At 43.2% G+C, this 144179-nt stretch overlaps 1 long non-coding RNA gene across 2 annotated transcripts; it reads left to right on the plus strand.

Annotated features, from left to right (window-relative positions):
- The first annotated feature begins 28355 nt into the window (after positions 1-28355).
- LOC146805782 (uncharacterized) lies at positions 28356-113082 on the plus strand. 2 transcript variants are annotated; one of them, XR_014967508.1, is made up of 3 exons: positions 28356-28547; positions 106100-106255; positions 112995-113082. It is a non-coding gene; the product is annotated as an uncharacterized LOC146805782 (long non-coding RNA). The 2 variants fall into 2 exon arrangements; XR_014967509.1 differs by lacking the exon at positions 112995-113082 and adding an exon at positions 112269-112389.
- The last annotated feature ends 31097 nt before the right edge of the window (positions 113083-144179 follow it).

Raw genomic sequence — 144179 nt, forward strand, 5'->3', positions numbered from 1 at the left:
AACAGCAATACCAGAAAAGCATTCGTGTGCAAATGAAAAACAAAATGCTTTATTCAGCATAAAAAGGAGTGTATTTGAAATGTACTCTATATACAAGGCCCATAGGCCAGTCCATATGCGAATTCCGGGGGGGGGGGGGCACATTGGGATGCGTCTCCCCTAGCTTGCCTGCACAGTTCAGAGTTCTTTTCAATCCACAGGGGGGGGCATCATGTGGGGGGGAAGGACCAGGCACCGCAGGGACAGGAGGGGCAAGGGTAGGTGTTGTGGGTGCAGGGACGGACGACTCCACCACAGGGGGTGGGGCAGCACCAAAGGTGGTGGTTAGGATGGCGCTGCACACAGTTGCAAGGTCTGCCAGCGTCTCCCCTGCACCTGAAGGAACCACAGGCCGCAAGGAGGGGGGGGGTCGGAGGGATGGGTTGCAGCGCTACTGGGGGAGGGTGTGGACAGGGTGGGGGACTCAACTCCCCTGCCTGGGGACTTCCTCGACCGCTTGCGGGGTGGTGTCACACTGGGGCTGAGGGACAGACTGGCCATGAAGGACTCTTTGTCCGACTGTTGGGCAGGGGAGCTAAGGAGAGTGGTTTTGGAGGAAGTGGGTTGTGAGGACTACGGACTCCCACTGTGGCTGCGTGGCTGCCGTTTGCCCCCCGACCCAGTGGTTGTGCCTACTTCCCCCTGTGTGTGCGTGACTAGAGGTGTGCGCTTGGCCTTCCCTGTTGGTGTGCTGCCTGTGTCTGGTGGGGTGTGTGCATGGGGATGTCTGGGTGTGCTTGGGACAGGCATGGGAGTGGGAAGAGTGGATGGGGCAGGGGTAGGGGGGACAGAGACCCACTGCTGCCGTCAGTGACGAGTCCATGGACCTCAGCAACATCTGTTGGTCAGACATCGCTGATGACATGCCCTCCATGTACGACAACATCTGTGTCAGCAGTCTGGTGTGGCCATGGAGGACATTAAGCAGCGATGTCTGGCCAACCTGCAACTGCCACAGGATGTCCACAGACTCGGCATTGACGGCAGCAGGGGAGACAGGGGCAGGGGGTGCGGTGCCTGGCATGAAGGAGACATGTGGTTGCCTAGCACGGACAGAAGGGACCCGAGCAAGTGGGAGGGCGGTGATGGGAATGGAGGGGGCGGCGAGAGATGTACTGCTGCTTTCAGCTGTGGGAGCAGCCTCCGCCCCCTCTGGGAGCTCAGCCTCGGAACCATCAGCGTCATAGTCGGTGTTGGGACTGGACAGGTCCTCCGCCTGACTCCCCTCGCCCTCCGTGCCACTTGCTGCGCCAGACTCTCCAGCACTGGTGGCACCGGTGCTGGATCCCTCCTCCACGTCCGTGCCGGTGTCTCCCTCGGTGTCCCCCGACGATGCTGTGGGCAAGGTGAAGAGACAGGAAATAATCAGACACCTGTATACATATGACACATGAGTCCAAACTACATAGGTCACAGTGCATAGCATGAAAAGCATCATGAGTAACATCTACAATACTACGCACATATGTAGGCCCTGCACTACACAGTTGGTTGACCCACCATGCCACTTTGATACAATGGAGAACATGACACAACAGCAAAGAACTTGATATCAAATTATACAGAGAAGCTAGTGTCTCTGGCCAGTCGAGCACAGCATCTGGACCACACACCGTTGCCAAAAACTGGTTGAGCAGGAACCATGTCTTTTAACTTTTGACACATGCTGCAAAGCACAAACATTAAACCCTGCACAACATGACTGGGTCAATACTTGTTGAGTGTCTGTTCCGACTATCATCACACACAGGCCAGACCTGGCAAGGAGACATAAGCTTTCGACATGTAGGCCTTGCCCGCACAAACCCCCCCCTACCTGAGACAATGTGATTGAGACAGAGGAAGGACTTACACCTCTTAATCAGGGATCACAAAAATGGGCTCCATTAAATCCTAATTGCACTCTAACTACCCCTCGTGGGGCGGACCACACATAATATTGACAAACAACCATCATCAGATAGTTGTACACAGACACACAGGCACTGGCCAGTGTGAGGATGCAGAAGCCACATTGGGTCACCCTGTACAGTGTACACATGTAGCACACTTTACGTAAATACAAATGTGGCCAGGGTACAATGCCACAGAGGCCAACCTATGCTGAAGACACTGAGAATGTCCACAGTGTTGGATGATACACATGATTCCTAGGAAAAGGTGTCTCAGGGGACTGTAGTAGCCACACTGCTCCATGGTCCTGGATAGATCTGACTGCAACAGGAGCAACCGTCCCTGCACTATGCATATCTCCCCCTCATGCACATCATGTCTGAGGCCACAACATCGGTCATGCATGCTGCAAGGCAGTTCATTTTAAGCCTCACACTCCTATGTTGAGACTCTGCATCAGTGCCAACAATCATGGACCTCAAAATGACTGAACTGGACAGGGCACAGGCAAGGTCCCAACACACGTCACAGACCACCCCCACACATGATGCTGCAAGCATTGGGCACTTGGATTACCTGCCAGCTTAGATTACCTTGTGCAAGAGTGACTACACATAGACCACGGAACACATGTCAAGGAGGGGAAGGGAGGAAGAACAGGACCGGTTGACTTTGGGGAACAGGATATGCACTGCACATATAAACCCTGGCAGTGTATGCAGGCGACTGAGCACTTCCAAAAGCTGGTGACACACAACAAACACACATGTACCTACCCCCTTCCTGCTGCTGCTTCTCCTGTAGCCGCCTATCCATGTCAGGGAAGACCACCGCCAGGACACGCTTTATTTGGTGGGTCAGGCGCCGGCGCCCGCCGTGTTTGCGTGGGGGTGAGTCGTCCAGCAGGACCCGGGCGATCCTCCTGGTCCAGCACCGGATATCCTGCCAGCGTTTCCTCACCTGGGCCAGGCGCCGACTGCGACCCTCCACCGACCTCACGGCCCTGACGGCCCGCTTCCAAATCTCCCCCTTGGCGTAGGTGGCTACCTGTGAGGATGACAAAGTGAGACAACATCAATACACCTGCTCCATGTCACAGAGACACACATTAGAACAATTGGGCTTGTTTGAACAGGGCATAGTATGCAGCAAACTCATTGCACCTTTGTCATAGGGACATAATCCTCTGGGGAAGGCCAAATGCACTACGTGGCATTTAAAGTACACAGGTGGCATGCGGGGTGCGACAGAATCAATGATCATGGCTCACACTGTGCATCACAAGCAACACCAGGATAATGGACAGCACCTCAAAGCAGTCACATGCCCCAGGCCACTGACGCAACCTCAGCGGAGTACACAGACACACACAGGCACAGGACAATCACCTGCCATTGGCAACTGCGGGTACAAACATCACTCTGCACATGTGCCACTTGACTGGGGGGAGTCACAGGTGTGGGCCTAGCTCAGCACGTCAGACACACAGCACGAATCCCTGCTCACATCAGATGGGTAGGGCATATGCATCCTCCATGCAGCTGGGGTGCAACACTCCACATAGACACTCACCCACATGACAGGGGACTTACACACACACCAATGTCCAGGGGCCGTACACATCATTTGGACACTATCACCACAGGTACACTCAACTCACACACATCTGTGGGTACAGTCACCTGTCACACTGGGGGGATCACAGAATCACATCAGGACTATGGAAACAACATTCCAAAGGAGATTAGCCAGGCTGAATGTGGCATGCACCATGCAGTGATTGTCACAGTAAGCACAATGCAAGTGAGGAGTGCAGATATGAACCACATCAGGCTCTGCATGGGAGACATAAGGCATTCCCCCCCCTGGGACCCACCATGAACAACATTGCATGTCTGTCACACCTGAACACAATGCCAGAAGTAACAGACACAAAAAAGGGGCACCGTCACAGCTAGTGGAATCAGCACTCACCTGCTCCCCTGGTCTCCCATATAGGCAGAGGTACTGTGGGAGGATGACGTCCTGCAACGTCTCATTCTCCTCTTGGGTGAAAGGCTGGGCCCTCGCCACAGACCTGGACATGGTCCCAGAGGAATCACGAGCAGCAGCAGTGGTGTGGAATGAAAGGTTGTGCAGGCAAGTGCTCTCTCATGGGTCCTGGCTGCCTTATATCTCCCTTGCTGGGCTGTTTCATTTACAGGAGTACAGAGTGATTGGTCAATCTCATCTGCATTCTACGTTTCCTCCAATCCCTTTAAACCTACCCCAGTGAGGGCCTTTGCATGGTTCAAAATTTGAGCACGATGTCAAGTCAACAACCACTTTGCAACATAGTATATTGTCTCCAACCGACTTTTGCTGGCCACCTGATGCAAAATTTTGAACTGGAAACTCGGTCTGCATGACGACCAGCATGCATTTAGGCCCTTATACTTGTCCCTCATGTGTCCCCTATGTAATTTCACTATCCACACACCGGTACGGTGCGTTCCATACGTACCCCTAGGGCACCACTACTCCAGTGATACGGTTCGTACATGCGTGTGTAGGGCCCGTATCACTTTGGTAGTGTTGCCGTAGGCGTATGCCATAGAGATAGGGCTCATACCCGCGTATGTATGGCCCGTATCTCTATGGCGTACGCCTACGGCAACACTACCCTAGTGCTACGGGCCCTACACACGTGGGTACGGCCCGTAGCACTGGGGTAGTGTTGGCATAGGCGTACGCCATAGAGATACGGGCCGTACATGCGCGGGTACGAGCCCTATCTCTATGGCGTATGCCTACGGCAACACTACCATAGTGCTACGGGCTGTACCGGCGCGGGTACGGCCCGTAGCACTATGGTAGTGTTGGCGTAGGCGTATGCCATAGAGATAGGGCTCGTACCCGCATATGTACGGCCCATATCTCTATGGCGTACGCCTACGGCAACACTACCATAGTGCTACGGGCCGTACCCGCACGGGTACGGCCCGTAGCACTATGGTAGTGTTGCCGTAGGCGTACGCCATAGTGCCACGGGCCGTACATACGTGGGTACGAGCCGTATCTCTATGGCATACGCCTACGCCAACACTACCATGGGGATAGGTCCAGTGTGTACACGTACGTGTGTACGGTCCTTGCACACACGCGTACTCCTACCCAAACCCCATATTGTGATACGACCGTAAACACGCCCTCAGAGCGTGTGTACGGTGCGTTTCACAGCTTACACTGGTGATAGGAGGCGCACAGGAAAGGAATGGAGGTGTATGACTCGCACAAGGATGGACATCAAGTCATTGTCAGTGTAGTGCATCATGTGTAGGGCCTAGGTGTGTCAGGCAGTGAGCTGGCACATGCCTCCTCATGTTTTAACCCAATAGTAGTGTGATGACCTGTGTACACATGTCATGTGTGATGGGGCACCATGTGGCACACTTCCCCTTCACACCTTTTACATGTGTGCATGTATTTCAAACTTTTCAAGCACTGCATCACTGGCATGGCACAGTCCCCAACACCCGCAAATGTCCCCTGATGCCAGGTACACGGATGATGACACCTGACATCTCACTACCAGCATGCCACGAAGTGACTATGTCATGTGTGTGTCATGTGTTCCCATGATCTTGCTGTTGGTGTTCCGTCAACGGCATCTGCTCTAGCTGCATCCAACATGTATCTGTGTGTAGATGCCCATGTCACACTATTACGCACACCAGGACACATTTGGAATAACATGTGACGTGTGTCTATATGCATCTAACAGGGACTTGCGAGCTTAGGACATATCTGCGTAGTCTCAATGTCTGTGTGATCATATTTGACATGTACCCCTTCATGGCAAGGTGTGTGGTCTGTCCTTTTTCCATGACATGTGACCTGTGCGTCTAGCTTGCCGGCAGATATCTGTATGAGATGACATCCTTCAAATGCACATATGTGGATGTATGTCACTCCTGTAATGTGTCTGGCTGTTCACTCACACTGGCCCACAGCTACTTTCATGGCATGTCATGTAGACCTTGATAATCCATGTTTTTAGCAGGCTCTTGGTAGGAGTATCACCTGGCTGGCATACATGTGCAGGATGTATTGCACAGACCAGACTCTGTATGTGGCATATGTGTATTAGCTGTTGAACATGTGCTCAGTTCATTGACATTGGTGTAGTAATGTACTCAATCTTCGGTATTCCTTCCAATTTTTTGCAGGGCACCGCCTCTCCCCTGACCAATGCCAGACTTGGCTGCCATGAGGGAACGTGACTGCATACGCCGTTACGGATTCCCCCAACGGTTAATTGTGGACCTGACAAACAGGCTGGCACCACACCTCCAACCGCGACACAGTTATCCGACTGCACTGACCCCCAAGATGAAGGTGATGTCAGCCCTACATTTCTTTGCCACCGGTACATTTCAATTGACCATAGCTGATGTGGGTGGCATGTCTCAGACCATGTTCAGCCGTGTCCTGCATGATGTTTTAGAAGCCATGTTGGAGCACCTGGATGAATTCATCCATTTCCAACTCTTGAGCAGTTGACAGGTATCAAGGGTGAGTTCCATGCCCTGGGAGGGAATGCCCCATGTAATTGGGTCCATTGATGGGACACATGTGGCTTTGGTACCACCACAGGCACAGGAGGTAGCCTTCTGTAACCGTAAACATTACCACTCCATTAATGCCCTTGTGGTGTGTCTTGCTAACATGGTGATTTCCCATGTCTGTGCACGTTTTCCAGGGTCAGCACATGATGCCTACATCATGAGGCGTAGCAGGGTGCCAGAAATGATGCTGCAGCTGCACAACGAACGAGCATGTCTTGTTGGTGAGTAGACTCTGTCCAGTATTCAGCGTTATCTTAGTATGTGACAGCATCTCCTGACCCATTCTTTACATGATGTTTCCATGTAGGGGACTCTGGCTATCCCAACATGCCATGGCTGGTGACGCCTCTCCGCAACCCGAGAACAGCTGCAGATCACCGTTACAACAACGCCCATCGGCAGACCAGGCGAGTGATTGAGAGGACGTTTGGCCTCCTGAAGAGCCGATTCCGGTGTCTCCACAAGACCGGCGGGTCCCTCCCATATGCACCGGTGAAGGTCTGCAAAATCTTCCTCGTGGGCTGCATGCTGCATAACATGGCAGTGGAGAAAGCTGTGCCACTCATCCTGGATCCCGATGAGCAGGAACATCCACCCGTGGAGGACGACGGCCTTGGTCATGAGGCAAGTGAGGAGGAGGAGGAGGAGGAGGAGGAGGACATCCGGAGTCAGCTCATACGCAACTTCTTCTCATAATGGTGAGTCCCTGGGTCTGAGTGTGCACGCTTTGAGCCTTGTGTGGCATGTGTTGCAATGTGTGTGTCCAGCTGACTGTATGCTAAGTGACTTTGAGGTGTGTGCTGATGTGTCACTCGAGTGCTGATGTCATTCCACACATTTTAGCTGACACACTCAATTGACAACTGGCATGGTGTCAACCTTATTCATGTAGAGTACATGACCATGCATGCGGATGACTATGTTTTTCCTGGCTTCTTGTGTGTCTCTCATCCCCAGGTATTTGCGCATGCTGTCTGCTCGTGGCATCATTGTGCTCCTGCTATTCCTCATGAGTAATGCAACGTGTGCTGAATCAGCGTTACATGCACGGACATGGTGAAAATTCTCCTTTAGGTAAGGATTGCAGCAAGGCTTTTTGGGTGTGGTAGTTGTTTGTAATGTGTGGGCACTGCTCCTGTGCAGGTTATGTTACTATGCATACATGTCGACTCACCATGGGGCACATGACATGTGGCATGACTCACATGAATTGATAGTCACACTTCGTGACAGTCATCTGTTATGGGATTGTGGTTTGTGATGAAGGCATCAATGTGTGTACAACTTCCCTCTGAAACATACGGGAGGCTATGGGTGGACATATTGTGGGACATCCCCATATGATGCTCAATGGGGAATTGCAGCCTCTCCGTGTGCAGCAGGGGATGTTTGGCTCAACCCCTTCACTTGTGTGCCAGTACAATGGATTTACAGCATCTGTGGTGCAAAGGGGGTGTCGGGTGTAGGTCCCACATGTTAATCCAATAGACCTGTGAGTCTGTTAATGTTGATGCTTTTGCATAGGTGTGAGCATGAGTAATAAAGGTGTTCCTCAGCCTCCAAGGTGCCTCATCTCTGTCAATGCAGTTCTCTTGCCACTGTGCATGTGGCATCTCTGGCATGGTTGTCAAGGATTGTGCATATGAGTCTATGTGTAGATTAGCAACCTGCATGCTGTTCTTCATGTATTTGATTCTCTATTGTGCATGATGTCCATGGCTGTGTATGTGTTTTGGCATGTTAGTCCCCCCCACGGGCCGTCAACACCTTCTGGGGTGTGTTTCCTGTGCACAGCTTGGCCTTCAGTTTCATGATCCGGTGTCAGTCATCTTTGGTGATTGTGCATCCTTTGTCTCTGTGTGTGCCATTGCAAACCGGTAACTCCTTCCTTGACATACACCTGTTGCAGTAGTCCTTTCTGACATCCTAGTCTTTGTGTGGATATTGTGGCATAATTCCCAGGACATGCCACCTGCTGTTGCAGCCACTGCAGCAAGGGCACACGTAGTTTCCAGATTTGGCAACACACACACATCAAAGGTGCTCCTCCCTACCTCCCTCAACACATTAATTTGGCTGTCTTCGGCTTGTCTGTGCCACAGTTGGCCTCGTGGTGTGGTCCCGAACCCTCTCATCCGACCCGACGGGGGCAGCCCCCACCCTTCGGGGTCCCTCCGGATTGTACTTTGCTACCCGCACCAGCCTACGCGACACGGCTCGCCCCGGCCTCAGCCCCAGCGAAGCCCCGACATCGAGGCACCAAGATCCGGCCAGGGGGTACCAAGTGGCCACTCCACTGATCCCGGAGGAGGGGAGTTTCGATGGGACCCCCAACCGTCCCTCAACGCCTGGCTTCAATTGCCCTCCGGCCCTCCTGGGCACTGGTGCCTCTCCAGCTGGGTGTCTGGCCTCTCCTATCCCGGCCCCTCCGCCCCCAGGCGCAAGGGTCCGGACATCAAAGGGCTCCAGACCTATATCTGGGGCAACCTCAAGCCAGGACGGCAGTTGTATCCTGGAGTCAAGAGCCCTGCTGATCGGATCGCGGCTGACCCTACGGAGAAAGACTCACTACTTGGACCTTGGACCTCTGAGCCCTGCTGACTGCGTCGCGGCTCCCCCCTTTTTGCTGAGAAGAGGATCCTCCCAGAACACCGGAGCCCTGCTGACCTCGTCGCGGCTCGACCTCGCAGAAGTAAACCATCGGAGCCCTGCTGACCTCGTTGCGGCTCGACCTCGCAGAAGTAAGACCATCGGAGCCCTGCTGAAACTCGGCGCGGCTCGACCTCACCGCCCCAATCCCCTGAACCGAGTGGACGAAGTCCCGGTTCCCGGACCCCCCCGGCTCGAGGATTGAGAGCTAGGCGCAGGGTGTCCAGTACCAGGCTAAGACTGAGACTGTCCCGCTACCCCATTCCCACCAGACTCTGAGACTATCTTGGATCCCTCGATCCACCTGTAAATATTGCCACGGAAACCTGCCTTGATAACCGATAAAATCTTATAAGAATAAATACCCTGGTGGTGTCCCTTTGTGGTGGTGGGGTTGCTTGGCTGATACGATCATAGGAGAAGGACCTCGCCCAGGAGGCTTCTCAGCGGCGCTCGGCTACTCGCCTATGGAACGGCGGCTCTCGGGGTGGTCGGTCCGACACCATTGGGCTCCCGGAGGGCGCCCTTCTAACAAGGATGAATTTGAAAAACCTGGCTTTTCCCACAATAATTTTGGCTTAGCTTGTTTACTGTCTGAACTCTTTTAGCACTGGGAAGCCCTTGGGCAGCCATGCACTCTATAAATCCAATAAATAGAAATAGAATAGGTGGCATGCGTGGAGCATGCCAGACAAAAAATGGGAAGCAAAAAAGCACAGTTGGGAGTAGATAAAAACTTAAGATAGAGGTATGCAGGTCTTATCTGTATAAATTGTTCAGGAATCAAAAGGGGCCTTAGGATTTTGTGGTGAAAAGTAAAAAACTTCAGACAAATGAGTACTATATGCACAGGTTAGATGATTTGAACCATACCCCTTTCGGAAATACGAGCTGATGGAATATATCCAGCCTCAGATATGTCAAGAGGCGATGGTGCTGTTTAGGCATGTCCAGGAGGAGGTAATGCTTAACCTCACTCACTGATTTAACATTACATACCTGTGCATAGACTGATTCAGTAATTCAGAAGTCTCCCATTTGGTGGCCACCCTCTGGGAGAAAGCCTGTTTGGCCCAAGCAAGATAATGATATATTCTTATCTCTTCCCCTTTTTTTCACACAGGGCTTTTTGGAAACACTGACAATAAGTACTGAGCATCTTTTTAAGTTAAGACTATGTTGTTGTTGCGCCTTTGTACAAATGGGTGGGGGGACTTGTGTTAGGTCTAATTATTTTTGGGGTAAACTTTATGACTTTCTACACTCATTTGAGTGTTGTGATATGTACATATTGATGTTATTTACGGTGACGTAATTTTCACTCAAGCCTTGTTACCTCCCCTATTTATAACCGGTTTCTCCCAGGTGTAACATAGTATATATACAAGCAGAATCCAGGTCGCTGATATTGAAAGCTGCTCACCAAAAATATAGAGTTTGGGTAATTTATCACCCTTAGCCCACTTGGGCTTGTTTTTAGGAACTCATGAACTGCAGGGAATTACCAACTTATGTCCTGGCAGGCGACACAGATCTTCAGTTTGCATGTACATTAAATGTGGAACTGCAAAGGATCCATACTGATTCTGATGGCTTATATGTCTATTTGACTGGATGCAAAGTACAGTACAGTTTATTTATTGCAATGATGCATTAACATATATGTATTATTTTGATTCCCAACACCGGTGTTGTCAGGGGTGGTTTTCAGTATTAAATCATGATTACGTTCCCAACTTTTACCAGGCATCAAACAATGTACAAACCGCTATTTAGGAGATTTGATCATACTGTGGCCAACAGGGAAAATGGCACACATTTGTACAATCAAAGATTGTTAGATTTGTCATATAGCTGCTGTTTGATAAGTCTTTGTAATCCTTACAGCGCGGTTTATAAGTATGAGCACATCACAGAATGACCGTCACAGTATATTTGTTATGTATTAGCCATTTCCACAGTAGCCCTTCTTTCATGTTGATCACTTAAGTGGGATATGGGGGCCTGTATCACCTGTGAACAAGGCAGTTTGTACACCGAAACGCATTGGGTGGTTCTACTTCCCTGAATGACATGTTTGATTAAAGTATTGCATCAATCAACTTTGGAGTGTACATTTTCCATTTATTGGAGTGGAAAGGTGCTGTTGGAAGGTGTCAAGTTCTAACATATGCACCACTGTCAGGTTTTGTGAGCATGTTGTGGAGTGAGTGTATATATATCAGTGATGTCATTTGAGATATCATCAGTGATGTCACTGACCATGTCATAAGTGATGTAATATGTGAGGTCATCATAAGCAGTGCATTGTGGGGGCGCAAGTTATAGTTAACTCAGCTAACTATAACGGCTGAATTTCTCTGGTTTTGTGTGAGTAAAATTTGACTCTACCAGTAACATCTGTGCAATCTTTGTTTTTTTGTGTGAATTTCTAAGTTTTTTCAAATTCTATTTTCTAACTATAATATCCCTGTAACCTTTTTTTAGTGAATTTCTAAAGTTTTTTTGAATTCTATTTGCTAAGTATAACATCCCTCTTACCTTTGTTTTTTTTAGTGAATGTCTAAGGTTTTTAAAATATTTGCTAATTATAACGTCAGTGTAACCTTTGTTTTTTTAATGAATTTCTAAAGTTTTTTAATTCTATTTGCGAACTAAAACATCCCTGTAACCTTTATATTTTTTTGTGAATTTCTAAGGCTTATTAACTAGCAGTCACATTAGTAGAGTGGTGGAGAAAAGAGGCTGGACTTCCAAACAGCTCTCAGGAATTCCGTTGCATAGGACTTACAGAAGGTACGAGGAGGGCTTCTTGGCCCCCAAGGTCCCTCACAGGTAAAGTGGACTTCACCCCCCAACCAGTAGTGTTCCAGGAGACGCGTTTGCAGAATGGTGGAGAAAGGGGGGCATGGCCTCTAAAGACCTCTTAGCAATCCCAATGTGTCGGAGGTAAGTGTCAGTACCATGCACCTGAAATTTGGCTTCCACAGTAGCAGCAGAACTTTTCCCAAATCCCAAACTCCACTGCAAGCTAATTATATAATCCACCTACAGTAGAGAGGGGGAAAGGGGATTGGGAATGACAATAGAGAGTTTCCCACTGCTGTGCCTATTCCTCACTGGATACCAAGCGAGGGTCTTCTCGAGCATCTGCAAGCACAAACACAGAATTACTACTTCACACTTTGTCCCACCTCCCATCCATGCTTAATCGCCAATCTCTCTCACTATGCATTTACAATTACCTGTATTGTTCAGAGGATTAGCTGCTCTCTTAAATGTTTACATGACATTTGTACATGTTGAACTTGTATAATATATTTTAGTTCTTTTTTTGTCCTTTCTTTATAGAAGCGGATTGCTGAACTGCAGTTGCAATACTGCTGGTGGTAAGTACAAATATATATATATATATATCTACTGTGAAATACAATGCTTAATAAATTTGTATATCAGATGAAGAAGGCAATTCTAACTGCTTATTTCAATGCAGAGTTCCACAATAAACTGTTGATTCAGCTCTATAGTTCTTAAAAATTTTCTCTGCAAATTTTGAGTTAATAGTCTCTTGTATACCTCTATACAACTGCCAGAAACAATAAGGAATATCAGTCCTGGAAATAATCAACTACTCAACTTACTTGAATAGTCTTCGCTTCTTCAAACTTATCTCCAAAATGAATTTACCCCACTGAGAGAGTAGAAATTATGTTGAGTTAATAAATACCTGAACTTGAGAGACTCAGGAAATCTCTCTATGGGGTGCTGTAGACTAAAATACTAAGAGATAGTCAGGCGGAGCAATGTTAAAGAAACGCTACTCCTCTAATGAGTTTCCTGACAGAAAAATCATGCGCGAAGGCAAAAATGCTGCTTCTGTACAGGATTCGACAGTTGAAGTGCGCCGAGCGCATAGAGGGCGAGCGCGTTAACAGGAACGCTTCTCCAGTGGCTGAAGACTAGAAAGCTCACCAAGGAGAGAAAATCAATTAGCCGCCATCTTGGAATGCCGCCGGGGACCTACATGAATCTGCTTGCATAACTTCTGCAGAAGCCTCTGTGAAGGGAATCGATACAGCCTGCCAGGTAAGTAACTAGGAAACCTCTTTAGCCTTAGACCATTACAGGAATGGAATCATATAGATTTGGACCGGAACCAAACAGTCCTGACAGTACCCCCCACCAAAGCCCCCTCTCCTCCCTCCTTAGGCTTCTTTGGATGTGTTTTATGAAACTTGCGAACCAGTCTAGGGGCATGAATATTAGAACTGTGTTCCCATGATCTTTCCTCTGGGCCACAGCCTTTCCAATCTATCAAATAAAATAACCTTCCCTTCCTTCCTTTAGAATCTAAGATGCGTTTTTTTCTTCAAATTCTTCTGACTGTAACTGACCTTGGGCCGGTGGCAGATCTTTTCTAAAATCTGGTGGATTTCTTTTAATCAATGATACATGGAACACAGGACATATTCTTAACTTACTGGGGAAGTTTACCTTTACACTGACGGGGTTTACCATCTTTTCAACCAGAAAAAGGCAGATAAATTGAGGCTGGAATTTCCTGTTCCCTTTTAAGTGCATATTGCGCGTGGAAATCCAAACCTTATCTCCTGGCTCATAAACTGAATTTCCTCTACTCTTTTTGTCGGTCTGCTTCTTGAAGGAACCTTTTGCTTTCGCCAGATTACTGGTGGCTACCTGGTAGCCTTTTACAAATCTCTAACTACAACCTCCACAAGTTTTCCCACTAACATATTTGGATGCCTGCCAGAATTCAAAAAGAATGGGGACTAACCGGTGGAAGAATGTACTGCATTGTTATAGGCGAATTCTTCTGCCCAGATCAAGGTTGGACAATGCCCTTCTTGATCCATCAGATACAGGTGCCATTATTGCTCCAGATCTTGATTCACTCTCTCGGTTTGACCGTCAGTCTCAGGGTGGAAACCAGTAGACAACCGAGAATCAACTCCCAATCTCTTAAAAAATGCCCTCCAAAAATGGGAGATAAACTCTGGACCTCGATCGAAAATAACCACCTTGGGGATCCCATGTGCCTTTACAATGTGTTGGTTGAATAATATGGCCAACTGTGCAGAATTGGGAATGGATTTTAACGGGACAAAATGACTCATTTTGGAAAAATGATCAACCACAACTCATATGGTAGAATAACACTGACTGGAGGGCAGTTCAACAATGAAATCCATGGAGATTGTAGGCCATGGATAAGAAGCTACGGGCAAAGGCATAAGTAAATCTTTTGAAGCCTGCCTGATGACCTTCCCCTTGACACATTGCTCACAAGATGCCACATATTGTCTCACCTGAGCTTCAACATCCGCCACCAAAATTCTCGTCTTACCAGCTCCAGTGTCTTTTTCACACCTTTGGGACCAGCCAACAGATTATCATGACAACGTTGAATGACTTATTCACGTAATTCTTCGCTTGGAACATAAAGGTTTCCTTGATAATGGCGTTCCCATTTTTAATTTCTCTTCCAGAACCCTTCTTGACCCAATCCAACATCTCCTCTTCTGAAAAGGAATTCTTGAGTCTGTCTTCCAAGTGAGTGTACGAGATGGTTCCAATAATCAGTTCTTCCTTAGAGAATTCTTTAACTTCGCCTGTATTTAAATAAGACAAAGCATCTGCCTTCCCGGCTTGTACGTTAAAACTAAATTATAGTCTGCGAAGAAGAGGGACCATCTCAATTGTCTGGGGGGGAGAGTTCGAGCCGACTTCAGAAACTGCCAATTTCTATGGTCAGTGGTCTCGTTTTTAGCTCCCCATAAATAATGCCTCCATTCCTGGAAAGCATCCTTTACTGCTAACAATTCTTTGTCTGCTATTGAATAGTTTTTTTCAGCAGCCGTTAATTTTCGAGATCGAAAAACCACCGGGTGAAGTTGACCAGTTTTCTTGTGTCTTTGCGACAGGATTCCTCAGATGGCCAAATTGGATACATCTGCTTTAACAAAGAAGGGTTCTTCAGAATTTGGATGCAAAAGAACTGGGGTTTTAGTTAAGGTTTCTTTCAGTACCTGGAAAGCCTCTTCAGTTTCAGTACTCTAAACAAACTTCTCTTTCTTCTTCAGAAGACGGGTCAATGGACTAACATTTTCAGAAATATTGAGGATAAAGCGCCTGTAATAATTGGTGAATCCGATAAGGCTTTGTATTTCTTTTACATTTTGAGGAGAGGGCCAATGTTTGATCGCTCTCATCCTTTGCTTCATCCATAGCTATGCCATCTAGAGACAAGATGAAACCCAAAAATTCTACTTGAAATGTATGAAAAACACACTTCTCTAGCTTAAAGTAAAGTTGATTGTCAAGCAATTTCTCCAAAATCGCACGCTCATGCAGAACATGTTCCTCCATGTTTGCAGAGAATATGAAAATATCATTGATATATACAACTGTGAAGTGATCCACAAGCTCTCTGAGAAAGTCATTGATAAAGTGCTGGAAGGCTGCAGGAGTGTTGCACAAGCCAAAAGGCATGACCTGATATTCAAAAAGACCAAATCGAGTTCAGAATGCAGTCTTCCACTTGTCGCCCTCCGCCATTCTCTCCAAGTGGTAGGCCCCTCTCAAATCCAATTTGGTGTATATATGGACTTCCTTTACCTAATCCAAGAGTTAGGAAATCAGGGGGTAACGGTTTATCTTGGTGACTAGGTTCAAGGCTCGATAATCAATAAACACTCTGAGTTTCCCATCCTCTTGGGGATGAAAAAACAGCGGTGAGGAGACTGGAGACTGAGAAGGTCTAATGAATCCGTTGGCTAGCTACTGGTCCAAGTATTCTTTCAAATGGCGATTCTCAGCTTCAGAAAGGGCATAAATTCTGCTGCATGGTAACGAAGCACCTGGTTCAGAATCGATCTTGCAATCATACTCCTAATGCGGAGGTAATCTCTTGGCCTCTTGCTCCTCAAAAACAGAAGCCAAATCGTGATATTCACTGGGGAACTCTTGGACTTCTACTGTACCAATCACACGAGACTGCTCGGCTAACAAAGACAATGAGATTGGATGATGATCGGTGATACACGAGTTATAGCACTGATGTTTACAGTATTCAGAGTTCAACTCCACAGTTCTTCTGGCCCAATCTATCTTCGGGTTGTGTTCGGTAAGCCACGGCAAACCAAGGATGAGCTGAAATTGAGGGGCATCGATAAGGCTGAATCTCAGCAAACTTTGGTGTTGGCCTGGTGCAATCAATAAAATCTCCTCTGTGTTGTAGGTAATGGGTCCCGAAGATAGATTGGTTCCATCAACTGCTCGGACTGGTTAAGGCTTTTCCTTCCTAATAAAGTGAATACCAAGCAACTTGGCAAATTTTGTATCACAAAAATTTCAGGTTGCCCCAGAATCAATCATAACAGAGACCTCATCCACTTCAGTCATTCCAAACTTGATTAAGCTGGAAATGATTAAATGAGGGGCAGAGGATTGTAATGTAATTGTGACTAGTTGTGTATCTGGAGTTGCCTTATCTGAAGCGCCCATCAGAGCAACTCCTCTTACTGGTGGGGCCTGTCTTTTACCCAAGAATTATTCTTTGGCTACTTAGGACACTCTTTGACAAAGTGCCCAGGGGTTTCCACAGAACATACACAAGTTTCCAATTCTTTGTTTTTCTCTCTCTTACTTGGTTAATAGACCTCACACTGTGCCAATTTGCATAGGCTCTTCACCTGACGTGACTTCACTGGTTTTCACCGTGTCGGACTTGATTCTATCGAAGCGAGGACGAAAATGTCGAACATCATTCTGAGCTCGCTCTTTCTCTTGTTTTGAGGTTGATCAATTTGTAACACCAAATCGATTAATTCTGAAACATCAGTGGGTCTTTTGGGAATGTGAGCCAGGACATCCTTTAATTCATCTTTGAGTCCTCTATAGTAAATGGCTGCTCTCTTGGTTTCAGGCCAATTGGTTTAAATAATTAACTTATTAAATAGCGCTAGATACGAGATCAGCTCACGATTCCCCTGCTTGAGATCCAAGAGCTCGTTATCAGTAGACTGTAAAATGGTTCGCCGATCAAAGATACGAAGAAATTCAACTTTAAATTCCTGAAAATCATATAGGATATGATCATTACAATTTACCAAGGGCATAGACCAGGCTACGGCATCTCCGCTCAGGTGGGACAATATAAAGGCCACCTTGGATTGATCTTCCTTAAAAATGATGGGCCTACATAAAAAATGCAATGAGCATTGCGTGAGAAACATTTGAGCCTCATGGGGGTCACCATTAAATCTTTCTGGGCCTGTGAGAGGAATTGTGGGGAAAAAAGCATGAACCACCTGTGTAATCAACTCAGTGGCTGAAGGGGATGGAGAGAATCACTGGGGTTTTTGTTCCTTGGACATGGGCTTGGACCCACCCACCAACTCAGCTACTTTCTGTCGGAGATACCTGGTTTTCTGACTTGACTTCCTAATCTTGTCTCTAAGTGTCTTGTTTTCCTCCATGTTCTCACATAGTTGTTTCTGTAACCCTTCCAAAACCGTTGCTAATGCCTTAACATCTATCCCTTCAGCCATTCTGCCCTGGTGAAATTTTTTGGTAAATGGCACTTCAATCTGTCAGTATCACGCACCTGAAACTTGACTTACACAGGAGCAGAAGAACTTTACCCAAATCCCAAACTCCACTGCAAGCTAATTATATAATCCACCTACAGTAGAGAGGGGTAAAGGGGATTGTGAATGATAATAGAGAGACTGCCACTGCTGTGCCTCTTCCTCAGGAGAGAACACAGGTGCAGCGACGTGGTCTGCGAGCTGTTTTCAGAGTCCACGAAAGAATACGGGACTCTTTTGTGTCTCTACCCGTGACACAGGGCAATTTGGAAAGCCCGATGTCTATGCCATATCCCAGCCGCCTAAAGAGCCCACGAGAGCAGACTCCGGAACTGGAGTCGAATGTCAAGCCCACTTAATAAATCTTAAAAATACATCCAAGAGCCTGTGAAGTGAAAGCCCACGGACATTTCCATGCAGTGGGTTTTCCCATTAAAGGCACTATGTGAAATTTATACATAGAATTAAGCTGAGCCCCCACTTGGACAGATTGCCTTACTACAAAGAGCGACGGCTGTGCTCCTTGATAGGACTACTAATTTGGATTCCTAGTGAACCACATTGGTGGATGCTCCATACCCATTTATTTCCAGTCCTGAAGAAGATCCTCATTTGATGCTCCATTAAAGCACAACATTTAGTAGGTTTGAAACGTCGACGCTTAATTAGAAGTAGTACATTCCACAGTGACCTTATAAATTGTATAACTAAATTACAGGTCAATGTGTGAATATATGTATTTTTCACTCTATTTTTTAAAAATGTTTCCTCATTATTTGTTTTTGTATTTAATGTAAGTGTCATGATGTTTGTACGTTATATACACAATAATGCACTGTGTCACACATCTTTCACCCTAATTGTTATGTGTAGTACTTGACTTTCCATGAGTTAATCCTTTGATTTGGCCTATTAAATTATTGTAAGTTACAATTAATTTGTGCTAGTATATTATCACCATGTTTTTAGCCAATTTTTGAAGAAACATTTGTGATATCCCAAGTGAGTAAAGGGATAATTAACCTTAAAGGTATATTTGATGTTAAGTAAACTTGTGGCAGAACCACTGTTCTCTTCACGATATTGTCCCCAGGTTCTGCACGATACTGGGTATCCCCATTTATTAATACTGTCTTCTTCACTGGATACCAAGCGAGGGTCTTCTAGAGTAACCCCACCCGCCTGCACTCCCCCCTATTAACAATTCATTAAAACTTAAAGAAAAAGTAAAGAAAGACCATAGACATCTCCCAGCTCATCCTGCTCAAGGATGTAAAACACCTCTCAACACCTAAGCCTTTTTCCCACTGTCTGACTGCAATCCATATCGCATCACAGGAAATCAATCAGTATTGAGGTGAACACTGGACCATGGCAGAAAGCCCCCTTTCGGTTTAGGCAGGAAAATGGCAACTATGCAGAAGTGTAATTTTCAAAATAATGATATAATATCTAACTGAACCAATAAGTTGGATTTGAAATTACTATTAAAATGGGGCATTGACTAATTTTTCTAGCTGCTCCCAAACTGAGATTAATCACTAAGGGTCAGATGTATGTAAAAAGCTTTTTGCGATTCTCAAATGGAGAATTTGACCAAATCGCTATTTGGTAATCGCAAAATACTATGTATGTAGGAATCTCAAAATATTTTGTGATTCCTTAATATTAGCTAATAGAAATTTGGTAAATAGTGAATCATTATTAGGTAATATGACTCCTTTCATTCCTATTGTACAAAAGGGCCATAGGTGCGAATGGTTTTGCATTAGCAAAGTTGTGATTACCTAATTGGTAATCGCAAATTAAAAAATGCAAAGCCAAGGGTGCCCGGGGGCCTAAGGCCCCCTGAAGCACCCCCAAAATTCAAATTGTGCACATGTAAAGAGCACACATGCCCTGGGTGCAAATGGGTGCTACATGGCACTTTGAAAAATGCATTTTTGTGCATTTTCAAAATTTGTACATGGTTACCATTAACAGACAGTCATGTATTATGTACAATGGAACAATAAAGAAAAGATAAAAACATTTTGTTGTTAATTTTAGCACTGTCAAACACTCTTCATAGGGTCACTTGGCGTAGAGTGGCAATTGGGCCCCAACCATAGTGGTTGACGTTATTCATCATCAGTGTCCTGGGCTAATCTTACTATGGCTCTGCAAACTGGTAAGTTACAACCCTTTTTGCACTTGACTCTCATGGAGGTGCTAATCACACAGCAGTATGAAATATGATACAATCCGGGGTGGGGGGGAGTCTCAGTTACAGAGTTGTGTAACCCCTGCAGGATCTAATGAAATGCAGATTCTCTAGAGTACCACTCACCCCTCTCTTTCTTGTGTGTGACTCAGGTAATGATATGGGCACGAGCATAAGCTAAGGATAGGTGCAAATCACTAGTGATTACCACAGAGGTTGGTGTCTAGGTTAGTCAAATAGTCTTTTAGCCAACAAGGTAATGTTGGCAGAAAGTAGAGTTAGGTAAAGTCTCTCAGTTCATTCAGAGAGAGTATGCGATACTGGTGAGTTTGATGTTCATGCCAACGTGATTACCTTCTACACATTCTCGAGATTCAGACCTAGCAACATGCCTGTCTAGCTGCTTTCCAGATCACAGGTGCTAGACAATATGCTTGGCGGGCTTGTGGCCAGTCATGGCCTTTGGGCTAATGCAGCAGGGCACTCATCTTCTGCAGCAGTAGCCCTTGGGGCAATATAGGTGGCACTCACACTGACAAGAAATAACAAATGGTGCACTGCCACCACCACTTTACCTAATGGACTCATGGCAAGAATGGTAGACCATTGCCTGGATCAATGACTTAATATCATTGAAAACAATAATGATCCATAAAAATATTAGTAAAATATTGTCTACAAAAATATTGTCATCCGATACTTAATTAACAACAACATAAATATGGATGATCAAAATCTTGCCATTAAAAATATCTATTTCTACTAATATCAATACCACAAATAGTGTAAACAAAAATGTTTTTAACCATAAATAAATAAATAAAAGCTCAAAAATATCGATACACAATATCGACTAAACTAATATTGCAAAATATAAAGCCAAATATTACAAAATAATAAAATAACTTTAGGTTCCCAAGAGTTTCTCTAAGTTGGGGACCCTAAAGCCATGTTCCTGTGATGATTTTTCAGACAAAAGATTTGCTGCACTTTATGGTCTTTTGCGGTTTTTATAGTGATTTACGGTCTAAATATATCTTACCTCTTTAAAAGAAATTGTTATTTTGCACAAATACGACCTGCCCTGAAATATCTGAAAATGCTGTCAATACCCCTGATATGTTATGGGGTTGCAAGTTTTTTTCGCAGGGGCTGTACGCAGTAGAAAGACCTTTGATTAGCCATGGAAATGTGTTGGGTTTTGCCGTCCTGAAGGAAGAAATGCTTTTAAACTTGTATGATGATCTTTTTTAACTTAGTATTGATTGTGTATAATATTCATGTTTATCAAGGTATTTGCTGATGCTATAGGTTTTATCACGATACACTAAATATATAAGGGCTAAGTAACAGTTTTAAAATAACTGTATATGTAATGTAGCTCTGCTCTTTTTATCATTTTGTATTCGAACTATACTTGGCTGGGCAGGCTGAACAGTTCAGGACTCAGACGTCAACCCAAATTCCAAATACCATGGTAAAATGTCTACGACAGCACCATAGCTTATATTTATCTTTGTGAGTTTTATAGAGCGCATAGCTGCCCGAGGGCTTCCCAGCGCTATGGATCAGGAGTGAGCATGATCCAAGGCTCAACCTGGGAATAGCCAGGTTTTAAGTTTCTTTCTGAAGGCCATCTCATCTATGATGAGTCTTAAATCTGCGGGCATAGAGTTCCATAGTTTCGGCACTAAATGTGTAAATGATCTTCCTCCCATCTAGATCTCCTAATCCTGGTGGTTTTGCCCAGGTGCACTGAGGAGGATTGTAGGGCTCTTTCTGGTGTATAGGGTGTGATCAGGGTCCTTAGTAAGGTTGGTTCTTTTCCATTTAGGGCCCTGTGTGCTATGAACAACATTTTAAACTTGATCCTGGCCTGCACTGGCAGCCAATGAAGTGATTTCAGAGCCTTTCATGCTGATTCCTGTCTCGGTGTGTTTCTAAGTACTCTGGCTGCCGCATTTTGAACTACCTGTCGGCTATTCACCACGTATTTGGGTGAACCCAGGAAGAGAGAGTTTCCGTAATTGAGGTGCGAGACCACCAGAGCCTGTACCACAGTTCTCTGGGCCTCCTCTGGAATGGGGTCCATGACTTTTCAGAGCATCCTCAGGATTCCAAAACAGGCGGCTGCTAGTTCCCTGGCTTGGGACTCCATTGTGAGGTTGCAGTCTAGCCACACTCCTAGGCTTTTTATGGAGTTCTTATGCCCAGGGGGATGTCCTAGTTCTTTTGGCCAGTTCATAGTGATTTGTGGTGTTAACTTGTTGCCTAGGAACATTAGTTCTGTTTTGTCCGCGTTAAGTTTTAACTTGCTGCGTGTCATCCATCTGGCTACCTTTTCCATGCAGGGAGACACTTAGTTGAGTTTAGAGTCGGGGTCCTCTTTTACTGAGACTATCAGTTGGGTGTCATCTGCATAGGTTCTGGTTGACAACCCAAATTCCTGGACAATTTTGGCCAGAGGTTGCAGGTACAGGTTGAACAGTGTGGTGCTGAGGGAGGAGCCCTGTGGCACCCCACACGTGACCTTGAAGTTGTCAGAGAAGTGTCCGCCTTCTGTGATTTGGAAGGATCTGTCTTTCAGGAATGCCACTATCCACCTTAACGTGAGGCCTTGGATCCCTGCTCTCTCTAGCCTGAGAGAGAGTGTCTCGTGATCCGCCGTGTCAAATGCTGCGCTCAGGTCGAGCAGCAGGATGGCGGCAGCACCCCTTTAGTCAAGAATTCTCTTCAGTTTTTCTGTGACAAGCAGTAGGGCAGATTCGGTGCTGTGCGCTGGTCTGAAGCCCATTTGGGACTGGAGAAGAATCTCATTCTCCTCTAAGAACTGGGACAGCGTGTGGTTAACATGTTTTTCAGCCATCTTTCCTAAAATGGGAAGGAGTGATATTGGGCGGAAATTCCCTAGATCCTTTAGATGTAGTTGTGGCTTTTGGAGCAAAGGGCGGACTATGGCATGTTTCCAGGATTTCAGCATTATCTCCTGTGTGAGGGAAAGGTTAAGTAACTGTGGCTGTTGTCAGGATGGTATCTCCCCCCGTAACAGGATGTGGGGGGGAATGGGATCTAAAGGGGACCCTGATTTAATGCCTTGTAAGATCTTGGTTGTATTGTCTATGTTCATTTCTGGAAAAGCCTTTAGTGTGGGTCTCGATGTGGGCTCAGCAACTGACTTGAGGGTCTGGGTTGTACTCATTCTCTATCATGGAATTAGAAATGTTTTCCATCTTGTTTTTTAAAAAAGCTGCCATTTTGTTGCTGTCAGACAAGTGAAGACACTCTTACCTGTAGGGTGTCTTGATGAAGTATGCAGAGACGTTATGTGCCGGACTTCCCAAATCCCTACCGAACAACCAGTGTTTTTAGTAAATACCACTAGGTTACACGATAAAGCTAGGGAGGGGGGAAGGATCCGGGACTATACTGAATTCCTGTTGTCGACCTGCGAGGCAACAAGAGTGAAGGAGTATTTAGTAGAGAATTCTTAAACACAGACGTATTTCTAAACTACAATATCTTCCGACTTTATTCTGAGCAAATTGAGTTTTACAGTCTCCTACCTGCGAACTACAGGTGTTTTGCTTCACGTCTGTGTTGTTGAGTGATGATCGAGAGGCTTTGGTTTTCAGCTGGTAGTGCGCTAGAAAACTTGACAGCTGCTGAATGGATGTTGATATGACAAACGCAGACTTGCCCTGTAGTGATAAAGCAAATAAATAAGTACTGTCTCCTCTTACAATCCCCTTAAATGATTCATTAACTTTTTATCGTGTTTAAATTTGTTTTTTACCACTACATATTTTTGTTCAGCAACTCTCTCTTCTCACCACTTTGCGCTAAAAGATATTACAAAATAAAGTATACAAAACACTCACAAAACCACAAATATTATCAGGGAAGAGTCTCTTGATCTTAAAGTCCAAAGTCTGTAATTATGTAGAAATTCTTCGCCGTCTCTCCTTTGTATTGGAAGCAATATGAATTTCTCAAAAAATTGTTTCTTAATTCAAATTAACCAAAATGACGCTGCAGCTTTCTTGCGTTGGACGTCATGTAATAACTAAAAAGTACTTAGCTTTCTTCTTTTCTTTTGCAGGGATGTTCCAAGGTTCTTCTCAGGAAACCAAGCAGAATGAGTTACCAGGTAAGTTTCTTCCGGAATCAGGTGTTGACTCTGGAAGCAGCGGAAGGCTAAGTGTCTTCTAGAAGTTGGGTGTGGCTATTTATAGAGTGCCACATCCAAAATGGCCGCCTAACGTCAGGATGTGACTTGCGTTTCAAACGCACACTGCCGGCAATGTCCTAGCGTCTTTTCCCCTGCTCGCGAACCAAAGAAGTTTGTTCTTTTCTTTGCGAGCAGTTTCTTCAAACGAAACTCCATCTATAAACGGCATTGAATTCCTGCAAGCCTTTTCTTTTGCAGGATATACAATGAACATCACAATGATGTTAAAAGCACATCAAATACTTATATCCTTCAATACAATGATTTCAAAAGGTCGCATTGAACAACAATATCTGTCAAACCTCTGCATATTTATTCAGGCAGTACTATGAATCGCAATTAAGCAAATGCTTTAGTTTTCAACATTATTTAATACATGGAGTGCTGGTGCACGGGATAGGGGTGGGTTTTTATAGGAAGCAATTATAGTTGTACTGCAGCCAAACCTTACGCTGGTAGTGAGTGTGTGGTTGTGGTTTCATGATAGTTGCATCTCTTCTAAGAAAAGGAGTTTGGGGAGGCCTCCGGCTCTTTTGATGTGAGGGATTTCACCTTAAAAAGTTCTCTGGAAGGGGAAACAACCTTTACAACGCAGTCATTACATCGCACTACCTTTACATAGCAGTCACGCCCGCGCATGCGCATTTGTCAGGAAAATTGAAAACCAGGAAGAGGGAGCCCCGGGAGACGCCGCGCGTCAGGTAAGTGCCTTTAATTTGCTTTATTACCAATTAATTTTAGCTTTTAAAAGTAGGGCGGGCGGGAGGCGGGTGATGGGCGGCAGGCAGCTACGCTTCGCCCTCGCGTGTGCGTAGGCGCTGCCTGCTTCGCCTACTTCGAAAACTGCGAAGCAGGCAGCACTACGTACACTACGTGGGCGAAGCGTAGTGTCGCGCCCAGGGTTATTGACGCAGCATTGTGCAGATAGGGCACCCCAGAGCCTTGCTGGAGCTGCGTCGCGCTTGCGACGCAACTCCAGCAATGCGCCACTTTTACGGCACAGATGTGTGACGCATCTGTGCCGTTTTTGCCCCATGGTGCGCCGCATTATAAATGCGGCGCATCCATGATGGCGGAGCTGGGGCGCAAAATAACTGGCGCATCCCTGCTGATATGCAGGGATGCGTCAGTTATTATAAATCTGCCCCACTGTGTAAAGTACTTCTGCAGCAGACTAGAAATAATAAAGTGAAAACACAACAAAAAAAAAAATCCCATATCAATTCAGAAAAATAGAGTAAGTTTTTTAAAATAAAATGAGATCAAAACAACAAAAATCCAGTAAGTTGAATCGGAGATATGAATTTTTAAAGTTTGAATCAAAAATAGCACCAAAAAGCACAAAGCACCAACTGTAGTTTTCTGCTCACTCTACACCGGGTCAAAGTCAAACATTACCCTGATAGAGAGCAGATCGGATACAGGGACCAGGTTCGACCTGATGGAAAGATTTCCTTTGGACTTTTCTAGAGAAAAAGTGGTTGTTGATGAGTCATGGGGGGCAAGCCGCAAGTTGGACCTCAAGAGGGGCTTTATGACAGTGAGTTCCTGAAGTGCTGGGTTCCTGGTATGAATGGCAATGAAGGTGGGAAAGTTTGAAGGGGGCAAAGTCTGGAGTCAGCTCATGTGGAATGAGAACACTTGTGCAGACCCTGCGGTAAAGTGCAAACCTCTTTGAGCAAGTGCCGTTTTGAACCGAGCTTACACCATATGGACTACAACTCGTGGAGTGTGCAGGTCCTATATTTTTGCCCTGAAGAAGCCCGCATGGGTGAAACACATTGGCTGTTGTATGTGAACAAAGAATAAAAGGATCTACAACACTTTAAAGTGAAAGACTCGACATTTCTGTCATCGTCTTTGTACATTATTTGTGGGATTCACACCCTATGAACTCGTGTTCTCATGACAATGCCTCTCCCATTCGTTGTATTGCTAAGCACAGATTTTTAGGTTATGTGTTTTAAAGCCATGCCTCTTTGAGAGACCCCCTGTTTTTGTATCCAACTGAGAGCCCTGCATTTGATTGTATTTACAGCATCCGGTAAATATCGGGTGCATTAAATATCTCATCCGCCATTAAATTTCAGTTTAAACCTTCCAAGAGAAATGCTTATGGCATTTGCAGTACCATCCTGATTTTAGTGCAGTAAACACCAATATCCACTTGTTATTCCACAGAAACTCAGAATAGGAGATATTTATAGCACCTAATAAATCATGTACCCCAGCATAGCCTAATTTAACAGGTGAGTTTAAAAGCATTCCAAAATAACTTAGGGCCTCATTTGCGAGTCCCCTGTAACACTTTGGTACCACTGGAGTGTCGCTTTTTTATCGCTCCGTGCGACGCTCCCGAGGCGCAATGTGCCGCAGCATATTTACAAGACAACGCAAGGCCACTTTATGTCTCTTTTCATGGACTTGTAAATATGTGCCCTTTTCACGCAGTACAATGCATTTACGTGAAAGGAATCAGAAACCTGGGAATGCGTTTGATTCTAACGCCACCTGATGGGAAGCGTTAAGGAGGTGCAATGAGGAGAAATACTTTTATTTCTCTTAGCTTTTCCCTTTTTCTATGCATGCTGCAGAAAGCAGCACTCATAGAAAGTGGAAATGCCTTTAATGATTGTTTTTGTGCAAGAAGGTGTCCTTCCCTGCACAAAAGCAATCATCCCCGCAGCGCAGGGACCCTCGCAAAATGAAGCAGGGTGCTTGCACCGGCGCATGGAAGCACAGGGATGTGTCGTATTTTTATAAATACGACGCATCCCTGTGCTTTGAAAATGATGCAGCTTGGTGCAGCAAAATGACTTGTGGCGCTGTGTCATTTTCTTGTAAATGAGCCCTTGGAATCAGGGCCTAAGTATGTAAAATATGTCAGTTTCATTATGTCCTTTTACCAGGCAGGAGCTGCTGGTGCATTTACAACCATCCAAATCTGACAAACCACAGAAGCTTCTTGAATCTGAAATGCCGGAGACAAGAGGTGTTTTTACTGTTATTATTCTTTGATGCCATATGCTTTGCTTTGCTGTTTGAACCCCATGTGTCATTCTCCTGCATATTGGTAATGCGTTCTCCTGTTTAAATACCACACTTCATTTGAAATAAAATAACCTCAAACCATATGAAAAATGCATCACTTTGTGCAGGTTCAAAGTCACCAAACTTGACACAAACCAGCTCAAAGTTTTGATTTGTTATTTAATGTATAGTCCAAATGTATATTTACACTGGAAAGTTGTGTTAAAGTGAACCAAAGTGGCCCTATGCACTACCTTGCATCAAGGATGCTTAGCACCAAAACAATACGCCTTCTTGAGGTTGGAGTCAAATAGATTTTTTTTTTGCTCCAAACTTTTCATGACACAGCATTTATACAGCACACATGCAAAGAGGGGAAAGTCCAGAGGGTTGTCTAGGAATTATAATTTGTAATGAAAGGATGACTTTTGCACTATGCTCTGTGCCGTGTTGATTCAAATGTTAGTAAATCTGTCCCTCGGTCTCATGTGCTTGCTATCTCACGCCTCGGCTTCGCTAAGCCGTTCCCCAGGCACTGCGCAACCTGGCTGCCCTCGCGTCCTTCTTAATTGTTTGTGCTTCTCCTCGCTGGCGGTCTGAATTACAGCGCCGAGATGCACTGTGCAGGTTGCTGCACGCGCTGCACCTTATTTTAGTCATTCGCGTTGCTTGACGCGTGTCTTTTCTTAATCTAGCATGAAGTGCGCCACCTTGTGGAAGAGCCACATATGATCATAAACCGATCGATTTCTAGTGCATTTTAGTGCGAATATAAAGTATCCGATGCTCTTTTATACTATGAGCTATTATATATTGTTAAAGATGTATTAGTGTACCAATCAGTATTGTTTTTTTTTTTTAATGCGCTCCCTAAATGATTCCGCCTCTACATGATCTGACGTCCTACAACTCACCCGGTCCACCTTAAATGAAGAACACTAAAAGGGAAAAAAAACAGCGGTCAGTAAATTGTAGAGCTATTCCCCCAACTTATCCTACACTGCCATCTAGCGTCTATCGAGCAGTGCCTACCGAAGAATTTGACAAGGTTGTTGCATTATCCGAGCTGTTGCTTAGAAATGAATGAAAGCGACCAACAAGTGTTCCGTCTCCATTGACAATTTACTGCACAAAAGTAGGTGCCTAAATTTCAATTTTGGGGTGAAATCCCTGAACTAAAGACTTGTGGAAGACTGAGTCCACTGACTTTTCCAAAGCGAAAACGGTTTTGCCAGCTGAGCCGGAGCTGCACCCGCCGCCCACCCCACAGGGCCTTGAGACCCTCATGGGTGAGTAGTGCGCTCTAACCACCCTGATTGATTGATTGATTGATTGATTGATTGATTGATTGATTGCCAGCGGGAAGGCTATATCGCGTTACCAAAGTTCTCCCGCCTTTGGAACTAGGGAGTCAGGTTCTAGTCCCAGCGTCGGTTCGGCATCCTGTGATTCTGGGCAAAACAGTTGATCTTCCGGTGCCTGAAAACAACATGAATTTGACCTTGTGCAACTTAATCTGTGCTCTTGTCACGTGCTCCGATGCTCTTGGGCCAAGTAGGCGCTATATCACACTGCAAAAACAAAAAAGTAGAAGGAAATAGAAGACGCAAAACGTTAATCCATATATGCGCAAAATATTCCAAAAATATTATTGTTGCATGCAAACAAAAGGAGCAAATACAAGTCGTGAGAATAAAGACATTCCTCTTAACTTACAAGTAAGCCTTTCTATGCCCCAGGAGAAGCAGCGAATGCACGCTACCTCTTTTTGGAAATGAATCAACAGTTTCAATGTTCTGAGCAGCTCTTTTAATAAACTATTCGGATAAAATGCCCCCAGCGTCACTAACATTCGTGCTTCGATTAATCAATTTAACTAACGGCCATTGTCTTTGAATTCTAAAAATTGCATTAAAAAAACTGCAGGTGGCGCCAAAGATATACAACACTGTGCTTTGTCATCGAACGGGACTATCCTGAATCTTACCACCAGGTGTCAGGATTCTGAACGAGCAAAAATATAACTAGGAATAGAAAATGGTAAAGAATGCATACGTTTCTTCGGTACCGATATTTAAGCTTGTCTGATTCACTATTTTCACAAATAGTGTCGTCTATCGCACTTTTTCTGTAGATCCTTGTCTCACCATAGAACACTCTCTCTCTGGAGAGAGAGAGGGACGGAGAGCAAGAGAAAAAAACATGATGGGGACCCGTGTGGTATGGTCCAATATTTCATTAAAGGTTTCTGGTGACATAGTTAACTAGAAATTGGAGTACAAGCGGTTTGTAAATGTCACCAGAACCGTAAGATAGCAATAAAGCACCACGGGGCATATTATCAACGGCCAGCGATAATAATCGCTGGCCGTACATAGCGTTAGAAATATTATCGCCGGCTATCGCTGAATATTATCGCCATGATAACGCTATATTTACAACGCATAGCGCTATGGCGATAATATTTCAGCGATAGCGGTGTTTTCAATGGAAAACAGCGGTAACATTGCTGATAGGACCCTGTGGTCCTATCAGCATAATCCATCTCCCATTAAAAGTATGCCTTAGTCAGGAATTTAACAGACGTTAAGGGGCATATCAACAACAACCGGCGATAATTATCTCTAAGCGCACTTAGCGCTAGGATAATTATCGCCGGCTAGCGTGAATTTTTATCGCTGAGATAGCGTGCTATTAGCAACGCTTATCTCAATAGCGTTAAAAATCCTCACACTAACAGGCTAACGTGAGATTATCGCTGGAAACCCAGCGATAATCTCACGTTACCTTGTTGATAGGGACAGGCAAACTTAGCCATGATATCCACCTTCCATAGGATATCATGGCTAAGTCAGAAAAATACCAGATGTAAAAAAGCAGCGTTAACCGCGGTTAGCGCTGCTTTTTTTGTCTCTAACAGGGTTAGCGACATTCTTGATAATAGGAGAAATGTCGCTTAGCGACATTTCTCCTATTATTTTACTCTGGAACGCCCCCTTTGCATCTCATTAGAGATGCAAGGGGAAGCGTAGAGTAAAAGGGTGCTAACATGCAAATTTGCATGTTAGCACCCTGTTGTTGATAGGGCTTTTAAAGCCAAAAAAGCAGAGATAAAACCCTTGTTGATATGCCCCCACATTCCTGAGTTAAGGCTGAGGTAGCGCGATTTTTTTTATCGCCGCACCTCCTTGTTAATATCGCGAAGCTGCCTTTGCGATATTAACATGTGTTGTTTTCACAGCCACGCCTTCTTAGCATTTCTTTAGCGATGCGAGGCGAGGCTGTGAAAAAACGGGCTCTACATCAAGGAAACACGCGCTAGCGTGTCCTTGATGATATTGCGATATAATTATCGCCGCTTTTCGCCCAAAAACGGACAATAAAGTGGCGATAATTATATCGCCAGCCCTTGCTAATATGCCCAATTATTACGTCCCATTATGCACGTTTTATTTAACATATTTATTGAGGGGCAGTTAGCTTAAAAATGCTGGGACTTATTTACAAGTCCCTTGCGCCACTTTTGCGTAATGCTCAACATTGGAAAAGTGACGTACGGGTGGCGAAAGGGGCTTGTAAATAAGCCCCGCTGTTTTCTTCATTGTTTGGAATAAAGAGCATTGATCAAAATTACAATGTTTAGGTCTCGATGTTTCTTTCATAAATAAAATGTTGAGAAAACAATAAACAATGCAGAGGCCCAATGGATTTATGTCGTTTAATGGCACTCACCGCATAATTATGCGTTTACCACAATTGCTTTATAATTTGCAGATTTCTCCCAAAATGTTTTTTTCTTGCTCCACGTAATGAAATTACTATTGACAGAGAATGTACTACATTATATTCCTTTTTTTCAGCATGATTGAGATAACTGTTCTTCATAATTTTGGCTTTGATGCTGTATATTGCTAGTTGTCCTGACATTAATAACGTTTTGGAGAGCAGTTTCGGCAATGCGCAGCGGGGGTTATGGGCAGCAATGGCTTTATGCCAATGTCGCACGCCTCATGCAGGCTGTTCAGTGAAATTGCAAAGGATGCAGACAGTGCTAGTGATTACATGGATTTTCAAGAAAAAAAGTAATGCGATAAAAGCCAAACTGGAAAGGGGAGTGACAAATAATTGCAGGCTAGGAGGCTGTTGCCAACAGCATAACAAAACAATAACTGGGTAGATTTACAAGGAACTGACGCATCTGCATAGATGCGTCAGCTTCCTTGCACCAGCGTTATATGTCCCTGCGCCACCATGGATGCGCTGTATTTACAATACAGTGCTCCATGGCACAAGGATTAGCAGATGCGTCAGAAATTCTGATGCATCTGTTGTCCTAAAAGTCATGCATTGCTGAAGTTGTGTCGTAAGCACAGCGCAACTCCAGCAATGTATTTTGAGGCCTATACTTATTGTAGTGCCTAACTCCTTTACGCCTGCTTCAAGAAGGCGTAAAGTTTTGACGCAGTGGCGTCCTAAAAGTGGATTTCACTGCGTTACTTTTACGAGGCCTTCCTGCGGAGGAACGCCCACCCTGCATATATCATACCTGACGCAGGTATAATGTGACGCAGGGCTTTACAACGTGACGCATCTCCCTAAATGCGTCATGTTGTCAATAGGCTGCATTGGTTGCGCCACCGTTGCGTCAAAAAAAGTGACGCAATGGCGGCGCAAGGGGCTTGTAAATCTGCCCCAACATATTTATCTATATTGCAAACGTCCATTAAGTAAGTGGTGATGCCCAACCCAATCAAGATATAAAATGGCTTGCAGCACTTATTCCTAAGGTCACCCTCAATTCAAATTCACAAAAACTTTGGGCCTAATTTACAAGGCCCCACCGGCACTTTTGCGCCGCTGGAGTGTCACCTTTTTGATGCCCCTGTGGCGCAATGTGCCGCAGCATATTTATAAGGCCACGCAAAGCCACTTTGCGTGGCTTTTCATGGCCTTGTAAATATGTGCCACTTTCACACAGAACATGGGTGCGGCTGTGGGTACTACCATGCAACACCCATCAAATCTGAAGCATTCCCAGATTTACAAGGAATTGTAAACCTGGGAGTGCGTCAGACTCTAACGCCAACCCAGGGGTGGCATTAGGGAGGCGCAACGAGGAAACATATCCTTATTTCTCCAAATGTTTTCCTCTTTCCATGTTGTAGGCAGCCTTGCAACATGACATAAGACTGCCTGCGTTGGTGCTAGGCTGATTTTTTAGCACTGGTGCAGGGGTCAGTACAGGAATGCACCCTATTCTTGTAAATACAGGACATTTCTGTACTTATAGAATGATGCAGCGGGGCACTGCAAAATTGCTTGCGGTACAGCGCTGCACCATTTTATTGTAAATGAGGCCCTTTATTTCGTCTAGTTAAGACTAGACCATAAAAGTGCAATAAAATATATTAAAATGGAATGATATCGGAAAAAAGGAAAACAGTACGCATAGTTATAATTAATACAATTAAAAACAAATGCATGATTTGGCCGCTCCGGGTTTCAACCAACATCAGGATTAAAATAATTTAATAATGAGGTCAAACTCAAATTCCATAATACACATCATTGGCACGTTGGCACGTGCAAATTGTAATCCAAGCAAGGGCTGGACAATGAGGTCTGATTTAGATCACCTGTGACAGACCACACCCAAACTGCAGCACAGGCACCTACTGACCAATCAAACACTGATACAGACTATAAGAAGGCTGCAAACAATACAAACAACTTTCCCAAAATGTCTGCTTAGGACTTTGTAGCACTGTAAAAGAAGTGTTGGGAGATGAAGTACACTTACATGCCAACCGCTCAAGCGACTTGAATTTAGTTAGCTGGATGGAATTTACATTCATCTAACTTTTCATGATAATTACTGGATTCCCACCACTATGGTGACCCCCCCCCCCCTTCGGGTAGAGCAGTGTTCTGTTCAAAGTCAGCATTTACCCAAGTCACCAAAATGTCCAGATCTCTCTTTTCCAGGAGGTGGAACATGTCGTAAAAACATGCACTATCATAGAACATGCGTTAATGCAAGGCACCTTCAGGACTTTTGCATTTGCCATTCTTATTGGATTCTTATATATGCCACTCTATTTAAAGATGTTCATGATATGATTTTGAAAGGGAATCAAATCCTGGCTCCAGATTTCCAGTCCCAGTGACCCTGATTGAAAACGTGGAATCCATTGCTCCCTTCCAGGTTAGCCAAGCCCTCAACCCTCTAGTCAGATCATGATTCAACTTCTGGAGAAGCACAGCCTGCTGAGTCAGACGTGGCTCAGATAATAATGACAAGGCATGACTAATTTTACGCAGGGGCGGCTCCTCCATTTCAGCGGAGGAGCGTCGTCACACAAGCCACAGAGCTGAAAAACAAAATGATAATAAAGTTTATCTGTTACCGTTTTATTTTTCAGCAACCCGTCCCAAACTAAGTGTCAGGACGTGGCAGGGCCAGTGCTGCTGAGTGGCAGCCGCAGGGAGCTGTGTGCTTTAAAATCTGAATGTCTCTTTGGCCGGCCATCTTGGGCCGGCCAGCCAGACATGCGTACTTTGAAATTCTCAAACCTAGCTGTCTTAGGGGCATATTAACAACGGCCAGTGATAATTACTGCTGTCCGTGTTTAGTGTGCAGAAAATTAACGCCGCCTCTCGCCGGATTCCAACGCCCGGTGAGCGCACTATCAGCAACGCGCATCGCAGAGGTGATAGAAATCCAGGCGATATCGGCGTTAAGGGGCAATATCGCAGGATTACCTGCGATAAAAAAAAGAGTTAGACAAAAACATTGCTGATAGGGAGATGTGGACTCAGCATAATAATCCATCTCCCATTATAAACATAGCCAAGCCAGAAAATTGGCAGGCGAAAGAAACCTGCGATATAGCCGGTTAGCGCTAGTTTAAATGTCGCTAGGCCGGTTAGCGATTTGATTGATGATAGGGAGAATGCCTGTTAGCAATTATTATCGCTGTAGTTCACACGGGAATGCCTACCTCGCATCTCATTAGCGATGAGAGGTGAGGCAATAAGATTATGGGCGCTAAGGCATGGATTCACGCGTTAGCGTGTCCATGATGATAGGGCGTTAACATTATCACCGCTTTTCGCCCGAAAAGCGGCGATGATGTTAACGCCAGCCCTTGATGATTTGCCCCTTAGATAGCTGAGTTAGAGAAAGCGCAGGCCTCCAGTGTTCTTAGGAGCGCTGAAAGAGCCTGCAATATCCAACCCTGGCACTGCTTTTATGCTGTGAGAGCAATGCCAGGATTGGGTAGTGCAGTTTCCTGGTCCGGAGCTTCCAGGAGGAGACAACTGAGGGAGGATAAGGTTGCACAGCAAGTTAGAGAGGTAGGTCAATTAATGAAAATACAAATTGAGTGCCCCCCACCCCACAAACCTTGGTACAAGCCACCCCCCACTGAATTTCAGATGACTTTGAGCTGTTGTTGTTCTCAGTGCTTAAAGCCCCAATATCATTGGTGATCTTAATTTGAACTCATTTTCCTCCTTACTTTTTTGGTAAAGCATTAGACTCGGGTAGAGCGCTAGTGGCTTTGCAACCATTCGTGCCTGCTATTACAGCCCGCACATCACAAGAAGGATCAGTCACATCTTCACCTCTATTGTTATTATCATCATCATTATTATTAGTATTAGTATTAGTAGTTGTAGCAATAGTAGTAGTAGTAGTAGAAGTAGTAGTAATAGTAAGAGTAACAATAATAAACATTTCTTAGTCTAATATAGTAGCGCTATGTAACAAAGTACAATATTCTATACAAAAAAGATCAGCTATCTGTATAGCCCCTATAAAAGTAATAGGGACTCCTTTAGAAATGATGATCAAAGGAGGGCTATGCAGAAGATAAATAGCTTCGGAACATGAATTCCTTGAGTTCCTGATGATTTGGGAGAAGGCCAGTGTGTTGTTTTTCATCTGGAAACGTTATCTGGCTGAGATGGTCAGTTTCTGGGCCAGTTACTTAGGAGCTCTGGAATGTATGCCTTTTTATAAAATTCGGCCTACTCCGTACTGGCTTCTAATAACTAACCAGCTGAATGAGATCAGCTGCGAAGTAATGTGGTTGAATTTTTATCTTTCTCATGAGTCAGTCTGATTTAGGAGTAAGGCAAGGATGCGTGATGGCCCTGCTCTTGTTCCTCATTTATATTACTGAAGCACATCTGACCAAAATGGGAAAAGATCTGCCTATGATAAAGTCCAGAGGTCTGCCAGTCCTTTTATATGCAGATGATGCAGTCTTAATAGCAAAAACTGCTAATGTCCTACTGCTTCTTTTAGGCAAATTGTATACTTTTATGGGTAACCTGGATCTTAAACCTAACCTACAGAAGTCTTTTACAAATAGTATTGGCCCCCCAAAAATGTTAAAAACAAAGGGACTAATTACGACTTTAGCGCCACCCCACTAGCGCCCCGCTCCAAGACTGCCAAAGTGACCGCTGCTCGCTCGCCAGATTAGGGGTTATTTCGTGCTCTGGTGAGTGAACGGCTTAGTGGTCCAGCGGCAGTGCAGTAGAAGGGCTTATACGCATGCCTTCGAACTGCACCGCTGCAGGACTGCCAATGCACGTTCGTGCACAGTGCAGTTCCTGCCGTTCATGAACAGGGGTGCATGTACACAGGGGTGGCACAACATGTGCCCCCCTGCATGCACCCTAAGCACAGGGGCAAGAGGGGTTGCTGTAGGACCCCCTTTGTTTCCTCACCGCCAGCAGTTCCATGGCGTGAGAACCGCCATGAGGCTGCTGGCGGGGAGAAAACCCGTAATATGCTTGACAGTGCCGCAGTGGCACCAACAAGCATTTTGTAGCCCCCAAGACCACCCCACCAGCACCATGGATCACATTTCCCTGGCAGTTGCGGCAGTCCCATGGAGGTCCGACTGCTGTACTCGTAATACAGCAGTTGGACCACTTGTGGGGCGGTCCCGACCCCCACCGCAAGTTATTCAGTCCTATGGACTGCCAAACTCATAATAAGGCCCTAAAACATTTTATTGGGGGGACAGAAATCCTGACAGTAAAGTCATTCACATATCTAGGCCTGCCATTTAACCAAAATATATCCTATATATATAATATGTACATTTCTAGGGCTGCTCTGACACAAAGAGTTGTTGATTTGTTTTTCTTATTTGTCAGAAGGTCAGACAAAAAACAATCAGAGAAAAGATCGATCTATATAAGAGTAACTGTATTTCTGTGACAAGAGTGTGAGGCTAGGAAGGTCAGGGCTGGACTGTTCCCATGAGGCACAGGGTCAAGACTGATTTGCATATAGCTGTGTCTGAACTGGGGTGACGAAGTGAGCTAAAGAACGATTATGGATTCAACCCAGATTTGTGACTGGGGGTGAGTGTCTGAAAAGTTTCAGTGCTACCTCCATCATCTCCTTGTGTTTGCTTTGTTCACCCTAAGTTGGCAGGGTATGCCCAGACGTGGGTCCCTTGCTCACTTTGCCACTGGATTCAAGCTAGCCTGGCTGATGAGGGCTGTTGGCCTGAAACCGGTCCCAGGATGCTTGTTTCTGGTCCAGAGAAGACATGGCTCGGCAGTTCGGGCTGGACTGTTCCCATGAGGCACAGAGTCAAGACTGATTTTCTTGTAGCTGTGTCTGAACTGGGATGGCGAAGTGAGCTAAAGAATGATGATGGATTCAACCCAGATCTGTGACAGGGTGTGAGTGTCTGAAAAGTTTCAGCACTCCATCCATCATCTCCTTGTGTTTGCTTAGTTCGCCCTAAGTTGACAGGGTATGCCCAGACATGGGTCCCTTGCTCACTTTTCCACTGGATTCAAAATAGCCTGGCTGATCAGGGTTGTTAGCCCAAAACCGGTCCCAGGATGCTTGTTTTCGGTCCAGGGAAGACATGGCTTGACAGTTTGGTCTGGGCTGTTCCCATGAGGCACAGGGTCAAAACTAATTTGCATACAGCTGTGTCTGAACTGGGATGGCGAAGTGAGCTAAAGAACAATGATGGATTCAACCCAGATCTGTGACTGGGGGTGAGTGTCTGAAAAGTTTCAGCACTCCATCCATCATCTCCTTGTGTTTGCTTAGTTCGCCCTAAGTTGACAGGGTATGCCCAGACGTGGGTCCCTTGCTCACTTTGCCACTGGATTCAAGCGAGCCTGGCTGATGAGGGTTGTTAGTCCAAAACCGGTCCCAGGATGCTTGTTTCCGATCCAGGGAATACATGGCTTGACTGTTTGGGCTGGACTGTTCCCATGAGGCACAGGGTCAAGACTGATTTGCATACAGCTGTGTCTGAACTGGGGTGGCGAAGTGAGCTAAAGAATGATGATGGATTCAACCCAGATCTGTGACTGGGGGTGAGTGTCTGAAAAGTTTCAGCACTCCATCCATCATCTCCTTGTGTTTGCTTAGTTCGCCCTAAGTTGACAGGGTATGCCCAGACGTGGGTCCCTTGCTCACTTTGGCACTGGATTCAAGCTAGCCTGGCTGATGAGGGTTGTTAGTCCAAAACCGGTCCCAGGATGCTTGTTTCCGATCCAGGGAAGACATGGCTTGACTGTTTGGGTGGACTGTTCCCATGAGGCACAGGGTCAAGACTGATTTGCATACAGCTGTGTCTGAACTGGGGTGGCGAAGTGAGCTAAAGAATGATGATGGATTCAACCCAGATCTGTGACTGGGGGTGAGTGTCTGGAAAGTTTCAGCGCTCCCTCCATCATCTCCTTGTGTTTGCTTTGTTCGCCCTAAGTTGGCAGGGTATTCCCAGACGTGGGTCTGTTGCTCACTTTGCCACAGGATTCATGCTAGCCTGGCTGATGAGGGATGTTAGCCCGAAACTGGTCCCAGAATGCTTGTTTCCGGTCCAGGGAAGACATGGCTTGGCAGTTCGGGCTAGACTGTTCCCATGAGGCACAGGGTCAAGACTGATTTGCATACAGCTGTGTCTGAACTGGGATGATGAAGTGAGCTAAAGAATGATGATGGATTCAACCCAGATCTGTGATAGGGGGTGAGTGTCTGAAAAGTTTCAGCGCTCCGTCCATCATCTCCTTGTGTTTGCTTTATACCTTTATGTCAGCCTAACAAATCATGTTGTCCAGTGGAAGCAGTGAAAGAAGTGGACACAGAGGCTGTTCCTAAGATGACCACTGTTGGCATTAAATTGGAGTCTGAGTCCAAGTGTCACATGGCTCCATCTGGTGGCCAAGCTGCCTCCTTTGTGTTGGAAATGTTGTCATTTTAGGAAACTTCCCGAATGACTCATGGTGGACTCTGTGGTGATTGTCCCAATACTAATGGGAGTGCAGCACCTCACCTCCCTTGCTTTTGTCCAAGGAAAGAAGAAAGGGGTATTGAAATGAAATCTCAGGCCTCCCAGATTAACATAATGGCAAAAATAGGGTGGCAGAAATTGGAATTTAGGCTGGTGATTATGGTTGACTTGGGGCCTCTCTAGTTGGGCAACACAATGGTAATCCCGAGGCCACTAAGGAGACCGACAACATGCCCTTTTCTTCTCTTTCAAATCATTTATTTGAATAACGATGTTATGTAATTCATAGTGCAAATGCAACTGTAACTTAGAATCCTCTTCCTATTTTTCAGATCTTTAAAAAAGTGTCTCCCCTTACTTCTGTGGTTGTGTGCCTCCAATATGATCCTTCTAGTACTAATTTACCAAGAGCTTATCAAGGTGGCGGCTTTTCTCCTTTTCTCATGTTTCTCCCCCATGGGCACAATAGGGCAAAACTCCAGAAGGGGAAAAGTAAAAGAACTCAGGGCATTATGAAATGTACCTCTAAAAAGCTTAGGTTTTCTAATGTTTTTCTAATGTTCTACAAGAGTTCGCCCCCATCATTGAGCTTCATAAAGTGGAAAGGCCGAAGAAAGCCATCCTTCATTTAAGTTGGGAGCCCTCCTCCCCATAAGCAACTAGAATGCCCTCCTCCCCTAATATACTAGTAGTACCAATTATAGATGGCCACTGGCTGGAAAAGGGGCTCATGGATATGGGGGCAACTGTCCATAGTAACTGGGGTGATAGGAACATGGGTTTAGTGGAGGATGATGCTGGGGATGGGAATGTTGATTTGGTGAGCAGCAATAAAAAAGGTTGTGGATTACCCCAAAAGGATGAGTGGGTCATTAAACGCTTTCTCCTAGCTCCCCCTTGCGTGGAATCTAAATTACTCATGGCTCCCAAATTTGTGAGGACCCTTTATGGGAAGGCTCCTGCTTTTTTCTATCAAGGCATATTAATAAGTCTGTTGTAGGAACTGGTTCCAGCCATCTCTCTAACACCTTGACTTTTTTCCCTTGTTGGATAGGGAATTGGGCCCACTGAATAGAGGTTTTATGTCGCAGATCCTATTATAAAATGGGGTCCTGGGTCTGCTGTCAAGTAGAGATATTAATCGAGCACATTTGGATCCCCTTGCCCATTTCTGAGTTCTAGGGTCACATTTAGCTCTGGAATTGTTGTGACGCTAATCCCGTCTAATGTGGACCATTTCTGAAAAAAAGGTATCAGTGATGTTCCATTTGAAGTGACCATAGACCCTAAGAGTGATAGCTTTAAATTGGGCACCCAGGAGTCCATTCAGGATTCATGTAGTAGAAGGGGGTTTGCAAATCTGAAGGATATTACAATCTCAATTTGTAAAGATACGGGGAGGAGAGTGATAAACATTGTGGGATATGAGGACCAGTGTGTCAGAGATTCTGGGAAGGGAGATGAGTTATCCCCCTGGAGTTGGGTAGCAGGTGTATTGAATGCTTAAAAAACCCACAAAACATCCAATCTTGCAGAGGTAGCCCCCTGGGTAAAATTCTTTCCTGGAATATGGCGGCTTTGGAAGTCTAACTTCAAGCTAAGCTTTTTAATGTGGTTTTGTTCATTGATAATTTGTTTACAGGAAACCTGGATATGGTCTGATTTTAAATATGAGAATTCTTTTGTATGTTCTCATGCAGCAAAACCCATGGTAAAAAGTCATGCTAATGGAGGCATAGCTATCTTACTTAGTAGTAGTATAAATTTGAATCCTAAGATGTTTGTCCATTCCTCAAAAATTTGCATCTGCTTAAAGTTAGCCCTGTGCAATGTAACTGGAAGACCATATACAGCTTTTCTTTTCGTAAATGGTTATATTCCCTCTGGCATGTCGTCTGGCTCGTTAATTGAGTCTATGTCCTTTTTTGTACATAATATTAGTGTCTTGGAAGAATACACATTTATAATCATTGTGGGAGACTTCAATGCCAAAATCTTGACCTGTTCTTCTTTGACATTCGGAAACACACAGAGTTGGATGAGGTATGGAGAATATCAGAGGTTCTTTTACCTAGTCAATTTAGATCACATAGGTGGGGTCTATGCTTCCTGGATTGTCTGAGATCCAATGACCTCATCACTTTAAATGTCAGGCTCACAACCTCTTTCTCTTTTCATTCTTCTTATGGGCAATCATCAATTGATTATATGGTGGTATCCTAACAAATGTTCAGTGCTTGTTCTCAACTTGAGGTACTGAGGATGGATTTAAGTGATCACATTATATTCTCTCAATGGCTTTGATTTAGAGCTTAAGACGCTTAAGTCCTGGAATTCTAGGAATAAAACTATTGCCTACAATAAAACAAATGGGCATACATTTTGGTCAAATAATAATATGGTGAATTTGGCGCTCTTGTTAAAGTTGTGAGTTTAGGACCTTCAGCAGCTTCACTAGAGAACCCTATTGCCTGATTTGAAAAGCAGCTGTCCCTGTTTCGATCATGTGTAAGTCAACATAGAATTACTAGTGTTATCCCCTTGGTGTTTACCCCTTGGGTGGTTAAAAAGATAAACTGCAATTTACATTCCCTAGTAAGGAAACAATTTAAGCAGCCATCGTTACTGAGGCAAAGGGAAATCAATTGGTTGAAGCAGGTGAGAACTAGATTTAAGGTGTCTGAATGAAGAAGGGAGGAGGACCAGAAATGGATTAAGGTGAGAGAAGTCGCTCTTTCTGGTGTCTTGCGTAAATATTGGTCTTTAATAGCCAAATACTTTGATTCCAGAATTAAGGCTGAGGCCATTCCTATATCCGACGCAGAGTGTTCTCAATATATCTCACAGTTATATGCTGCTAATTCCAGCTGTAGGACTTTGCTTGAGTTCAACCATGAGCCTCCCTTATTGAATGTATATGGCCCGCCTTCTTGTGAGGACGTATAGAGTTTTATTAAAGGAGCAGGGTACTCTGTGGCAATGAGCTTGGATGAACTCCCAACTTATCTAATCAAACAAGAAGTCACTGCATGGGTTCTTTTTCTGTGTACGTTTTTTAAATATTGTTAACAGCATGGGGTCATTTCGTCTTCCTGGAAAGGAAGTGTTTTTGTGCCTTTACATAAAAAGGGTCCACAAACCGCTCCTGCAAGTTTCAGGAAGATTGCATTATTGGATGCGGTTGGGAAATTGTTAACCAAGAGTATTCTTCTTCACCTTCAGGATTGGGCATTTGGTATCAACTTAGGGCCAGATGTATCAACAATGCATTTTGCGATTCTAAAATAGTGAATTTTAGCGATTTGCTATTTTAGAATCTAGACCTAGAGGCCTATAGGAATGAATGGGAATGCATTCGCAATTTGCAATTGCCAAATAGGTATTTGCAAATTGCGAATACAATTGCAATGGTGCCAGGGGGCCATAAGGGCACCCTGATGCACCCCCAAAAAAGGTAAGTGTGAATATGTGGCACACACACATGCCCTAAGGGCATGTGTATGCGCCAAAAGGCACTTAGGAAAATGTTATTTTGTGCATTTTTCGATGGAATTTCAAATTACCAACAACTTGAAGTTGGTGGTAATTTGCGATTCCTTAAAGCAAAGTCGCATTATGAGAATGCTTTTTGCATTGCATTTAGGGAATCGCAAAGTGCGATTCCCTAACTGCATTTGCAAATTAGGCAATCACAAAAATTACGATTACCTATTTTGGGAATGCCTTTTGGGTTGATACATCCCAAAAGTCTTTTTACCTTTCGCAAACCTCTGATATATCTGGCCCCTAGTTTCTGTTGAGCAGGCCGGTTTCCGTGAGAACTGTGGAACCTTAGATAACATTGCGGCCCTTGAAACACTGATTGAAAAGTATCCTGTGGGTAAGGGAATGGTGTTATATTCTGCCTTCATCGATTTCTCCACAGCATTTGATAGGGTTGACCGTGGGACGCTGTGGAGGAAATTGGTTACACTGGGGATCCTGGCTCACCTGCTTAGGTTGATCATTGCTCTGCACTCTTCAACATGGTCTCAGGTACTGATGGGAGAGAACCTGGGTCTGGCCAAGTAAAATAAAAACGCATAATGGTTTGAAGCAAGGGTGCTTACTTGTTCCCCTCCATTTCTCCCTTTACACTCATAATTTTCCTCACAGAGTTGGACAGCCTAAATGGGACCCACCTAAATTAGGATTGATGAGTGTTGGTTGTCTGCTCTACTCTGATGATGTTGTTCTGCTGGACTTAACCCCAATAGGTTTACAGACTAGTCTCTTTGAGCTGGGAAACTATGCTGATGAACACTTTTTAAACATCTTTAAGTCCTGGGGGTGCATAGTTAGGAAGGTTTTGCACTGGTTCCTGGGGAATGATTGGTTGGAAGTTGTGAAGTTGTACCCATATCTTGGTAGATTTGTTTTTTTTAGTAACTGCATAAATAAGGCAGCGCAGAAGTAAGGCATTCGCTCAAGCTTCAGCCATTCGCAAACTATATAAATGTTGTGGGCAAAGGCCTTTTGCCCATGTTTTGGAAGTTTAGAAGATTAAAATTCAGCCTTCATTTAGCTGTGACTGTGAAGTAATGGAAGAGTGGTCTTGGTCTTTTTTCGAGAAGGTTGAAGGGTGTATTTGGTGCCAAATCTGTTAATGGAATATTTCAGCTGTACATTCGACCTTCTGGTTTTGGGCTCCCTTCTACATATGTGCTTGCCATGGCAGCTATTTTAAGGTGGGGGAATAACATACTGAATTCGGCTTCTATCTGGGCTGCATTAAAATCTGATTTTTTTTATAGCTTGAAGGAAAGAAGCTCTGTCTTCTCAAATTATATGAAAGCTTTGGATGTGTTTGAAATTGGTCAAAGTTAGGTGGTACGCCTCCCAAAACTTCTCTTGAAAAATCTGACTAAAAATCATTCTATGAAGTAAGGTGGAAAAGGGGCATGGTACTATGTGCTCAGCATGACTAGAATGAAATCGTAGTGGAGAGCAGCACTAGTAAAAAAACAAAAGTGTATGTTCTATGGAACCTTCCCCATGGTGTGCGTAGAACTATTTTGTTATTTAGGCTGAATATGCTTCCCTTGCAAATTATTACTGGATCTTGGGAAGTATTACCTGGGGAGGAGAGGCTTTGTGATCTTTGCTGGAATTATGTCCAAGATTTAAACCAGGTGATATGTGGTTGCCATTTCCTACATTCATTGCGACGTCAATTGCTAAGACCACTGTTTATGAAATACAAAATAACTTGGGTCGTGTAGGACCGGAAATGCCTCTTTGCACCTCCATCATAAATTGTTTGTTCAAAAATGTTAACATTCTTTAAGTATTTCTTAAATATTTTTAGATATGTTTGTATTTTGTAATTGTTATACTAACTGTATCCGGCTTTGCGCTTGTGGAATACAGCATTTTAGGCCTTCATTATTTTGTATAGTATAAATAGAAGTACCTTACTAGTATTATTCTTTATAGCTGAATGTATTGCATAAATAGAAGTACTATATTAGTGTTGTACTACAAAACATTTTCCTCCTTTTATTTGCTGCAACATTTAGCTTGTATAGTTGTCCTGCACTGTCAAAGAATAGTATTATAATGCTTAATCTGATTCAATGGTGCATTTGCAATTTTCCTGTTCCTAGGCCTTATATCTAAAGTACAGTATGGTTGCACATTGAATGGTCTTCCTCTTGTATTTTATAATTCTGTATATTTTACATTGTATGAGTTGCCTTTTTTAAGACCTTTTTATATTTTTGTGGGCCTCTTTAAGTCCCAAATCATAACAAAAATACTTGACTTGGCTACTTGACTAACTAGACTACGTTTTAACTTACTGCAATTTCTAGTTGCCTTTCCTAGAAATGTAGCCTGGGGATCTTTATTGCTGAGGTGCACATGCAATAATATTGCACCACAAAGCACAACACGCTTTATTGTGTTTTGCACCTAGTACACCCATTACCAACTCTCAAACGGAGGCTTTTGCACGTTTGCAAAAACTGAAGAATATGGAGATATTTGAGGCTTTGGGAAATTATGTCAATCTTGCCTTGAGTGTAAGAAATGGATGCCCCTCAGTATAATCCCCCCTATTTCACTTAGGTTTGTTGATCTTTGTGTAGAGTCACCTCTGTGTTTTTGATGGGGTTTTAACCAGGTTTGATGATGTATAACAGTGCAGGTTGTCTTAATCATGAAGTGTCTTCCTTTTATTGTATTTTATTATATGTTTTATGGATATTTATTGCTCTATGTTGTGCATTTACTATTTGCTTCTGTATTGAATGAATGATTTAATCTTGTGTGTAATTTTATTGCCTGGTGACCGAATAAAGTTTATTGACTGACTGAGTCAGGTTGCTGCATGTGGTACTGCATTGGGAGGAGCTTTAAGGATTTTTAGAATTTCACAAAGCAGGGAATAACAGCTATTCAGTCTTGGAAGCTCTAAAGTCTGAGTTAGATGTTTGAAGTCTTCTTCTAGGATGAGGTGTTTAATTCCTTTTATTCGTTTCAGTTGATATTGTGCTTGATGAGCTAGTTTATTTATTTGTGATTGTAGCTTAAGTTGTACAAAACCCAGTGATTTAGCAAAATGTACAGTTTCCAGATTGAGGTCAAGAATGTGCAAATTGTTAAGCTATTGCCGTACCAGAATGTTACAGTGTTGTGCACATTCCATTTTGAGATGTTTAGTTTGATAAGGTGATATTTCATGCATGCTGGCCCTTCTTTGAGTGGAACAGCTAGGGCTGTGATGTAATTTGACGGAGAGATCTTCATGTACAGCTGAGAATCATAAGCAAAGAAGTAACATGATTTTTTTTATTTTTAAGTAGTGAGGCACATTAATGAGTTAGAAAAGTAAACAGCTATTTTTATGACTTCACCTATGTTTCAAAGACAAAACATGAACCAAATGAATAATGTGTCTACTATGGCCATTCTTTCTTACAGTATTTAGTAATGTCTGATGGCTTACTGCATCAAATACAGTGGAACGGTTGAGAAAATGAGGAAGCAAGAATCCCCATAATCAAGTGTCTTTGCTGCATCATTGAGCAGTTTTTAGTGTGACTGATTTCATTCTGCATCTTTCTCTAGGGGCAGATAAACATTGATCCAGATGTTTGTTGTCAATGATGAGCTGTTTGATCTGCTTAGCTATCCAAGTTTCTAATATTAGTGCAAGAAATCATAGGTTCAAGATTGGGAGAAAGTTGTCAATGTCCCTGGTGTCTATTCTAGTTTTCTTAAGCTCAAGAGTACTCGGTTCAATTTTGAGGTAGTCATAGACTTCTCCTTGACTTAGAGATACATTGATCAGGTTGGTGCTTTCTGATGGTAAGGATTGACTGATGTCCTTTAAGATTAATCAAAGAATGGATTCTGAGAAGTTACAACAGCTAAACCTTTGCAATGGTCTGTAGGATTTCCATTTCTGATAGTTCTCAGTTCTTAGTTTGAAAGTTCTTTGCATCTCGCCATGAACTTGCTGACAATCAACATATGGGTGGGTACAGTGTGTTATTTTACTAACTTATAAGCCTCCTTATGTGTTTTTGCAATGGTTGATGGGTTGTTTTCTGATTGTTTGGTTTTGTTCCTATTTGTGCTGACATTCTTAGGATGTTAATTTTTCATTGAAATCTTTCTAGAACCATTGGGCAGATTGTTTATTGTTCAGTCTCTTTTTGGGTTGCAAGAGTGTCAATGATGTTTGCCTTGGTATCAGCGGAATGTGTAGAGATTATGCTGACATCTTGATCTGTGGAAATTGTAGTGTGGCAAAGACGGAGTGCTCAATGCTGCCATGGTTGATTTTTTTGAGATTCTAACCCATTGTTTGGGTCTTCAAGGTTGCCCTCACATATAGTGATATTGAATGAGGAAAGGGTGAGGGGGATTTGGAAATGAAATGGCATGGGATGTTCTGTCTTTAATATTCCACGATCTGTTATGATGAAGTGTAGCATGGAGCATTTCATGTATGTAGTATGTGATGAGTATGGCATAGTGGTAGTCGGTCATGTTCTTTAACACTGAGGATGTGTGGGACTGCTGTATCATTCTCAACCACCAGCGCAAGTTCAACTAATCTAAGAATATGCTGTTCTTTGGAGAGAACAATTTATTGCTTATGAATGTAGTGAGTCGGTAAACATAGGTTGGGTTTTTTCCCAGTGGGTGACATTTGAAGTGAAGTTTGATAGTGTTAGATTACTTATACTTTATTTTTACTGGTAGGCTTTGGAATGAAGGGAATTGTTTGTTTTTCCTGTTCTTGCATAATGTTGTCTATATAAATCACTGCTAACCCATCACCATTTCTATATATTTAGGGCCTCATCTAAGTGGATTTGGCTAAGGGCAACACAGCAAGTCACCTAACTGCGATGCCCTACATCAAAGTGAAAGGGCAGGACTGCACCATATATATATATATATATATATATATATTACCTGCTGGCGGTCGCCAGTAGGTAGTTATAGTTAGGACCCCTTTTCCATAGGAAATCCGCAACATTCTATTTTGAATAACTTTGGCGCCGGTTGACGAATCCTCGCGAATTTTTCAAAATAGGTGGGGCGCTACGCTCCGCTCCTACCCTGAAAGTCTCGGGGGGATTCGTCAAGCGGGGGCTGAGATAAAAGGGGGGTCCCAAAACGCGTTTTTCCCATGCATTTTTCCATAGGACCTTTAGACAGGGCTACAGCCCGAACGGCTGAACAGAATTACTAGAAATTTGGCAGAGAGGTAGTCCCTAGGTCAAGGAAGTGCCTTTTGTAGGTTTGGTGTAAATCTGTTCAGTAGATTCTGAGAAAATAGCCTTTAAATCAATATATATATCTGAGCCAGCTTACGGTGCGCGTACCGTAAGCTTACCGTACGCGTACGGTGGCGTGCGCGAGCGCGATTCTGATTGGCTGTTAGATCTTAGTAAACATTCGAATCGGCCGAAACCAGGAAGCGGCGGCCGCCATTTCGTGTGTTTCACTCAGAAAAAAAAGAGTGATATCTTGAAAAGGGGGCAAGGAGGAGAGTTACAGACCCCCTTACATTTGTGAGGGGGTCAAAGAAGGACTGTAAAGTACAAAGAAAACATTTATTGATTTTAAAAAAAATCACGGGGTACGTGTACGGTAAGCTTACGGTAAGCGTACGGAAGAAAAAATAAATAAAAAAAGAAATGAAATGCAGATTTAAGAGTTTAGATATTAGGGAGCTCTAAAAAGAGCCTTGTGTTTATGAAGTCATTTTTTAAGTGGTACCTACAAGTAAGTACCGATGCAGAGTCTAAGGTTCAAGAGGAAGACTCTGTTCCCTTCATCATTGAAGTGCACACCATCTCCTCTATAAATGTCTTGCATGTCATAACGCAAGTTGTTGTGGTAAATGGCACCCATACCATAGTCACGGAGGAAAGCAGAAACAGATTTGTTGACGTGCTTTCTTGCTTTGTCAATTTGCGGACAGAAATGATTGGACCAGTTCCATTTTTGCCTTTGGCATATGTTGGAAAACACAAAGGCAGTTTTAGGGAAAAGTGAAAACAGTTGTGCAAAGGTGTCCTTCATAAGCATTTCCAGACCTACCCCAGTCAAAGTGCCTAGGTCATTGCCACCACAGTGCACTATTATGAGGTCAGGGTGTTGGATTTGCATGAAGGATTTCACCAATGGCATCAATTGGTGCCACTTTAACCCTCTCTGACCAATCCATTTAATGTCTACATTTGGCAAAGCAAGGTCTCTCACCATACCTGTTTTCTCTGCAAACTTTTCACTCCAGAAGACATAGCTGTGCCCTACAATCCACACTGTGAACATCTTCAAAGGAGAACTGGATGCACTCAGGAGGTGTCTTTCAGTAGAACGGCAATATGAAAAGAAAGACAGTTTGGAAATGGAGGCATACATATTTTTTTCAAAACAAAAAGAACTGATTGGCTGTTTCATACCATTCTAGAATAAAAACTAGGCTGTATGTGTAAATTAATAGAAGCATGTTTTGTATTGGTACAAAAAAATGTGTTACCAAAGAACAGTACTATGGATTTGCTGTTAGGTTTGAAAAGTCAAGCACTCTTGCTCTGTGGAATTGAAACATTGTGTGGCGAACTTCTGACCTAACTCCACACAGCAGTGTTCCATGAGCTGTTGCTATGGTAGCAGGCAGAAGTCAAGTTGGGGGAAGGGTACTAGGCAGAAGTCAAGTTGGGGGAAGGGTACTTTTGGAAAAGGGTTGGTTTTCAACCAATAGAAATGTGTGATTACATTTGAAAAAAAGGGGGAAGCACTGAGATTTGAAACTTACATGTATATGTGTGGAAAAATAGAGGGAAAGTTTGCCATTATCTGGTTCTGCTGAGAGGTGTAGAGAACAGAGATCCTGGCTCTGATAATCTGCTGTTTGAGTGCCACATTTCTTTCACAACTAACTAATTTTAAAGGTGAGTTTAGAGTTAGAGAGGGGATGTATATGGTAAATTAAGAAATGAATAATAGAATTGGAATTCCTTTTGTAGAAGTTGTGTTTATTATTTTCTGTTTTGGGAGAAATTTAAATGTGAGGAACATGTAAAATAATATAGACTATTTTTTCATGATAAATTAAGGTGTACTGGTAAAAATAAGGAATACTTTAAGGGTTTGAGGTTGCAGTCAGTAATGCAAATACATTCAGCATCACTAAGGCTGGTTGCCCTTGCTGGAGTGTAGGCAGTCACCGAGGATACAAAAATCAAAAAAGTGGATTCATAATGTGTCAGTCTGTAAAAGTGATTTTCACTTGCCAAAAAAAAGAGCAGTAAGTGTGCATTTAAATTGGAAAAGAAATTTCGTTTTGGGACTAATGTGAAAACATGACTCTGTGTGCAAATAGGAATTACAGGCAGAGATTTATTGCATTTTGCTCTGGTGATTTCACAGTAGCATTAGTAGGAAAAAGGGGGAGCGATTTTTTGGGGGAAGAAGCAGACTCTTAGCACACACCCAGCTGCTTGCCATGTATAATCATGCACAGTATTTACAAGCGAGTGGGGTTTTCAGGTTGCAGTCAGTAATGCAAATACATTCAGCATCACTAAGGCTGGTTGCCCTTGCTGGAGTGTAGGCAGTCACCGAGGATACAAAAATCTAAAAAGTGGATTCATAATGTGTCAGTCTGTAAAAGTGATTTTAACTTGCCAAAAAAAAAGAGCAGTAAGTGTGCATTCAAATTGGCAAAGAAATTTCGTTTTGGGACTAATGTGAAAACATGACTCTGTGTGGAAATAGGAATTACAGGCAGAGATTTATTGCGTTTTGCTCTGGTGATTTCACAGTTGCATTAGTAGGAAAAAGGGGGAGCGATTTTTTGGGGGAAGAAGCAGACTCTTAGCACACACCCAGCTCCTTTCCATGTATTATCATGCACAGTATTTAGAAGCGAGTGGGGTTTTCAGGTTTCAGTCTGTAATGCAAATACATTCAGCATCACTAAGGCTGGTTGCCCTTGCTGGAGTGTCGGCAGTCACCGAGGATACACATGGTGGTGGTCTGAAAAAGCAGTCTGGACATGTGCAATTAAAAAAATCTAAAAAGTGGATTCATAATGTGTCAGTCTGTAAAAGTGATTTTCACTTGCCAAAAAAAAAGAGCAGTAAGTGTGCATTTAAATTGGCAAAGAAATTTCGTTTTGGGACTAATGTGAAAACATGACTCTGTGTGCAAATAGGAATTACAGGCAGAGATTTATTGCGTTTTGCTCTGGTGATTTCACAGTTGCATTAGTAGGAAAAAGGGGGAGCGATTTTTTGGTGCAGAAGCAGATTCTTAGCACACACCCAGCTGCTTGCCATATATAATCATGCACAGTATTTAGAAGCGAGTGGGGTTTTCAGGTTTCAGTCTGTAATGCAAATACATTCAGCATCACTAAGGCTGGTTGCCCTTGCTGGAGTGTAGGCAGTCACCCAGGATACACATGGTGGTGGTCTGAAAAAGCAGTCTGGACATGTGCAATTAAAAAAATCTAAAAAGTGGATTCATAGTGTGTCAGTCTGTAAAAGTGATTTTCACTTGCCAAAAAAAAGAGCAGTAAGTGTGCATTTAAATTGGCAAAGAAATTTCGTTTTGGGACTAATGTGAAAACATGACTCTGTGTGCAAATAGGAATTACAGGCAGAGATTTATTGCGTTTTGCTCTGGTGATTTCACAGTTGCATTAGTAGGAAAAAGGGGGAGCGATTTTTTGGTGCAGAAGCAGACTCTTAGCACACACCCAGCTGCTTGCCATATATAATCATGCACAGTATTTAGAAGCGAGTGGGGTTTTCAGGTTTCAGTCTGTAATGCAAATACATTCAGCATCACTAAGGCTGGTTGCCCTTGCTGGAGTGTAGGCAGTCACCCAGGATACACATGGTGGTGGTCTGAAAAAGCAGTCTGGACATGTGCAATTAAAAAAATCTAAAAAGTGGATTCATAATGTGTCAGTCTGTAAAAGTGATTTTCACTTGCCAAAAAAAAAGAGCAGTAAGTGTGCATTTAAATTGGCAAAGAAATTTCGTTTTGGGACTAATGTGAAAACATGACTCTGTGTGCAAATAGGAATTACAGGCAGAGATTTATTGCGTTTTGCTCTGGTGATTTCACAGTAGCATTAGTAGGAAAAAGGGGGAGCGATTTTTTGGGGGAAGAAGCAGACTCTTAGCACACACCCAGCTCCTTTCCATGTATAATCATGCACAGTATTTAGAAGCGAGTGGGGTTTTTAGGTTTCAGTCTGTAATGCAAATACATTCAGCATTACTAAGGCTGGTTGCCCTTGCTGGAGTGTAGGCAGTCACCGAGGATACACATGGTGGTGGTCTGAAAAAGCAGTCTGGACATGGGCTTTTTAAAAAAACTGAAAAGTGGTTTCATAATGTGTCAGTCTGTAAAAGTGATTTTCACTTGCCAAAAAAAAAGAGCAGTAAGTGTGCAATCAAATTGGCAAAGAAATTTCGTTTTGGGACTAATGTGAAAACATGACTCTGTGTGCAAATAGGAATTACAGGCAGAGATTTATTGCGTTTTGCTCTGGTGATTTCACAGTTGCATTAGTAGGAAAAAGGGGGAGCGATTTTTTGGTGCAGAAGCAGACTCTTAGCACACACCCAGCTGCTTGCCATGTATAATCATGCACAGTATTTACAAGCGAGTGGGGTTTTCAGGTTTCAGTCTGTAATGCAAATACATTCAGCATCACTAAGGCTGGTTGCCCTTGCTGGAGTGTAGGCAGTCACTGAGGATACACATGGTGGTGGTCTGAAAAAGCAGTCTGGTCATGGGCTTTTTAAAAAAACTGAAAAGTGGTTTCATAATGTGTTAGTCTGTAAAAGTGATTTTAACTTGCGAAAAAAAAGAGCAGTAAGTGTGCATTCAAATTGGCAAAGAAATTTCGTTTTGGGACTAATGTGAAAACATGACTCTGTGTGGAAATAGGAATTACAGGCAGAGATTTATTGCGTTTTGCTCTGGTGATTTCACAGTTGCATTAATAGGAAAAAGGGGGAGCGATTTTTGGGGGGAAGAAGCAGACTCTTAGCACACACCCAGCTCCTTTCCATGTATAATCATGCACAGTATTTAGAAGCGAGTGGGGTTTTCAGGTTTCAGTCTGTAATGCAAATACATTCAGCATCACTAAGGCTGGTTGCCCTTGCTGGAGTGTAGGTAGTCACCGAGGATACACATGGTGGTGGTCTGAAAAAGCAGTCTGGACATGGGCTTTTTAAAAAAACTGAAAAGTGGTTTCATAATGTGTCAGTCTGTAAAAGTGATTTTCACTTGCCAAAAAAAAAGAGCAGTAAGTGTGCAATCAAATTGGCAAAGAAATTTTGTTTTGGGACTAATGTGAAAACATGACTCTGTGTTCAAATAGGAATTACAGGCAGAGATTTATTGCGTTTTGTCTGGTGATTTCACAGTTGCATTAGTAGGAAAAAGGGGGAGCGATTTTTTGGTGCACAAGCAGACTCTTAGCACACACCCAGCTGCTTGCCATGTATAATCATGCACAGTATTTACAAGCGAGTGGGGTTTTCAGGTTTCAGTCTGTAATGCAAATACATTCAGCATCACTAAGGCTGGTTGCCCTTGCTGGAGTGTAGGCAGTCACCCAGGATACACATGGTGGTGGTCTGAAAAAGCAGTCTGGTCATGGGCTTTTTAAAAAAACTGAAAAGTGGTTTCATAATGTGTCAGTCTGTAAAAGTGATTTTAACTTGCCAAAAAAAAAGAGCAGTAAGTGTGCAATCAAATTGGCAAAGAAATTTCGTTTTGGGACTAATGTGAAAACATGACTCTGTGTGCAAATAAGAATTACAGGCAGAGATTTATTGCGTTTTGCTCTGGTGATTTCACAGTTGCATTAGTAGGAAAAAGGGGGAGCGATTTTTTGGGGGAAGAAGCAGACTCTTAGCACACACCCAGCTGCTTGCCATGTGGAATCATGCACAGTATTTACAAGCGAGTGGGGTTTTCAGGTTTCAGTCTGTAATGCAAATACATGCAGCATCACTAAGGCTGGTTGCCATTGCTGGAGTGTAGGTAGTCACCGAGGATACACATGGGGGTGGTCTGAAAAAGCAGTCTGGACATGGGCTTTTTAAAAAAACTGAAAAGTGGTTTCATAATGTGTCAGTCTGTAAAAGTGATTTTCACTTGCCAAAAAAAAAGAGCAGTAAGTGTGCAATCAAATTGGCAAAGAAATTTTGTTTTGGGACTAATGTGAAAACATGACTCTGTGTGCAAATAGGAATTACAGGCAGAGATTGATTGCGTTTTGTCTGGTGATTTCACAGTTGCATTAGTAGGAAAAAGGGGGAGCGATTTTTTGGTGCACAAGCAGACTCTTAGCACACACCCAGCTGCTTGCCATGTATAATCATGCACAGTATTTACAAGCGAGTGGGGTTTTCAGGTTTCAGTCTGTAATGCAAATACATTCAGCATCACTAAGGCTGGTTGCCCTTGCTGGAGTGTAGGCAGTCACCCAGGATACACATGGTGGTGGTCTGAAAAAGCAGTCTGGTCATGGGCTTTTTAAAAAAACTGAAAAGTGGTTTCATAATGTGTCAGTCTGTAAAAGTGATTTTAACTTGCCAAAAAAAAAGAGCAGTAAGTGTGCAATCAAATTGGCAAAGAAATTTCGTTTTGGGACTAATGTGAAAACATGACTCTGTGTGCAAATAAGAATTACAGGCAGAGATTTATTGCGTTTTGCTCTGGTGATTTCACAGTTGCATTAGTAGGAAAAAGGTGGAGCGATTTTTTGGGGGAAGAAGCAGACTCTTAGCACACACCCAGCTGCTTGCCATGTGGAATCATGCACAGTATTTACAAGCGAGTGGGGTTTTCAGGTTTCAGTCTGTAATGCAAATACATGCAGCATCACTAAGGCTGGTTGCCCTTGCTGGAGTGTAGGCAGTCACCCAGGATACACATGGTGGTGGTCTGAAAAAGCAGTCTGGTCATGAGCTTTTTAAAAAAACTGAAAAGTGGTTTCATAATGTGTCAGTCTGTAAAAGTGATTTTAACTTGCCAAAAAAAAAGAGCAGTAAGTGTGCATTCAAATTGGCAAAGAAATTACGTTTTGTGACTATTGTGAAAAGAAATGTAGGAATATATTTAAATAAAAAAAAGGAATTTTTTTTTAGTTTTTTTCAGGTATTGCTGAAGAGCAGTGGACAAAATTTAAGATGCCTACAAAATCCAGAGTTCAAAAAACGCACAAAAAAACCTTTATTTGAAGACAACTAGAGGACCAAAGTTAGTAGAAGATGCTCATGTTGGGAAAAAGAAAAAATCTTCTGGTAAGCAGACAAAACAATTTCTAAAAAATATATTCAAAAGAATGAAAAATGTACAAAATGTCTGTACTCGAAAGGACGTTTTGAACAAAAAAGGAGAGGAAAAAATTGACAATTTAGTTAATGCAAATATACCTTCAGCAACTGAAAAGATTTATAGAAATAGAAAAACTGCGTTTAAAGAGATACGTAGAAAAATGTTTCAGAGAAGAGTTATGTCCAATTTGATGAAGGATGTGAAGAAATATAAGAAAAAGACAAAGTTTTATAAAAGAAAAAAAGAAATAGAAGCCATTGCAGCAAAGGCATTAGAATTAAAAAGGAAACTATTCATTTTAATTTTGAATAGGATGCGTACATTAGACAAAATGGTTAATGTACTGAAATCACATAGCAAAAGGAAAAGAGTAGTGAACAGAACAAACTTTTGTAAAGTGTTTTTAGGAAAGTGGATGCATAGTTCAAGTAGTGAACCTTTTTTTAATGAAGAGAGCTATTTTCAAAGTAATAGTTTGCTGCATGCAGTTGACACCAGAGGTCGTTCTTACGAAGTAAAAAATGGTTGCATAATGGAGAAGGAGATAATGGTTCCAAGAGATGAGGTACAAGTGATGGCAGATGAGGCTATGGGGAGACGTCCTAAAGCCCCAGTGTACACTTGGAATTGTAGTAGTATTTGCACTGTGCGTCAGGAATCTATTGACAAATTTCGAGAGTTTCTAAGAGAATATAGTAAAAAAAGTATAAAACAGAAGATTAAGGTGCTTCAAAGTCTGGATCCATGCAGAGTGAGAGAGAATACTGGTTTGCAGGGTCATTCTCTGGCTTGTCTATCTAGAAAAGTGTGCAATAGTGTTTTCCATCATTTTAGGATGCTGGCTGTTCATCATACTGAAATGAGAAAGTTTGTGAGACGGTTGTATTTTGCCAAAAGTCCAGCAATAAAGTTAAATGAATTGAATAGGGCTCTGTTCCGAGGAACGGTATCAGATGTAGAGAAGGTTGTTGATGAAATTCAGTTTTGTTACTTTGGTCCTGAACAAAACAGTGCAGAGAAGGACACAGTAAATGAGGAAGAAGTGGAAGAGAATGTAGAATCCTCTGTAAGTAACACATTTAATGATCACATAACAAAATTTGCAATAGTCTCTAATGAAAGACCAAATTTTACTTGTATTTGTTGCCGCAGAACTCATTATAGAAAACAAACTAGGAATGTTGATCTCTACAGAAAGAGTGAAAATGAAGATAATTATAAGTGGAAGGATTTTGCCACATATATATTTCTAGAAAATTGTTTTGATTTGGGTGAAGATCAGCGTATTTGTAAATACTGTTACAACAAGTTAGAGGAAAATAGAATGCCGACCAGAGCTGTACATAATAATTTAGAATTGGATGCTATTCCTGCTGAACTTTCTGAATTAAATACATATGAGTCTATACTCATTCAATGTGTTCATCCGTTCCAGACCATAGTACGTATGGAGCCCAAAACTGGTAAATTACCTCCTTCAGATTTACTGAGAGGTTTAAAAGGAAGAGTGGTGTATTTGCCCTTGGATTTGAAAAAAAATATGGAAACTATTGATGTGGATACTTTGGAAACTGAACCATTAGTTATTCTGGTTAATGGTGTACCTACAAAGAATAAGAAGATTTGGCAGGAGCTGGTAGATGTGCGGAAAGTACAAAGAGCAAATTTGTATTTGAAAAGGAATAACAAATGGTATGAATCAATTTATATAGAAGAAGAAGAAGAAGAAGAAGAAGATTTACAAGAAGACACAGAAACACCAACTGGACAAATTGAAAAAGTGGACAAGTCAAAGGAAGAAGAAATTTATGAACATTTTAGCATACATCCTCTTCATTCAAAAGAAGTTATGGGAGATAATATTGATCTCTTTCAGATGAAGAAAGCAAAAGGAACTCCCGTGAGTGTATGGGAGGAGAGCTTGGAAGCTCGATGTTTTCCCCAGCTGTTTCCTAAAGGAAAAGGAGGACGATACGATGAACGTCCAGAACAGATTCCAGCTTCTGAGTATCGGACTACAAGACTATATGCTGAAGATCCCAGATTTCGACAAAGTATTCCTTATTTGTTCCATCTTTTATTTGAAAGCGACTTGTCTGCACTGTCTTATGCAGTAAATCACATTTTAAAAAGTGGAGTACATTTACAAAATGTGTCTGCTAAGGATTTTATGGAGAAAGTGCAGCACCGAGATGATCATTTGGAAACACAACTGATCAATCTGATGGCTTGTCAGCGTGGGACAAATGAATATTGGTACCGACGCCATGGTGAACTAAAATGCATGTTACGCAATTTAGGAACACCAACATGGTTCGTTACCCTAAGCTGTGCGGAGTACGCTTGGGATGATTTACTGGATTTTCTACGAGAGGCAAATTCAAACATTAAAAACATCGAATACAAGACAGCAGGAGAACTGTGCTCATTGGATCCGGTTAATGTTTGCAGATATTTCAATCATAGATTTGAGGCTATGATGTCCTTCATCTGCAATAAAAAAAAATCCACCTCTTGGAGAAGTAGTAGATTTCTTTTGGAGAAAAGAGTACCAGGCAAGAGGTGCTCCTCATATTCATATGCTGTTGTGGATCAAGGATGCCCCAAAATTTGGAACAGATACTGATGAAGCAGTGTTATCTTTCATTGAAGAATATGCAACATGTGCTATACCAAAAAGCACAGAAGAGAAAAAGTTAAAGGAGCAAGTTTTACGTTTCCAAAGTCATCGGTGTGGAAAATACTGTCGACGGAAATACAAGAGCAAAGATAAATACTACACTAAATGTCGATTTGGATTTCCTAGACCTGTTCTTTCAAATGGAAGAGTCAACAGTTTTATGTCAGCTGTGAGACATACTATCACAAGAAAATCACCTAAGAATACCTACAACCTAAAAAGAAAAGAAGAATCAAAAAATATAAATGACTACAACCCAGTCATTTTATCCATGTGGAACGCTAACATGGATATACAGTATGTATCTGACAATTCCATTGCTGTTGCTCGATATGTAACGTCTTACATTACGGAATCAGAAAAAACAGAATTGAAGGAAATGTGGGAAGAGATTTCTCACGAGAAGACTGTCAGTAAGAAGCTGTACAGTTTCAGTTTGAAGATGTTATCGCATCGAGAAATTGGATCCTACGAATGTTCAGATAGGTTATCTTCTGCAAGTCTCTACTCGAAGTCAAGAAGAATAATTTAGGCAAGTTTAGGCCTTGCAGCAATGAGAAATCGGGTACTGAAATCTGTAGGAGAAATTGAATATTTGGCCGAGAATGACCCAGAAAGTACAGATATTTTGAAATCAAACATGTTGGACACATATTATCCCAAGAGAAGTCAACATCTGGAGAACATGTGTCTCTATGAAGTGCTGCAGAACTACATTTATTCACGGAAAGCCGCAGAAGACATCAACAATGGAAAATATAAAGTCGTTGGTGAGGAAGGATGTTTGGTGAAGCAAACAAAAGGAAGTTTGATAAATCACAGGAAGCTGAGTTGCGACACTACTGACAAGAAGGAATTTTACTACTTGGCTCTTTTACAGTTGTTTAAACCATGGCGTACAGAGGATGAACTACTGGGAGAATTTCAAAGCTATGAAGATTCTTTTAATGCTTGCAAAGACAGCATACAATGCAGTACATTCTCAAGTTATCTGCAAATGTTAAATGAAGAAATTGAACAGGAAACTACAATTGCAGCAGAAATAGCTAGAGACAGTTCTCAGGACAGCCAAAGTTCAGGAACACTCAGTCAAGATCCCCTAGGACAACCAATCGTTGAAAATGAAGCATCAATAGCCATGAATGAAGTGGAAACGGCTATGAATCAAGCTCAAGAAGAATTTATAGACTTAGAAAATTTGGAAAGACAACTGAATCAAGAGCAGCAACAAATTTATGAAGAGATCAGAAACAAAATTGATCACGGATTTCTACATGAAAAAAAAGAGGGCTCATGCACATCATTTCATCCAATCAGGATGTATGTAAGCGGACAAGCTGGAACTGGAAAAAGTTTCCTTATAAAAGTCATCAGAAGCTACCTACAGCAAAAAACAGATTCTACTTTGTCTTGTGTGGTTACTGCTCCAACTGGGTTAGCAGCATATAACATAAAAGGAATCACTTTACATCGTTTGCTAATGTTACCAGTGGAGCATGAGAACAAAATACAATACAACAAGCTAACTGGAGAAGCATCCTTGGAAGTTTCAAGAATATTGAAGAAGATGCAAGTTCTCATTATTGATGAGGTGAGCATGGTATCAAACTTAATGCTTGCCTTTGTGCATTTAAGAATGCAGCAAATTTTGAAGACAGACTATGACATGTTATTTGGTGGAAAACACGTCATAGTTTTTGGAGATCTTTTGCAACTTACTCCAGTTAAAGGACAACCAGTGTTTAATACTGTCACACATGAAGACACGAAGAAGTCCTTGGGAAGCATTGGGAATACAAATATTTGGTCCTTCTTTGAGTACAAGGAACTTACTACTAATATGAGGCAAGCAAGCGATGAAGAATATGGAAGTATTCTGAAAGATATCAGAATTGTACTACTCACAGAAGTTGGCAAAAAAGCATTACAGAGTCGGCTGCTACATAATTTATTTCCAAAGGAAGAAATAGTTGCAGAGAAAATATACAAGAACATTGCAGAAAACAAAAGTGTCATCTGCTTAATGCCAACTCTACGTGAATGCTCAATATTTAATGAGGAGCATTTGAAATTGGAAAAGGAAGAGATCAGGAAATTGGAAGCAGTGGACAAAATTGAGGATGGAAGAATTACTGTCACAGTAACAGGCAAACTGAAAAAATAAATTGGACTCACTAGAGAAGAACATCTCCAAAACAGCTGGATTAGAAAAAAATCTATATGTTTGCATGAACTGTAGAGTATTTTTAAGAAGAAATTTGGATGTTGAAAAAGGTTTAGTTAATGGAGCTATGGGAAGAGTTGTGGGTTTTATTAATTATCAGAAAAAAGATGGAATTGAATGTTTAAAAATAAAATTTGATCAGATAGAAGAAGTTAAAGATATTTGTCGTTGTACAGTTCGTTTCATGCTTGTGAAAGACTTATATGTACGTAGGAAGCAGTTTCCGTTTTCTCTAGCATATGCTGTAACTATTCACAAGTCTCAAGGATTGACTGTAGATTGTGCATTTGTGAACATTGGTTCAACTGTGTTCAAAGAAGGTATGGCATATGTTGCTTTGTCACGAGTGAAAACATTATCAGGTTTATTCATGATAGACTTTGATGATTCAAAAGTTAGTGCTGATACAAACTGTGTAAAGGAGTATAATAGATTAAGAAGAAGCTATGCTCCTCATTTAGGTCAGTATCCTGTGTTGGAGAAACGTGTAGTTTCTCGTAAAAGAAAAAATGAGAATATCTGTAATGAAGATGTAGAGAAGAGGAAAAAAAAGAGGAGTGATGTAATTGCAAGCAAAAAGAAAAAGGAAAATGAAGAACAGGTTGTAGGATGTCATTTTGAAAATAGCTCTGGTGTCAACTGCTACGCAAATGTAGTGCTGAATGTTGCATTTCATCTGGAAAGTTTGCAAGAGCAGATAATAGTAAATCAGGGAAAAAGATTCTGTTCTGAGCTGAGTCTCCTTTTTCAAAAGCTGAGTAAAGATAAAACTCAAATAGAAAGTGCTACTGAAATTAGAAAACTTTTAGATATATGTTCAGGACGAACACAGTTTTCTCAAAATGAACAGCAAGATGCACACGAATTTTTGATGTATTTTCTTCAAGTACTGGAAGTAGAAGAAGTTGCAATTGATATTTTATTTGGTCTCTCTTATAAATGGGAACATAGTTGTGAAAACTGTTATAATATATGTGGCTCTAATGTTGATAATGAAAGGTTTATTTATTTGACATTGCCAGAGAGTAAAACAGTCACTTTTGCAAAATTAGTTAAAGATGCTAATCATAGCATGAAATGCAGTGAGTGTAAATCTGACATGTTTTCAACATTAATTTTAAAGGAATACGGACAGTATGTAATTTTAATGATGCAACGATGTAGAGCTGATGGTTCAAAATTGGATACTTTAATAAAGAAGTTTACAGGACAGCAATTATCAATTTCAGGAAAAACTTTTGTAACTGTTGCAATAATTTTCCATGATGGACCTACTGCTACTTCTGGACATTACACAGTTTATCTTAAATGTGAAAAAGGCTGGACACTGTGTAATGATTCCCAATTGATTTTCAAACAACGTTTGCCTTTTGATTTAGCAAATTCCTATCTAATCTTCCTGAAACCTAAATTTTAGAGAGACTTGGCAAGATCTGGACAAAATAATTTTACCATTTTACTGGATTACCATTGGAATTTTCTAAAAAAAAGATTTTTTAAATTATCATTTGGCCTAATGGAAAGATAACCAATTGTAATGTGGACTTTTTAAATTTTTAATGAAACTTTCAAAAACCAATAATTTAGAGATAATCGGTAACATCTGCACAATTTAAATTTTGGAATGTTATTGGAGTGCCATTGGAAATCTTTTCAAAAATGATTTTAAAAATTACTATTTGGCCATGCGGAAAAGTAACCAATTCTATTGTGGACTTAATAAATTATTCAAAAAATTTTCGTTACAGAGAATCGGTGAGATCTGGACAAATTAAACTTTAGAATTTTATTGGATTACCGTTGGAAATTTAATCCAAAAAAAAATTTAAAATTACTATTTGGCCTAAAGGAAATGGAATCAGATGTATTGTGGAGTTATTTGAGATATAATATTGTGATTATACTTCTGAAACAAACATATCAGACGGTATTTTAAAGAAATAAGTATTGGTATTAGATGATATTTTTTTAGAATATTATGCATTTCTATAATGTTAAGTTTAAGTAAAAAGAGATTCTGGGCTTTTTTAATACAATCTTTGAGATTGTTATTTTTTTTTGCCCGCTGTAAAATGATGAATGCAATTGCTTTCACAATTTATAGTGAAATGCAATATATTCTGAAAACAGCAAAAATAAGGCAAAAATATTTTTTGAAAAATATGTAAATATGTGTACTGTATTATAAAATGTTTTAAAAATATTAATACTTTTTTCTTTTTTTTCAGATTGATATAGAAAATTTTCGAAAACGAGAACCATTTTTAAAGCAATTTTTTTTTAAAACAAATGAATAAATATTTTTTTGAGTGGGTAAAAAAAAAAAAAAAGTTTTTAAAAACATATATAAAAAATAGATGAAAGGTAAGGTTGGCTCTTAAAAGAGCCGTTGTGTTCATGCAGGGACAGAGGAAAGAAAGATTGGGAATATTAGACGGTACGACAAGTGTGCTGATCTATTTTACTGTTTACTAGGGAAACACTGGTCTCCCTATAAGTAAGTAGATCGTGACAATGGGCGCACCGTACTTCAACCCTCGCAAACCAAGGGTTAATTTCCAGAGGGCCAGCAAAAGGAGATGCTCCCCCCACAGATGAAGGGCTCACCTGACCTGCAGAAGAAGGAGTCAGCCCTGCAGATGATGGTCCAGGCTGAGCTGCTGTGGATGTGCTTGGTTGACTTTCTGAAGAGTTACCTCCAAAAAGTCGAGCATGTGTCCTTCTGTGTACATCCTTGAGGTGTCTCTTCATGGTATGATTCCCAAAGGAATACTTCCTGTCAGGATTACCTCTTGAAAGTACACGCTTACACAGCCTACAAGTTACTAAGGGTGCATTTACCTTTTGCTGGCCTTCAGGAAAAGTAAAATAATCCCATACATAAGAAGTCTTTTGTTTCCTCGCTCTCTGCCTCAAGGTAGTGCTGCTAGTGCTAGCCTCACTCTCAGAAGAGCTCTGCTGGTCTGCCATCGTATCACAAAGACAACCCAGCTCCTTCTCCTAAGGGATCACAAGCAGAAATGAGAGGAATGGGTGTGGTGTAGGAGAGATCTAGAACTGAAAGTAGTTTCAACCAATCAAAAGTTGTGTTTCATGATCACATGACCTACCGTACGCTTACGGTACGCTTATGGTACGCTTACGGCAAAAGTGCGCATGTGCGTAAAAAAGACACGCGCTTGCGCGCATGCGCATAACAGTCACTACCCGACACTTCCGCGTAACGTTCGCGTGTAGCGTACGCGCGTACGCGTCCCACGCGGAGTACGCGCGGCTACGCAAATTGCGTAACTATACGCAAACAGCGTAGATAAATTACGGGCGTTGCGTAAACCATACGCTTATCGTAAGCTTACGGTACGCGTACTAAAAAAAAAAGAAAAAATGAACTGCAAAAAATTATAACATGTTTATTTTATGAAATATATTTAAAAAAACATATTAAAGAATTTTAATAATTTAACCATAGTCTTTATAAAAGGTAAGAACATTAAATTAAAAATATGTTTAAAAAAATAGAAGAAAAAAAAAATTAGCATTTAAAAAACCTTGCTAATTCAATGAAAAAACCATAGGTTTCAGACACGTTATAGTTAGGAATTAGCATTTAAAAAACCTTAGAAATTCAATGAAAAAACCAAAGGTTTCACACACGTTATAGTTAGCTGGACATTTTACTCGTAAAAAACCATTGAAATTCCCCCGTTATAGTTAGTTAAGCTAACTATAACTCGCGCGCCCGCAATGCACTGCTGATGACGTCACATATTACATCACTCATGACATGGTCAGTGACATCACTCATGACATCACTCATGACATCTCAAATGACATCACTGATGACATCACTGATGACATCATCCTTGTGATAGAGTGGCAGACCTCCTCTCACCCTAATATAACCTTTGATACACACATTTATAAATAGAGACTACAATTTTCAAAACAAAGGACATACCAATACCAGTTACAACAACCTCTTCAGTAATTCTAAGATCCACATACACATCCACTCATTCACCAACAGTCCTATACAGTCACTCATACATGTACTCACTCATCATATGTACTCATACACCTATACATCCTGTTACACAATGCTACTCATCCGTAGAGTTACTCACACACATAGTCACTCATGCTAATAAAGAATCAAACATCCATTTACTTGCATATACAGTTATACACACACCACCACACTTACTTCTACGGAAACTTGCACATACTTAGTCTTTTAAACAATCACTTATAGAAACACATACTTATTCACACAGGAACTCTTTCAATCTCTCACTCTCACATATACTCACTTATATACACCAATAGTCACATATACTAGTTTAAAACATATGTAGTTACTCATAAAGACACTGTAGAGACAGTCATTCACTCACTAACACACCCATACACACACTCATCCACCCATGCAGTCCTGCATACATACTATCTTCAACACATACAAACAGTGAGTCACTCATTCATGCACCTATGCACTACGTAATACCCCCCACCGAACCATACAGATACTCAGACTCATACTCAAAAAAACAACTAATAACCTATATAGACACCCATGTAGCTGCTCACCAACCCATCCAGCCACTTATACACAAACTGAGAGACTGATACAGATATATACATATTTAAACATTACTCACTAAGCCATGTATTCACTATGATACACCTAATCATTCAGTTACACAATCAATTTTTCAAAAACATATCATCCATTTAGACACTTATATACCCATTTATTCTTCCATCGACCTTGAGATATACATATATAAAACATATTTAATTTTCAGAAAAACACACATTCACGGGATGATGTCATCAGTGATGTCATCAGTGATGTCATTTGAGATGTCGTCAGTGATGTCATGAGTGATGTCACTGACCATGTCATGAGTGATGTAATATGTGACGTCATCAGCAGTGCATTGCGGGCGCGCGAGTTATAGTTAGCTTAACTAACTATAACGGGGGAATTTCAATGGTTTTTTACGAGTAAAATGTCCAGCTAACTATAACGTGTGTGAAACCTTTGGTTTTTTCATTGAATATATATATATATATATATATTCACTGAAAAAACCATAGGTTTCACACAAGGTTATAGTTAGCAGGACATTTCACTCGTACAAAACAAATGAAATTCCCCCGTTATAGTTAGTTCAGCTAACTATAACTCGCGCGCCCGCAATCCACTGCTGATGACGTCACATATTACATCACTCATGACATGGTCAGTGACATCACTCATGACATCACTGATGACATCTCAAATGACATCACTGATGACGTCATCCATGTGATAAATGACCACATCTTCTCACACCCTAATATAACCTTTGATACACCGACTCAAAATTTAAGAGTTCCATTCTCGAAACCATACATACTGCAATACCAATAACTACATACCCACTTATTAACTCTTAGGTCTACATACACCTCCACTCACTCACCTGTACAGTCACTCATACTTACAGTCACTCCATACAAAACTATCATATGCATTTATACACTTATATAGACACTCACACACTAACAAGTATCCATAGAGCTACTCTTACACCTACTCAGTCATGCAAATAATCACACTCCCATTTACTCACCTATGCGGTTATACACACTCAAGTTCACTTACTCATAAAAATAGTATCACATTCTTGCACTCTTATAAAATCATTGATACAAGCATACACTCATCCATACAGTCACTCTCACAATCACACCCTATCACATTTACCCACTTATATAGTCTTACACGCATATATTCTGCCTTTCACATATGTAGTTAGTCACAAATGTACCACTGAGATATGCATTCAATCCCTAACACACCCATACATACACTCACTCAACCATACAGTCCATCACAGATGCACTCTTAAAACCATGCACCCATAGAATCACCCACTCACACATCTATGCATAGAGTCACACACAACCTACCCACACAAACAGCAACCCATACAGATACTGAGACAAGCAATCAATAACACATATACACACTCATATAGGTATTTACAAAACCATGCAGCCACTTATACACCAACATACAGACACATACAAACATAGTCTGCAGTAAGATACATTTAATGACTCACTTATAGAGTCAGTTACGCACCACAGAAAATCATCCATTTACAGACTTGTACACACACTCATCCTTCAACAGGCCTTTCCCTATACATATTAAACATATTAAAATTGTTCAGAAACACATACTCAATGGATGATGTCATCAGTGATGTCATCTGAGATGTCATCAGTGATGTCATGAGTGATGTCACTGACCATGTCATGAGTGATGTAATATCACTAATATGTGACGTCATCAGCAGTGGATTGCGGGCGCGCGAGTTATAGTTAGCTGAACTAACTATAGCGGGGGAATTTCATTGGTTTGTACGAGTGAAATGTCCTGCTAACTATAACGTGTGTGAAACCTACGGTTTTTTCAGTGAATTTGCAAGGTTTTTTAAATGCTAATTCCTAACTATAACGTGTGTGAAACCTATGGTTTTTTCAGTGAATTTGCAAGGTTTTTTAAATGCTAATTCCTAACTATAACGTGTGTGAAACCTATGGTTTTTTCAGTGAATATATATATATATATATTCACTGAAAAAACCATAGGTTTCACACATGTTATAGTTAGCGGAAATTTTACTGATAAAAAACCAATGAAATTCCCCCGTTATAGTTAGTGCAGGCAACTATAACTCACACGACCGCAATCCTCTGCTGATGCTAATACTGTATTTAGACACTTATTTGCCCATGTCTTCTTCCATACATTTTTAGCTATACATATATTACAAATATTTTTTTTTCATAAAGACACATATGTCATCAGCAGAAGATTGCGGTCGCGTGAGTTATAGTTGCCTGCACTAACTATAACGGGGGAATTTCATTGGTTTTTTATCAGTAAAATTTCCGCTAACTATAACATGTGTGAAACCTATGGTTTTTTCTGTGAATTTGCAAGGTTTTTTAAATGCTAATTCCTAACTATAACGTGTGTGAAACCTATGGTTTTTTCAGTGAATTTGTACGGTTTTTTAAATGCTAAGTTACTTTACGCCATTCGTGGCGTGCGCGCCCACTTAACGCAGTTCGTTCCGTGCGCGCACAGTGAGCACGCGGTGCGCTTCGCGCACCGCGTGCCCACTTTACGCAGTTAGTGCCGTGCACGCACGGTGGGCACGCGGTGCGCTACGCGCACCGTGTGCCCACGTTACGCTAGATGGGCCATGTACGCACGATGCGCTTCGCGCACCGTGCGCACTTGGAGGACATATGATGCACTTCGTTTTGAAAGGTAATATTTTAATTTTTCGTATATTTTATAAGCCATGCACAAATGGTGCCCTTCGGGCACCATTTGCACACGGGGTGGAGAGAGTGTGGATAATTTTTTTTTTAATTATTTTTTTTTTAAATATTTTAGTTTATCTCAGGTGTAATAAGCCATGCACAATTGGTGCACTTCGGGCACCAATTGCACACGGGGTGGAGAGAGTGTGGATAATTTTTTTTTTAAAAAATTTTTTACCGTACGCGTAATCGGCGAAATTACCGAAAAAATAAAAATTCCGTTTTTGGCCTTGGGGGATCTTTGGGGACTCCCTCAACATGGCTATGTGCGTGGGAGCTGTCTAAACAGCCCCTTTACATGTTTTTGGGCTTTATATTTTAAAAATCAATCTCAGTGCGAGAGAGAAAATGGCGGCCGCCGCTTCCGGGTTTCGGCCGATTCGAATGTTTACTAAGATCTAAGAGCCAATCAGAATCGCGCTCGCGCACGCCACCGTACGCGCACGGTAAGCGTACCGTAAGCGCACCGTAAGCTGGCTCAGATATATATATTGATTTAAAGGCTATTTTCTCAGAATCTACTGAACAGATTTACACCAAACCTACAAAAGGCACTTCCTTGACTTGAGGACTACCTCTCTGCCAAATTTCTAGTAATTCTGTTCAGCCGTTCGGGCTGTAGCCCTGTCTAAAGGTCCTATGGAAAAATGCATGGGAAAAACGCGTTTTGGGACCCCCCTTTTATCTCAGCCCCCGCTTGACGAATCCCCCCGAGACTTTCAGGGTAGGAGCGGAGCGTAGCGCCCCACCTATTTTGAAAAATTCGCGAGGATTCGTCGACCGGAGCCAAAGTTATTCAAAATAGAATGTTGCAGATTTCCTATGGAAACGTGGTCCTAACTATAACTACCTACTGGCGACCGCCAGTAGGTAATATATATATATATTCAATTAAAAAACCAAAGGTTTCACACATGTTATAGTTAGCTGGACATTTCACTCGTAAAAAACCAATGAAATTCCCCCGTTATAGTTAGTTCAGCTAACTATAACTCGCACGCCCGCAATGCACTACTGATGACGTCACATATTACATCACTCATGACATGGTCAGTGACATCACTCATGACATCACTGATGACATCTCAAATGACATCACTGATGACATCATCCAGTGAATGTGTGTTTTTCTGAAAATTAAATATGTTTTATATATGTATATCTCAAGGTCGATGGAAGAATAAATGAGTATATAAGTGTCTAAATTGATGATTTGTTTCTGAAAAATTGATTGTATAACTGACTGATTAAGTGTATCTTTTTTAATACATGGCTTAGTGAGTAATGTTTAAATGTGTAAATACCTGTATCAGTCTCTCACTTTGTATATAAGTGGCTGCATGGGTTGGTGAGTAGCTACATGAGTGTCTATATAGGTTAATAGTTGTTTTTTTGAGTATCAGTATGAGTGTCTGAGTGTCTGCATGGTGCGGTGGGGGGTATTACGTAGTGCATAGATGCATGAATGAGTGACTCACTGTTTGTATGTGTTGAAGACAGCATGTGTGCAGGACTGTATGGGTGGATGAGTGTGTGCATGGGTGTGTTAGTGAGTGAATGACTGTCTCAATAGTGTCTTCATAAGTAACTACATATGTTTTAAACTAGTATATGTGACTATTGGTGTATATAAGTGAGTATATGTGAGAGTGAGAGATTGGTAGACTTCCTGTATGAATAAGTATGTGTTTCTATAAGTGATTGTTTAAAAGACTAAGTATGTGTAAGTTTCTGTAAAAGTAAGTGTGGTGGTGTGTGTATAACTGTATATGCAAGTAAATGGATGTTTGATTCTTTATTAGCATGAGTGACTATGTGTGAGTAACTCTATGGATGAGTGGCATTGTGTAACAGGATGTATAGGTGTATGAGTACATATGATGTGTGAGTACATGTATGAGTGACTGTATAGGATTGTTGGTGGATGAGTGGATGTGTATGTGGATCTTAGAATTACTGAATAGGTTGTTGTAACTGTTATTGGTATGTCCATTTTTTTGAAAACTTTTGTCTCTATTTTTGAATGTTTGTATCAAAGGTTATATTAGGGTGAGAGGAGGTCTACCACTCTGTCACAAGGATAATGTCATCAGTGATGTCATTTGAGATGTCATCAGTGATGTCATGAGTGATGTCACTGACCATGTCATGAGTGATGTAATATGTGACGTCATCAGTAGTGCATTGCGGGCGCGCGAGTTATAGTTAGCTGAACTAACTATAACGGGGGAATTTCATTGGTTTTTTACGAGTGAAATGTCCAGCTAACTATAACATGTGTGAAACCTTTGGTTTTTTCATTGAATTTCTAAGGTTTTTTAAATGCTAATTCCTAACTATAACGTGTGTGAAACCCATGGTTTTTTCAGTGAATTTCAAAGGTTTTTTAAATGCTAATTCCTAACTATAACGTTTTTGAAACCTTTGGTTTTTTCAGTGAATTTGTACGGTTTTTTATATGCTAATTTTTGTATTATTTAATTAATGATATTTATTTTTGTATTATTTAATTAATGATATTTATTTAAAAAAAAAAAAAAATTCCTATATATTCATTTATATATTATCTGTATCTTTTTTTTTTTTTGTTTTTTTTTAATTTCAATTAGGATAAAAAAAAAATTATTATTAATTTTTTTAATTATTTTTTTTCCACTTTTTTTTTTTATATAAATTCTTGGGGTGCGCGCTCTGAGCGCGCTCCTAGTACTATTTCGTAAGTTTTTTATGAATTCCGTCGTACGTTATTTACGTACACAAATATACGTCATAGTGTGCGCTGGGAGCGCGCACCCAGTACGTATGTGTGCGTACGTACGTACGCATGCGTGCATGCGTCCTACGCGCTCTACGCGGTTTACTTCCGCATATGCTAAAATTACGCGCAATAACGGTCGCGTATACGCGTGTTCAACGTATGCGCGCTAGGTACGCGCATATGACGTATGCACATACGCTCTTACGCGTTCGCGAATACGTAATCATGAGGTGCGCGCTCGGAGCTTGCGCAGTGCGTGCACCTCGGGTTTATGCATAATAAAACAATATTTCTTATTGGTTATCATTACTTTCAGTTTCTAATTGTTTCAACACCACACCCAATCCCCTCATGGCAAGTCATGTGATCAAGAATCATCACTTTTGATTGGTTTGAAGTACTTTCAGTTCCAGATTCTTCCCAAACCACACCTACTCCCCTCATTATTAGTTCTGATTCCTTTGGAGAAGGAGCTATTCTGTTGTTGAGAGACAATGGCTGAACAGCAACCAACTTCAGACAGTGACCAGGACACTCTTGAGAGGCAGAGGAACAGGAAGCAGAAAGACAGCTTTATATGGCAGTTTTTCACTTTTCCAGAAGGTCTGAAAAAGGTAAATGCACCGAAAGTTACATGTGTACTTTGTAATAAAGTCTTATCTCGTGGGAATCCTAACAAGAAATATTCTTTTAGCATTCACACTATGTTGAGACATGTTAACAAAATGCATCCAGTAACTTTTCGTCGAGCTTCTGGAGAAAACCCTCCACCTGCTCAGCCGACGACATCAGCAGCAGCTCAGCCGAGCACATCTTCGGCAGCTCAGGGGAGCACTTCAGCTGCGATGGTGCCTTCACCTGTTTCTACACCTCTTGTTGGTCCACCTTGTTTGGCGAGGTTGTCTACACGGTGCACTGATTGCGGTTCTCTTATTTCTGTGGGGGAGACCAGTCTTGATCTCCTTCAGAGAAAATTTGATGCGCATCCGTGCACTAGGCCATAGATGTTTTTTCTTTTTTTGCGTTTTTCTCTTCCTGTTTCCCTCCATTAACTCAAGGGCTCTTTTAAGAGCCACTTATAAACTAAACCCCCCAAATTTTTTTTTGAGATATTTTTTTTTGAAATTTTTTTTGAGGTGCGCGGACCCTGCGCGCACCCAAGGTTTTTAAAAAAAATTTTTTTTTTTTTTTTAAATTAATATACAAAAAGAGGTGAAGAAATGGAACCACACAGAGTCATGCCATCATTTTGAGCACATAACACAGGCTGCCCCTTTCATGGGCTGCATTTCTTTCAGAACAACAACTTCACAAATTAAATCTCTGCCCACAATTCCTGTGCGCACACAGACTCATGCTATGTTTTTTTGAACAAAACAGTGTCCCTGAATAGTACCAAATTACTGTTACAGCCTGATACATTTCCCTTATTATTTACAGAAGCAGAAAACTGCAGGGATGTATGTAACAGTGCATGTGTGCTAAAGGATAATTTGTGTAAACACAACAGGCTGCCCCTTCCATGGGACTGCATTTCTTACTGAACAACATCTTCACAAATTAAATCTCTGCCCACAATTCCTGTGTGCACACAGAGTCATGCCATCATTTTAGGCACATAACACAGGCTGCCCCTTTCATGGGACTGCATTTCTTACTGAACAACATCTTCACAAATTAAATCTCTGCCCACAATTTCTGTGCGCACACAGACTCATGCTATGTTTTTTGGAACAAAACAGTATCTCTGAATAGTACCAAATTACTGTTACAGCCTGATACATTTCCCTTATTATTTACAGAAGCAGAAAACAGCACATTTCCTAACTGCTCCTTAAGACCATGTCCATATGTTACAGAGTGAGTGATTAAACAAGATCAATTTAAATGAGGCCTTGGTGACGTTGAATGTGTTTGCATTACACAGTGCTATCTGAAACAGCACACAGAGCTGTGTACTACACATGAGAGTGTTGGAGAAGCTGCTGTGTGTGTGCCAAGAGTGTGTTTCTGAACACTGTGGATTGTCTGGTGCTTGACAGATGAGCAAAGAGACTTCCAGAACTGCATGAAGACTGCAGGGATGTATGTAACAGTGCATGTGTGCATGCTTTTTTCAAATGTGCTGCCATTTTCCTCTCTTTTTGTTCAAAGTGATTTCTGCTAAATGCTAACCATTACAATTAAAAAGAAGCTGTCCTTTTCTTTCAACTGCAAGTCTTACTTTTCAACAGCAACACAAATTAAATCCCTGCCCACAATTCTTCTCTGCACACAGACTCATGGTTTGATGGTAGTCACAAAACAGTATTCCTCATTGTTACCAGTACACATTATCTTATGTTGAAAACATACTCCATAATATTTTACATATTCAAAACAGTTAAATATCTTGCAAAACTGAAAATGTATATCACAACTGTAAACAAATAATCATAATTTTTTTTTATATATCAAAATTAACCACAAACACCCCCTCTCAAACTCATAACTCACCTTTAAAATTAGTTAGTTGTGAAAGAAATGTAGCAGTCACACAGCAGTTTATCAGACCACAATCACTGAGCTCCACACCTCTCTCCTCTCAGCAGAACCAGTTAATGGCACAGTTTCCCTCTCTTTTTTCACACATATACATGTTAATTTTCAATCTCAGTACTTCCCAAATTTTTTCAAATGAAATCACTCATTTCTATTGGATGAAAACTTCAACCCCTTTCCAAATGTACCCTTCCCCCAACTTAACTTCTGCCTGCTACCATAGCAACAGTTCATAGAACACAGGTGTGAGCAGAGAGGTCAGAAGTTCAACAGACAATGTTTCATTTCCAAAGAGCAAGAGTGCTTGACTTTTCAAACCTAACAGCAAATCCAAACTAATGTTCTTTTTTCACACTTTTTTCTGAACCAATGCAATACATGCTTTTTAAAATTTAAACATACAGCCTAGTTTTTAGTGTAGAATGGTTTGAAACAGCCAATGAGTTCTTTTTATAAAAAAAGTATGTGTGCCTCCATTTCCAAACTGTCTTTCATTTCTTTTTGCCATTCTACTGAAAGACACCTCCTGAGTGCATCCAGATCTCCTTGGAAGATGTTCACAGTGTGGATTGTAGGACACAGCTATGTCTTCTGGAGTGACAAATTTGCAGAAAAAAGAGGTATGGTGAGAGACCTTGCTTTGCCAAATGTAGACATTAAATGGATTGGTCAGAGAGGGTTAAAGTGGCACCAATTAATGCCTTTGGTGAAAACCTTTCTACATCTCCCACAGCCTAACCTTATTATTGTGCACTGTGGTGGAAATGACCTAGGCACTTTAACTGGGGTAGGTCTGGAAATGCTTATTAAGGACACCTTTGTGCAATTGATGACGCTTTTTCCACAAACTGCCTTCGTATATTCTAACATATGCCAAAGGCAAAAGTGGAACTGGTCCAACCAATTTTGTCCGCAGATTGACAAAGCAAGGAAGCACGTCAACAAATCTATTTCTGCTTTCCTCAGAGACTATGGTATGGGTTCTATATACCACAACAACTTGCGTTACAACATGCAAGACATTTATAGAGGAGATGGTGTACACTTCACTGATGAAGGCAACAGAGTCTTCCTCTTGAACTTTAGACTCTGCATCGGTACTTACTTGTAGGTACCAAAAAACAAACAATAAACACAAGGGCTCTTTTTAGAGCCACCTTATATCTAAACACTTAAATGCGATTTTTTTTGATTTTTTTAATAAAGTTTTTTTTCTGGTGCGCGCTGGGTGCGCGCACTCGGCGATATTTTTTAACAAAATATACATCTTTTTTTTTGCCCTACAAGGTCCAACTGTGACTCCCTTACAATGCCTACTGGGTTAATTTCTCCCCACTCTGCCCCCTTTTCAAGTTCTCCCCCTTTGTTTATCACCCCCTCTTTATGCGATAGACAAAATGGCGGCCGCCGCTTCCTGATTTCCACCGATTCGAATGTTTACTAAGATCTAACAACCAATCAGAATTGCGCTCGCGCACGGCAAGGTGCGCGCACCCAGCGCGCACGCTGCGCGCTTACAGATATATATATTGATTTAAATACTATTTTCTCAGGAAATACTGAACAGATTTACACCAGACCTGCAAAAGGCACTTCATGGACCTTATGGCTACCTCTCTGCCAAATTTCACATAATTCTGTTCAGCCGTTCGGGCTGTAGCCCTGTCTAAGGGTCCTATGGAAAAATGCATGGGAAAAATGCGTTTTGGGACCCCCCTTTTATCTCGGCCCCCGCTTGACGAATCCCCCCGAGACTTTCAGGGTAGGAGCGGAGCGGAGCGCCCCACCTATTTTGAAAAATTCGCGAGGATTCGTCGACTGGCGCCAAAGTTATTCAAAATAGAATGTTGCGGATTTCCTATGGAAACGTGGTCCTAACTATAACTACATACTGGCGACCGCCAGTAGGTAATATATATATATATTCACTGAAAAAACCATAGGTTTCACACATGTTATAGTTAGCGGAAATTTTACTGATAAAAAACCAATGAAATTCCCCCGTTATAGTTAGTGCAGGCAACTATAACTCACGTGACCGCAATCCTCTGCTGATGCTAATACTGTATTTAGACACTTATTTGCCCATGTCTTCTTCCATACATTTTTAGCTATACATATATTACAAATATTTTTTTTTCATAAAGACACATATGTCATCAGCAGAAGATTGCGGTCGCGTGAGTTATAGTTGCCTGCACTAACTATAACGGGGGAATTTCATTGGTTTTTTATCAGTAAAATTTCCGCTAACTATAACATGTGTGAAACCTATGGTTTTTTCAGTGAATTTGCAAGGTTTTTTAAATGCTAATTCCTAACTATAACGTGTGTGAAACCTATGGTTTTTTCAGTGAATTTGTACGGTTTTTTTAAATGCTAAGTTACTTTACGCCATTCGTGGCGTGCGCGCCCACTTAACGCATTTCGTTCCGTGCGCGCACGGTGCGCTTCGTGCACCGTGCGCGCACAGTGATCACGCGGTGCGCTTCGCGCACCGCGCGCCCACTTTACGCAGTTAGTGCCGTGCACGCACGGTGGGCACGCGGTGCGCTACGCGCACCGCGTGCCCACGTTACGCTAGATGGGCCATGTACGCACGATGCGCTTCGCGCACTGTGCGCACATGGAGGACATATGATGCACTTAGTTTTGAAAGGTAATATTTTAATTTTTCGTATATTTTAAAAGCCATGCACAAATGGTGCCCTTCGGGCACCATTTGCACACGGGGTGGAGTGTGGATAATTATTTTTTTAATTATTATTTTTTTAAATATTTTAGTTTATCTCAGGTGTAATAAGCCATGCACAATTGGTGACCTTTGGGCACCAATTGCACACGGGGTGGAGAGAGTGTGGATAATTTTTTTTTTTTTTAAATTTTTACCGTACGCGTACGGTAAGCGTAATCGGCGAAATTACCGAAAAAATAAAAATTCCGTTTTTGGCCTTGGGGGATCTTTGGGGACTCCCTCAACATGGCTATGTGTGTGGGAGCTGTCTAAACAGCCCCTTTACATGTTTTTGGGCTTTATATTTTAAAAATCACTCTCAGTGCGAGAGAGAAAATGGCGGCCGCCGCTTCCTGGTTTCGGCCGATTCGAATGTTTACTTAGATCTAAGAGCCAATCAGAATCGCGCTCGCGCACGCCACCGTACGCGTACGGTAAGCGTACCGTAAGCGCACCGTAAGCTGGCTCAGATATATATATTGATTTAAAGGCTATTTTCTCAGAATCTACTGAACAGATTTACACCAAACCTACAAAAGGCACTTCCTTGACCTGAGGACTACCTCTCTGCCAAATTTCTTGTAATTATGTTCAGCCGTTCGGGCTGTAGCCCTGTCTAAAGGTCCTATGGAAAAATGCATGGGAAAAACGCGTTTTGGGACCCCCCTTTTATCTCAGCCCCCGCTTGACGAATCCCCCCGAGACTTTCAGGGTAGGAGCGGAGCGTAGCGCCCCACCTATTTTGAAAAATTCGCGAGGATTCGTCGACCGGCGCCAAAGTTATTCAAAATAGAATGTTGCGGATTTCCTATGGAAACGTGGTCCTAACTATAACTACCTACTGGCGACCGCCAGTAGGTAATATATATATATATATATATATATATTTTTTTTCACTTAAAAAACCATAGGTTTCACACATGTTATAGTTAGCTGGACATTTCCCTCGTAAAAAAACAATGAAATTCCCCCGTTATAGTTAGTAAAGGGAACTATAACTCACGCGACCGCAATCCACTGCTGATGACGTCAGATATTACATCACTGTATTTATTCACTTATTTACCCATTTTTCTTTCCTTTAACGTTTAGCTATACATATTTAATAAATATTTATTTTACAGAAAGACACATATGTCATCAGTGATGTAATATCTGACGTCATCAGCAGTGGATTGCAGTCGCGTGAGTTATAGTTCCCTTTACTAACTATAACGGTGGAATTTCATTGGTTTTTTACGAGGGAAATGTCCAGCTAACTATAACATGTGTGAAACCTATGGTTTTTTAAGTGAATTTGCAAGTTTTTTTAAATGCTAATTCCTAACTATAACGTGTGTGAAACCTATGGTTTTTTCAGTGAATTTGTAAGTTTTTTTAAATGCTAAGTTATGTATTTATTTATTTATTTATTTTTAGGTTTTTCACCGTGCGCGTACCGTGCGCGCACGGTGCGCTTCGCGCACCGCGCACCCACGTTACGCCGTTCACGTAATTTTCACGTTTCTACCGTGCGCGCACGGTAAGCGCACTCTGCGATTTTTCGTAAAAATATTAAAAACATTTATGGCCCTTGGGGGTCATTTGGGGACCCCCTGACAATGGCTAGGGGGTCAGGAACTGTCCACCCTGCCCCCTTTTCATGTTCTCCACCTTTATTTTTCACATCCCTCGGACTGCGAGAGACAAAATGGCGGCCGACACTTCCTGGTTTCGACCGATTCGAATGTTTACTAAGATCTAACAACCAATCAGAATTGCGCTTGTGCACGGCAGGGTGCGCTTACCGTACGCGCACGGTGCGCGCCTATAGATATATATATATGCTTTTAAATGCTATTTTCTCAGAAAATACTGAACAGATTTACACCAGACCTGCAAAAGGCACATCCCTGCCAAATTTCAAGGTTTTCTGTTCAGCCGTTCGGGCTGTAGCGCGGACTAAAGGTCCTATGGGAAAATGCATGGGGAAAACGCGTTTTGGGACCCCCCCTTTTTCTCAGCCCCCGCTTGACGAATCCCCCGAGACTTTCAGGGAAGGAGCGGAGCGGAGCGCCCCACCTATTTTGAAAATTTCACGAGGATTCGTCAATCGACGCAAAAGTTATTCCAAATAGAATTTTGCGGATTTCCTATGGAAACACGGTCCTAACTATAACTATCTACTGGCGGCCGCCAGTAGATAATATATATCACACCTCCAACTCGTGACACTAACCCTCTGCTTTGTGCAGAAATGACGAGTGCAGACCATCAAAGTTTCAATGCTCTTTATTTCAGCAGTTTGTCTCGACGCGTTTCGGCCGTTCAGGAGGCCTTGATCACATGACTGCGCTTAGCAACTAACCCAGAATTTAAAGTGCCAGTGCATGTACAAATCAACGAACATAGAAGAAATACACTTCTAAAATACAAATACGAAAAAAAGCTTTTTTACCAACTGTAAATAGTATCACTTTTTGGAGGTATAAAATTTCAATACAATCACCGATAATGAAAGCATAAATGCATTCCTAACTTCGTTTCTACTGTTCATAGATAGTACAAAAAATCATTCAAAGTGTCTACAACTTAACGTGCTCCCTCGAAGTAAATATAAATATACCAAAAAAGACTTTTTATCTTCCCAAATATTCCTGATAAATCATTACAGGGAAGAAAATTTTCCAAACAAAATATATATAATTGACAGGTCAGCTACCAAAACTCCAAATATGTTCATTTTAGTCAATCACTAGTTTGTTTATGAGGCATGGGGCTAAAGGGTGTGGTGTATATGTTTACCATTACCATATAAGAGTCCATAACATATTGTACATTGGTCAATTTGTATGGCTAAAGCTATTATCATAATTTAAAAAACAGCTTTTTCTTACACTCCCTGCCTCAAAGATTGATAACCAAACTGTTTAAAGTGACTATATGCTACAGTACTTGGAAAAAAGTGACTTGTGCCAATAAAGTGCTAATGCAAAAACGTTTATGGCATATATACATCCGTTCAAATGTAGATATGCCTGTATGGACCATATTTTATTTTGCGACTACAGTTTCGTGTGGACGTAATTATCATTCGGTACCATGTGAAGGGGTGATATAAATGTCAAGTACACAGGGACCCAATTTAAATATAATCAGTTAAAAGACACAAAGATAAGGAACTACCCTCCTGTCTAAAACCAATTATCAAAATCTAAAATGTATATATATACAAGTTATGTACAAAGATGTCATTGCATAAAAGGACTTTTAAGTGTGATACATCTAAAGCAATTCCTCATGACCTTTGTATTGCATAAATTAGGATCATCGTGTATTGCATCTGAGTTATAGTCAAATGTGTTGCAATTTGAGCTACAAATAGTTGAACATAAATTGATAAGCCCTCATAAAAATGTAGCCCACCCGGGGACTTAGAATCAAATTCTAAAATATAGCTCGTTTCCAGGCGGCGCAATTTAGCCTCTCTGCCTCCGCCTCTTTTTGCCAATGGTATGGCTTCAATTGCAAAGTAGCGGAGATGTTGTGGGTTACTGTTATGTATCGCCTGGAAATGTCTCGCAACCGGGTAACTCTGGTCCTTATTAGCTATTACCCTTAGATGCTGCAGAATACGCTTATGCACTGCCAGTTTTGTACTGCCAATATACTTTAAATGACAGTCGCATTCCAGAACATAGACGCAATATTCCGTCTTGCAAGTTAGATGTTGTTTAATTTCCCTCTCTGTTCTGGAAAAGGCAGTAGTATAGGTTTTTGTATTGCTCCCAAACTGGCATGCTCTGCACGATAGGCATTTGAAGAATCCCTTTCTAGTGGTGAGCCAGGTATCCTTCCGAAAGTTCTCCTGACTATTATTGGCCAACGCATTGCCCATGCTCCTCGATCTTTTAAAGGATATTGCCGGGTTTGAGGGCATAAGGGCACCTATCACTGGGTAATCCTGAATAAAGTACCAATTATGTCTAATAATATTCCTCAGCTCATGTTCTTGTTTGGAATATGTTAGGATAAGCCTGAGCGGTTGCATCTTGTTCTGCACGGTCAACTGTGGCCTTTTAAATCTGTACACTAGAAGATCCTCCCTGGCCTTTTCTTGGGATTTTTTCATAGCAGCCTGCTCTATTTTGGGGCTATACCCTCTAGCTAAAAACCTCGCGCTACTCTCCGTTTGTTTAATTTTCGCATCCTCCGGATCACTACATATTCGGCGGATGCGGAGCATCTCCCCATAGGGGATGCTCTTGATCAGATGTGGAGGATGTGCACTTGATGCATGCAAAAGTGTATTTCCTGACGTGGGTTTTCTAAAAAGGGTAGTCTATATAAATCACTGCTAACCCATCACCATTTCTATATATTTAGGGCCTCATTTAAGTGGATTTGGCTAAGGGCAACACAGCAAGTCACCTAATAACTGCGATGCCCTACATCAAAGTGAAAGGGCAGGACTGCATATATATATATATATATATATTATATATATATATATATATTATATATATATATATATATATATCTAATATGGTGCATTAGTGTCCTTTCACCCAGTGCTGGTGCTGTTTCGGCAGCCTAGCACCAACACAGGCAACCTTGCACCATGGTGCAAAGATACCTGTGTTGTCAGCAAAATTGTTTTTGTGCAGGAAGGGGCAGCATCCTGCACAAAAACAATCCTGGGGGGCTTTTTCCTCTCTCTGTGTGTTCTGCAGAATGCAGCACTCAGAGAAAGAGGAAAATATGAGAAGAAATACATTTATGTTTTCTCGCTGCGCCTCAAGGCGGTGCAAGGGGCTCATAAATATATCCCTGAGTCCAGTTAGATGATAGAGAAATCCAGTGAGATAAGTAAGAGCATCACTGGATGAGACTATTCAGTTCACCAGATCTTTACTAGAAACAGAGGAGTTTGAGATTATGAGTCTTAATTCTGTCTGCAGTTTTGATTCAGAGTTTGCCTGCTGACCTACAATTGTGTAAAATAGATTTGAATAGTTTCATTTTATAGGGCAAGGTCTTTATTTCAAGAAGGTTATCTTTGTGAATTGCTTTGGCTTGGGATATAGTTGTCTTTCTCCTTGAGTTACCTATTATTTGGATGTTGTAGGATCCGGGGGAGTTGCATGAGCTAAGCAGATCTTCAACATTTTCTATTCTGAGGAGGCAATAGGACCATCTTGTGTATAGGTCTCAGCTGTGCAGTCTAGATTGACCTTGATACCTCATCTGTCATTGGTTTGTGTGATATTTGATGTGCACATTGACTAGAGTTTCGAGGCTGGATAGGAATATTCACGTGTTTCAAGATATAGAAAATTGATCTCACTTTTGTTAGCAAATCATTGATTCTAGTGGACAAGATATTCAGCCCTTTGTTGGTAAATAAAATGATCAAGCCTGTTGTCCTGTTAGCCTCCTTTCCTGTCTTATGTGACATCTTAAAGGGCTAATTGATATTCTATACGTTTTTCTTTAGCATTTGTTTCTCTATTGCTAGTTGTTAAGTGCTTCTGCAAAAGGACTACTGTCTATGGTTGAAGTATGTAATATTTTGGATTTCTCCTTTCTTTTTATTCTGGTTGTCTGTTTAGAAGGTTAAAGTGTCTGTTCCAGACTCGATCTTACGATTTGGTAACCACTTCTATTGAAAAGTTAGTCTAAAATGATTTGTTGCTATCTTTTGACGCAGGTAATGGAACATGATGTTTGATGCTATTGCCACTTGACTTTGAGCCTGGTGGATTAAATATGAGAATGCTTTTTTTGTCATGAAAGTGTAGGTGAAAATTTGAAGATTATTACCTGAGGCTTGGGTCATTAACTTACTGTTGTCATAAATGGATATGGGTATCCCAGCATCAGATGGGGAATAGAGGGTGATTTTCAGCATATGACCGTAGCTAATTTTGGGCCTTTAGATATTTGAAGGATATCTGAAGGAAAATCGAGAAAAACTCACACTACAGATTTGTCTGCTTAGAGACGAATAGAAGATCTGTATTCGGTCCCCCTCTACAAGGACAGTGATACTGGCCAATAAAGAGTATTTCTGAGAAATCTAGCAGGGTACATTTTTCTTTAGACGTTCAGGATATTATCTCATTGTACACAAATGTGTTCCCATTTTCTTTATATGATAACAAACATGCAATTGGGTTGAGTTGCCATGTTATTGCTTAAAAGCACTTGCTTATTGCTAAAGGGCTCTTCCATTGGATGCACTGTTTTGTTAGTGGATCTAGAGGATTCTTTTGCTGGATGCACTGGCTACATGATATGTGTGAAGATCACTTTTAATCAGGTTAAGTTTTCTGTAGTTCTGATTGTAGGATGAATCGGATGATAAATATATACAGATATAGCTACCACCCCCATTAATTAAAGGTTAAACAAGAGTGACATTTTCTCTAGAGATTGAGAATGGATATGTGGGATGATTCTCTATTCAAAAATAAAGTCAGAAGAATCTATGTGATTACTGGTTGGTAGATTATCTTCCTGAAGTGTTAAGACTAGCTACTCAGCCCTTTTAAAATGAAGGGAAGACTATAAAGGCAAATACAGTCTAAACATACTATTAAAGTAGAGTATTTCTTCTTCGGGTTTCCCACTTGAGGACACTATTACTTGCAAATTACTTTCTGACCTCTCAATTAAGGGAGTAGAAGATTGAAATCACTGCTTTGAATTGTAATATGGAAGCAATTCCCAATGACTTCTTTTTTTCTCTTTGTCTCTTCGCCTTATTAAGCAGTGTCTTTTTTGTTTTTGTTTTCATGGGTCTTTCGGGATCTTCTTCTTAGCATGATTGACCATGTAGTCTTTTTTCTCTGCCTTTTAGGTCAGGCATTCTACTAGAACCATGATTACAAGTGTCCCATGAATTCTGGTGGATAGTGTACTGTGAGTTACTTGGCCAGTTGGAATTCCAAGTTTGTGTTTTTCACATGGAGATTTTGTGTGAAATGCAGGGAGAAAACATGTAGATTTGGCACAGGAACACCTATTCCTGCTTCTTATTCTCCTTAATCTTAACTCCCTTTATTTCTGTCCCCTTGGAATTATCAAGACCCCAATAATGGTAATTTTGCTATTGAAAAATAACAGGAATTTTTCTAATGCACTTGTATTCAAGGCCTGAGTGTCTTTTTTCAGACCTTGAATAAATATGCATTATTTTGTCAATATCTGCAGGGTCAGGAGAAATCCATTACATGAGGAATGGAGCCTAAAGGGCATCAGCCATGAAATGGAGGACTCACTCGACTCATCTGAGTTTTAAGAGCCCCTTCATCTCTCCATGGCAATCGCAGTTAGGATCTAAATACGACGGTACTCTGCACTTCTTGTTTTACTATGTGACAAGTCACATTGTTCAGCATGGAGCTGCACTGATCAAATGCTGATTCATGTGTCTGTGTTCTATGTTGTTCCTTTGTCTCTTTTACTGCAAGACCTCACTCTGCAGCACTCTGTCATGTACAACCTGGAAACCAATGCAGAATAAATTTGCCTGGTATGCTCCTGCTAGGAGTCTCCGCTCCTCCTTTGCCAGGTTGGTGAAGGTACCAAGATTCAGAAAAACAAAATCAGGAGGTAGGACCTTCAGCACCTCTGCTGCATGACTTTGGAATAATCTTCCACTCAAGATGAGACAGCTGGAAGATCTTTTTCAGTTTAGGAAGAGTCTGAAGACATGGCTCTATCCTAGAGCATAACTTCACTCAATCGGCTAGACCCCTCACGTACCATGAGCTCAGTTGGGCACACGTATGATAGCGCCAGAATGCCCGTAGGGTGATAGTGCACTTTATAAGTGATGATATCAATAACAATAACAACCTACCTATCTCACATGTGTTCTGAGCAGGGCAAGCAATCCTCTGATCTGCCTCCCATGGACAAAGCCAGGGGTAGCCATCCCCCAAACTCAGAATAACCTTAGAATCCAGCATCGACCAGCGCTTTCTGCCGAGACAAACTAGGCCTGAAAGTTGGAAAGCCAATGAGTGAAGACTAGGTAAGATTGACCCCAATCTGTTGATAATGTAGCAAGAGCTCAAAAGTTATCCCAGGTTGCACGCCCTCCTGATAGAATGGCCAAAAATGTGCCCATCTTCCATTACCCCTCATTATTTATAGATGTTTTACATCACATCTCCATTTAAGTCTGCAGCATTTTATTTTGTTCCAGCAAACAGCTGTCCATGTAGGATAACATTGCTCTGATGTCAGCCACAATACATGTGTGTATGACGCTGCCTAAGTGCACTAACAAGGTAAAGTGGAGGCCAGCCACAGGAGGGAGCATTTCTGGTGAAACGTTCCAATAGCGATAGCCATACAAGACCTTGGATGCGCAGCATGGGCTGTGTAGACTGGCCAATGAAGATGCAACTTTGTGGATTATGGAATTAGCTAGGTTCTCGGCATGGTTGACATAGGCAGTAGGGCGTCTTTCACACCTCTGGTGTGCACCTTTAGCATGGGTCATAATACCTGTTAACTAGCAATCTAGAAGGGGAGACAGCCATTACAATGTTACTGTTACCTCACATAGCCTTTACCATGCATGAGCTACAACGCATTCATCTTTACAACACATTTTTTTACAACGCATATGCCTTTACCACTCGTGCCTTTACGAGTTACATTGTAAAGGTATGAATGATAAAGGTATATGCGTGTACTGGTGGTGAAGGCATATGTGTGGTAATCAGCTTCATTAGAAGAAACCTTCCGCCTCCTCTTTATGACCTGCTAGGCACCTCAGTCTTGATGAGCTGCCTCGTCATGGTGAGGCAAGGGAAATTGGGCCAGGGGAGGGGGGCTACAGCTTTAGGGCTTTAGGCTGAGGGGTTGTTTTTTTTTAAGGACTGGGGGCTGAAAGAGGTTTGCGCCAGGGCCAGTTTTAGGGCTCAGAGCAGGGGCTGGGTATTTTTTAAAAGGCTTGGGGCCAGTGGAGGTCACGCCAGGGGTCTGGTTTTAGGGCTTGTTTTTCTAAAGGTCTGGGTGCCATGGGGGGTTCCGGGGTCATGTTTTAGGGCTCAGGGTAGGGGCCAGTTATTTTTTTACAAGGCCTGGGGGCCAGGGTAGGTTGCGCCAGGGGTCTGGTTTTAGGGTTCAGGGCAGAAGCTGTTGTTTTTTTAAAAGGGCTGGGGGGGGGGATTGTGCCAGGGTCTGGTTTTAGGGCTCAGGGCTGTCGTCAGTGAAAACCTTTACCATGGAGTTGCCTTTAACATTCATGCTTTTACAGCGAAATTCGTTGGAAAGGCATGTGTGGTAAATGCATTAGTTGTAAAAAAAAATGTGTGGTAATGGTTATGCGTGGTAATGGCCTTTGCATTGTAACGCCCGTGCGGTAATGGCATTTGCGTTGTAATGCTCACGTGGTGGCGGTATGCGTTGCAATGGAATGCTTTGCAGCAGAATGCGTTGTTCGTCATCCATCCATCTAGAAGGGTTCCAAATCAGGGCGAATACGCAGTTGCATTGTGCCCAAGGGGCCTTTTTACTTAATAAGATCTGGGTGGTGTGATGTCTCTAATGAGTCGCCTGTAGCAGGAGTTCAATCTCTTCATCGATTTAGGAAATTCTTCAATGTATGAGATTATAGTTTTAAAGTAAATAGTGCCTGGAGATGGGATTATCCTGCCACCTGGCAGCGTTCATTTAATTTCCGCTTCTTTGCACAATATTAGAGCATCTATCTCATATGCCTTTCTGTCAGTCTCCTTTAGGGATCTTGCTGACGAATCTTACCTCCTAGCTGCTCTGACCGTGCACCTGTGGAGCTTAGTGTTATTACTTGCATGAGCCAGCAGCTGACAAGTGTATATTTAACAGTGAACCTTCAGCTGACTCCTCTTTCTAGGAATTATTGAACATAGCAATCAAAGATTTATGAAGCCCCTGCACATCCTCTGGTTGTCTAGAATGCCCCCAAAGTGACCTTTGTGTACATGGGACGAGTCTTTGTAGGAAATCGTACATCACACAAGAAAGAAGTGGGATACATTCATGAGCCACTTAAAATACCCCGAGGTATTCCTTGCTCAGGAAATATTTCTGCTCAACAGACAAGCAGGGTTGACTTTTCTTCAGATTAAAATTGTCAGAAAATAAATATTATATGGTATGTTCCCTGAAGGAAAGCCAAACAGTGAGCTAACGTTCATAAATGTACTTATTGGAAAGATTTGCCCTCTACAAGCGTTAGAAAAGAACGCAGACAGCCGAGGTGACGCAACATGTGACATCACTGCACGATGAGAAACTGCACAGTTATGCTAGCTCCCATGGTTTCCTTTAATGGCCAGGGCTGCACAGTCCCGAATCCACTTCAGGCCTCTCTAACCCACTGCAGCCGCTCGGCTGCTTTATCTCACTCGTGCAGGCTCCTGCTTTTGACGTTTTTTCTGTCTTTCTCTTTCTCCGACTTTGAACTGTGTGTGTTTTTCCCTCTCTTTGGAAATGTCTGATGAGAAAAAACAAGTGCTGGTTACCAAACATGAGTAATGGGCACCAGCAACCACCGGCTCAAATCAAGCGCTGCAGATAACATTATGTATTTTTAATTGCTATACTTTGAGTTTGAAGTGAATACCCCGTGACTGGGTGCACGGACTCCACCAAATACCTGGGAGTTATTCAGAACAGATAATTTGTCCTAATTACAGTCGCACCATTCACCGGCTGACCAAGCAGACTGATCGTTGAATGAAACTCCACTATCTCTGGTGGGACGAGTGGCAATCCTTCAAATGGTCGTCCTCCCACACTTCCTATATTTTTCCCTCAACATACCAATCCCATTAACTAACAAGTTCTTCACTACCCTACGCAGCCTTCTATTGCACCTCATATGGGCAGGGTGCAGACCCCAAATTAGATGGGACACCCTAGTGCTCCCTTACAAACGTTTAGGGTTTGTTGTCCCAGATCTATAACTTTACTATCTGTCAGCCCAATGCCAGTGTGCATATCATTAGTATCACCCAGATGCATGTATTCCCTACACAAGCCCTGAGAAAGACCAGGCTGGACAGGTGGCGCTCCCATCTTTTCTACCCAAGGACATTTCCATGGACCCATCTGTCATACACTATCAACCACAAGCTGGGCATGGTGGAAGCTTTGCCGCAGTCTGGGAGGGGGACCCCTTTACTTTCCTGCCACACCCCTGGCTAACAACCCTTGGCTCCCCCTTACACAGGAGAAACTCATTCAGGGTACTTTATCGCAACACAATTTACACACTATTGGCAGCCTTCTTCCAGATGGTTATGTGCTTACACATGTAGACGATGTCCGGTACCATGATACCACATTCATGGACCACTTTGTGCTTAGGTGTCTACATAACACACTATGCTCCTGCATGCCCACCTATCCCCTCTCTCCAGACAACGTCTCTCCCATAACCCCCATCATTACTGACTCCAATGGGGGCAACTAGTCTCCAGATTATATCAAGGTTGTGCAGTGCTGAAACCTGAACCAGATAGGCGGACCTGAGATGCCTGGGACGTGACCTGGGATAAACCCACCCTGACAAAGTCTGGACCAAAATGTTCTCCCTACTGTCTACAGTCATAGACACCATACTGAACCCCTCTCCACTCCTGGCACTCCTGAGATATGTTGATGACTTTCCTCAAGATGTTCGCCACTTCACTGCTATTGAACCGATGCTTGCAAAACTTGGGATTGCATTGTAACTGAGGCAGCAAAACCTGTCCCTCTGATTCTGCATGGTTGAAGACTATGATTTACTTTGATAAAACCAGTGGAGATGATGCCACCTTGCAGCCATTCATCTTGAGACATGAAGATATATGGCAACCATTGCGAGACTATCTGCTATTGTTGGACAATGTCATCTCAGATTTTTTATTTTTTTTGCAGAGTTTTATATAGCGCAAACTTAACCCGAATTGGGTATCAGAGTTCTTTACATTGCACCAGTTACGTCACATGAGGACACACATTCATTTTTGTGACACACATTCATTTTTGTTAGGCACAGGGAGATTACATGATTTGCCCAGAATCACAGGATGTTCAGCGTCATTGCCGAGATTCGACCCCAGTTCCCCAGATTCGAGGTCGACCTCCCTAGCCGTTAGGCCAACTATTTTTTATCATCATGCTTCCCTGCTATATACCTCCTGAATTAATTTGCAGCTTTGTTGTGGGTCCTGGGCGACTTTGGACAGCCCCCTCACTCAACATTGCTCCTGTCAGAATGTTTTTTTCTTTTTTCTGAACTCCTTCATAAACCCACTAGCATACCTGAATGGTATTTTCTTTAACATTGCTGGTTCTGTATCCTCATACATAGGGGCATCATGATTTTGTATGTTGTTTTCATATGAAAATTATAAACAGTCTTCCAAAAAAAGTGAAGCATAAAATATGTGATATTATTAATTCCAATGCAATGAGTTTGATTAAGATGCAAAATAAATGTATCATTTGTCAGGTACAATTGCTTCTGTTCCTGTACATTGCAGTTGTGTAATACCAACTAAAGTAAAAGCTGTTCCCCACTACTGTGATGCTGGGTCTGGCGGCTAATGAGTCGACGGTAGGGGCCTATGTTCAACCTCATGCTCACAGGTTCAGATCCCAGCATGTCCACTAAGCCTTTCATCCTTCTGAGGTTGATAAATAGGACAAACACAAGGATATGATGGACGGAGCACTGCAACTTTACAGACACTCACTCCCAGTCACAGATCTGGGTTGGATCCATCATTGTTCGTTCCCATGACGAACAGGGTTAAGACTGATTGGCATGTGGCTGGGGCTGAACTGGGGTGGCAAAGTGAGATAAAGAATGATGTGTTTGCTTTGTTCATCCTAAGTTGGCAGGGTATGCCCATACATGCGTCCCTTGTTCACTTTGCCACTGGATTTAAGCTAGCCTTGCTGATTACCCTGTTACCCTGAAACCAGTTCCAGGATGCTTGTTTCCAGTCCAGGGAAAACCTGGCTTGGCAGTTCGGGCTGGGCTGTTCTCATGAGGAACCAGGTCAAGACTGATTTACATATGGCTGGGTCTGAATTGGGGTGGTGAAGTGAGCTAAAGTTGAGGGATTCAAACCAGATCTGTGACTGGCGGTGAGTGTCTGAAAAGTTTCAGTGGTCCCTCCTTCAGCTCCTTGTGTTTGCGTTGACAAAATAAGTGCCATTGAGTTGGGTAACAATAAACATGTTATTTAGTGCCATGATGCCCTTGGGTGAATGTGCGCTTTACAAATACACGTTATGTTATTTTATACAAGTGTACAACCAAACTGATTGTCCCCTGACATCTTTTAATAGTGCCCAGGCCTTCATGCTCTGCTTCAGTTGGGTTCCTATATATTCTGCAGAAGTGGGGAAATTATTTTTACTGCCAGATGTCCTGTATACCTCTCAAATGCCATGTTCTCCAGATATGTAAGCAACACAGGGTAAAACATACCGGTAGAAGACCTCCTGAGAATCAAAAAGTTGGTGAAGAAACTGGTAAACCAGCAAATTCAAAGGCAAGTTGTCAAAACTAACATGCTAGGTACTCATCAATCATGTTTCCACCCCTGCTTTGGTATTGTGAAGGTATTGTTAGACATATTTATCAACTTCCAAATAACTTCAGACACGGGCAGGTTAGCTACGCTGGTGTTTCTAGACCTCCATGGATCCTTAAACACTGCAGAACATATTATTTTGCGGTGTTGAAAAGTAGCTTGTGTTGCTGACCAGAAACTAATTTTACTGACTTCCTTTTGGTCTATCAGTTCATGACAGGCCTGATGGGGTCATATCATTTTTCCGCCATACACATACACATCTTTGGCCCTGATTAAAAGTTGAGTGGAGCGGTATCCCATGTGCTCACATGTCAATCAAATCACCACTGGCCCCATAGCCAGGTTTGGTATACCGGACAAGAGCACCAGAAATCTGGCTAGAATAGTGGCTAGAAAATCTTTTTGGAATCTGGGATACAAGTACAACCCAACCCCTATACCCAGCCCCCGCAACACAACCCCCACCCAACCCACCTCCAAGGCATAGGTGAGCATGTGATGCTCCCCCTGCCCAGCCATATTCTGCCACCCTCCTAAGCCCCTCCCAATAACCCTCACTCTGCACCACCCTTATTTCTCTCATTTACTACCTTTGTATGGGTGGTAAATGGGAATATTAATCTTCAATGAACCAGTAATTTTGTGTAGGTAATTCAGATAGGATGAGGATTAACTTGTAAATACATACATGGACTGATAGGTTGTTTCCAAGGGTAACTGTGTTTACAGGTACAGAGTTTCCAATCTGCCAGTACCCTATAATAGGAGGTAAGTCATAGGGGCATATTTACAAGCCCCTATCACCACCACAACATCACTTTTAGTGCCTTGTGCAGCACACATAGAAACACATAAACCACAATGATTGTGTATGTGCAGGTAGGTCACCCTTCCTGCACATAAACAATCATTTAAAAAAAATGCTGTTTTGCAACTTCTATGTGTCCTGCATTAAGCAGCACACATATAAGTTACAAAACATCATTTAAAGATTGTTTATGTGCAGAAAGGGGGACCTTCCTGCAAACAAACAATCTTCCCCTCAGCGCAGACACCTTCGCACTATCTTGCAAGGGTGCTTGCATTGGCGCTTAGCAGCTAAAGTTAGAGCCAGCGCAGGGTGGAACGCAGGGCTGCACCATATTGATGTAAATATGGTGCAGCCCTGCGTTTGTAAAGTGACGAAGCGTGTTGTTAGCCTACTTGGCTTAACAACACACTTTGCCACATTATTGTAAATATGCCACATAGTGTAGTGTGCTCTAGAGGTCTTGGCTATTGTCTTTTTTTCAACATTTGTACCCAACTTCCGGTATCATTTATCCAGAAGAGAATAATAAAATATTAGACCTTCAAAGATGACCCCTAACTGCTTGGAGAAGTGAATGTTTCTTCTAACTAGTGTGGAAAACGTGTAATATTTTACTTGGCTTAAGCGACAGCCATTTTGGCTGTGGTGTCCATTTAAGTTTCCTTCATAATTCTTTCGTCTTTTCACTCTGCCTGTGCTATCTATTTTAGTTGATTTCCTGACTCCACTAAAAGCACAGTACATGCTGAGGGTTTGTAGCTGCCAGAGCACCTGGTCTCAGATGTTAACTGTCAGCCATTTACTGCTGCCATAAGCACTCCTGCTCCTCCTCCCACTTTGCTGAACAAGTTGTTATTCATCTGCCCTTGTTTGCTGAAACCTATTTCTAATAAAACCGTGTTCTTCCTATTTTTGTTCACATGCTTACACTGCAGAAAAACCTGTATAAAAGCCCTGTGTTCTGTGACTTCAGTGTTTTGCCTAAGGCAGCACTTGAGAGTGCTGTGTGGATGTGGTTCCACTCATGAGGGATTAATAAACTCGTTATTTATTCCCAACTCCAGTGCTGATCTCTATTTTGCTTGTCTTTGAACCCGTGGACAAAAGGGTGACCCTGCACCAGTGTACCCCATAAAAGGTACATTTCCACAGTTGGAGCCCGACTCTTGGGACCCCATTGGAGACGCGGCCGTCCGAAGGAGTGGTCTTGACGGAGGACAGAAATTTTGCTGAGGAAGTGCACTGCATGATGTACCTAAAAAGGTACATTTCCACACTAGTACTATCATCTTACAACATGTTTACTAGACATAGGAACTCGGTAAACAAGTCATCATAATATCAGTCTACAATGACTTACTCCCGACCTTTTAAAGTCAATTAATCTTTTTAGGTTGTTCAACTTTCAGAAATATCCATTGGCATCCCAGGTACCTGAAAAAAACCTCATAGGTTAACGGATGCATTCCACAGGATGCCCAAGAGAAGCATGAAATAATGATAATAATACTGGTAAAAATACATCTGTCTAAACCGATTTTGAGACTAAGGCTAGTGCATAGAAATTTACACAAAGAAAGTAACTCAAGTTTTAATAAGTGAATGCAAACTAGTCCTCTGAAGTGAAACAGCAGGTACACTTAATGTATGCTCTGTGAAGGATCTGTGAGGGCCAGTGGGAATAAATAAAATCAAACAAGATGTTAAATCAAGAATATGATAAATGGCATGATGTAAGTAAGCATGCATAGTATGTTGTTTTTCTCCAGTGCTCAGGAATACAACTAGAACTCCCAAAACAAATGCCTGAATCAGGTTGAGGATGCCTAAAGGCCTATGAGGGTAAACAGTTTTTGTAGTGTGTTTTGCATAACTTCTCTTGCATTGCATATGTGTGCACAAGGAGCCAAATATACATCATAACTTAGAACCTATATCGATGTTGATCCCATTTACCATGCCCTCGTGTACGACCTGGCCCGAGTGTCCACCACTGAGTGCGGTGTACTAGTAAGGCTCATGTGTGTCAGAAAAACATATTAGTTTTTATAAAGGCCCTCTCCCACCAACCTAGTTGGTGGCATGCTTCATCATCGTGTGCCTCTGGTGTGCTGCGACGTCTGTTTACAGCGGAGCGGATAGTGTTAAGTGAGTGTGCAGTGATGGTGGTGTTAAGGGTGTAAGTTAAAAAACTGTCCTAAGGGTCCCAAGATCCACAGGATAATTTATGTGTGGGTCCTTGGCAGTGTTTAAAAGCAAGGCTAGAGGATGTGGTTGGAGAGACTTATGGGCTCCCACATCCTGTGTGGTCAACTAGTTTCAGCCAGGCCTCGTGTTAATTCTGGCTTTCATCAGGACCTATGGGTGAAGGTGAGTTAAAAAGGGGGTTTACAGAGTATGTATACGCTCCTAAGTGACGCACTCACTAAGGTGCGGTAATTGTAAGAGGATGTTTTCCTGTAAGTTTGTACCTGTGAAGATAAAAGGACAAAACAATATACAGACACACACATATAGATGAGAATCAGGCTAGGCAGTTATTTTAGTGACTTCATTGCGTCGTGCCTTAGTGATTTGTCGGATAAAAACGGAAGTGTTTGGTGGTTCGTGTCAGCTTGTGGTTTAAAATTAATGTTTCCCTGTGTAACGTAACTGGTGCTCATGTAAAGCGCTCCAATACCTTCGGGTCGAGTTCATGCTATGTAAAATCTGCACTAAAAAAACCAATTTACTGCATTCTGCAGCATCAGTCACCCCAGCCCAAGACGGGTCTAGTGGCTTTCTTCAGGTCCTATGAATAACATATTCCTGTCTTCTATGTGTAAAGGGAGTCTCCTACATTAATGTTTGTTATCCACTAATTGTGGCCAAGTCAGGTCAAGGTGTGTGCGAAAAATACATACATTGAAGTAAGTCACAACTTACACACCCTTTGAGTTCAATGGCCCTAATGATACCTGTGGTTAGTGAAAGAAACACAGAAAAAACATTGAAAAAACATTCATAGTCCCAGGATACGATGTCCTGGGAATAAGGACCAACTCACCAATAGAGAGCACTGCAATCACTACAGCACGATGACCAAACATACAAAGTGCAAATGGTGTCAACCATTAAGGCTATTGTATATCTTATATGTATAGTGGCATTGGTGTACACTAGGTGTAACCTACACCCAAGCAATTCAAAACAATCACCTATAGAGCACAGGTGGGAGATCATACCTTGAAGTGGGGCATCCAAGGCATCTAGAGAATTTGGAGGAGGGCGGACCCGTAGTCACACACTAGAAATAGAACAAGGCACACTCCGGTTTTAGAGCCCCTCGCGGTCAAAGGTATGTGCCACAAAACTCCTTGTGAGCTGTGACTTAGGGCCTGATTTAGATCTTGGTGGACGAGTTACTCCATCACAACGGTGATGGATAGCCCGTCTCTGCCGAAATATAAATCATATGGGATTCATATTTCAGCGGACAGGATATCTGTCACTGTTGTGACCGAATAACCCATCCGCCAAGATCTAGATCAGGCCCTTAGTTCGTCAAGGGTGTCATCCTTGCTATTTCATCCAGCAAGTGATGAAGCACTAGTGAATTCTAGTGGGTGAGAGTTCTTTTACAAATAGGAAGGGATTCCATGGTTAGGAGGGGTTATTCGTGGTTTCACTCCCAATTGATTGTTTGTTCATCTTGGGGGTCTGTATAAAAGGGGGTAAATATGTATTTCTATCCTCTTTAATCCACCTATAAAAAGCTACATTCAGCAAGAATAAAACTGGAACCAATTTAATCCAGAACTCACTTCCACTTGTCTTTGTCAGTCACTCAGGAATCTGAAATCTCTAGGCAGTAACACAGCTCCTAAAGTCTATTTTTGCTGAAGATTTGTGAGGCACTCAATCACACTTTGCTATGAGAGGGAAAAAGCAAAGCAGACTAAGTACAATGATTGGTTCTTTCCTAGTTTGGCTGAAACAAATGAGAAGTTCACCTATTTGAATGTTGTTGAAGAAAACATATTCTCCTTATTTATGAGCAGACTACTTATCCCTGTTTTCTGCATATAAAGACAGACAAGAAAGGAAAAAGCTAAGGTACAGACTTACCTCACTATCTCAAACCTCTGTGGGAAATCAATCAGTATTTTTACCATCTACTGCATTTAATGAAGAGGGGATTATTCAGATCAGTACAAAGCTAGAAGGGAAGTACTTCCTATCCTCGCTGATGCAATCACAAAAATGGAATCATACTGCCCTATAACAGTTGTGGATCATTTTAACGCGATATACGAAGTACTGCCACCATTCTTCTAATTCATCGAGCAATCTTTATGCAGCAAGAAACATGGGGTTACTTTGCCAATGGCTATTGGCAGAACTAGTGACACTATTCAACAGTTCTGTGAGGCCAGGAGCTATGCCAATTGCAAGCAAGGAGGCACTTCTCAAACAACTAATGAAGAAGTTGTCTTTAAACATAAATGAGTTGACTTCATTTTATTCTTCATCACTCCTCCTCAATCTAGGAAAGGTTTTGGAGAAGTGTGTTGTTTTCTGCACGCAGACACTTGCAAAATAAATTAACTTCCTGGCGCTTTCCATGTGGGTTTGAGCCAAGACTTGAAGGGCTGAGCTGTCAAATCTTGATGGTGTCTTGAAGTGCTCATATTATTAGCAATATAAGCAGCTTTTTATACCATTAACAATGTCCGTCTGACAACTAGACTGTTTGAAGTAAGAAAGCTTAATATGGTATTGACATGGCTTGAATATAATTTACAGGCGGAAGAGATCTCTACACTCCTGGCAATACAAAGTATTTGTAAGTGTTATGTGGGAGGGACCAGAGGAGTGATGAGAAAATGAAGAATACATATAACTAAAAGGGAGAGGACGAGGGCAACCTAAGGAGTGGTTTGGGAGGGGCATGCTACTGCAAAATGGACACTCACAAAAGATTAAGACAATTGCAATTCACAACATTTTCTTCTAAAGTTACTGCAGCCAGGGGCATAGCTAGGCTCCCGAGGAGAATGGCGGCGCCGGAGCAGAGCTCCGTCCGAGCCAGGACACATCTGCGGTTTCGCGCGCCACACGCGACCACTGGAGGGAAGCCTCTGCAATTTTAAGATGACGGGCATGTCCTGAGCCCTTCTCTACCGCCGTGATGCTCTTCCTGCTAACTCTGCTGCCCCTTTTGGTCCCGGTCACGGCTCTGTAACGGCCGCGACCGCCATTTTGTTTCCTGTATGCCTGGAATCACCTCAGCAGCGCATTTAGCGCGTTTTCAAGTCCTGAATGTTTTCTACGGACCTGCAATCACCACAGCACTCTAGATGACACAGATGCCACAGCCAAATATCTCCAGGTGACTTTTTCTTGAATCGCATGGCTTTTCTGTGACTTAATGGGCATTTTTTCTCCTCCTCATACTCGGCAGCCATTTTGAGATTTTATTTTGCTTCTCTTGACTCTTGGTATTATCGTTTCTTTTGGCCTGGCATATTTTTTTCGCCAACTCTTTTTAGTAGCCTCTTTTTTATTTTTTTATTTTATTTCTCACGCTCTTTTGCTCCCGCAAGGTGCCTGTTTCGCTCCTGGTCTTCCGGTGTGCCCCCGGTGAACCTGCACTTCATAGACGAATCGATGGCTGATGGTTCCAGCAAGGTCCATAAGCGCAATTATATTCAGAACTCCAGGCTTTTTACGGAACTGGCCCATTTAGAAGCTTCCCAGTCTCTACCTCCCAGTGAGATGACGTCACATGTGGAAGCCTCTTCACAGCCTTCAGCAAAAACGGTGTCTAAGAGGTTGAAAAAAGATCCACCTTCGCCTCCCAAGTCCTCTTCGACCATCTCGATGGAATTACTCCTTGAAGAGATACGGGCCTTGCGCCCTTTTATGGAAGAAACCAACGCTAAGTTGCAGGTTCTTACTGACAACTGGGCTTCAATGGATGAAAGAGTGTCGATAGTGGAGCGTGATGTCTCTTCTCTTCAGGACTCCGCAGCCAAAGTTACCCATCTGCATGCGCAAGTCTCTTCTCTCCAGAAACAGGTGGAGGACTTGGAAAATCGGAATAGGCGCAACAATCTTCGCCTTTACGGCTTGGTGGAAGGATGCGAGGGGAGTGACCCTGTCAATTTTTTCAAGTCATTTCTTCCCAAGCTTTTACACTTACCCGAAGATCCACCGCTCAATATCCAACGCGCCCATAGGCTTGGAAGAGCTTCCTCCTCTCTATCCACACCAACGAAGCCCAGGGATGTAATAATGTATTTTTTGGAGTATACAGACCTGTTGAAAGTTCTCTCAGCAGCCAGAGCCTCTCCTCGTCTCACATGGTCAGGCTCCAATCTGTTCTTTGCGCAGGATTATGCCAGAGCCACTGCGAACCGACGTAAGGACTTTTTGGACATGAGACCTTGTTAAATGGTAGCGGCAGTTTCAGTCGATAACCTTTCAAGTATTTGCCCGGCGGTAATTGCCTCTTATACCACTCGATAATTTACCAATGAAAGAGGCGGGCGCCGGAGACTGGAAGGCAGGAAACAAAGTTTTATTCCGTCGGAGCAGAACACATCAGATCAGACAGCAAGGTATCGTCACGAGGTGCTCTAACCGCATCTCTGAGACCTGGTCTCTTATACACCGGTTTATTGCTTTATTACATATAGTACATTCTTGAGATTCTCTTGATGCCTGAAAGAACATCCCCTGAAGCCCCGGCTCAGATCCGATCCCACACATAGTTACAGTAGAGGTTCCCACCCTACCCGCAGTGGGAGATGGCTATCGCGCAGCAGGGAATTCCGCTAATTCCCGGGGGTGTGTGCAACCGGCCGGGTCTCAGGGGGTAGGGGCTTTGATCTACTGTAATCCCTTTGATGCGGGGTGTTTCCCTTACAGTAGGGGCAATAAACTGCATCCGCAGGGCTAGGTGATGGCCTGGGACCAGTTCAGACAATGGGGCGCAGAGGAAGGGGGTTATCAAAGGAGAGGCATGACCATGTATGGGATGTCGGTCGGATGTGGTTCCGTAGCAGGGTCGCGCAGAAGGAGAGGGTTTATGGCCTGTATGAGAGAGCGGGGGTGGCCAGCGCGCGGGGGATGCTCGCAGCGCCAGGGGAAAGCGCTGGCGATCGAGAGTGAGCGGGGAGAGAGTGGGGTGCCTAAAATGGCGGCCGTGCATTCGCTGTGCGTGGCGCTGGGGAGAGGCAAGATGGCGCAGATAATGTTCAGTTTGCAGGCTAAATTTCCACAGTCCTCACTTTTAACATATCTCGCCAGCTTGTCTAGTTCGGATTTATCCCCATAATACTGCGGACTTCCACCTCATAGAGGGCTTTCATCCGCTCTGTTTCAGAGTTCAAAGTCTTAGGGCAGATGCAGTTCATAAAAAGCGAACATAAAGGTGGCAGACACTGAATCCCCAAACAACATCCACATAGTATCACATTCGGTATTAGGATAAATGAAAACAGCCTCCATCCCCAACTTTTAATAGTGTCCCAAAACCAACTCCCCAGCGACCATTCTTCTTGCTCTTGATGGACCTCTGTGGACAGTCTGTGGAGGTGTTCAATTGCTTTGTAGACTGAGGGTGAGTTATCTGGTACGTAGGTACAACAGCTGGACCCAATGATGCGGCATGCTCCTCCACGATCAGCCAGAACCACATCTAGAACAAGGCGGTTCTGAAGAGCCACCAGGCGGACGGCCTGAAGCTCAGCGGTGTTGTTGGCGAGGGCGCCAGCTGTAATGTTCATTGCTGTTTCGACTGCCTGGGTTAAGTGGCGGATGGCACGGCTGTTTGCCATCGGACCCCAGAGCGGAACAAGACCCTTTACTGCGTCCATGAACTGTGCTCCGGTGGAGTCGGCTTGTACAATGTCTTTGGCACGTTTCTGTCGGTGATGGTTTGCTGGAGCCACATATGTCGGGGGAAGGACGAAGGCGATGTAGCAGGTGCCTCCCCAACCTTTCGGGAGCCAGGTGTAGGCCTTAGTACCGCAGACGAAGTACATATTCGGGGAGGCAACAAAGGAGGGTGGGTCAACTGAGTCCAATGTTCGGGTGATGAGGCAGGAGCTGTGGCCCACCAGCTGTGCCCCCAGGCCTTCGAGGCATACAGATCCAGTGATGTTGATGACGGACAGGGCCACTGTTAGGGTGGCGGCTGTCCGTTTTCGGAGGTAAGAGAAGGTGGGTCTGGCTGGATTGTTGAACACTTGCATTTCAACTCGTTCTTTGGCGGGGATGTCCATGTGAAAGGAAGTGTTCGATCTCAGAGGGCAGAAGAGGGCGGAGGTTCTACCAGTTTTGTTCAGCCAGAACCCATGGTAGAAGTGTGACATGGTTCTGCCGGAAGTGGCATTGTCCTTGTAGCTCTCCTGCAGGAGGATCAGCCAGGCGAGGCAGGAACCATGGACAGAAAAAGGTGAAGGGATGAAAGGGATTGAGTGCCCAGTGGCATGGGGCAGCAATCCACAGATCCAGCAGTTAGTGGCGTTGGTGGCAAGATTGTGTTGGTGGAGCAACTGCACAAAAGAGTTATTCCAGAACTCCTTACGCCTTTCTCGGAGTTGGGGTGAAAGTGAGATCAGATGGTGTTCTTTCGTGGTGGTAGGTTGAACGGTGGTCAGCAATGTCTTATGAGCGGGTGTGCTCTCCTCCATGATCCAGAAGGTGACCACGAGGAGAAGGCAAAAGAGAAGGGAAATGAAAAGTGCTATTGTCTTAAAGCTGTGCATTCGGTCAGTCTTTGGGTTTTTGTAGTGGATCTTCGGACGTCCGGTTGCTTCCATCATCTTCATGTCGGGCGCTTCCATCACCTTCAAGAGACTCGGTAGCGGGCAGAACCACCGACTTTGTTTTAGTTTCTCTCCTGGTGGCCTTTGAGGTGACTAGGCTACCGTTCTGAGATTTCCACTTAGCCTGTGGTCTGCTTAGCCGAAGTTCTCTCCTTTCGTCGCAAGTTATACCCTTCTTTGGATGGCACAGTGGGATCTGGATATTCGATCAATTCAAGTGTCTCTGTATCCGGGCAGCGGCTCAGGGATGGTCGGTCTTTGTCCAGAAGTTCCTCTTGGGCGGTGATGTTGTCCGTGGTTGTCAGGGTCGGTGATACCTTCTTGCAGTGGTGTGCATGCAGCCAATTGCGTTTCCCCTCCACTCGAAGAGCTGTTCGGGTGGTGATCAGGACTTGCAGGGGGCCCGTCCACCGGGGCTCCAGACTCTTGGTGCGCTGGAAGTTACGCACTAAGACGAAGTCACCGGGTTGGATGTCGTGCCCGGGGCCCCTGGAAACATCGGGAATGGCGTGCAGCACCTGCTGATGGATAACAGACAACGTCTTAGTTAGGTTATACAAATAGTCAGACTTGAGGACGTCCGGGACGTCGTGGATAGATGTTGGTTTTGGTGCAGTCCAAAGGTTCATGGGCCGCCCAAAGACGACCTCGTAGGGGGTTAAGTGGTGTTTGGTGGGGGTGGAACGCATTGATAGCAATGCTAGTGGGAGAGCGTCTGGCCATCTTAGTCCTGTGGTGGCGACTATTTTTGCTATCTTAAGCTTCAATGTGGCATTGTGTCGCTCAACCAGGCCTGCAGATTGGGGGTGGAAGACCGCATGGAATTTCTGTTTTATACCCAACCCTTTTAAGATGAGTTGGATAACTTCGGCTACGAAGTGGGGGCCGTTGTCGCTCCACAAAATTCGACAAAGGCCGTATCGGGGGAAGAATTCCTTCAGTAGTACTTTTGCAGTAGTCATAGCGGTGTTGTCATGGGTTGGGTAGGCTTCCACCCACTTGCTGAAGGCACACACAACGACAAGTACATACTTTAAACCTTGGCACCTTTCTAGCTGGACATAGTCCATTTGTAGGACTTCAAAGGGGTGATTGGGGACCCCAAACCCTCCCCGGGGTACAGCAGTTCCTTTCCCAGGGTTGTGTTGGAGGCATACTAGGCAATGTTGGACCAGACGTTTGGCTGAGTCTGGTATTCTGTCGTTGTGCCAGACTTTGGAGATGAGTTCGATCATGGGGGCAGACCCTATGTGTGCGGGGGAGTGTGCCATGGTCAGCATGGGGATCAAGTATGAGTCGGGTAGCAACCATTTGTTCGAGTCTTTAGTTCGCCAACAACCGTCATCGTCCTTCAACCCCACCCGGGCCCATTCAGTTAATTCGTGTGGTGTGCTGGCTAGTTGGATATCCCTAATCGTTTCCCTAGCATCCTTCCATTTCTCAGTTTGTGACCTGGTCACGTACATGCGGGTCGTGGACCTGTTCTCGGCTGTGGTTCGGGCAGTAATGTCAGCTAGTGCATTTCCCTGTCCTATAATGTCTGTCACCTTCTTGTGTGCTTGGCATTTGATCACAGCTAACCGTGTGGGGAGGAGGACTGCTTCGGTCAGGGCAGAGACTAGATCTCCATGCAGGATGGGTGTGCCATGAGAAGTCAAGAATCCCCTCTCTTTCCATAAGAGCCCAAAGTGGTGAACTACCCCAAAGGCATACTGACTGTCTGTGTAAATGTTTGCGGTTGTCCCTGCTGCCAGGATGCAGGCTCGTGTAAGAGCAATTAGTTCCGCCGCCTGTGCGGATCGCTGTGTGATGCGGGCTGTCTCAACAACTGTTCGGGCTGTGGTGACTGCATAGGCAGCTGAGGTGGTGCCATCGGGGAGCTTGATGCATGAGCCATCCACCCACAGTTCTCCGTCAGGGTCCGGGAAGGCAGTATCCCGGAGGTCAACCCTACTCTTGGTTTGTTCGTCGGTGAGGGTCACGCAATCATGTATAGGGGATGCATTGGGGTCAGCGTCAGGGAGAGGCAGTAGTGTAGCTGGATTCAGAGTGGTGCATCGTTTCAATGTGATGTGGGGTGCAAGCAGAGTCAGTTCGTAACCAGTTAGTCGTGCGCTAGTCAGGTGTTGAGTCTTGGTTTGGTTCAGGAGGGTGTCAACAGCATGGGGTACCAATACCGTGAGGGGGTTCGAGAGCACGATCCCCTCACTTTGTCAGATAGAGACAGCAGCGGCGGCTACTGCTCGAAGGCAGGCGGGCAAAGCTCTGGCTACGGGGTCAAGAGTGGCAGAGAAGTAGGCACAAGGGCGTTGCTTAGGGCCTATGGACTGGGTTAGGACAGACAACGCACATCCCTCCCTTTCGTGGGTGTAGAGGGAGAAAGGTTTAGTGTAGTCTGGGGTTCCTAGGACTGGGGCCGAGCAGAGGGCGTCTCGTAATTCTTTGAAGGAGGATTGACATTCGGGTGTCCAGGGGAGGGGGAAGGGGGTATCTTTAGCCAGCAGGGAAAGCAGAGGTTTTACGATAAGACTGAAATTTGGCAACCACTGTCGACAAAAGGAGGTGAGGCCCACTAGGGACCGCACTTGCTTCTGAGTTTTGGGAACAGGGGTTTCTAGAATGGTTTGAATTCGGTCAGGGGTAAGTTTCCTCCCGTCTTTGGATAGTAGGTGGCCTAGATACGTTACTTGGGGCTGGCAGAATTGCAATTTCTTTCTGGAGACCTTGTGACCGTTCTCAGCAAGGAAGCGGAGGAGGTGAATGGTGGCTGTGACGGCAAGTGGAGTGGTGTCGGCCGCCAAAAGAATGTCATCGACGTACTGTATCAACACCACTCCATCGGGTAGTTGGACTGCATCCAGTTGCCTCTTGAGGGCTTGGCTGTAAATACTGGGACTCTCAGTGTAGCCTTGGGGTGCCCTGCAGAATCTGTATGAACGGGCTTTTAAAGTGAATCCGAACAGGTAGCGGCTGTCTGGGTGGATGGGGATGGAAAAGAATGCGTTCTTGAGATCAATAACAGTAAAGATGGTGGCAGTGGATGGAATCAGGGTGAGGATGGTGGTGATGTCTGAGACCACGGGGTACTGGGGTATGACTACTTTGTTAACCTCTCGCAAGTCAACAATGAAACGGTAGGCTTTCTCGTCCCCCTCGCCTTGCTTCTTTACAATGGGTAGGATAGGGCTGTTGCAAACATTACTCACTACTTCTTCTACCACTCCTGCCTCGACTAGGGACTCGATGATTTCCACCAATGCCTTCTCGCCTTCGGGTGATATCCGAAACTGTGGAAGCTTTGGGAGCACTGCGTCCGGTCGGACGGTTATGTGTACCGGGTCGATCACCATGCGCCCTACATCTGAGTCGGTTTTAGCCCATAGATGTGAAGGTAATGTGTCGAGTAGGGACATGTCAGCATCGGTTATAGAGAGCATACGCCGTGTGTGACAGGGTCTGGACAGATCTGGGTTATCGTGTAGGATGACTCGAACTCCGTCTGGGGAGCATCTGATGGTAGCTCGAAAATGTTTTAGCAAATCAAGTCCCATAATAGCATCGGGGGTGTTGGAGGAGAGCAGAAAGGTCGTGTCAGTGGTGTTATCTTCTAAGTCAAAGGAGATTAGTGCTGATAAGGGGTTAGTGGAGGGCGTTCCATCGAAGCCTATTGAGGTTAAATGTGAGCCAGACAAGGGTGCCCTAGGGATCAGTCGTTTGGATAACGCACTACGTGTCGCCCCAGTGTCTACCCGGAATGGGGATTTTGTGCCCAAGACCTTAGCAGTGACGTAAGGGCCTTGCTGGTCAACACGGAGTTCGACTGGATCCCTCCCTTGCCCCTGGCGGTCCTATGCGAAGTCATGGGTGCTTTCATAGTCGGACTGCTGACACTGGTTTTGTCGGGGGCGGTCAAAGGTGTTTGGTTTGCCTGGCCTGACGTTGGTTGCGTCGTTCGTGAGCCCTCGTCCCTGTCCTCTGTTTCTGGGGTCATATGCTGTGTCTCTGGGATCCCTATTTTTGTTTAGTTCCAGAAGGACCGGGCACTGGGATTTCCAGTGTCCGAACCCTCTACAGAACGCACATTGGTTCCCATCTAAGTCTCTCCGTCCGTTGTAGGGTGCAGGTGTATGGTCTCTAGGGGGTAGCTTTCTAGGGGCGGTTGGGTGGTAATTCTCTTTCGGGGGTTCCCTTCCTATGGTCACCCCTTGCAACTGTGCTATCATTACCCTCTCCTTCAGTTCCTTTTTCTTCTTCTCTGATGCCCTATCGTTCTCGTTTTTCTGATTTTCGTAGTATTGGGCCATCTGGAGAATCGCTGCGGGTTTGGAGGCTGCCCAGCTACTCTCGCTGGTCTGTAGTTTCTGGGAAATTTCTTGTGTCAGACCCTTCACATAATTCTGGACAAAGAGGTGATGTCCGGTTGCGGTGGTCATGTCTTGGCCACTGTAATCGGAAAACACAGTCTCGAATCGGGAGAAGTATTCAGACACATCCTCCTGGGGTTTCTGGCGGCAAGCCGTTACTATCGACCAGTCTACCTTTCTTTCTGGGATTAGAGTCTTCAGTTTTAGTACAATCTTGCCTGGGAGCTCTAATATGGCTTTTGGGGGTTTCTGTCCTGGTTCTCGCTGCTTATCTATGGTATCGAGTTGTACCCAGGTATATCCGAACGGCTCAGCGTGGTCAACTTTCCGGATTTGTTTCCACACATCAGCCGGCAGACATAGCCCAAAGAACAAGTCGATATCTGCTAAAGTCATAATCGTAGAACCTAAGGCTGTACCCAGTTCAGTGTAGAAGGCAGTCGGGTTCTTTCTTAAGTCGGGTAGAGTTTTTCTAAATGTCAAAATGTCTTGCCGGTCCCACGGCTGGTAGACCCAGTTATATACAACCCTTCCCTTCGCATCTTGGTGGTTGATGTCGTCATGTGTTCCCAGACCTCGTGGGGGGACCCAGTAGGGGGCAGCTTCTTTAATGGGCATCATGGCATCAGCCCTCCCTTCCTGGGGCTTAGTCGCTATGGGGGTTTCTGCTTTGGTGGTCTGTCCATGTTCTTTAAGGTGTCGGTAGACCTCGAGTGTACGAGTGAAGAGGTTCGTAACGTCGCCCTCTCTTTCCTCTCCGATGTCTACCTTCCTATATAGGGCTGCTAAGCCTTCGGGACCTTTATCGTGGTATCTTTCCTCATACGCATTCAGGGCGTGATAACAGAGCCGTACGACGAAGTGTCGTCTGCGGCTGTCGGCATACGAGTTATACACGTCTGTTATATACTCCTCACTTTCTTTTCGCTCCACCAGTGTCCCTACTATCTTATCAATTCCTGCTCGTTCATCCTTTGTTAATCGATTCATTCTGGTGGACTCTTTCTTTCCCATCTCATGGTCATCTAGCGTTGTAACCGACATTGGGTTCAGTACAAGAGGCTCAGCCGGCGCGGAGGCCGTGAGGACCGAGGCCCCTGTACTGCTTTCGCTCGTGTTCGGGGGTTGTAGGTGTTGCACTACTGACTGGGAGGGTGCATATGGAGGGGGCATGTAAATGATCGGGGGACCTAACAGTAATTCATCATTCGTTCGCTGCTTGGAGGACAACTCAGGGTAGAGCAATGAAGGGGTCCTAACAGCGTACTGGCCTGAGGTTTCGGGCTCCTGTCTTAGTTTAGTTTCCCTTCTCTCCTTTATGTCTTCTTCTAACTTTCTAGCGGCAAGGTGAGCTGCCTTTCGTAATTCCTTTTCTGCTTTTACTTCTTCCCTCTTTTTCCGTTGCGTTGCTTCTTTGCGCCACATGCCGATACTGTCAAGCATAGTAGGCGTCGTCTTATTGCTACGCAGAGCTATTTCTAGCGCTTCTATCTTATGGTCGTCGAAGGATCCCATCAGTGGCCACTGACTCTCGGGGTCCTTCTTTGTATATTTATGCCATAGCTTGGTATAAGCTACGGCGACTAGTCCATATTTAGTGAACATGTCCTTATTAGGGGTGCCCTCCAGTGGAGCCGGATGGTTCACCTCTAATAAGCGGTCCGGGCAGAACCAACTACCAATCAGTGGGGAGAAGATAGGCATGACGGGTTTCAACGGGGACAAAAGTCAGCACTACCTATCTTTTCACTGCTTGCAAAGACTAGACAGAATATCTCTATTCTTCGTTATTTGCAAGCAGAGAATACCTCCAAAGAACCAATATCGAACAACTAGTGTTCGGACAATCAATCAATCAATCAATCAATGGGAGATAAAGATAGGCATGACGGGTTTCAACGGGGACAAAAGTCAGCATTACCTACCCTTCACTATTTGCAAAGACTAGACAGAATATTCCTATTCTACGTTATTTGCAAACAGAGAATATCTCAAAAAGCACTATTCTCCAAAACAATCAATGTTCGGACAATCAATCAATGGGGAGATAAAGATAGGCACGACGGGTTTCAACGGGGACAAAAGTCTGCGTTACCTACCCTTCACTATCTGCAAAGGGAGAGAGAGAGAGAGTATTTCTACTCCTCCCCGTTTGTTGACAGCGAATATCTCAAAGAGAACAATCAATGAGCACAATCAATGAGCAATACTAGTATTTCCAAAGCTTTAAACAATCAATCAATTATTTCGCATTTTGTCGTGTATCACGACCTTACCCGGACCGCGTGGACAGTTTCTCGTCTTCCGCCTCCAGCGCCTGATCGTCCTCTACTCTCCGTATTTGCCGCGGCACTCCTGATGGTTCCCAGTCAGGACCGTAGATCACTCGAGAGAGGTCTGCTCGGAACCAGTGAAGTTCGGATGATCGGCTGCCAGACGAGGGTCTATTGGGCAGGAGCTCTCCCGATTGTTGCAGTCGTTCACTCTGTCGTCGGGACCTCTCCCACTGGATCCACGTGTCGCTGATGGGCCCCACGTTGGGCGCCAATTGTTAAATGATAGCGGCAGTTTCAGTCGATAACCTTTCAAGTATTTGCCCGGCGGTAATCGCCTCTTATACCACTCGATAATTTACCAATGAAAGAGGCGGGCGCCGGAGACTGGAAGGCAGGAAACAAAGTTTTATTCCGTCGGAGCAGAACACATCAGATCAGACAGCAAGGTATCGTCACAAGGTGCTCTAACCGCATCTCTGAGACCTGGTCTCTTATACACTGGTTTATTGCTTTATTACATATAGTACATTCTTGAGATTCTCTTGATGCCTGAAAGAACATCCCCTGAAGCCCCGGCTCAGATCCGATCCCACACATAGTTACAGTAGAGGTTCCCACCCTACCCGCAGTGGGAGATGGCTATCGCGCAGCAGGGAATTCCGCTAATTCCCGGGGGTGTGTGCAACCGGCCGGGTCTCAGGGGGTAGGGGCTTTGATCTACTGTAATCCCTTTGATGCGGGGTGTTTCCCTTACAGTAGGGGCAATAAACTGCATCCGCAGGGCTAGGTGATGGCCTGGGACCAGTTCAGACAATGGGGCGCAGAGGAAGGGGGTTATCAAAGGAGAGGCATGACCATGTATGGGATGTCGGTCGGATGTGGTTCCGTAGCAGGGTCGCGCAGAAGGAGAGGGTTTATGGCCTGTATGAGAGAGCGGGGGTGGCCAGCGCGCGGGGGATGCTCGCAGCGCCAGGGGAAAGCGCTGGCGATCGAGAGTGAGCAGGGAGAGAGTGGGGTGCCTAAAATGACGGCCGTGCATTCGCTGTGCGTGGCGCTGGGGAGAGGCAAGATGGCGCAGATAATGTTCAGTTTGCAGGCTAAATTTCCACAACCTGAACTCCGCTCCATTGGTGCCCGATATGGTCTTTTCCACCTGTGCTTATTCAAAGTCACCTACAATAATAAAACTATGACATATGAGGAGCCTACGCGACTTCGAAGTTTCCTGAACTCTTGCAGCCAGTTTGACATGGAGCTCTCTGGGCCTTCCTCTTCTCGCCCACCGTGACTCTTTCCGCAGTTCTATTATGCTGTTCCAGTTCTCAGTGTTACTGATTTTTCTAACTCACATGTTCTTTGACTTATGTATGTTCTTGATGAGTTTATACTTTTTACAAAATGTTTGTTATTTATGTCACAGTTTCTGGGTCCGCCCTATCCTTTGCTTGTCAATTGTCTTTGTCGTTTGCCGCTGCCTAACCTTGTTATTTTTCTTCCCTCGCAGTTCAATGTTCTGAGCTCCGCTTTGTTCCTCTGGTCAGACGTCTCGCTGACCCCGAGTGTCCTGCCTTCTCCAGTTGGTCCTACCTCCCTCCCCTCGTCTCCACGTGCGTTTTTCTATGTTTCTGTTCCTGACCGTTCCTCTCCCAATTTACCCCTTGTAAGTATTCCTCATATCCTTTATGACATATCTGTTTTTGTTCTACTTCTATTGACCTCGATTTTTCCCTTCATGCCTTCAGATTTATTGGTGTCATTACTTTTTTTGCGACCTTTTTCCTCTTCTCTCTCTCTCTTTCCCCTTTTCTTCTTACCTTTCATTGGCTTCCCCGGTCATATTTCATTCTCACTATACACTTCATTCCCTTGTCACTTCACCTCTCCTATGACCCATATTTATTTTCCTTTCCTTTTGGCTGTTCTCTCTCTCATCTTGTTTTTTCACTGGTTTCTTGGCGCATGATCTGTTTTCTCTTTCATTGGACTTTTATTATCACTATCTCCGGACTTTATCTTGTCGTTTCACTGATCTTAGTAACACTTTGGTTTTCCTCTATCTTTATGGTATTTCTCAGTCTTCTCTTCCTCTTCCTGCTTTTGTCCATTTCGTCTTTTCTATATTCTTTTTATCTCTTTCTTTTCCTACGCCTTTTACTTTTCACGAGGCTTTCTCTCAATGTTTTATTTCTTCTTTGTACTATTCTTTTAATAATCTTTAATGTCAGTGCGTATTATATCCTGGAATGTTAAAGGTCTTCATTCTCCCATTAAGAGGCAAAACATTCTTTCTCATCTAGCCAAACTGAATGTAGACATTGCCTTCTTGCAAGAAACACATTTGTCTGATGTTGAAGCTGCTAAGCTCAAGAGAGGTTGGGTTGGTGATGTTTTCTCTGCCCCTGGGGATGGTAAAAGAAAAGGTGTGGCTGTGTTAGTTCGTAAATCTCTCTCTCACTCTCTTTTGTCTTCTGAGTCAGACCCTGAGGGCAGATGGTTGCATGTCAAACTTTCCTCGAAGGGTATTCCCATCTCCCTTTTCAACATTTACGCACCTACTGGTGGTGACACCACCTTTTGGCGCACAATGGCTTCCCGTATTTCTGAATACATTGACGATAATTTCATTATGGCAGGAGATTGCAACTTACCCCATGACCCCTTTTTGTATAGGCATTCCAAAGTATCCTATGTCCCTAATAAGTCTCACAAATTGTTTGTTCAAGCAGTTTCCCAGCACAAACTCGTTGATGCCTGGCGTTTATGCAATCCTACTACTAAAGAGTTTACTTTTTACTCCCCATCTCACCAATCCCAGTCACGCATTGATTATATTTTTCTTTCCCATCATATATCTCAGTCCCTAACTCACGCCGATATCGGCCCCATTTTGTTCTCTGATCATGCCCCTGTTTTAGTTAACATTGATGTTTTACCCAAGGCCACTGGGCCAAAGCCACAGAATTTTTCGCTATCAATGATACGCCCGATATCCTCAAGCATGTTGTTTGGGACGCTTATAAAGCTGCAGCCAGGGGGTTCATCATTGATTTTGTGGCTAAAAAGCGTAAAACCGCGCGCAAGCGAACTAGCGATCTCCTCCTTACGATTAAAAAACTGGAGCACTCCTTTTATACTTCCCATTCGCAGGAAAGTTTGACTACTCTTATTGAAGCTAAGATGCAGTTTAACAAACAATCCACTGATGATGCTTCGTTATATCTGTTAAAATCTAGTTCAAACTTTTATGGGGGTAAGAACAGAGCGGGGAAGGTTTTAGCCAATTATTTAAAGGTTAAGCAACACAAACTGAATATTGAGTCTGTTTTTGATGCTAATTCTGTTTTAAAACACACAGATGCTGATATTTTAGAAGAATTTTCTCGCTTCTATGCTACGCTTTACTCTTCTGAAACTCACCCTACTCCTCAATCCCTGGCCAACTTCTTCTCCAGCATTCAGGCTCCCCCCAATTTTCCTGTTGACTTATCCACTCTTGAAACGCCCATCTCCAGTTCCGACCTGCACACTGCGCTTCAATCACTTAAGAAGGATAAGGCCCCGGGTCCGGATGGATTTACCGTCGAGTTTTATTTGCAATTTTCTAAATTATTACTACCCAGATTACACTCTCTTATAGATTCTTTTGTCCTTAGTGGTACTTCTTCTGGCACTTTCTCAGACGCCCACATCTGCATAATACCCAAAGAAGGAAAAGATACCCAGTATTGCAAGAATTATAGACCAATCTCTTTAGTCAATATTGATTACAAGATATACGCTAAATCCCTCGCCATGAGACTAGACCCCTTTCTTCCTGATTTATTGGGCCCAGAGCAGTCGGGATTTGTTAAAGGTCGTTTCATCACAGACAACACCAGACTTCTCTTTAATGTCCTGTCCAAATCCTCACGATTCCAAGACTCATTAGCAGCAATTGCTTTGGACGCGGAAAAGGCGTTTGACAGAGTAGAGTGGACTTTTCTTTTTTCCGCCCTCAGATGGTTCGGGTTTGGTCCTAATTTTATTTCCTTTGTTTCTTTCCTTTATTCTAATCCCAGAGCGCCGGTTTGTGCGAATGGCCTAACCTCTTCTTTCTTCAATTTAGGTAGAGGAGTTTGTCAGGGCTGTCCCCTTTCCCCTTTCCTTTTTAATCTGGCCCTAGAACCCTTCCTCTCAAAGCTTCGCCAAAATCCTAACCTACACGAATTCCATTGCTCTCAAACAAACATTAAACTTGCTGCCTATGCAGATGACATTCTTCTCTTTATTTCCAATCCTACCATCTCCATTCCTGCATTTCTAACTGTAGTTCGTGAGTACTCCCAAATTTCCGGTTATAAGTTGAATAATGACAAATGTGAAATTTTACCCCTCACAAAATTCACTTTCAAATCTGATTTTGTTACGTCCAACTTCACTTGGAATGCCTCGCACATCAAATATCTTGGTTTGCATATTACCCCCTCCCTTTCAGACACTGTCTCACTATGCCTTAGTAAATGTACCCAGAGATTGTCTGACCTTACTTCTAGATGGCACCCACTTTACCTTTCCTGGTGGGGTCGTCTTGACACGATTAAGATGATGCTGTCCCCAATAGTTCTTTATACCATTTCCAACATTCCAATTCCTATTCCAGCTAAATTTTTTAAGAAAATCAACACTATTCTTTCTTCTTTCCTCTGGTCAGGCAAAAAAGCGCGTATTTCCTTGCACAGGCTACGACTCCCCAAATCAGAGGGTGGGGGCAATTTTCCAGATTTTCCCACTTACCACAAAGCTTTCCTTCTGCGACAAGCTTCCCTTTGGCTGCGACTCTCCCCCTTTATGGCATATTATTGAGCGTCTTTCTCTATCCCCCTTTACTTTCGCTGAATTTCTCTCATTTTCTCGTAAACCCCAGCTTAGTTCCAATCCCATCCACAAATTCACCACCAAGCTTCTTCTTTCCACTTCCCCAAACCCTCCTTCTTCTGTAGCCGATTTTCTCAACACCACCATTTGGTATAACAATTGCATCCTCATTAATCACAAGCCCTTTTATTGGAAATCTTGGAGACAAAAAGGACTGATCTGGGTATCCCATCTCTTTTCTGGCTCTGATTTCTTACCTTTCTCTGTTCTCTGCCAGAACTTCAACCTCCCCTCCTCCTTTGCCCGTAAGTACCTCACGCTCAAGAATGCAGTAATGTCCACCTATATCCAACTTTCTAACTCTCTCACCCAGCCCGATCTGTCCAACCCCACTCTGCGCCTTCACTCCTTGCTTCGCACTTCTAATACTGCCTCATTAATTTATTGCTCATTACACACGACTCTCTCCCCCAGGCCAAAATCCACGGTAGAGGAGCAGTGGGAGTCTGATTTTGATATCTCTTGGCCCACCTCCTTTTGGGATAAAGTGTGGACCAAACTTCGCAAATCATCCCGGGCTGCCTCCCTTACGCAAACCCTTTTTTTAATTTACAACAGACTTCTTTTTTCACCCCATTTGTTGAATAAAAGGTTTCCTTTAATTCCTGACCACTGTTGGTCCTGCTCGACTCCCAAAGCTACTCTTTTTCACATGCTTTTTTCATGTACTGCTGTGCATAATTTTTGGAAACAAGTTTGGGCCCAGATTAATGCCATATTTCACACTACATCTCCCTTTTCCTTTGTCAATGTCTTTTTAGGAAGTCTCTCTTCCTGCTGGGCAGATGTTGATTTTAATGTGCAGATTGTTGATTTGTTACTAGCTGTTGCATTCCAGCAAATTACTGTGAATTGGAAAAATTCTGCTAATATCTCTTTTAGAGCATGGTGGTACAACGTATGCCATAATCACAGGCTAGATACCGTTTTTATCTATCCCCTTAATCTGGCTAAAAAACGACATGACCTTTGGTTACCTGTGACTTTGTACCTTGATATTTGCGCTAAGCGCTCGTCTCATTTGCCTCCCTTTCAGCAGGAGGTCCCCAAACCTCCCTGATTGACCTTTTCTGTTCCTTTGCATTTTCCATGATTTATTTTACTGCATATTATTTCCAGTACTGATTTCTGTTATATAGCCTCAATTATTTGTTATCTCTTAACTTCATGTTTATCTCCACAGACATGTTTATTTATTTATTATATTGCTGTTATGCTTTAGTTTTTCTTATGTATTGACACCTTTACTTCTCTAATAAAGATCTTTTGAACTTAAAGTTACTGCAGCCCTAAAGGAGTCAAAAGGGATGTACAAGTGCTCCAGATCAGTCTTGGTGGACGTCAAGCACCGTACTTGGCCCCCCACAGAAATCAATGGAGGCAGGGATTTACGTTTTTAATAATTATAATTTTTAATCAAATTAATTAAATTAAATGGGTCAATCATTTAAAATATAATAAACATCCACATAAAAGAGAAGCAGGGAACCTGTGCTTGTTCCCAGGTTTACGGTGGGGAACAGCTCCTTTATATGGAGCCCTCTAAATCAATGCTGACAGTATACATGTGCACGTCTTTTTTCTAGTAGACTTTCTAGGCATTCGATTTCCCCAATACCATCCACATTGAGCTAAAAAAGTGACATTTATGCAGAACAGTCTTTTAGCATAGGATTAGCTAATGGTATCCAAGCAGAGCTGGAAAATGGAAAAGTCTTCCACCATCCCAGACAAAGCTTTCCGGATTCGGATGTGTAAAATACCTTCCACGACAACCTGGAATAAGTAAAAGCAATGTTTAACTTGCATTCAGTTTTTCATTTAAGTTCGGTGTGCTATTATATGCAGTTACCTGAAAGTGGAAGGCCAACAAAATAGTTACAGAATATGTTGTCCTTTTTAGCCACATCTTTGACCCACGCCCCCACACTCACTGACTCTGACAAAATGCACTGAGGATCACAGTTACCATACTTTTTAACGCACTTCAACCACTGAGGACAATGTAACTTTCCTGCTAGTGGATTGCCTAGCTGCTGTTTGGAGCCTGAAAACGCAAGATGCATTAGTACTCGTATAAGTAGTTTTAAAGTCAAGGAGGGCAGAACAACCCAAAACAATAGTAACAGAGGTATCTCCTTAAAGCCAAGCACTTCATACTTAAATCCCTTATCCTATTTAGACAAAGAAAGAGTAAAACAATGCAATATCCTCCATGGTACTGGCCAATTATTGTTGTTTGTAGTTAACTTCTAAGTAGGTAACTCATTTGTCGGTCTGTCCCTGGTTTACAGATTGCGAAAATTTGCTACAAACTGCCTAGTAATTGCTACTAGAGGAATGTGTGTTCTAACAAAACTAATAAGGATGAAGGTAAATATTTTATTGGACGTATGTCACCATACCAGTTTCTAAGCAAGTCTTACTTTTAGTCTTGGTTTCACTATAAGGCACATGGCAATATTTCAAGGTTTTTCTGACTACTGTACCATCTTCCTAGACTTGCATCTGTATTATTGGTTGGTCTTATCCACTTTAGCTCATATTTGGCAAATACGAAAAGATAGAGGAGAAATTCTAACATGGGTAGAGAAAGCCTCAAGCAGCAAATGACTTACAACAAGTTACAACACAAATAAATGAGCTGTACAGAATATAAGAAATATTACCAAGGAGTTAAAAATATAAAAGAGACCCATTCGAGCCAACAATTTAATTGGGTGAGTCTAAAAATTCTCAATTTTATGTTTTTTAACCAGATCTTCAAGATTAGACCGGATATACTAAAGGTGCTGGGGGAAACATCATTTGCATCAATTGAACTCCCTATCTTCGACTCATGTTTCCTTCTTTTACATCATTTAAGTGAATACAGAAATCAGCTGGTAAATAGATAATAGCTTCAAATATCTGTTTTGAACCCAGTACAGCCTCTATATTGAAATACTACTTTCGTATTCTTTGCTTGAAATACAAGAATCATAAAGTCTCTTTCCCAAAAGGAGTAACTTACATGACACAATGTTCACATACTTCAAGGAGACCAATGGGTTCAAATCCACAATCCAGTCGATCTATAAACCACCAGTAATATTATGTATGAACCCACCTATCTCTAGTCTTTCTATTTCTTTTAACACCCTATTTTTCGGTTTCTTTTTTCCTATATTTTCTCTACATACACGCGTCTATATTCACGGGTGCTGGCAGTCAGGAAGCCATTTTTTGATCTAACGTACAACAATGGATATTTTCTCCCACTTTCTTCCATTTTTCAATTTTACTGCCTTTTTATTCTCTCATATTCTTGTCCTTGCCTTTTACGGGACAATGAAGTTGGTTCTGCTGGGAACTATGTGTTTTTCTTACACTGCATGTTATTTCTTTGGTGATGGAGACTTTGTTGCATAACACAAGGGTGTTTATGGTCATTCTGTCTCTAAAATAGGAATATTGATGGTAACATCCTTTATTTGGAATTACAGCCCTGAAGAATTCATTGTGTGGAATCGACACGACGAACCACGTGTTTTGGCTGTAGATTGCTTTGTCGTATATCAACATCTGTGGAAGCTGTATACTGAATGAAAATGTACTGTTGAACATCGATGCTGAATATCCGAAATAAAAAGTGGAACGAAAGTACAATAAGAGACTTTATTACTGTTGGACTCTTCATTTACAATTCTGAGTGCTCAGGCAGGAACTATATTGTCATTGTACCCCCTTCATTGGAGGGAATTTTCCATGGTTGAATTGGGAGCCAATTTCTTTTCAGTTGGAGCACCGATACATAGTTTTCATCATTACACTTGCCCTATATGATTGTTGAGTGCTCAGTTAGTCTGTATTTTGCCTGGTTGCCAATTTGTGTTGTTTTTTGGATATGTGAAAGGCAGTATAGGTGAGTGTTGGAGTATATGAGTAACTATATGTGTGATTGAGGGACTGTGATAGTGGCTTTATGGGTTAGTGAGTGCATGTGTGAGGGGCTGTATGGGTGGGTGAGTATGTGTAAATTTCTGTATGAATAAGTGAGTGGGTGTGTGTATAACTGTATAGGTGAGTAAATGACTGTCTGGTTGACAGTATAGGTTGTCATGTAGTTCCTAAAAATACATAGCATCTGCACATTTAGGCAACATAAACCAAGGGATTGGTGTCTAGACTGATTCCGGACACCCCAAAATGAAATGTTAGCCTTTAGACCAGCTATTTCACAGTGCATCAGAAGCAAATGTAAAAGATGACAAGCACCAACAGAGTAAATAAAATGTAAATATATACAGGCATATAAACATGACAGTAATCAAGCTTATTCCTATGATGCAGCCCTACCTAAGTGTACCTAGCATGTATGTGGGTGTAAAGCCAAGAATCCCCTAGGAAACAGCCAACCACATTACTGGATGGGAGAGAATGCATGACCCCATCTTGGTCTCGAGTTGGACACCCCGCTAGGGATGTCAGACCACTGCATGTTGTAGCTTCGGCATGCCGGGACCTCAGTGTCTTGTGTCAGCATGGAAGCGTCTCCTCTGTCTATCTAGTGAAGGTATGGTTCTTTTATACCATAAAGATAGCCTCGGGGTTCCTAACACAATCGATATGTTGTGAGTACGATTATGTAAATGAGCCTAAATCAATACCTGCAATTATGCAAAGTGGTTATTTCGCCCTGGGATGAAGATGACCATGACTTATATACAGAGTATGTTAATCCTGTTATGCACGTCGTGTGAAGAGGACTTTTCTAAGAATCCTTATGCATAATAAATAATGCTAGTTTCAAGGAAACCGATCAACATTTATTCAGCACATAACTGGGTAAAAGGTCAATGCTAGAACCATTATGCAGAGCAAGGTTTGAGAAATGTATGTGAAAGGTTGTTTAGTTACTTAAGCCTAGATTGGGGTACATAACATCCACTCCTCAGCCAAAGGTCGATAAAGTAAACTAATGGTAAAATATGCCTGTTAAAAATCATAAAACATTGTCATAAAACCAGTGTCTAAAAACATCTAAAAACATGGTATATGTAAAAAAACGATGCTGTTAAAATTAAAAAAGCTTTACAAGTCCACTAAAGAGTCAATATATGGCTAGACTAACTAAGCACATTTAAAGCCATGGTGCTCAGTGACAGCAAAAAGAATAAAACAAAACGATGCTTTGCATTCCAATTCGCCTTGTTTTGGAAAAAGGGGCAAACTGTTCCCATCACACGGAGCGCCAAATATTTATGTGTCCTGTGTGGGAGACGCAACATCACTGTCACTCGCATTCACAGACGATGGTCCCTGTAACACCTTTTGTATCAGGTCAATAGAGCAAAGGTGATTTTCTTCAGTTCCCACAGCAGCCACTGAGGCAAAACCTGGTACGTGTAAGCCTGTTGTAGAGCCGTTGAAGTATCCCGTGGAGGCTCTAAGAATGCCATCATCAACAGGGGAATACACTGAGGACACTGATACAAGTGGGTCTTTAAGGGGTCCAGTAATGCGTCTATGTCCAGTAGCGCAACCAATGGAAGGGTCAGACATATGTCCAACACGCATTCGCATCTGCAGAATAGGTAGCAGAGCACAGGCAAGATGCAGTCAACCCAGAATGGTCTGAACAATAGGAACCAATGCTCGCTTAGCTCCCAAAGCCGAAGTGTGCCCAGATGAAGTACCATCCGTTCATGACGTCACACCAGCAGTGCTTTTTCCATCTCTCGATGAACTGGGCCGTCCATTGCGTAGCAGGAAAATTAAAACCAAGATACCCACTACAAGTAGTATCATCAGCAGAAGCCCTCCAAAAATGCTTCCCAATATAGAGTGTTTGAATGCTGGAAAACTCAGAAGAATGTTTGAAAGGTGTTCAATACTCCAGAACCTACACAGTCAAATAGGTGCACGGTGCCCCTTGTATCAGTAATGTTAAAGATACGATGAACCGTTTCCCCGAAATGGAGTGGGAAGTTTGTATGGACTAGGGCCTGTATCTCAGATGACGACCTTGCAAGCTAGAGATCAAAAGTCTCTCTGGCTGAGGTTAAGACATACCCTTCTGCAAAAGCATGGCTTTCAGACTGCTCAGAGAATCAAACCGTATAAATGAAACATTCAATGAAGGCCGTAGCGTTGCCTCCCTAACTGTGGGGGTAGGTGGAAACAATACTTGCATACAACATGTAACCTTGGAACTCACTGTGACCAGATATGCGATGCCCAGTATCATCCCACAACAGCCTTGACCATTCAGCATCAAATAGCTCCCATTTAAGACCATTTCGAACACCGGATGAATCACTGTAGCTGGGGAACCCTTCAAGTGACAGGACAAGTTAGCAACCAAAGCATTACAGGCTCCGTGAAGCGAAATGTCTTTGCAAACTAGAGATCCACTTAAATCACTTTTACAGTTTTAACCGCTGAGAAAACTTCTGTGTCCCCATTCCTGCATGTAAATATGTATAGTAATTACCAGTACTCATGTATGTATCCATCTCCCAGTGCTTTATATCTGCCTACCTGGTGATACTGTAGACAGTATTGAAATCGGAATGTCATGACTGGCAGAATAATACAGACATGGATTAACCATTCAGTGGAAGGTGATTCAGGTGAAAGGTAATTGGTCCAATTTTTCAATGTGTAATATGGTATATTTTATCCCTGCGATCCATAATCATCTGTCTTTCTGTTAGATTGTAAACCAAGAACAGAGCTGTGCTATTGATGTAAGTAACACCAGGGGCACGTGGCCAGAACGCAATGATTGTGGTGTCCAGCTTAATAATAGAATGGATCACAATTGTGATTGTCCATGTTGAAGAATAAACAAATCGTGTTCCATTATATCTATAGCAGAAGACACAATGTTGCCCACTGAATACATTATAGATAATAGTGTGGTCATTCCATTGTCAACTACCATCAAAGGCTTTTCTAGGTTAACCCTATCAATCTCATATAATCTCTCTGCAGCCTCCTGTTGAGAGATTTTCCATAGCTCGCTGTAATTAGCATACAATAATACTTGTGACGTAGCTTCTCGGGACCCAACAAAAGATCCCTAAGATCCATATCATTTGAGAGAAGAGATAAGTGTTATTTCACCTGAGACAGTGTTGAGGTCATTAGCCACTCTAGGCATAACTTCCCAACACTGTAAGATGTCACCACCCAGAGTGTTCTGATTGTATTGATTGAATATAGCGTTGATCAGGCCTATGGATACTAAACCCTTCGGTGGTACTCTTGAATCTTGACTGACGCCTATTTGTGTTGATAGGTCAAACCAACCATCCCTTCAAATTGGGGTTTGATGAATTGTAAGAACCATTGTGTAGCATGGCATCTAATGTATCATCACTGTGTTGTGTGTAATTTTGTCATCCCTCAATGTCTGTAAGTGAGGGAATCCGAGTTCAAATCCTTGATCTTGGCTAGCCCAAGACAGAAAGTCTGTTGAGTTCAGGAAAATCATCTGAAGTGGTAAGAGGCATGCTCTAAATAAGGCCTCATTTACCTGCACTTGACTATCTTTAGTCCCCCAGACAGATTTGTGTCTATAGTGTCTTTCCAAAAGTCAAACCCATGTGCAGACAGCTGGGCAATAAAAGAAGCAGAGTATATCTGTTTTGTGCTAGTGAGCATATTTTTCTTTGCAGGTGTAAGTGCGAGCTTATAGTAATAAGAGGTTGGCTCTGAAGTGTTAAACCCAGAAAGAGAAGCAAACTTCTGGGCAAATGTGGTTGAACTACCTTTTGGCGGTGTTGGACAATGTTCCCATTCATGGTAAGTGAAAACATTACGTGGGATACTTGCATTGTGCAAAAAATGGTGACCATAGTGTTGGTAACAAAACATTGTGTCAAAGTTAGATGTATCATCATACAATTCATCATTTGAAAATGCAGCAGATTGTTCTAAATCAGATAGCATAGTATGCACAGTTTCAATGTCCCAATCATCAGAGAGAGTATTAGAGGTGATGATATCACTAAGTGAAATTTTATATAAATGTGGTATTCTTAAAAGTTCAGGAGGAACATATACATCATAGCGACCTCTGTCCCATACTATTTCTTCAGGAACTAGAACTACTGTAATGTTCACTAAGGACAGGTCCCTCTGTTCACGGTGTGATGATGCATGAGGTTTCAGGACCAAGTTCATATGTTGTACTGCAGAGTGTTCTGGGAGGTAAAGTCCATTCAGGTGCAAGAAGAAGAAAGTCACTATACCATTCCAAAGGACTAGGAACAGCAGACCAATTGCAATCCAGAGCTGTAGCCAGGGAAAAAGAAAGTAAGTCTTTTTCAGCCAAAAGTAGAAATCACAAATTTGCTGTTTGAGGGAAACAGGCGGTGGTGGTAACTAGGGTTTACTTGGATCCAATGAGAAACTGTCAAAATTGAGGAAGTAGCCAGAAGCAGTTCGATCTATCTTTGGAAGCTCAGCAGGTTTAGTGTAATTTGCAGATGACTATGTTTGAGACACATTCACATAGATGTTAGTATTAACCAAATTGAGATCTGTGTTATTTGTAGTTTCATGTTGATCAATTTCAACAGGTACAAGTTGCATTCCATTGTTGGTTATTCCTTCACATCGCGAAGTGGCGTCTTCAATAGTTATCATTCTTGCCATCTGAACTTCCTGTTTGGTAGCGAGAGGAGATCTGGCACTACCCAGGAGGCACGTGGCCTTCTATTGAGTATCGGCCACATAGTGTGGTTTGATCTGATCAATTAAGACAAATCTTTTGTCTTTGCAGCCGGCAAAAGGCAGAAAAAGTTCTGTTCTTGTTCCTTCGACAGCCAGGACAGGTACAGCTGCTCTGTGACATGACCCAAATTCTTTTCCATCCACTATCTTTTCTCTGATCTGATCCCCAATCATCAGGATCCAGGCAGGTCTTGTTGGAACAGCTTTCACTTCACTAGTGGTGGTGGGTTTTATTTGAATGTTGCTTTGTAATGTCCGGAAGTCATTGAGTTCTTGTAAAACAGCCAAACGATCATTGATGTCAAATGGTTTTTCATCTGCCAGGTGCCCGCATTCTAATCCTGAACAGGACTTCATATGGAGTACGGTCCCCCAGGGAACTTCTTGGCATGTTTTTAAGTGCCCTCTGGACCCCATATAGGTGATTGACCCAACTGCCACCCAAATCTAATACCATAGCTGTTAAGGATTTCTTTAAGATCTGTTTTTTCCTCTCCACAATCAAATTTCCCTCAGGATGATATGGAGAGGAGTACCGCAATGCTACACCAAAACTTTCCATGGCTTCTTTGTAACCCGTGAGCTAAACGCAGCTTTGTGGTCAGAATGTAATGTGCCAATTGCGTATGTCCCTATGAAGACTTGCAAATCCTTTATAACAGTTTGGGCGTCAGCCGAGTGCTAAGGGCATACCCACAGGAATCTAGAGAATGAATCCACTGCCACCAAGGTGTACTCGTAAGCCCCGTCAATTTGTAAGGGGCCTCAGTGGTCCAAATAGACACATGCAAGAGGTCTGTCTGATATCAGTAATGGTGTATATGGCGGACTTCTACGGTGGAACCTTTCATCTCCTGACAGATGTCGCATTTAAGGACATAACCCTTTGTCTGTTTAGTAAGACCTGGCCACCAATAGTGCTGCTTCAGTAGTGAAATAGTTACAGCCATACCTGCATGTGCTGAACCAGACCCTCATGTGCAGCTTGACTTAATCCAAAGTTGCGATCCATGTTTGCTATTACTCTATCCCTCAGTCCTGGAATTTGAGCATACGGAATATTTTGTGCATCTAACTTGTTGGAGTACTTTAGTGGAAAACCTTTTGGCAAGGCTGAGCTGTCAGCTATCATTATCTGTCCATCTATCCTCGTGCTAGAACAAGTGATTGCAGAAACGGCAGCAGTTCGCACTGTTGCCTTGGCGGCTTCATCAGCCATTAACCCCTTGCATGCTTCTGACGGAACCACTCCGTCATGAGCCACGGGCGGCGTGTGCTCATGACGGAGTGGTTCCGTCATGCTGCGGCCGTTGGCGGCCGCTCCTCCCACGCGGCGCTGTTTCCCCGCCTGTGCGGGCGATCAGCGCAAGTGGGTGGAGTCATGACGGAACCACGCCGTCATGAGCACAGCTCGCCCGTGACTCATGACGGCGTGGTTCCGTCATGAGCATGGCGGCACCGCGCTCGGCCCAAACCCCCCCCAGCGCTGCGGCGGAATTCGCGCCGCAGTGAAGGGGATAAATTCCCTTCAACGTGCACGCCAACATACTTATGACTCAAAGTGTGAATTACATGAGCCCGTGGCAAGCATTTTTTCAGCTCTGTCGCTTGTTCCCAAAGCAACTTGGGCTTTATTGTGCAACCTTTGGAATCTCTAAACCCATTCTGGCCCCATTCGTGAAGATATTCATTATATGGCTATACACAATAAAATGATTTGCATACAATAAGTGTGGGGAATTCCCAATCCATATTTAGTGCTAGTATTAGGGCTTTTAGTTCTTATATCTATCTCTTTTCATATTTCTCTTTTCAACAGCTGTCAAGAACATAAAGAACAATACATCACATTAACATATACATAGTGAAAATCACAAATCTCCCGGTAATCACAAACACAAGCATGAGACCTTGGAAACACAAATAATCAAAATATCCCCAAAAACGTTTTGTTCATTGTATCCTGTATCATCTTTGCATATTCCAAGGATAGCTGACATAGGACATAACGGAATGTCATCAATGTTTCGACCCTGTGATCAAGTGTTATCCACTGTACATCATGGTGGGTCTTCCTCAGGACTAAAACAGACCAAAGGGCAGCCTTAAATGTATTCAAAGAAAGACACATATAGTGTGTCCCAAAAGGTATCCATTAGTTATGTAACATGACATCCCAGACCCCAGCCAGGGTGCACTCGATGTGGGGATGGGATTATCATTACCCTCCTTCAATTGTAGTCCTCTTGGCCCATCGTGGCTTCATTTAAAATAAACAGCAGCAGCTCCTGTTTTGTATGCTGTCTTCACCAGAATTTCCATCAGGTTCTGGTGAGCTATTGTTACTTCTACTGCGCTGTCTAGCATCATCAGAGGCCAGTCGCCGTTCAGTACTAGAGTCCTCAGTAGACTGTCCATTTAATATTTTAATGCCAGCTACCTTCTTCTTTTTAAATTAAGGTTTAGTTTTGGGTTCATCTTCTTGTTTGATAATGTAGTCTGAAGTGCAATGTGTGTCTCTTGGCTTGACTCGCTTCTCCGATCTGTGTTCTGACCGGCCTTCTCTCTCCGAGTTTTTGGATGAACCCGAGAGGAACATGTATCAGTATCCTGATAACTGTCAGTTTTTTTTTAATTGTCACGGTTTCTAAGATTGTGTTTTCTATTTAGCAGCTAGGACTGCCAGGTTGCTCCTTCTCTGCTGAGCAGACCGAGTCTCACATTTTCTGTGGTACGGGGGAGGGCACCTTTAACCAGTTAATATGTTCTTAGTGAGTTAACGGGATTTCTATGTCCACGTATGGAAGGTATTCATCAGGAGTCTCATCTTCAATGTAAGTATGAAACAAATGTGTGCATGCATCTGCAGGTGGGAATTTGAACCAAGAATAGAATACCTCTGTCCTGAATGCCTCATGTGCCTCAGTCATGAAGTTAACATTTCCACCCGTTGCTGGGAGGCCGTAATCTACTAATTTCATAGCAATAGCATGTCTGCAATGTTCCATAATGTTAAGAGCACCTTCAAGCTCTTCTTCCCCTGCTTTCGCAACGCTGTCCTGGACCAACATTGTGGAAGGAAGTGGTAAGAAAAAGAGATAAGGTTCAGCACATTGTAGGGAACTATAATCCTTCAAGCTTGAACAGACCTACAGCCAATATATAGGATATGCCTACTCAGGTGCAGCAGATTTTCCACTTCCCACTCCAGACGTCTTTGGTTAAATGTGAGTAGGGGTCTTTGAGAAAGCATGACAGAACTACTCAGATTTGACCGTTAAATAAGAACTAAACCAACGCTGGTGGCGCCATGAGATGCAGTCCCTAAAAATACATAGGATCTGCGGGTTTACACAACATAAACTCAGGGATTTGTGTCTAGACTGATTCTGGACACCCCTAAAGGAAATGGAAGCCTTTAGACCAGCTAGCTCACAGTGCCACCATAAGTCTAACCTTACCAAGGAGCGAATAGTTTCTGGCAACTATCAAACATGACAACCCTTGATCCTTCAGGGAACGTGGAAATAGTACAGTAGTTTTCACTCAGTCAATCGTGCTCACTTAGTCTCAGAGAGATAAACAGAATAAACAATGGGGACATTTTCAATAAGCATTTATCGAACCAGCGTCATTCTAGTATAAAACATGTTTGTTGAGACAATCATTAGACAGAAGCAGATGTGAAAGTTTACAAGCACCAACAAAGTAAATAAATGGTAGAATTCTAGCATGGTGCTAAAACAGTAAATAAATGCAGGCATATAAACATGACAGTAATCAAGCTTATTCCTATGATGCAGCCCTACCTAAGTGTACCTAGCATGTATGTGAGTGTAAAGCCAAGAATCCCCTAGGAAAGAGCCAACCCCATTACTGGATGGGAGATAATGCATGACCCCATTTTGGTCTTGAGTTGGACACCCCGCCAGGGATGTCAGACCACTGCATGTTGTAGCTTCGGCAGGCCAGGACCTCAGTGTCTTGTGTCAGATTGGAAGCGTCTCCTCTGCCTACCTAGTGAAGGTATGGTTCCTTTATACCATAAAGATAGCCTTGGGGTTCCTAACACAATCGAAATGTTGTAAGTATGATTATGTTAATGAACCAAAACCAATACCTGCAATTATGCAAAGTAGTTATTTTGCCCTAGGATGAAGATGACCATTACTTTTATTCAGAGTATGTTAATCCTATTATTATTATTATTATTAGTTTCAAGGAAATTGATTGACATTTATTCAGCACATAACTGCGTAAAAGGTCAGTGCTAGAACCGTTATGCAGAGCAAGGAAGGACAAATGTAGGTGAAAGGTTGTTTAGCTTCTTAGGCCTAGATGGGGGTACATAACAAGGTGAGTGAGTATGCCTGTGAGTAACTCTATGAGTGACTGACAGCATGTGTATGAGTGGATATACCAGTGGCTGCATTAGTGAGTGAGTTGCTACATGAGTGGCAGCATGGGTAACTGAGTGGATGTTTATGTAGACCTATGAATCAGTGAGTGGGTGTGTAAGTATTTGTATGGGTGTGTCAATGGTTTTGAGAATGAGAGTGTGTAAGTTGGAGTGGGTGTATACATTTTTTTTTGCAGAGTTTTATATAGCGCAGACTTGACCCGAATCCAATCAGGTATCAGAGCGCTTTACATAGCACCAGTTACGTTACATCAGGACACACATTCATTTTTTTGTTAGGCACGGGGAGATTAAGTGATTTGTCCAGAATGACAGGATGTTCAGCGTCATTACCGAGACTCGAACCTAGTTCCCCAGGTCCGAGGTCGAGCGCCCTAACCGTTAGGCCAACAATTGGAGTGTGAGTGGATGTGCCAGAGATTCTGTGGCTGATATTATCAGTGATGTCATTTGAGATGTCATCAGTGATGTCACTGACCATGTCATGAGTGATGTAATATGTGAGGACATAAGCAGTGCGTTGCAGGTGCGCAAGGTATAGTTAGCTCAGCTACCAATAACTGCTGAATTTCTCCAGTTTTAAACAAGTGAAATATCAACATAACTATATCGTCCCTGTAACCTTTTGTTTTTTTCAGTGAATTTCTAAGTTTTTAAAATTTTCATTTCATAACCATAGTGGCCCTGTACCCTTTGTTTTTTTCAGTGAATTTCTAAGGTTTTTAAAATGCTAATTCCTCGCAAATATGTTGCGACATAACAAAGCAAATGCAGACATTTAATAGCCACACCACATTCAAAACTTATAACTGCAAAATGGATTATAACCAACAGACTAAACACATTACTATTTAAATAACCATAACCATAAATAACCATATAATAGCATGTACAAATCCCTTAATATCTCTATACGAGTGCATAACATTTTCAGTGTAATCTATCACTGCATGTATTGCTGTATCAGTAAGTCTCTCATTCACTGTATAACTATTTCAGTGAATCTGTAACATGGTGCATCAGTTTATCAATGCTTCTGTATCATACGACATGACTGTCTCAATGGGTCTATGACTGGGAGCATGAGAGTCTAAGTGGTTCTGTGAGTGGGTCCATGAGTCTCTGAGTGGAACTGCAATTGCATGTGTGAGTCTCTGAGTGTGTGAGCGACTGGGTGCATACATTTCTAAATGGTCTGTGAGAGGGTGTGTGAGTGACTGGATGGGTGTGTGAGTGTCTGAGTGGATTTATAGGTGTCTGAGTGACTCTGTGAGTGTGTGTACAAGTTTCTCAATGGGTCTGTCAGTGAGAGCATATGTCTCTTAGAGGGTGAGTGAATGGGTGCATGCATGAGTGTCTGAATGGGTCTGTGACTGGGAGAGCAAATGTCTGGTTGGGTCTGTGAGTGGATGCATGAGCCTTGAGTGTGTGAGTGAGTGGGTGCATGCATGTATATCTGATTGAGTTTGTGAGTGGGTGTATGACTTTCTGAGTATAATAGTGAGTGACTGAGCCCATAACTCTCTGAGAGAGTCTGTGTCTCAGTGTGTGAGTGACTGTATGGGTGTCTGAGTGGGCGTGTGAGTGTCTGAGTGGATCTGTAAGTGGGTGAGTGAGTGTTTATTTATTTTCTTCAGAGGAAACCATAAAAGCAGAATACATATAAAAAACATGAATCTCTGAGTGGGTCTGTACATGGGTGCGTGACTCTCCGAGTGAGTCTGTAAGTTGGTGCATGAGTATCTGAGTGGGTCTGTGAGTGGGTGCATGAGTGCCCAGGTGGTTCTGTGAATGTGTGTAATGGTCTCTAAGTAGGTTTGAAACAGTACACTTAATTCTATGACTGTGTCTCTAAGTAGGTGCATGAGTCTCTGAGTGGGGCTGTCAAACCAACATATTAAAAAATAACCATTATCTGTACTACAACTTCATAAAATCTCCTGACCAGGAGGCTTCAAGCACTATGGGGCATATCAGCAACAACCGGCGATAATTATCGCTAAGCGCACTTAGCGCTAGGATAATTATCGCTGGCTAACATGGATTTTTATCGCTGAGATAGCGTGCTATTAACAACGCTTATCTCAAAAGCGATAAAAATCCTAGCGCTAACTTCCTAATGTGAGATTATCGCTGGAAACCCACCGATAATTTCACGAAATGTGATGTTAGCTTGTTGATAGGGCCTCACAAACTTAGCCATGATATCCACCTTCCATAGGATATCATGGCTAAGTCAGTCCTGAAGCAGGCGTAAGGAAAGTAGCGATAACAGGGGTTATCGCTACTTTTCTTGCCGCTATGCTTCATAGTGTGGGGCTTGATGACAGGAGAAATGTCGCTTAGCGACATTTCACCTGTCATGTTAGGTCAGGAATGCCCACTTTGCATCTCATTAGAGATGCAAAGTTGGGCGTTAAGATTTCGTGCGCTAAAGCAAGGTTTCACGCGTTAGAGTGATCTTGCTAGTTAGGCGATAAAATTATCGCCGCTTTTCAGCTGAAAACGGCCGCAAAAGCGGCGATAATTTTCTATCGCCGCCTTGTAGATATGCCCCATAGTTACTTATTTGTTCAACAAATTCAAACTGACCATTTCCATTTTATTTACTAAAACCATGCAATGCAAGGAACTTTTGTGGCTATTCACAAAGATAGGTTACATGTGAGTAATTTACAAATGTACATTTACTCTTACAATTTTTATAACTTTACTACTGAGTTCAAAAGTGCAGACTTACATGTTTCAACCACCTGAAAAAGTAGATGGAGTCAAATTTACGATTGTAAGTTACTATTGACGAAACAGAAACTGTAGTAATTCCAGCACCATACATGGCCAACCACTGATACTGCAACACCATCCCATAGAAAATCCTATCAGTGATAATGTTAAATTAAATTAAATTATAAATAAGTATACTTTATAATATTACTATTATAGTACTTACCGTTCTACAAAATGCTGTTTGTGAACAGGGCCTTAAGTTCACAGCAGACAGTAAAGAACCAAGCAGCTATTTAAGAAACATTATATCATACCTACCTAATATAAAGGTTCAGATGAAATGTGCACATGTGGCTGAAGTTACCTATGTCCTTAATGGGGTGCATTGCAATCAGCAAAATGATCATGTTACCTCGAGTACTGTATGTATTCCAACACGTGCTCATGCATATACCGGAGTCCTGCTTTCACAGATTGGATGAATTTCTCAAATTGCTCTACTGGGGGATCAGGAGGGCATGGATAATTTTAGAGGCATTAAAGCTTCCGTGGGATAGTGGTGGGTGACAGGCCCTAAATGTTAAGACCTATTATTGGACAGGTCACATTCAACATACTCTGCCATGGTTCCAGGAGGGAGGTATTGATCGTGTGGCAGGGATGTTAGCTCACACCAAACCACAGGCATTACTGCATTACACTTAGTTTGTTGTAAGAAGCGGACAGCTTTGCCATTACAGGTTAAGACCCTGTTAGATTTATGGGGACAGGCAACTAAAAGAGTAGGGGACTAGTATGTTTTTATGTAACAGCTGATTCCCTGGCATTTTGGGATTAGTCCAACAATGTCATTCTTCTTAAGACATAGAGGTGAGGAAGATATCCCACAAAATATGGGATTCTAGTTTGCAGATGGCCGAATGGTGGGCTCTGCGGCTTTTTGCGATAAATGAGGGATAGCTAGTGGATTCTTTCTGGCATATGCTGGCTTGGGGCAGCTACTCGCAAAGGCTAAGTAGGGATTCACCAAGCACCAGAAACACATGTGCTAAACCGAGCCCTTCCAGATGTGGGAGAAGAGAGCAAACTCATCACTCAACACACCACAGTGCTTGCACAGACAAGATGCTTCAAAACCGGAGAAGTGACATAAATGCAGAATAACAGAGGGAACCTATATTCACATGTGGTGTGAGTGCCTTTTGGTGTGAGTTAATTCAGACCCTAGAGTTAGTGACCGACCTACGGGGAACAGCCATTACAACGCGGTTTTTACCACACAGTGCAGTTACATCGCATGCGTTATAACGCATGCGATGTTACAACGCTATGCCATTACAACGCAAGTCTGTACATCAACTTGCGCTAGATGGCGTGCTAACATTACAAATAGTGTAGTTTACTATCCCAACACCTTCCCTACTGTTAAGTGGACTGGAGTTGGAATAGTAAATTACACTTTTTTAATGTTAGCACGCCATCTAGCGCAAGTCGATGTAAAGACTTGCGTTGGAATGGCATAGCGTTGTAACATCGCATGCGTTGTGACGCATGTGATGTAACTGCACGCGTGGTAAAAACCCGCGTTGTAATGTCATACATCCCGACCTACAACTACAGTCACCAATACAGATGTGTTTGCTGGGACTAGCCACTTAAAATTAATGAACTACATATTGCGGAGAAGGTATTAGAATTAGGTCTCGCCGTGGCAAACAAATGTGTAGCCTTAAGATGGAAGACCAAACGACTGCTCACACAAAAGCAATGATCATGGGAATTTGCAATGTGGGTATGGGCTGAATGTGGGGTACGATGGAGTGCAACAGGAAGGAAGTGTGGAATGGGGTTTAGTAGAAGTCTGGTAATAACAGGATTTGGGAAGCTCTGAACCAAAACAAGATGTAGAAGGAACGGATGATTAATGCTTTTTAAATGTCTGAGATACTGATTTGTTATAATATGATGTAATGATACTAATTGTGCTGCCTAAGCAATCCAAATATATTGTATGGATTTATATTCAATTCAATTAAATTAAAAAATTCTTTATTTCAGCCATAAAAGCACATTAAAAAAAGTATTACAGCACAATTTGCACACATAATTCTTGCAAAGATAAAGTGCGCGTGCATTGCAACATTAAGAGAAAGAGGAGTTCTAAATATAGAAAAGAGCTCATTCGGAATTAATATTTTTAAAACATTTAAAAAGGTAATTAAAAAGTGTTACTACATTTTGTTTACGTTGAAAAAAGAAAAATTATCCAATAGACCCAGCTTTTAAAATAGATGACCGTACACACCACATAGAAAATAAGTAACGAGTAACTGAGTACACTATGGGCAGACTAGTATAATATTTTAGGATCCTATAGGCCTCCGCGGAATACTTTATCCCAAGATTCCGGCACACCTGTTGTAACCATCGGTATCTATTCTTCTTGTATGCCGGGCAGACAAATAAAACATGTTGGTCTGTCTCCGGTTTATCTACACAGAATGGACAGCCCTAGATCAAAACATTTCCCCATTTACTTGTAAATACGTGCAATGGTAGTACACCATACCTAAATTGCAGGTACAGTTTTTTTGCAAGGGGGGGCTGTATGACATCAAGAACAGATTCCAGCGTGTATTGATCTTTTACCTTTAAAAAAGATAGTTTCAGTGCGCCTGTGTCGGAATTGGTCTTTATCTGATTACGTTTAAATTCTCTAAAAATCTTTGACAAGGCCTTCTTGGGAGTTGTCATGCTAGTTTCTTCAGCGTTAGCCCATAGGTCTTCCATCCTCATAGCAGCCAAGGTGTTTTTGATATAGGACAGCCACGATTTTGTCAACTCTGTAGATTTACAACTTCTTTCAGCTCTTGTCTGAAGGACTCAAGTTCTGGAGTACTCCAGATACGTCTCCAATAGAGAAGAGGCCTTAGGGCAACTTCCTCCGCAATTGGGTTGACCCCAAGTTCCAGACGGAGTGGCATTAATGGTGTACTTTTGGGGAGACATAGAAGCTGCCTAATAAAAGAGTTCTCATTTTTCGATAAATGATCACAAGCTCGATGGCCCCAGATTTCTGCCCCATATAAGGCCGCTCCCCTACCCTGGGCCATATAAATTTCCATTGCTGGACCAACCATTTTTTGTGGGCACTTCCCAGACATCTTTGCTATCCCCCCAGCTGCCTGTGCCAGCTTTAAGCTGGCCTTTTTAATTTGTGTGGTCCACTCCATTTTGTTGGTGAGGGTTAGGCCTAAGTAGTCAAAAACAGACACTTTCTCTAATGGTTTCCCATCTAAAAGAGGGTTTGGTCGTGTGGTGTTACCTCCATTAAAAACCATACATTTTGGCTTTAGTGAATTAATTTCCAAACCCCTATTTTTACAAAATAGATGGAAAATGTTCAAGGCCCTCTGTATTCCCATTGGGGACTTGGATAGTAAGAGGGTATCATCGGCGAACATCAGGGCCGGGACCCGGTTGTTCGGAAGCCTAGGGGAGTCTATGTCCCTCCCAGCATTCAGAGTTTCCGCCAGACCATTAATAAATAAACAAAAGAGGGTCGGGCCAGGACACATCCTTGCCTTACCCCTCTGTCTATTGGAATGGGGTCTGTAAGCTCACCATTTTTACCATGCCTAACTTGAGCATAGTTGTTTTCATGGAGCCGTTTCATCTGATAACAGAGGTAAGGGGGATCCCCAAGTCTAACAAAATGGACCACAATTTATCCCTAGGGACCAGGTCGAAGGCCGATTTTAGATCCATAAATATCAGATAGAGGCTGCCTCCCTCCAAAAGCACAGTCTTCCAGTCCAGAAATGCAGCCTGAGTATCTGATCTATTGTGGACATCTTGGCTCTAAAACCTGCTTGGTAGGGACTAAGTATAGAATGCTCCTCCATCCAGCTTTCCATTTGATCCAGTAGCACTCTTGCGTATATTTTTTGAGTAACATCTATTAAGCTAATTGGACGATAGTTGGTGGGGAGGAGTGGTGAGCCCTTTTTCTAAATTGGAATAATCTCCGCCCCCAACCAAGACGGGGAATCGACATTCCATGTAGGATGGCATTAAACAGGGTCCATAGGTAAGGAGCCCACATATTAGGTTCACTGCATAGTAGGTCACCCGGGATCTTGTCTAGACCTTGCGCCTTTGAGGGGGACACCCTTCTCAGTGCTCCTATTATCTCTAGCAGGGAAATTTCAGTCACTGCGAAATTATGGGGCTGGTGGGAAACGCACTCATTGATGACTTGGCGCTCATCTTCCTCTGCCCTTGTATAGAGTGCTTCAAAGTGGATCTTCCAGATTTCTGCCTCCAAGTTTGGTTCTATTGCCGACTTACCCTCTATGGAGCCAGTGTTAACTAGATTCCAAAAGGACTTCATGTCCCTGGAACATAGGGTGAATCTCAAGCTTTCCCATTTGTCTACCTCCCACCTTTTCTTTGCCATATTAATTATGTTTTTATGGGCTATCCGTTTGTCTTTTATCGTGGGCCGTTTTGTTTTTTTAAATAGCTGAGATTAGTGCTTTCTTGGCTCCCGACAGTCACCATTATACCAGGGATGGCCCACGGGATCTTCTTTCTTAGTTTTTGCCAAAGGGAAACAAATATTTGCCAAGTCACACACTAAACCTTGATGGTTCTTCCCAATTTCTGTTCAGGCTGTATTGCAGGCAACATTATCACTGAATTGATCAGCAGCCTCTAAATAAGGGATGATGGTTTTATAAAGAGATGAAATCTTTTCCTGTGAATTACAAAAGGCCCCCCCATTTTACTATCCTCCTGCAGTTGAATAAAAGTAGCCTAGGTCTAGTTGGATGTTGATTTGTATAAGTGACCATAGGACAAAACAATGCCATCTCTAAAATTAAGGCATTGTGGTCACTGTCATGACGGGAGACAAAATTAAAGTCAATCACCCGGTGCCAGGTTTTGGTGTCCAACACAATAGTTGTAGGTATGGTTTGCCGGGGAGTCAGATTTAGTGCGACCATTACAAGCCCTAATAGAATGGGTCAGTGTGAGGGTATTCATTTGGAGTACCAATGGGGTTCAAGCCAGAGTGCCTGGAGCATTCAATTCTGGTATAGCCCAATATTGATCTTCCTCATTGGGGTCCCCTCTGATTAAATCTTTCAGGGGTTCATATTGGCAATTAAAATCTCCAGCGAGAACTATCGGGGTATTTTCTGGAATAGTGTGCAAGAAACTGGACAATTGTTCAAGGGTTGACGACTCCTGGCCGTAGCTGACTGGGCGGGAATAGACATTAATTATGGCCACTCTGACCTTAGTGGAAAAGGTCAGAATGACACAGAGTATATCCCGTGAAGCAGACTCAAACTGTTTTGCAGTGCAACCCAGATGCATGCCAATCCATGTACAGAGTCCACCCGCTACTAGTAGCGGGTGGACTCTAGTAGCTGCTAGGAAAAAGTTTGCATAACCTTGTCTATGGGTGCCCTCCCTTGCCCAGGTTTCTTGAAACATGCAGATGTCATTTGCATGTTTGAGGGCTCCCCATTCTGGATTTTCTAGTTTAGAGGCAAGACCCGCAATATTCCACGATTGAACTTGAAATTTTGGTAGGTTTCTTGGTAACTGGTTTAGGCTATCAATGGCTACTACAGCAGGCTTAAGGCCATTCCCGTTCCCATTGGAATTAGTGAGTATGATGCCTGTAGTTGACTGGCACTGGGCTATAGGTATTAGCACAGAGTTCGATAATATATCTGGTGTAGTATAGATGTTAGTATAAGAGTGCCCCTTCACCCCCTCATTTTGGGCACTTTCATCCCCGTCAACCTTCCTTAGTCCCTGTGTCAGTTTCTGTCTAGGGCTAACAGAAATCTTATGCGGTATCCTCCCATTCGGGTGGTTTCCCCAATGATCCCTCTGCAGACATGACTCTAGTTTGGGTGGCTGGAGCGATTTTAGTCAGTCAACTTGCTCTAGGAATGCAAATCTATTTACAAGTGGAAGGTTAAAAAACAGCAAGTTTGGTTGGTCCTGTCCCACCCTAAAGTTTTGCTCGGGTCAGTGTCTAATATCCGCACCACGGACTATCCATGTGGTGCGTTCGGGGATGGATCTCGGTGGATAGAAATACCCCAATGGTAGGGGTTTGATCCCCCCTTCATGTCTGACTATTTCGCATTAGGAGGAACCCTACAACCTGGGGGTTTCTAAAATTGATTACAATAATGTCACCAGGCATGTCTTTTGTTTTTTGGCCCACCCATCCCACCCTACGCGTAAATAGAATCTCATTTGCATCTCTATAAGAGAATTGGAGTTCATTTGACAACCAAAAAATACATTTATTTTTTAAATCATAGTGCAATTCCCTGTGTCCTATTTTGAGTTCTGGGACTTTAGCTAGGATCAAAACATATGGTGTGGAATCTGGGAGAGATTAATACATGGTAAGGCTGGACTACCCTCTACTCCCTCTATTCTTAGGTCCTGCTCCCCAGTTGCTCTATGCTCTGAGCCCGGGTTCTGTATCTTGGATTCAGCTAGGGTTGTTCCTACGATGGGTCTTAATTTCTTAACATCCTCCCTACCCTTTCTAGGCTCTTGATTTTGTAGGCTAGTAGCCTCATTTGACTTATTCGATGCATTTGTGTTGGTAGCCCCATCCTCCCTGTTGCTCTGTATTTGTAGGGGCAAACTAAAAATAGGATCTGGGACATGGTCTTTTTCCTGGTGGGCTCGGCAGGTTAAAGGCATGCATTGATAATGCGGGACATCCACCCTAGAGTCTATTTTTCCCATATATACTTCTAGTAAGGATGTCAATTTATCAACCCGAGAGGTCAGGATATTCAATTCCTCCTTAACTATGTTTCTAATATCCAAATGTAGATCCCTAACCAAGTTAGACACCCACACTGGTTTTTCTATGCCTACGTTCACATCCCCGCCCAATGCTACCCTCTCCAAGCCCCCATTTTTTACAGGGTCTTTAGTGCCCCTCTTCTGAGCCTTCCCTGGTTCCGTGGCAGTTTTCATGTTCCTTCTCTTTCGTGCACCTGGAGGAGGCTCCTCGATATGTAAATCCAGGGGCGGTGCTTCATGTACCAGGGCCCTTGTCCTAGAATGGGCGCTTAAGGAGATGGATTCCACAGGTCGTTGGACCGGTGAATGTTCTGGGCTGGTCAGGGGAAGGACTAGGTCAGGTGTTATTGATAACCATCTTTCAGTTTGTTCAATTTCATTTTTAACGACCCCTATTGCCCTCTGCAGCATCCTATCTATCGAAGTTGGCTGGTGGCTTGTTGGAGATTGGGCAGTTAATGTTGATTTTTTCCCTGCACAGATACGTCTCCCCATTTTAGCTTCCAGACAAGAATGTATTCTTATTTTGTTAGAATCCTTTCTATCAGATGGAACTACAATACATGGAGTGGGTAAAATCCAACCAGGGCTGCTGTAAGGAACACAGGGCTCCCAAATAGGAGAGGATACATCCAGGTAAGGGAGGCAAATAGTCAATAATTTTTTTGTTTTTGTTTTTTTGGTGTTGTTAGTCTTTCAGTTTATCAATTTAAACAGCAAAGGCACCCACCTTATGTGCCTGCTACCTGCATAACTCTGGAGTTCCGGGACATTTTCTCGAAGGCCGGCCAAAGGGGAATGGTCCTGCCCTGCCATCTCCTGGCACTGACGGGCGCAGATGGGCCCGCCCTTGGCCCCGGCGTCGCCCGGGCACGTCTTGCACGCGTGCCGCGCTGCGGGAAGCCGGCACAGGCTTTGAAGCACCGCCCGTTGCAGGTGACAGCATCAGCTAGCGCCGAGTTTGCAATGGGCACTGGGGGTTGTAGTAGGTAGGTGGCTGTTCTCCTCATGGCTTTAGAGCGGGATGTTGTCCGTTTCCCTCACGGCTCACGGTTAGCAGAAGTGAAGCGTGTCCCGGGCTGCGGGAAGCCGGCGCAGGTTTGAAGCACCGCCCGTCGCGGTGACAGCATCAGCGAGCGCCGAGGTTGCAATGGGCGCTGGGGGTTGTAGTAGGTAGGTGGCCGTTCCCCTCATGGCTTTAGAGCGGGATGTTGGCCGTTTCCCTCACGGCTCCCGGTTAGCAGAAGAGAAGCATTTTCCCATACTTATTTTCTCCTATTCTTTGACCATAATCGCAGCAACTCGTCTCCTGTGGCATCGGTGGCAGTTAGGAAACAGAATTTTTTTTAAAACATAGAAATTCAACTGCCGATGCAGTCAGTCAGGTTGGGCAGCGGTGCCTTGGGCTTGGACTTGCCGAAAATGCAGTTCATGGCTCCTCTGCTCTCGCAATACTGGAGTTACGGGGACAATGGATGCAGTACCGCCGCTAATACTACTCCAGAACCGCACTCACGATCACAACGCCTCCCAGGGACGATCATATTTATATAATCAAGATTTATATTCATTTGTTTATGATGTGACTCACATCTCTCTTCCTGATTTGGAGGATGAGGGGATGGGGGCAGGACAAGTAACTGAATTATAATGTTATCTTGTTTCTAAAATCAATAAATTAATTAAATTAAAAAAAGAAACATTACATTATTTCAGGTAGAAGCTCACAATGCACACTAAGATTTAAACGTTTGTACAGAAAAACCATAAGGCAGAACTATAGTTGTTTCTTGTATGTCATAATGTTTCCTGACATTATTATACTGGAAGAGATCACCATACCATTGAAGGCACAGAAATCAGTTTCTTAAAGAACTGATTGAAAAATTAATAAAATATGAACTGTGTATTTCTGTGCCTTTCTCCCTTTCTGAGGTTCATTTGGAACATTGTCCAATAAGGAGTCAGTTAATTGGTTTAGAAGATTCCTTAAATATTCTCAGTTTTGAAAATTCAAATAAAAGTGTTAGAGACCATGCATTATTTGGGGCCATATGTACGAAGGCATTTTACATTTTTTAATGATGCGATTTGCAAATACAAAATGCTATTTCGGTATGTACGAAAGGCATTTGTGGTGGTGCAAAATGCAATTTCTACTTTGTAGAAATTGCATTTTGGATATTGCTAAACAGGGAATCCCAAATAGGGATTTCTAAATAGCTAACCACATATACAAAGGATTGCCTAATTGTTACAATTTAGGTAATGCAATTACCATTGATTTGGATCAGGTGGTAACCAGGTGCAAACTATAAAAAGACACCCAAAATGCATCAGGCTCTTTCACAATGGCTGTGATGCACATTCTGGTGAGGAGGATTAGGATTTTGGCTGTGAGACAGAGAAGGAGGAGGAGACAGGAGAGGATATTTATGGTGAGGGTCACCCTGTTTGAACAGACAGAGAAAGAGATTATTGAGAGGTACAGACTGAGTTATCATGTAATCCTTGACTTAATTGCTGACTTACAACCTCAGGTACAGGCCCCAACACTCAGAAGCAACGCATGTGGCTTAACAGCTAGGGTGCCCGACTTTGAAGCTAGGGAACCAGGTTCGAGTCTGACAGGAGGCACAAACATCCTGTGATTGTGGGCAAATCACTTAATCTCCCTGGGCCTATAAAAAAAAAAAAGAATGAATCAGCCCATCTGTAATGCAACTGGCACTCATGTAAAGTGCATAGATATCTTCGGGTCGAGTTTGTGCTATATAAAAAATAAAACGAATAAAAAGTACCACCACATGTGCAGATATTTTATTCCCCACACCTCTTATCTTCTCGCAGTTACCAGGGCGTCATAGCAGTCATGGGGGGGGGGGGGGGGGGGGGGCAGCACAAAGTGCCTTTTGCAGGTTCCTGGACATCATGGTGAGCAAAGGCAACCAACATATATAATTCCCAATACCCTCCAATTGTGGCAACAAACCAAACTGACGTTCTACAGGGTAGCACTGTTCCCCAGTGTCATTGGCTATGTTGATGGCACACATATTGTCATATGTTCCCCCTCAGCAATTGTATACACATACAGTAACAGGAAAAGCTCACACTCACTTAGGGCCTCATGTAGGTAAATAAATTTTACCGGCTCTTAAATACCGAGCCGTACCGAATCGGTAAATTAGAATCGGTAAGTTATATGTAGGTAAAAATTCGGTAACAGTTACCGATTCGGTAACATTCGGTAAATACGAATCGGAATTCACCGATTCGGTAAATACCGAGGTGATAATTACCGAATCGGAAAATACCGAGGTGGTATCTACCGAATCGGAAAATACCGAGGTGGTATCTACCGAATCGGAAAATACCGAATCGGTACGTACGGATTCGGTAAATAACAACACATGACTTGACGAAACAGCTAATCCTGTGCAACGACAGCCCACCCAACCAGGAACTGCCCACACCCAGGCAGGTGGACACAATTAGCCGAAGTGGCCACACCCAGGCAGGTGTACATAATTAGCCGACCCTGGAGAGGCTCGGAGTGCAGAGGAGAGGCAGGGAGCAGTTGCATGTGCGAGCGGGAAACGAACAGCATGTCCAGCCAGAGAACACAGAAAGACGGAGGGGAAAGGAGGAGGAAGCTCAAATTCAGCCCCAAGGAACTCCAGGTGCTGGTGGAGGAGGTGGTGAAGCAGCACCAGAAGCTGTTTGGGAGGCAATCCCTGCAAGTGCCTGAGGCCGAAAAGCGCAACATATGGCTGGCCATCCAGGCGCAGGTCAATGCTGTGGGAGTGACCCACAGGGAATTTGAGGTCCTCAAAAAGCGCTGGTATGACCTGAGGATTGTGATCAAGAGGAAGATGGGCGACATCCAGAAGGAGGCCAGCCAGACCGGAGGTGGAACCAACAGGGCACCTGCCCTCACCGAACTGGAGGAGCTGGTGGTGGCCACAATCGAGCAAGAGAGCGTCGTGGGTCTTGGGGACGCCGACAGCTCTGCCAGAGCCGCAACACAGCAAGGTAAGACGAAAGCACAGCAATGTAGCCGCCCCTACCCCTATCCCACATCCCCCATTGTGAAACGAGAATCACACTGCAGTCCACACGTGTCAGTGCAGACAGGCAATGCATTCCGGGAGATGTAGTCAGGGCAACACTAACCATGACGTAAATGTCACAGGGCAACAAGGCATGTCACGCACTCGAGGCACAAGGAGACAGAGGACAGATTGGAATGTGAAATGATTTATTGTGACGCTTGCAATGCAGCCCTTCGGGGACACTGAGCCAATGTTGTTTTTCTGTCCACAGATGTGACATCATGCAGTACAGGGCATGCTGCAGGGGAGACGGCACACCGGCCACAAAAATCACCTCTAGCCAGCACGAGTGCAGACCAGGGAGCAGGCCCACTTGCAGCCGCACCACCTACGCAGCCAGCCTCGCCGCACACAGAGCCAGCATCACCTCACCGAGAGCCAGCATCACCACCACCAGAGCCAGCATCGCCACTCATGTTCGATTCACCGGCCACATCTCCGCTTGCAGGTGTGAGAATGAGGAGGCGTCCAGCAGCCAGGCTACGAGCCTTAGACACCTCGTCAGACGACAGCATGGGCCCAGAAGACCGCACCGGGCCCCAGGAAGGGAGCCATCCCACTGTGCCCCACACCACACAGGCAGCACAGACGGGAGCAAGAGGGCGCCGCAGGTCGCGTGTCCAGAGTCCACCAGCACCCACTGACGGCCATGGTGTCTTCTTGGGGCTCGAGGGCCAAATGTTGAAGCAACAGCGCCTGCAATCAAAGGCAGTAATGTCAGTCCAGAGGCACATGCGGGTGATGAGGACAAGCTTAGTCAACATGGACACAAACATTGGCGGCATGGCTGCGGGCATTCGGGACATGTCCCAGTCAATCCAGCAGTTGTGCAGCAAATTAGATGCTGACATCGAAGCACGGCGCCGGGAACGCCAGAGAAGGGACACTACCAGCAGGGCACTCAACCGTCTGGCAACTGCGACTTCCCTACTTTGCCGGCGCTCTGTGACGATGCAGGAGGGCCTAACACAGTGCTGCAGCGACCTGTCTCGGGGGATGGTGCAGGTGACAAGTGCACTAGGGGTGCTATTGACCAGTCAGGCGTCGACAACTGCTGCAGGGGATGCTGCGGAGAGCATCGACACCAGCAGCAGCATCACACCCCCCGTCCCAGAAGCACGCAGGAGCAGCAGGCGGCTTGGGGTTGGCTCTAGTGAGGATGCACAGGCCGTGCAATCCACCACTGCAGCGCGTATGCGCAAACATTGATGTGGCCCTGCTTATCCACTTGCCATTGGGTGACGTAACCCTGGACATACTCATTGTATAGATGGCATATTGCCAGATTGGCCTGTTCATGTGTTCATGGCGTGGTGCCACATTAAACTACGTCATGACTTCTCACGACTCGCTGTGTCCCCTCACTTACTCAGAAATAGTTGCATGTGATCTCTGCCCGTCTCTCTCTCCCATCGATTGCAGTTGGCACTCTAGCTGCGCTGCCCTCTGGCTGGCCTGACTCATCCTCGTTGTCCTCAAAATATGTTAGTTCCACATCTGTACCTTTTTTCGTGGCAAGGTTGTGCAGCATTGCACAAGTGGCAATTATCTTGCAGCAGGTGATGGGTTTGTACTGGCGTGCGCCTCCGCTCTTGTGGAGGCAGCGGAACCTGCTCTTCAGCAGTCCAAACGTGCGCTCCACCACATTGCGTGTAGATTTGTGGGCCACGTTGTATCGTCTCTCACTCTGGGTTGCTGGGTGTAGGTAGGGAGTGAGGATGAATGAACGGCATGCATATGCACTGTCGCCTGGATGAGTAAAAGGGAACCATCAGTTACATGCCTCTATACACTCTGACTTGCAGGTTTCAAGGGGCGTCACTGTTACTTACCCAGCAGGTATCCCTCTCCGAATTCTCCGGCTCTCAGTCGTGTGTAGATCCCACTATTCTGGAAGATGTAAGAGTCGTGGGTGCTCCCAGGAAACTTTGCAACAATATCTGTGATGATGTTCCCTGCATCACAGATCACCTGCACATTGATGGAGTGGGTGGACTTCCTGTTCCTGTAGATGTGCTCTGTGTCAGCTGGTGGACAGATTGGGATGTGTGTACCATCAATACAGCCGATGACATGGGGGAACTGTGCCATGTGATAAAAGTCTGTTTTTGTTTTCTGCAGTGCAGCCTGTGTGTTTGGGAAGCTTATGTAGTGGTGCATTCTCTGCATCATGGCATCCAGGAACTTCCTGAAGAAACGTGACAGGCAACTCTGGGATACCCCACCCACCGCAGCTATCACCACCTGATAACTGCCGGATGCCAACAGATGTAGGCTGCAGAGCACCTGCACATGTGGGGGTATGGCGTGCGCCCTTCTTATTGGCTGGTCCAGGAGTGGGTGAAGGTCCCTGATTAAGTCCATGATGGTTTCGGGGTGTAGCCTGTACCTCTCATGTATCTCTGCATCAGTCAGCTGGAATAGTGTGATGCGCTGTCTGTAGATTTGTTCCTCCCGTCGCCACACCCTCAGTCCTGCTGCCTGTAGACGTAGGCGCCTTGCAATGACGTACATGGCGGCCATGTTGTCCACGCTGTTGCATTTTGGGATTGCTTATGTGCATTGTTGATGGTTACCACCTGCTTTCCATCCGTGTTAATTACCGACTCTTATTTACCGATTTTCCTGGATTTCTTAATTACCGACTGCTCCTACATGTCATTTTAAATTTTTACCACTTCATATTTACCACTTCATATTTACCGATTCGTTAATAATGTATTCGGTAAATATGAATCGGTATTTTAGAATTCGGTAACTATGAATCGGTATTTACCGCCTCATATTTACCGAAAAGTGGTTTTTGGACTCCTACATCTCACTTGTCTGAGTACCGGTCGGTAACGGCATATTTACCGAAAATCGGCCGTTACCGACCGGTATTTGGCTACCTACATGAGGCCCTTAATGTGCAGAGAGTGTGTGATGCTTCCTCTATCGTAACAGACCTTGTGGCCAGATTCCCAGGCAGCACCCACGACTCATTCATGTTCCGCCCCAGAGGAATACAAATCTGATTGGCACAGGGTGAATTTGGCGATAGTTTCCTACTAGGTAAGCAAATCGTAGACTCAGTGAACACAGTGGCGAAAACGGTGTGTGTAATGTGACCCAATGGCTTTTCTTCCCCTTAAGGTGACAGTGCATATGCCTTAAGTCCCTGGCTACTCACACCGTACCTGACTCTTAGGACAAAAAGTGAGAGGCAGAACAACAGGGCACCAAGGACAACGCATTCAATAATAGAAAGGACGACTTTTGCTGCCTCCACATGATCGGCGGGACACTACTGTACAAACCGGATACATGGTGCAAGATAATTGCCACATGTGGCATACTGCACAATATTGCAATGAAGAAGAGTGCACGACATCCTCATGCAACCTGATTCTGACTCTGATGATGAGTTACCACCACTACAGGTGCAGCAGGAGGGCACACGTCCAGCAGAGGGATGTGCACAACACATAGAGATCACCAACAACTATTTCTGAGTTAGTAGAAATTAGAACATCCAATAATGAGACATCACAATTGATGGTAATGCTTGGTGCATAACTGAGAGACCACCTTTCATTCAGATAGCAACTATATGGTTTCACTCAAGGATCAACTGTATCCGTTGGGATGTGACATTTTAAGAAAATAAACAACAAAGTAAGTAATGCCAAACAAAAAGAAGGTGGCTCATTCTTGTAAGAGTACAGTGGTTCACTTCTTTTGACCTATGGGGTTGGGTTCCTTGTCAACAACACTGCACTGTAGGACTGGTGACATGTCAGTCCCAGAAGTGTGTCTGCGTGAACACCTGGTACTGCATGCCTCCTGAACTGATGTGCCACTGAGGCTAGAGCCCTTGTCGCTGTCAGGTTTGGGCAGGATGTTGAGGACACAGAGGTTGTGGGTCTGGATATTTTCAGGGACTGTGGTCACTTGCACTAGAACATGTGCAATGTCCAGACACCAGTACCCAATGTCAGTCTGAATGTTCACAGTCCACCTTGCTAGCGTTGTTGTGGCTACTACCAGATGGTTGATGGACCGTGCAAATGAATCAAACCTTGCCAGGTACTACCTGTGCCTCTGTCTCAGCACACAGGGTCCCACTCCATTTCCGCTAGCCACAGGTCCTGTCCTTTCTCCAAATCCTGCAGCAACTTAGACATTTGCTGCAGCTGCCTACTGACTGTCCATATTTGTTTTAACTGCAGGCACTGTATGGAGATGATGGACCTCTCCAACCCACCATACACAGGAGGACTTTCCGACATGTCATCTGACATGTTCTCAGTATGGACAGCTGATCTTTTTCCTCTGGGCTGTCCGTGTGTCCTGGCCTCTGGTGTTGTGGGGTCCCTGCTCTGTGATTGACCCTCATCACTGTCCACAAACTCTGGCAGTGGTTAGATGGTTGCTCTCCTGCCAGCTGGAGTTGGGGTGATGGGATGTTGTTTCCTTTATTACCACATCAGTGTCAGTAGACCATTCCACTGCATTGGTTCTTGACATGCCCGGGCTGCGATCTGTCTAACTACATGTAAATAGTTAGTGTAAATAAATGGTGAAAAGTTGGCCCACATTATTGTTGTAACTCTGCTTCATGTGTTTTGTGATATGACATGTTTATGTTGTACAGCTATGTTTGGTGTAGTCACCAGCTCAGAGTTCAGCAAGCAAATGATGCGTACTACAACCTCCCATGATGCATTTCCAGGGTGAGGCAAGCATCTCAATGGAGTTATTCGTCCTGTGGTCTATGATATATGGATTTGCTAACATTATGTTTTGGTAGGTAGGTATAGGAAAGATGACTTACCCTGGATGGTGCCTGCTGGACTGGAGGTGTCAAATATACTGAGTTATCTGTTATAAACAGTATTTTAAGAGTAATTTTTATCCCAACAGAATCTACTGCAGTTTTATCATATTACATACCCAGGTTTCTGAGTGACACGGGGAAACCCCATTATTATTCATGGAATGACAGATTGTGAGCTATACAAATGATGAATAAGACTAAAAATGAAAAGTTCCGTGACCAACTATATCATTAGTGACTTACTAATGCCATGTGCTACGTTACTGCTCGTGATAAGAAGACTGGGTTGCATACCGTAAATTTTCGAGATTATACAAAAAACTTGAATTTTATCTCAACTTAAATTTTTAAGAAAATGTGTTTATTTTTTTCCACTTGAAGAAATGTTGCTTTTTTATGTGTTCATCAACACATCTGCAGCGCGTGTATTTCAGGAGGGTCTGGGGGGCGCATTTTGACCTGCTGCTCTTTAACTACGCCAGAGGGCACAGTTTGGGACCACGACCCTAATTTGTAAACGTTGTGTTATCACTTACTGCCCTTTTTATCACCGTGCATTAGTGGCCTAATTTTCCTCTTCCTATTATCTGGCATTACAGAAGTATGCCAAATGAGCTCCCTCTAGAGCGCTTTTAATGTAAAGAAGACAATTATGAAGAGACAGAGGTTAACAACACATGTTCAAGTGTTCATTGCGCCCTGTACAAATGATGCCTGTGCGTTGGAAAGTGTTGCTGTTCTTTTCCCTGTTTCAGGACATACATTTTGTCTCGAGATAGAGTCTAACGATGGTAGCATGCCATGCAATTAAGCAAGGCTCAGCTAGTCAGCAAACACAGGGCACCAATTAGAGTCTGGGATTGCTGCAAGCTGGATTCCTGGAAAGGAGAATTTCTTGGAAGATGCAGAACTGATGAAAAGATATCCAGCCTTTGATCTCCCATGAGCCTGGGCACTTTCCTGACTGGAAAGAGCAACACAAAAACACAAAGCAGACCTTGCTGGTTGTAAAGAAGTCTGTGTCCCTCAGCATACAGTGCGTTTCCATTGTAGGTTGTTCCGGCCTAATTCAAATGCCTCAGTTTAAAACAGGGCAAGGGGGTTAAGTAGGCACAAGTAAAGGTAGGCACCTGCTCCAGGTAATGGGCACCCAGCACTGACGTTACCTAGATTGCCACAGGAAAAGCACATTGCAGAATTAGGAGATTTTCTATTGGAAGGAAAATGTGTTGACTGTTAGAATGCTTTTCTCCTGAAACACCGCAAGGCTTTAAATGAAACAAGCATTGGCATTGGCAATTGGACTGGCTTGTATTTTGAGTCCCGTTTATAACGTTAATAAAAGCGGAAAAAGGAAACGAACAATCTATTTTTGTATACGATACATCAATGCTAAAGAATGTCATGTGTCCTGATTCACTTTTGACATGTAAAAAAGTCCTGCATGCCTTGCCAAGCAAGCACTCAATAGAATGCACAATCATACATTAAGAAACCAACAGCACAAGGAGATAGACACGTTGTGTCAAGCCAACGACCACTCTTTCTGTATTTTCAAGATTCGGTAGCCACAGAAAAGGAAGTCAAGCTTTTTTTTCTTTTAAAAGAGAAGATGTCACTAATTTCCATACACTAATTCATTTATCACTAGCAGTGAAGTTGGCGTCAAAGTGGAAATGTGCAAGAAAATAATATGTTTTATGATAAAAATGATCCATAGATTGTCACCCGGAGTCAGTATCTTCTATTGTTGATTACAGACAGGTTATTGAAGCGAGCATATCATTTATGATGACCATGCTTACAAATGGCTTTGTGATAAAAAACATGGTTTTTCCAAAACAAAAATTATTTATAAGCAAAACTTGGAAAGTACTGAATAAAAGTCTTGTTTCTATCACAGCTCTTTTTACTGTATTTTTGTAGCACTATAAATAACTGGAATGTACTACAACGGATTTAATAGTATTCAAAGTATCACCCCTTGAAAAAGAAATGCTTTTCCTTGGTTTAAACCTGTTATCTGTAAATATCAGCTATAAAACCTTGATTCACTGAGGCAGCTGGACCCCAAAATCCTCCCACTGTTGTAACAATAAGGAATACATGTTTCTATAATTATTGAACTCTCCCATCTGTGTATGTATTTATGTAAATAGTATTTATTTGATTTTTAGTCATCATTTTTATAAACCTTTTATCTTCTAAGTTATTCTACATACCATATTTCAAAATTTCAAAATACTTTCCACGTTAAGTTTTCATTATTTTAGATATATAACTAGACTAGTGCCTCATAATTCACGGTACACAATTTCCCAAACGTTTGTACATACTGCTGCACACTGCATATATGCTGCACCACTGCATATATGCATCTATGCATCCTGCCTATTATATGTAAGGAGAGATTCTGTTTTAAGGATGTATACATCAGGGCCATTCCATTTAGATGGTTGTCAACCATGGGCTCCTACCTCTGCCCACAGTGAAAGGGCAAATGCTTGCACTACTGTTTGACTCCAACTTGACAATCATTTCCCAAGTTGTTGTTACACACACTGTTTCCCACCACTACTGCCTAATTAGGGTGACCTCAAACTTCTGTCTCTGCCCCCACAAGTTTGCTTTGGTTCTCCCTGTAATAGATTCACATGTGGGCAGAAGAGGCGGGCGGCTGCCGCCATCTCGCTCAGGTACCTAGGGCACGCCTGTGCCCTCCTCTGTAACATAGCTGCAGCACTTGCTTGGCGTCCCCGGTCTGAGGCCGCGTCCATGTGACTGACAGCAGCTGCGGGGGGGTGGGGGGTCGGTGGCCATCATCTACACCTGGGTGGCTGTTGAAGGCCCGCCCCCTCCCTCATTTCAGGGGCGCAGTGGATAGCTCGGCTGATGTGCTGGGGCTGAGTCTGTGCTCAGTCCTCTTGGGCCCCCCCCCTTAGCGGCTTTGACAGCTACAAGGACTGTAGGGAGCGAAACTGCTTGCCGGCTGTCTGGGTGGGCCTGGATT

Source organism: Triturus cristatus, chromosome 8, assembly GCF_964204655.1.
Source record: "Triturus cristatus chromosome 8, aTriCri1.1, whole genome shotgun sequence".
NCBI classification, from domain to species: Eukaryota; Metazoa; Chordata; class Amphibia; order Caudata; family Salamandridae; genus Triturus; species Triturus cristatus.